Source organism: Lucilia cuprina, chromosome 4 (assembly GCF_022045245.1).
Source record: "Lucilia cuprina isolate Lc7/37 chromosome 4, ASM2204524v1, whole genome shotgun sequence".
In the NCBI taxonomy this organism is placed as follows: Eukaryota; Metazoa; Arthropoda; class Insecta; order Diptera; family Calliphoridae; genus Lucilia; species Lucilia cuprina.
Window position 1 is genome coordinate 55,501,974 of NC_060952.1, and position 144,179 is coordinate 55,646,152.

General features: G+C 31.2%; 1 protein-coding gene and 3 long non-coding RNA genes across 4 annotated transcripts in view; all 4 read right to left on the reverse strand.

Moving 5' to 3' along the window:
• Positions 1-19,526: 19,526 nt before the first annotated feature.
• On the reverse strand, positions 19,527-111,299 carry LOC111683863 (dolichyl-diphosphooligosaccharide--protein glycosyltransferase subunit STT3B). The gene is made up of 5 exons (XM_023445984.2): positions 109,783-111,299; positions 80,680-80,879; positions 80,153-80,623; positions 58,664-58,862; positions 19,527-19,786 (listed from the first exon to the last, which is right to left on the reverse strand). The coding sequence occupies exons 1-5, from the start codon at positions 111,163-111,165 to the stop codon at positions 19,715-19,717; spliced, it is 2,325 nt and encodes a 774-aa protein (XP_023301752.2). The 5' UTR covers positions 111,166-111,299; the 3' UTR covers positions 19,527-19,714.
• An 11,818-nt stretch (positions 111,300-123,117) lies between these two features.
• LOC124419607 lies at positions 123,118-123,591 on the reverse strand. The gene is made up of 2 exons (XR_006940728.1): positions 123,360-123,591; positions 123,118-123,210 (listed from the first exon to the last, which is right to left on the reverse strand). It is a non-coding gene; the product is annotated as an uncharacterized LOC124419607 (long non-coding RNA).
• An 11,814-nt stretch (positions 123,592-135,405) lies between these two features.
• On the reverse strand, positions 135,406-135,895 carry LOC124419866. Its single transcript, XR_006940856.1, has 3 exons — positions 135,812-135,895; positions 135,598-135,745; positions 135,406-135,543 (listed from the first exon to the last, which is right to left on the reverse strand). It is a non-coding gene; the product is annotated as an uncharacterized LOC124419866 (long non-coding RNA).
• Positions 135,896-143,545: 7,650 nt separating this feature from the next.
• LOC124419857 overlaps positions 143,546-144,179 on the reverse strand; it is a 1,354-nt gene continuing 720 nt past the window's right edge. Inside the window, exon 3 of the long non-coding RNA XR_006940850.1 lies at positions 143,546-144,179. This exon is cut by the window's right edge and continues 113 nt beyond it. This is a non-coding gene — a long non-coding RNA (uncharacterized LOC124419857).

Sequence of the window (144,179 nt, forward strand, 5' to 3'; positions counted from 1 at the left end):
CTAACATATCCTTACCCCCATGCGATATGCAAACTTTTTATGGAGATTATGTCTCTTGGCCCCCCTTCCGTGATATGTTTACGGCCTTTTATATTAACAATTCCCGATTGTCCCCTGTTGAAAAACTATTCCATTTACTAAAAAAGACAGAAGGCGAACCCCATGAGATTTTAAAGAATATTCCACTCACGAATGATGGTTTCAATATGGCATGGACAAACCTTGTCGAACGATATGAAAATTCTCGTATTCTTGTTAATTCTCAATTGAAAACTCTGTTTAACTTATTGAATAATCCTATTTCTGGTCGCTGTATAAAACAACTCCAAAAATCAATTAACGATTGTATAAAAAATCTTTCGCTGCTTCAAATAGATACCAAAAACTGGGATGTTATCTTTGTTTTTATCTGTGCGAAATGTCTTCCTGATATCAGCTTACATTTATGGCAACAACACTTAGGGAATAATAAAGAATTAGCCTCTTGGCAAGAAATGGATAGCTTTCTAATTCTAGGTATCAATCCCTTGAAGGTTTCGCGGATATACGGACTACTTTGTCCGATTCTCACATCAACTATAAGAAATATAATCCGAAGAAACAGAATCCCAATAATAATAAAAAGGTTAATACAGAATAAGTTGGATCAGCAGAATTATTTAGATTTAAGCATTTAAAAAATATTGTTAGGGTTAGTCTTACTTGGGAGGTTGACCAAAGCGGTCGTTAAATAAAATTGTAATTGTAAAATTGTAAAACATAAAATACCACTACTCTATAGTAGCGGATTGCACTATTTTTTTGCTCCTATCATTCCTAGGCTACCTATGCTGGAACACTTTATACTCTCAAGTGCGTCTCCCTCCGCTGCAGAGCACAAGCAACGTGGCCTGCTAACCCCAATCTGCGGGACGCAGATTTTTGGCAAGGGAGGAGTTAACACAATCAAGTATACATGAGCGGGAAAAATCTACACAAGGTTGTGCTGACGGTGCACACGCGCAAGCTAGTGTGCAGGATCATATTTCGTCTGGAAGATTTCACAACGTGGGAATGGAATAAGTTGGATCAGCAGAATTATTTAGATTTAAGCATTTAAAAAATATTATTAGGGTTAGTCTTACTTGGGAGGTTGACCAAAGCGGTCGTTAAATAAAATTGTAAAACCAAAAATTAACGTGTTTCATTTATAGTGGACAAGTCGGTGTCCACTTAAAAATAATTTTTTTTAATTTCATACAACGAAGGAAGTTAACTTACATTTCAAACAAAGGTTAAAACAGATAAGCCCCTAAAATGTCCAATGTGTCAAGATTCTCATCCCTTAAAGTTTTGTCCCACTTTCTTATCAATTTCAGTTGAAGATCGATATTCCTTAGTTAAGAAACTGAAGCGTTGTTCGTCGTCAATAGAATCACGTCTATAGTAGAAAAAGTTGGAAATGAAAAATGGCGTCATGTTTCCTCCAAAGATAATACAGCTGATTTGGGATCTCGAGGCCTTTCTGCAAAGGATTTGCAAAGCTAATGATCAACTAAACTAATTGTCTAAAATTACATCAGTAATATGTATAAATAATAATTGATAATATAACGCGAATTAAGTGAGAGAACAAAAACAAGAGATCAATATAATATTAAGAAAACAACCTCCAAATGTATTTACTTCCAGTATACTGGTCGTAATTAAATTAAGGTCAATTAACATACATAAGTATTTTAGACATACATGGGCACACTGCAGTATAATTTTACTGCATTACACATTTCAGTAATCAGTAAATTTTTACTGGTTACTGAAAAAAAAATTCAGTATTCAGTATATCTTTACTGGTTACTAAAAAAATTTCAGTATTCAGTAACTTTTTACTGATTACTGAAAGAAATTACAGCATTCAGTAAAATTTTACTGAATACTGACAAATTTCAGTAAACAGCAAAAAACTGGTAATGCAAATCTTACTGAATACTGAAATTTTTTTCAGTAATCAGTAAAATTTTCAACCAAAATGCATTATTAGTAAAAAATATTATATTTAACTAAAATTTTCAAACAACTATTATTATATTGATCTCTTTTACTCTCTTTTCTATTAATAATCTAATATTAAGGAGTGAGATCGAAAAATTCTTAACACACGTTTTTCATTACATTTTTCAACCAAAGTATTATTTAATTTTTTTTTTGATCAAGTTACCTTTGAAAAACATGTCAGTTATTATGTGTAATGTCAATTATAATAATTTTTTTGTTAATCTGATTAAAATGAGTGACCAGAAAAAAGTGCGTACTGAAATTATTAAATATTTTCAACTAAACCCAACTTGGTCTTACAAAAAGTTGGCCAAGCATACAAAGGTCTGCCGTCAAACTGTTTCCAATATTATTAAACAGTACCGGGAGAACTTGTCAGTTGATAGAAAACCTGGTTCAGGTAGAAGGAATGGTCCACATGATGTTTCTAAAGCCAAAAAAATAGAACGCATTTTCAAAAGAGCTCCCAACACATCCGGTAGGAAAGCAGCTCGGTTAGCTCAGTGCTCGGACTATTTGGTACGAAAAGTTAAAGCTAATGCAGGTTTAAAAACATACAAGGCTCAAAAAGTTCATGACAGGAACGCTGCTAAAAATTTAGAGTCCAAAAACAGAGCACGGAAATTGAGGTCAAGTTTTATAAAAAAATATTCTTGCTGCATAATGGATGACGAAACGTATGTTCTGGCAGATTTTTCGCAACTTCCAGGTCAAAAGTTTTATGTTGCTGATGCTCGAGGGAATGTTGAAGAAAAGTTTAGGAGCCAAAAGCAGACAAAATTTCCCAGAAAGTTCTTGGTATGGCAAGCAATATGCAGTTGCGGCAAAAGAAGCCAATCATTTGTTACAACGGGCTCTATAAATACCGAAATTTACATCAAGGAATGTTTACAAAAAAGGCTGCTTCCATTCATAAGACTTCATAATGTGTCCACTTATTTTTGGCCTGACTTGGCATCCTGTCACTATGGTAAACAAGCTCTTGAGTGGTACAAGAACAATAATGTGGTATTTGTACCAAGAGAGGCAAATCCTCCAAACTGCCCGGAGCTAAGGCCAGTGGAGAGATATTGGGCTCTTGTTAAAAGAGAATTGAAGAGTACAAAAAAGGTGTCCAAAAGTGTGGTAGATTTTAAACGGAGATGGACTACATGTTCGAGCAAAGTGACAGAAAGCACTATAAAAACGTTAATGGAAGGGTTTCCGAAAAGGGTTCAAAATTTCATCACTAGTGATTAAAAATATTTTTTTTTGTAAATTGTAATAATAATTTGAATCAAATAGAAAAAAATAAAGCTGTAAGTTTAGTGGTTTCTTTTTTATAAACATATATGTATGTTAATCTCACTCCTTATAAAATATAATAATGTTTCCAACAACTTTTTATTGGCTGACAAAATAATATATGATTTAGGCTATTATAATAATTTGTACATAGCTAAGTTCTTGTCTTCTGAAAAGATTTACAATGCCAAAAAGTAAAATTTATCGCACTATTGCTACTTTTGATGATAAATATGTCTTATATTCAAATATAAGTATGTTGAAAATATAATTTTTAGTAAATTATTAGATTGTACGGAATACTGTAAACACATTTTCAGTAATCAGTAAAATACTGCATTTTTTGCAGTAACCAGTAAATTAATTGCAATTTTTTGCAGTAATCAGTAAAATTTACTGAATACTGAAAATATTTTCAGTAACCAGTAAAAACTTACTTTCAAAAACTTAAAAATACGGTCGGTATGTCATAAGAATCAAAAGTATTTTTTGTCATAATCAATCAAATTGTATTTAGACTACGAAATATTCAGTATTGTAGTTTGAAAATAACTTTAATATTATTTTGTTATAGATTAAGGAAAAAACAAACAAATATCAAGGTAGTATTTTCTGTATTATATCATACAGAAACTATGAGAATATTTAAACTGTATTTTAATAATTAATATGTTAATTATAGGTCGAACATCATCGATATATGGATGTATATTTATATCGACATACATATGTACATACATACGTGCGTACAAATGTGAAGTGTAATACTGAATTTAAGCTCATGAAATGTCATAAAACGTACATACATACATACCTACAGGGTCTTTCATAAGTATTCGAATTTAAGTATAATATGAAAAGAAATCAAATTTAATAACATATTTTGTATGCAAAATTAATTAGTTAAATTGTCTAGACAGTCCTTAGCTTTGATATCACGCTTTTTAAAACTTTGAAAATTCGCATTACTTAAATTAATTTAGCTTTATTTAAAAAAAGTCCATAAAATTACCCCACAAAAGTATACGAATTTTTTCTGTATTTCATTTTTTTTTTTTTGCTAAAAATTGTTTTAAGGGGTAACTATCAACCGAATAGATACATTTTTGGACCATTTGGTCCACAATTTTGGGGCATTTGTATTATATTTTCATGTTATATCATTAAAATGACGATTTTTTGCAATATTTGTATTTTTCCTCCTTTTTTCCCAGAGATTAAACCAAAATTTGTTATTGGGATTTAATATACCCCTTTTTTATTATTTTATGTTACAAGAATCTGTATTTAAACCTTCCCAGATATATTATTGGAATCATTCTTCTATCGCTAATTCAATTTTTTGGAACTCAAGTCCATTTTTATAATACTTGGGTTAAAAATTTTCGGGGAAACTTGTCTTCTATATATTGTTTTAGATATCAGCTGTTATACAGTTTAAATTTTCAATAAATTGTGGAAACACTATTCAATATAGTGGAATCATTCTTTTTATAACCAATGGCCTCTAGGCTGAATGTCACCATATCATTATAAGTTATTTTGTGGCTTTAAAAATAAAAATCCATCTGAAAATGTTATTTTTTAACCTAAAAATAAAAATTGAAATTAAACTTTTAAAAAAGACTTTTATTTTTCCGTCGTAAAATAAAAATTATTTGAGGAGTTTTATTTTTTTCGTCAGAAAATAAAACTCATTTCGGGTGTTTTGTTTTTAACTGTTTCAATCAGACTTTTATTTTCCGTTAAAAAATAACATTTCTTTATGGAACTAAGATCGTTTTTTTAAAATCACCGTATATTCTGAAAAAGCACATAAATACGAGGTATATAATATAAACATTGACTGCAACATAGATTTTTTGAATTAAAATTTTCAGAATAACAGTTATTTACAGTCCCTGAAATAAACCCAAAATTTTGGACATACAGTGTTGTTGTAATGGGCAACATAATCGTGAATGTTATGATTAGTAAAAACACCTAACTAACACCTACTGTATAAGATGACGTTTTGTTAAGGCATGTTTTGGAGTTGTATACCGCTACGATGTCTTGAAAATTTAAAATATATAAGTGCCAATATCTACAATAATATATACTAGCCAAGTTTGTCGGAAAATATCGATCCTAGTGGTAAATCCAGATAATTCAATTAAAAACATAAGAACGATACCAAAATATATCTAGGAATGTTAAAAAAAGATCCTTATATAAAAAATTATTATTTTTAGATACCTCAAGGAATCTATTAAATCCCAATATTAAATTTAATATGGTAAAAATCATTATGAAATGATGGTACAAATGCCCCAAAATTGTGGGCCAAAACATAGCTGTAAAATAATAATTAATAATCGTAATCATTATTAATTAGATTATTTTTATTAAATAAGTAAAATTAATGATTAATTAACGATTATTTTCATTTTTTTAATTAATTGTTGATTACGATTAAAAATAATCTAAAAATAATTAGGGATTAATTGAAATTAATGAAAATAATCAAAATTAATAAAAAAATCCAAAAATTAGTTGATTATTTTTAAGGATTAATTTTGATTATTTTCTATTTATTTAGTATAATAAAAGCTCCAAGAAAAATTTAATTATTCTTTCGGCAATCCGCTAAAATTTACGTATTTTTGATACCCACTTCGAAAAGATTGCAGTAATTTTTTTTTCTAATATCTTGTACTGAGATCAAGATTTACAATCCAAATAAACTTGATAAATATATTATTTTCAATAAAAGAGTTATATAATCGAATAGTGAGTAACTTGAAAAACAGTTTTCCATTACACGTAATGTAAAAAGATAGAGAATTGTACCAAATATATTGAAATTAATCAAAATTAATCGTTGAAAATAATCAAATTAATTATTTTATTAATTCTGATTAGTTTTGATTATTTTCATTAATTTTAATTAATCCTGATTATTTTTAATCGTAATCAATTAATAATCAGAAATTTTATACCACAAAATTAAATAATCATTACGATTATTTTTGAAAAATAATTTAATTGATTATTAATCGTAATCGAAATTTTACAGCTATGGGCCAAAAATATATCCTTTCGGTTGATAGTAACCCCTTAAAACAATTTTAAGCAAAAAGACCATTCAATTCGAATACTTTTGTGAAGTAATTTGAAGGTCTTTTTTTTAAGTTAAATTTATTTAAACAAATGTAATTTCTCCAAATTTTAAGGAGTCTGATATTAATTATTAATTTTACACACAATAAATATTATTAAATTATGTTTCTTTTAAAAGAACATCTAAATTTTTATGCGAGACACTGTACTTATTTTTATTTACAAATTGCAGCATCAATATTGCCAAAAAAATAAATAAAACTACAACTGGCAGTAGCAAAACCAAAATAAAGTTACATTGCTGCTAGGAAAAACTAATCGCAAACAAAAATAACATCATCATATTAGTTTAACAAATTTGAGTGTGCGCTGCTAAAGCACAAAAATATATTTGTGTTGGACTGCAATTATGTCTGCCTGCTCCTAGAAATTGCAAACACGAGTTGCAATTTTTATATTAATACGAATATATATGACTGCAATTTTTGGTAGCAAAGTGATAAAAAATGATAAAGTTTCATATTTATTTTATAGTCATATACAAGAGAGGTGTTGCTATATTTGCTGCATATTTAACGCTGCACAAAACATTTTTCATAAAGTTGCTTATTCCAGAGATATTTCATTAAATTCAAAACATGTAGTACTGTTTAGAAATCCGAGAGACAAGTTACAGTTTGAACATTTAGCTCGTCAAGTATATCCTAAAAATTCAAAAGCTTTGGTTGATGTATATAATATATGTACTCAACAAATACACAACGCCTTAAGATTTAGATCTGATATATTTAATAATAGTCATCACTCAATATTTGCAAATATAAATAATGACCTTCAATATAAAATTATTAAAGGAGAACAAACATATTCTTCATGTTCATAAAAAGCGTCATAAAAACTACTTATATATGAAATTCTTTTTAACGTCATCAACAAAAATCTTAAAATAAATAGAACAGTTTTTGATAAAATAAAACCATATAAGAATACGATTAGAAAGGTTTGTTCCTCACAAACCTCTTTGAAACGAAAAAGGAAATATCTTATTTAAAAAGGTGGATTTTTACCAGTCATAATTTCTTCAGTACTAAGTGGAGTCATTGGAAACATTTTAGAAAATGTCAAAAAATTTATCAAAACTTATTGCCCTCGATCCATCAACGTATGAAAAATTTAAAATAAAAACTATGGATTCTAATTTTCTACATCGAAAGCTTTTACTAATATATGGATCGCATACACTCAATGATGTGAACAAACGGTAATATATTAAACAAGAACTGTCTAAATATTTGATTGGAAATCAAAAACATCTTATCAGAGTACAAGTAAAACAATGATTAATTTATGTGATAATGAAACTCAAACAAGAAATATATAAAAAACATATTGAAACTCAAACAATGAAATCAGAATCAAGCAATATTGGAATACAAACTAATATAAATTTGCCAGAGGATGTTTATACAAATAATGACAATGATAATGACAATACAAAAATTCAACCCAACTTCTGCATTTTCTGTAGCTAAATGACTTAAACATTTTTCTAATAAAGGTTCAACAAAAATAAGAATATTATCAAAAGATGAAAATCATAAAAATCTGAAGCAATCAACTTTACCATATCAGTATTCTCCTTGTGTAACTAGAAATCGGAAAAACTAGATTATGAAGTTAATGATTTACAATGCACAGTGGTAAGTATAGGAAAAAAAGTGGGAAATAATTCGGTAACTTCTAAACGGTTAATCCGACTTTAATGAAATTTGGTATGCACAAAGAGGAGGTGTTGTCGAATTTAGGTTTTGAATTTGGACATTATAGGCCAACCAGGGGACCGGCGAGGGGTCCTCAATTTAGTACACCTCAGCTATGTTAAATTTTTAAAACGATCCTATTTCTTCATTTGAGTTCCGATTTAAAAAAATTTCGTATATAGAATCTCCTCATCGAGCACGTAGCAGTAAATTATCTCTTATAGTTTAGAAGATATTCGCATTTGAAAATTAAAATTTTTACCGTCCTTACTTTAGTTTTTTGATAATAGCGGGTCCAAATAGTCCCGATTTTCATTATGCGATTTGGTATCAAAAATTTTTAGGTCTTATTTCATTTATCGTATTTTATGTAAAGTCAGCTTTCCAAAAAGTATAAATTCTATATACATCTTCTTAGAAACTTTTTAGATAACTTAAAAAGAAAAAGATACTTTTTTCCCAAAAAATGGCATAAAATCGCTTTTTTTATTTTTTAAATTAAAATGCCTATAACTTTGGACTCAGTCATGATTTTTAAATAATTCTTTCACTGTTATTATCAAAAAACTAAAGTAAGGACGGAAAAAATTTTAAAATTTTAATTTTCAAATGCGAATATCTCCTAAACTATAAGAGATATACGAATATATATATTTTTTTTAAATCGGAACTCAAATAAAGAAATAGGATCGTTTTAAAAATTTAACATAGCCGAGGTGTCCTAATTTGAGGACCCCCCGCCCGGCCCCTGGTTGGATTATAAGGTCCAAATTAAGTTACCGAATTATTTCCCTCTTTTTTTCTATACCACTGTGCAATGGCAAAACGTTTAAAATAAAACACATTTAATAATATTAAAAAATATATAAAAATTGCTTTATTATTATTACTGACATACTAATTATAATTTAATTTTTAAAATCAAACATCTGTTCATTAAAAAATCGTCATCAGATGAATATTTTAAAAATTCTACATAATTCAACCTCCTCCCTGGGACGGCGCTAAGCTGGTACTGCAAAGAAGAGCGAAAAAAATGGGACGTCTTTTACAGGAAGGAAGAACCTGGGGGAACTTTATTTGTAAAAGGTATCGACCAGAAATCTATGGCTAGTCTTGCCAAGAATAAAGGTAGGGCTTACTTCGCCTGTCATATTCAAAATTGGGAAGGTGCCGATTGGAAGGGCTGTTACAACAAGCCTCGAAAAGGACACTAAAATACCTAAGACCACAACATTAGTAGCAACTACTGATAACGTTAAGGTGTCAAATCCTAAAAGCGAGAAAAATACCACTAACTCGCCAAAAGAAGGTGCAGCTGCCCTTTCCAAAATTGGGGAGGTGCCGGCCCCTGGTTGGATTATAAGGTCCAAATTAAGTTACCGAATTATTTCCCTCTTTTTTTCTATACCACTGTGCAATGACAAAACGTTTAAAATAAAACACATTTAATAATATTAAAACATATATAAAAATTGCTTTATTATTATTACTGACATACTAATTATAATTTAATTTTTAAAATCAAACATCTGTTCATTAAAAAATCGTCATCAGATGAATATTTTAAAAATTCTACATAATTCAACCTCCTCCCTGGGACGGCGCTAAGCTGGTACTGCAAAGAAGAGCGAAAAAAATGGGACGTCTTTTACAGGAAGGAAGAACCTGGGGGAACTTTATTTGTAATAGGTATCGACCAGAAATCTATGGCTAGTCTTGCCAAGAATAAAGGTAGGGCTTACTTCGCCTGTCATATTCAAAATTGGGAAGGTGCCGATTGGAAGGGCTGTTACAACAAGCCTCGAAAAGGACACTAAAATACCTAAGACCACAACATTAGTAGCAACTACTGATAACGTTAAGGTGTCAAATCCTAAAAGCGAGAAAAATACCACTAACTCGCCAAAAGAAGGTGCAGCTGCCCTTTCCAAAATTGGGGAGGTGCCGATTGAAAGGGATGTCAAAACCGGCCCCGATAAGGACACCAAAACACCTAAGATGGGACACAAAGCATCATTGTAGCCATGTAGCTTGGGGACAAGGGACAAGCCCTTATGGATTTTCTTAATACTAAAGACTTGATCACATCTAACTTAGGTAGTAAAGCTACCTTCGTCAATAGAATCAGAGAAGAAGTATTAGATATAAATATATGTTCAGAAGAGTTTATAAACGAAATTCAGGATTGGAGAGTTTCGAAAGAGCACTCCTTTTCTGACCATCGGTACATAAGATTTAAAATACTGCGGCCGCCACCAAAGCCGATAAAGTTTCGGAATAAGTTTAAAACTAATTGGACAATATTCGGTTCCTTACTAAAGAACCGTTTATGTCAGAACACTTTTCAAAATCGAAATAAAGAGGACATAGACGCCAAAGTGGAAATGCTCACAAGTGCCTTGGTTGAATCGTTCGCGGACAGCTGCCCTCTGCGAGAGCGGAGATCTGCCCAGGAGAAAACCTGGGTAACCGGGGAGATCCGGAACCTTGGTAAGACTCTTCGCAAACTATTTAACCGGGCACGGTGTAAAAAGACCACAGTATACTGGGATGAGTATCGAAGTAAACTTGGTGAATATAAGAAAATTGTTCGTAAAGCCAAACGAGACTCCTGGATTCTTTTCTATGAACAGGTAGACACCGTAAATGACGTATCGATGATTCCTATCCAAAACTCATGTCCAACCAGAATCTATGGTCGACGATACGGGCAGGAGGCTGGAGGATATGGAGGAGACAATGAAACTCCTAATGGACTCTCATTTTCCACCCGGTATATCGAATAATAAGGTGAAAAGTAGTATACCGGACAAAGACCTAAAATTTAAGCAGCATGCTTATGTAAAGGGACGATCGGTGGAAACCGCTTTAAACGAAGTTGTCCACTACATGGGTGCATCCTTTGATAGCAAACTGTATACACTGACGGTATGCATTAACATCGAAGGCGCCTTCAATAATGTGCACACTGATACCCTTATCCAATCCCTAGACCAGTTTTATGTTGACCGGATGCTCCGTAACTGGATCAACCACATGCTAAGGAACAGATGGATAAGCTGCGAGATGTACGATATAACTATCAGGAAAAAGGTATTTCGCGGTATACCACAGGGTGACATTTTGTCACCTTTACTCTGGGTTACCACGATTAATAGCCTCCTAAGGACCCTAACCGAGAAAGGACTTAGACCTATCTGCTATGCAGACGATGTCGTAATACTTTTAAAGGGAAAGGATTCAAATTACTTGTGTAGAAGAGCTGAGGAGGCTCTGAATACGGCCTTGAGCTGGCTCAACCGAGAGGCCTCAATGTTAACCCGGCGAAGACGGAAATCTATCTTTTCACAAGAAAGACAAAAATTTCTACATATACTGAACCTTGCATCCTGGGCAAGAAGATACGGGAGACAGACAAAGTTAAGTACTTAGGTGTAATAATTGACCGGAATTTAAAATGGAGATACCACATTGAGGCACTTCGGTGCTGGGCGACATGTACTACTACAGGGAGTTCAGCGTACGTGCTGCTTGGGTATAAGTGGTGCCATGTGTACTACTTCAACCAAGGCTCTGAAAACGTTGCTAGATATTCCACCCATTGAAACATATTTAAGATATGAGGCGGCTCTTACAGCCTAACGGCTCTTTACCTTAGGCGAACTGGCCAAAAGCGGTTATAGGACACGTCATCAATGAATACTGGACACATAATAATACGGAAACTTTGAAACGCTGATCCCAGATAGAATGTCTTTGTCAAGCGGAACATTAGAGCAAATACCATTAGGAATCCGTTGTTACACGGATGGCTCTAAATTAGGGACATAGCGGAATGCGAAAATTGGATTAGAATAAATATGGCGCCCACAGCGCCTAATATATTTACCGACAGCCAGAAGGCAATTAGGGCGATATCAGGCGATAAATCTAAGACCCTATTGGATTGTAAGAATGCTTTAACTGAATACTCTACCAGGGGTAAGGTTCACGTCATATGGGTACCAACCCACTCGGGAGTAGTCGTTAACGAAAGGCGAATGTAATAGCTTTAAAGGGAAGGGAGCTCGAGGCAGTTAACCTGACAAACGCAAAACCATTCGACGCAACAAAAGTTGAACTAAAAATATGGGTGAGAGTATCCCCTCTTGGAATAATGAAATAGTGGGTAGAACCACGAAGATCCTATGGGGTGATCCTTATGATAGCAAGACGAAAAATCTCCTCAAAATGAGCAAGTCTGATGTTAGTAAGATGGTACGTATTCTGAGTGGACACACAGGACTACGAACACATCTATGCAAAATTGGACGTGCGGATTCAGACGAATGTAGAGCATGTGGAGAGGGCAGTGAAACTCTGGAGTACTTTCTTTGCCACTGCCAGGCATTTGTCTAAGTTAGATCCAAGTATCTTGGAAGTGATGTTATTCCGGAAATAACATTCCTGACTAACACTGATTGAAAAATGGTTAGGAATTACGTTCAGGAAACTGAGTTTCTGAACACTGAAAAATAATTTTTTTTATGGTGTATTTCTTCGGATTTGATGTAGTACACATCCTCCTATCGACCTACCTACATACCTACCTACCTACATAATCATTATCTATATTCATGAAAATATCATCGTCGGCCGCAATAATTCGTTTGTCATCTGCATAACTCAAAACTACTTTATACAACTTCTTTGTATACAACTGGTGAAACTTTGATCTAAATGTATTCATTGAATCATAAATAATTTTATTTCAAATAATGTTTTTTTTATAATCTGCAATTGACAAATTTTACATTTTTTACTCTTTTAAATTTTTCACCCTTTTTATGCCAACTGTTTTATATGCATACGTTTTAGACCGAAGTCCCACAAAGTCTTTCATAATTTTTCCATTATTCTCATCTTTCATCATACCAATGACTTTTTTATTTAATAGAGGAATGTTATCAGTATAGTATCATATACGGATAATGGAAATCCTACATTTTCCATTTTGAGAGATCCAACATAACAAAGACTAAATAAATTGGTTTAATATATGTTATTTGTATAATTTTGAACTGAACTGCAAACATATCAGAAAATTCGCATATGCTTGAAACATTTGGCTTTGAAATTAGAGCTCTAGCTCCTAAATGGTTCCGCCGGTTGTTTCCCAGTCGGTTACAATTTTTACATCTTTCCGTTTGTGTACATTATCCATAGTTTTTCCAAAAACGGAATTATTTTATAATTTGAAAAAAATTTTTTCAAAAGAATTTTTGGCCAATGTTTTATGGTGAGTATTAAGCCATGGGGATTGTCTTAATTTTAAAGCTCTATGAATGTTTTTAAATATTAATCCATTATTTAAACATTGTTTTAGAACTCTATAATGAATTGGATATTTTGTTTTATATGTTAAGTCTGCTATAAGTTTCTTTCATTTTGTAGTATCGATAATTAAATTATCAATAAATATAGTAGGAGCATCATCTCCAAAATAAATATTAAACTTATCTAAACTATCGTCAAAACTACATTTAATATAATAGCTAAACGCACACGCTATATGTTTTTGAAAATTATTAGTTTCGGAGTTTTCAAATTTCTCCAAGTAAGCTTTAAAGTCAGCATATATAACAAAAGGAACATCCAAAATGGTGTTTTTTTCTCATTCTTTGTATCTTATAAAATCATGCTTAAGGCACCCTATAAAGATTCACTAACTATATCTATTACTAACCTTTCGTGGCATTAAAAAAATTAATTTAAATTGTCATTATTAAAATATAATAATTAAACAAATTTATTATTAATATGTAAAATGAACATGTTTGTAAACTTCATATTTAACATTAAAAAAAATTATTGGTAAATTTTTATTGTGTAGTGTTATTTGTTTGTTTTATTTTTAAGTATTCTAAATTGAAATATTTAACAATGTAAAATTTGAAGTTTACTTTCAATTGTTGTTAACATAATACTTTACGATATTATGATAAACAAGTAATATTTCTATATTCGGCTGTGCCGAATCTTATATACTCTTCACCAAGTATGTTTTAAAAAACAGTTTTTATTTATTTTGTATCTCTGCACACATGTCACACATAACATACACACAAGCAAATATTAACTGTAGCAGAAAGAAATATTAACCGTTGTACTGTAATACCGTCATAAAAAATACACAGCTGAATAAAACCAAATACATCTCCACAAGCACATGTACTTCTTTATAAAATTCACAGTGTTGTTGTTGCTTTTTTAACAAAGCATGAAAAAAATGTGGCTTTTTTGATGAAATTTTCAGAGGTTGTCTCGGATTTTTGCTCATATCTCCGTTATTTATAGACTGATTTTGCTGATTTTAAATAGCTATCTTCTCGAAAGCATGTCTAACTGAATTATTGAAGATTCGGATCTCGCCGATATCTGGGGACCTCTAAAAACTGATTTTAACAGACAGACAGACGGACATGGCTTAATCGACTCCGCTATCTATAAGAATCCAAAATATAGGATCGGGAAATGATATTATAGAAATTACAAACGGAATGACAAACTTATATATACCCTTCTCACGAAGGTGAAGGGTATAAAACAAAATTGTTTTAACATTAACAAAAAAATTCAATACCTAGAGAATTTAAATGAACAGTAAACACAATTTAAAACTTACCAAACATAATCCAACGATGGCAACAGGCCTGAAGTGATGCTGAATTTGGGTTTCAATTATGGTTTTGAATTTTAAATTCTCATAGTTTTATAGATTTTAGATTTTAAGTGTATTTATGTTAGTGTTTATGTATGTAGGGTGTAAAATGTTAGTATGTAAGTATTATTACAATTTTAAGTTAATTCAAGTTATGATGTTACGCGCTCGGTCAATATAATATTAAAAATTTTACACTGTTCATTTCACAACCAAGAAAAATAAAATATGATAAGAAGGCACGTTGAAAGGTTTCCCAGCTAGCTATATGAGTGGTAAATTTGGTTCTTAACCCATATTTTATCTGCGCGTAAGCATATAACATACTATACATGCCTACCAATAGTACGAATGAATTAAAAACATAAACTATATGAATATTATATGCTATTATATGGAATATTATAGAAACCGATGGCATGATGGAAAGCCACGTTGGGTACATTAATTCCCACCCATTGACTAGATGTCAAACGCCTTGACAAGCAAGTACCCTAATTTTTATACTTGTCCCTATAATAGACACGTTAAATACTTACTAACATTTATAAATTTCGTTGGTTATCATTCCCCTTTTTTTTTAATTAATTAAGATTGCATTATGTTAATTTAACATATAAAATGAATAATATAATTTATTTTTAGTTTTTCAAATCTCATAAGAATTTTACAAATATATAATATCATATAGATAATCTTTAATCTAACCGATTACTAATAATAATTTGATAGGCAAACAAATATATGAAATAAAAATGATAATAATAGTTAAAGAAAATAGAAAATTTACTTACAAAACATCTCTGTTTATGTACTTGCGGTGTATGTGTTTACAGTGTTGTGTTGTTTTACAGCATAATATTTTGTGCAGCGTCAATTGTTGGGCCCAGCAATCACGGCATGAAGGTGTTGTATGTGTTTAAACGCTATTTTGTTTTGTTCAAAAGATGTTAGATTATAGTTGAGGAAAAAATATAAGTACAAATCGCGAGATTTCAATTCTCAATTCATTGACTTTTAAAATTCATTATTGTAGGTAAATTATTGAAGCTTTCGTTAATAAATATTTCGATTATGTATCTTCATGCTAATTAAATTTGAGTTATTTGTTTTGGTATTTGTTCAGATTCATTTTAAAATTGACTGATTTTTTTTTTCTTTTAAATTTACTAAAAATTTTCAAAACTAGATTTAATAAATCATTTAATGTATTATCTTTTTATCTCATATTCACACATTTAGTTTGCCTTTTTTTTTTATTTTAAAAACTCATTGTAATTTTGAAATAGTTTTTTTTTTTTCTTTTCTTATTAATTCACAATTTGTATACAAGCTTTTTTTTTCAATTTAAACTCATATTGAAGGTATTCTGATCTAAATGATATACATATTTAATTTAGATTTTTCTAATTTTTTATTAAAATTTTAATTTAATTCACTTTGGATTTGATTTTTCTTCTTTATGTTTTGTCTTTCATTTTAGAATTTTTATTTTTTTGATCTATCTATTCTGTTATATAAATTCAGTTTACAACTTGTTTTGGTTTCGTTTTCTTTTCCTAGATTTAGTGTGTTTAATTTAAAATTATTTAAGTATTGGGAGGAAAAAAAATAATTTGCACTTACATATGTATATGAATAATAATTTGTTCACAGATTATCGAATAAAAATTATTTCATATTCTTTGTTTTATTTTATTTGATTGGTAGTTTGTGAAAACTTATTATTACTGCATATATATGCTAGTGAAATCTAAAATTAAGGAAAATTAATTTAGATTTATAATCTATATTTAGTAAGGCCTATTTTAATAACTAAAAGAATTTTAATTATTAATTAAGTTCTTAATTTGGAAACAAAACAATTGAAATGGGAGAAAGGTAAATATAACTTAGGTTTACTTAATTTAACAAAAATTTCTTTGAATATTGATTAAATAATAAACTAAAATTAATTAAGAATAAATTAAATTTAGTAAATTATTTAATGAAGAATTAATTTAGAAACAAAATTTATTTTTGAAATATATAAAGAAAACTAATTAAAAAAAATCAAAATGATTAATAAAAAAAATTATTTTAGAAACCAAGCGGGATAAATAAAGAAAATTAATTTAAAAAAATTGAAATTTAACAAAAAGTAGAAAAAAAAAATAATGAAACAAAAAAAATTTATATAATTTAAGATTATATACTAAATTAGAAATATTTACTTTCGAAACTGGATATATGTAATTTCAATTATTTTCGACATATAAGAACCAGTCGTTGGTCTTATAACTAACGTATAATTAGAATTACTTTTAAATTATAAATTTTTTTAATTTTCGTTAGATTTAATCAGGAACCTCTTATAAATTTACTTAAATATTGTTACTGGCCGGTTATGTTGTTTGATGTCAATCAAAGGGGTAATTTAAGCCACGTGGAATTTTACACGTGAGCTTAAGAAAACGCGTGACCGTTCTGACTGATTATATAAATCGTCTACTTAAGGTCAGGTAAGGGTAAAACGAATAAATCACGTAGGACTTGTTACCTTTCTTTTCCCCGAATTCTCTTTCGAGGAGTAATTGAGGATGTTTCTGAGCTGTTTATGTGGGCTGCTTATACGCACGATTTAATCCGAGGCTGGACAATACGATGAAGAAGACCCACGTGTAATTACTTTATACGGGATTAAAATTACAAGACGCAGCCACATCCAAGTTTTCTGAGCCAGCGGCTATTCCTAATAAGAGCTTAGACAGAGAAACTAAGATTGCCCGTATCACAATTACCCACACTACAGCAATATGGTGTGATCAAATATTGAGGTGTATTCCTCCTGCTATGGAATGTCCACAATAAAAATCAAGGAATCTAGTTTCCTAATAAAATAATTATGGTTAAATATAATTTCACCGATAAGCCTTCGTCAATATAACTTTACCTCTCAGGGAAATTTTCCACTTAATTAATGGCTACCACGTTTTTTCCTCTTATAAAAAAAAACACACATGTAAAATTACTATTTTTCTTTTTAAATTTAATTTACTTCTTATGATTTTCTACTCCGCTGTTTAATGTTGACTCCACCAAATTCAAGTTGTCAATGACTTTAATTTGTAAAAAAGAAACTTCTAGAAGCTTTATTCTTTAAAAAAAAACCGTTGCAATTACAACAAAACTGCGTTTGATAAAAAAGGAAAGTCATTGTTTGTCAAGTTCTTGGTTGTTTTTGTATAGTAACAAAGAAGGCGAAATATATTTACTCTTGTAAAAAAAATACAAGCAAAAAAAAAGATCTACTCTCAGTAAAAAAAATGTAGTTAAAAAGAAAATGCAAACGCAAAAGTCTCCATGCTTGTAGTGAGTGTAAATTTAATCCACAGCCTATTAGTATAAGTTGCCAATCAACTAAATGATGTTGTTGTTGTTTATTTTTGGAGAGTTTGTTCCTTTCCCCTTGATGCTGTTTGACCGTCGTTGATCTAAACAAGCAACGCAAGAGAAACAACAACCACTAAATCAAAGAGATTTTCACATTATGACAGTCTCTTAAACAATAATTATGAAGATGAGAGTGTAACGTATACTGATGTATATATACATACGTATTAACATAAATATATGTTAGCAAAATAAAACCTTGAACTTGAAATTGAAAACATGGGAAGGAAACCTCGCAAACACCTACAAATTTACTGAAAATGAAATCAAACAAATTGTATAAATCTAAGTAATGAAAATCGTAACAATGATAAAGTTTAATTTTAGATAAAATTAAGTTAATTAAATAATTAAATTGAAATTAAGTTAAGATTAAGTTAGATTATTATCAAGATTTAGACAAAATTTAAGAAAATTAAAGTTTTAAGTTAAGTAAGTTGCAATTAAAGTAGGATTGTTTAAGTAATTTAATAAAACTTAAGTTTCAGATAAGTTAATTAAATTTTAAGTTAAATTAGTTAAAATTAAGATAGTTTTTAAGATAAAAAGATAATTTTTAGTAGTTTTAAGATAAAATTAGTTTTAGTTTAGCATTCTATTAAACCAAACTAGTTTTAGAGGCATCTGAAAATTAGAATTAGATTTAATTTAAGTTTAGATTTAGAGTTTAATTAGGATGAAATATGTTTTAATGCTTAAATTAGTTGAGATTTTAAGTTTAAGAGGTTTAAGATAAGTTTTCTTCTAGTTTTTGTTTGATTCTTGTAGATTTTTAGAAAGATGCTGAGGATTTATTATGCTTATTTTTAAAATTTCCAAAATTAAGTAAATTATCCCCAAATTTCTTCTATTTGATTTATATAATTGCTTGATGGGTTCTTTATTTTTTACAGATAATTTATTTGCCAATGCAATAATTCCCTTTTCACGACCTGATTTTAATTAAATTCCCATACACATTTTTTGTATGGACTTTTAACATAACTACATACATACGTATGTATTATACAAAATAAATATATTGGAGACAATTTTCACTAAAAATAATTTCTTCCCTTCTGCAAGTTCACATTTTTATCACAAAATATTTTCTTCCCATTGTGCAAGTTTGCAATTTTACCAAAAAATTTTTCTTCTTTACTGAAAACAAATGGGATGGCAGATTTTCTTCCACTTACATACTACTTAGCAGGAACTGTAAATAAAACTCGTATTTTATGGGATTATAATTATTTTTATTACATCTCAAGAAAAAATCTTAAATATGTATACAAGACCGATTTACAAAAAAACGTATATACATTTCATGCATAATATTGAATCATTCATTTGTATACATACTAGATAAAGTGAAAAACTTGTTTTATATTTTCATTATTCCTCGAGTGTACAAGTTGATCTATTTACGAACCCTTATTCCTTTCACAACGATTGGTCTATTCTTTATGTAGCCTTTTCTTCGTTTGATATTCTGAAAAAAAGTTAAAATTCAAATTAAATTTGTTGGTTGTAAATTTTGTTTAGTATATGGAATTTTAAGAAGAAAAATAAATATTTTATCTACATATAAAAGCCTTGCGTAACTGATTGATCGTCCAGCTCAAACCGTTAAAACTAGAGTCATGAAATTTTGGTATTGCATAGATCCACTAAGAAGGTATTTTTGGGAACGTTTAGGGAATGTAAGGGGAAAAAAATCTCCTAATGAAGCAGAGATATAAATAAAATTCGAAATATATCCTTTTTAAAATAAAATGATAATTTATTGGTGTCTGGTACTTTTTCGAAATTCGACATCATGTTCGGTCTTTTATTTATATTACATATGCTGTACCTTTTTAACTTCTTTTGTCATTTATTTTAATGTTTCTCAGAGAGTCAAAATTAACTTCAAATTGTGTTTTGTTTGGAAGATAACCGTTTATATTCTTTTGTCTTACTTTATCCCCAATGTAACAATATTATATTTTTTTAGTCTACAACGAGATTTGATACAAATAAAACTTGTTATACTACCTTTTGTCTTTTATTTAAAACAAACGGGTCGGTCAAATCAGGCTGTCCTTAAACATCAGGACATCTTACGTCAAATACTTATAATTTTTAAAGAAATATAAAAAAATACATAATTTAATTAATAATTGGTGTTAACAAACATTGTTCAACATTTTCACAATTTAAATTAATGTACGTATTGCGCAAGTCTTTAAACAAATTATCATCTTCAATATTCGGCTCAACTCTTAATCAACATTCTCACTGCCGTATCGATTCTAAATCTTCGCAACATTGCAAAGATCATTGTTTGCATCATGTTTGGAACATTTGATTATTTGTTTTAATATTGACATTCGTTATCTAAATACAACATACAATATTTACAGCTTTTAAATTGATAATTCACTGCAAAGTAACAAAAACCAGTATTTTTGTCATTACTCTTTATCCTCTGATTGACACATAAAAAATCAACACATACATACACGCAGATTAATTGTACATAATTACATCTGTAAAAACATATGTTTTTTTGTTTTGATTATAATAAATATAATTGTTTGCGTAAATTGTCAATTATGTCTGAATAACAACAAAAATCTGCAGCTCTGATGATTATAAACAACAACGAGCTTCATCAAAGGGTAGCATTACAAGAATGAGAAATACTATTGATTCTAATGTCACATACAGAACTGGGTTGCAGGTTGGGAATAGTGGCGTCGTATTACAAACAAAAATTGAAAAACTCAAACCTTCAGATGGTAATCGAGCTGAAATAGATGAATTATTTATCTCCACAAAAACTAAAATACTGACATTAATGGCAGATAGACGCTCCAGTGTATACGAGGAATCCATTTTGTTTCCTCACATCCCACAAACTAGACTACCAAATTTGAAATTACCAAAATTTGATGGGAAATATTTGGAATATAAAAAATTCATTAACACATTTAATAATTTAGTGAACAACGATAGAAACATACCAACTATGGAAAAATTCAATCATTTGCTGTCTTGTCTAAATGGAGAAGCTTTACCCACTATTCAAGCTTTCCAAGTAACAGAAGAGAACTATGAAAAGGCGTTAACCAGACTTAAAGAGAGGTATGACAATGATACATTAATATTCTTAGAAAATATAAATGCCATGTTCGAAATACCAAAAACATTGTTGATACCGTGTCTGCTTTGTATGGATCTTTAAGTTCTCTTGGATCATCAAAACAAATATGTGATGCTGTTATAATACATTTAGTTATGAGTAAAGTTGATTTCGAAACTAAGCAGAAATGGGAAGAATCAATAGATTTTTCCGAACTCCCATCATGGTCTAGTTGTTGTTCAATGTTAGATAAATGATGTCAGCAGTTAGATGTACAATGTAGACGAAATAGTAAACCACACTCATCAAACCATCAAAACGTATCAACTAGTCATCACCAAAATAAACAAACCTTTCTAGCTAAACAACTAAACTCTACATGCTCATATTGCTTAAAATCTGGCCATTTTATATCGCCATTTTATTGTTTCAACTGTTTTTCAAATGTACTCGATGTATCACATTTTTCTTCACGATACTCATGTAGATTTTGTAAAGAACTTATTATTTGCAACCGAAAAATTTCCTGAGTCCTATAGTATTGGAAAGACAGTCATTACAAATGATTTTTATGTGGACGATATGTTAACGGGAGCAGATGATTTTTAAAAACTGGAAGTTATTAAGAATGAAGTTAGTGAAATATTGTCAAAATCAAAATTCCCCCTTTCAAAATGGCACAGCAATCACCCAAAACTTAGTACAAATACTGTTAATATAAAGGAAATTAATTTCAACAGCGATGTAGCATGTACTCTTGGGATATCTTGGCATCCAACAGATGACACTTTCCAATTTAAATTTTGTCCTAATAACGAGTTTTCACATGTAACAAAAAGAACCATTTTATCGTTCGCCTCTGCACTATTCGACCCAATGAGTTTTATAAGTCCCTTGATTATTAGGGCAAAAATACTTTTACAACAACTGTGGTTGAATTAATGTGATTGGGATGAGTCTGTACCACAAGCAATCCATACATCTCAGTATTGATGAGGACTTCAAACAAATTCCAATTATAAAAATTCAACGATTTGTACATATAAGGAGTGAGATCGAAAAATTCTTAACATACATATATGTTTATAAAAAAGAAACCACTAAACTTACAGCTTTATTTTTTTATTTGATTCAAATTATTATTACAATTTACAAAAAAAATATTTTTATAGTTTTAATCACTAGTGATGAAATTGTGAACGCTTTTCGGAAACCCTTCCATTAACGTTTTTATAGTGCTTTCTGTCACTTTGCTCGAACATGTAGTCCATCTCCGTTTAAAATCTACCACACTTTTGGACACCTTTTTTGTACTCTTCAATTCTCTTTTAACAAGAGCCCAATATCTCTCCACTGGCCTTAGCTCCGGGCAGTTTGGAGGATTTGCCTCTCTTGGTACAAATACCACATTATTGTTCTTGTACCACTCAAGGGCTTGTTTACCATAGTGACAGGATGCCAAGTCAGGCCAAAAATAAGTGGACACATTATGAAGTCTTATGAATGGAAGCAGCCTTTTTTGTAAACATTCCTTGATGTAAATTTCGGTATTTATAGAGCCCGTTGTAACAAATTATTGGCTTCTTTTGCCGCAACTGCATATTGCTTGCCATACCAAAAACTTTCTGGGAAATTTTGTCTGCTTTTGGGTCCTAAACTTTTCTTCGACATTCCCTCGAGCATCAGCAACATAAAACTTTTGACCTGGAAATTGCGAAAAATCTGCCAGAACATACGTTTCGTCATCCATTATGCAGCAAGAATATTTTTTTATAAAACTTGACTTCATTTTCCGTGCTCTGTTTTTGGCCTCTAAATTTTTAGCAGCGTTCCTCTCTCAGGAACTTTTTGAGCCTTGTATGTTTTTAAACCTGCATTAGCTTTAACTTTTCGTACCAAATAGTCCGAGCACTGAGCTAACCGAGCTGCTTTCCTACCGGATGTGTTGGGAGCTCTTTTGAAAATGCGTTCTATTTTTTTGGCTTTAGAAACATCATGTGGACCATTCCTTCTACCTGAACCAGGTTTTCTATCAACTGACAAGTTCTCCCGTTACTGTTTAATAATATTGGAAACAGTTTGACGGCAGACCTTTGTATGCTTGGCCAACTTTTTGTAAGACCAAGTTGGGTTTAGTTGAAAATATTTAATAATTTCAGTACGCACTTTTTTCTGGTCACTCATTTTAATCAGATTAACCAAAAAATTAATATAATTGACATTACACATAATAACTGACATGTTTTTCAAAGGTAACTTGATCAAAAAAAAAAATCAAATAATACTTTGTTTGAAAAATGTAATGAAAGACGTGTGTTAAGAATTTTTCGATCTCACTCCTTATCTAACTGTGTAAAATTACAAGTCCATGGATTTGGAGATGCGTCCATTCAAGCTTATGGATGTTGCATCTATTTTAGATGCGAAGATTCAGTTGGAAATGTGACCGTAAACCTAGTGGCATCAAAATCATCTGTGGCCCCGTTAAACACAAAGACATTGCCTCGTTTAGTGCTTTGTGCTTCTCACTTACTATCAAAATTTTGGAACAAATTACAACCATATTTTGAATGCAACATATCTGACACATGTTTTTGGTCTGATTCTCAAGTAGCTCTTTATTGGATAAATACACACTTCTCCCAATTGTCAACTTTTGTGGGAAATCGTGTTGCGGAAATACAAGGAAATTCTAATAATGTCATTTGGCGATATGTTGAGTTTGAAAACAATCCAGCTGACTTGATATCTAGAGGCTGCACTACTTCACATCTGCTACAGTCTCATTGGATAAATGGACCTACATTTTTAAGAAAATCATTCGAAAATGGCCTCCTAATTATATCATAAATTTAACTGATGAAGAAATGAAGCTCGAAAACCGCAAAACAGTTTATTCAGTTCATATAAACACAATTCCTCACATTCTGAGTGTTATTCATAAATATAGCGTTGGAGATATAAACATTTTAAAATTGGTGAAACAATATCACCAGATGAGATAAGAAACACTTTATATCAAGGTCATTATTTTTCAAACTGTATTAAGGAGCTTCAGCAACAAGACACTTTAAAAGGTACTTTGTCGTCTTTAAAACCATTTATTGATGAAGTGGAATGATTGCAACTTTTACGAGTGGGAGGGCGTTTATTAAACGCAAATTTGCCAATGTCACATAAGTTTCCATTTATTCTTCCAAAGGCTGATCCATTTGTTAAGGCAATGGTAATTTAATATCATTGCAAAAATTACCATGCTGGGCCCCGCGCTTTAGTAGCAATATTACAACAACAGTTCTGGATTATTAATTGTCGATCATTGGCAAGGCAAGCATTCAGTGTATACATTACAAACCGAAATTATTAACGCAAATAATGGGAAATCCTCCAAAGTACCGTGTTGCTGGAAGTCGTCCGTTTGAAATTGTGGGTGTAGACTTTGGTGGACCCATTCCAACCTACCTAAACATTCGTGGTAAACCCCCTACTAAATCATACATAGTAGTTTTTCTATGCTTTGCCACTAAGGCAGTCCATTTGGAATGTGTCTCAAATTTGTCTAGTGATGCATTCATAGCAGCTCTGAAGCGTTTAATTGGATGAAGAGGAGTTCCATCGATAATATATTGCGATAACGCTACTAATTTTGTTGGAGCAAACAACAAGTTAAAGGAATTCAGCGAATATTTTCAACAGCCTTCAACAATAAATGCTGTTAAGCAGTATTGCGCTTCAAGATTTGTAGAATTTTCGTTTATACCACCTCGCGCTCCACACTTCGGTGGTTTATAGGAGGCGGCGGTGGAATCTGCCAAATCCCATTTATACCGTACACTCTCATCATCACGTTTAACATTTGAAGAAATTACAACAGCATTAATTGAAATAGAAGCAATAATGAATTCAAGGCCCTTAACACCATTATCAACTGATCCAAACGACTTAGAAGTCATTACACCTGGACACTTTGTAATAGGCTGTCATTTACAACATATACCAGAATACGTTAATACCACATCTGAAATATCCAATTTAAAACGTTGGCAAAGAATTACTGCAGTAAAAACTCACTTTTGGCACAGATAGCATACTGAATACTTATCATGTTTACAAAAAAGCTGAAAGACGCCTTCGTACAATCTAAAAGTGGGGACGAGATTTGATACAAATAAAACTTGTTATACTACCTTTTGCCTTTTATTTAAAACAAATAAATCTACGGGTCGGTCAAATCAGGCTGTCCTTAAACAATTTCCATTAGAACTTTCAATACTTTTTTAAAATTCGAGCAATGAAGGGAAAAGTGTGTAAAATGGGTGCTTTTGTTTAAAAATATATATTTTTTATTGAACTTTTGAGCGTCATAAAAAATAAGTTTCCCAGATTTTTAAAATGAACTAGCAATATTTTAACCTTCAGTGGTAACAATAAAAATTTATAAAACGCATCCCCCATCCACCACTTCTTTTTGGTACTTTTATGCTGTAAATATTGGTAATAAACTTTTTTTAAAAAAAGTGTCCTTAAATCAATGATAATACAACCCGGGTTATATAATTTCCATTTGAGCCTGTAACCACTAACAAACTTCTAATCGTAAAGAAAAATAACAATTTTTATTTTTATTTAGACTTTACATTTAAACAATTTTTTTTTTTCAAAAGTATTTATACATTTTAACAAAACGTTTAAAACGTAATGAACGGTAAACGTTAATTCTTTTTATTTCCTAAACACAAATATTTATATAAGAAACCCATAAAAACTTAAGAAAAAATGATGGAAATTCCTGTCGGGACACAAGTTGAGGTTATAATAAATATATATTAGGGTATGTGGATTTTATAATGGAGAAAAATAAATTGAATTTCTTATAAAATAGTTCACAGTTTATGAGAAATTACTTAATCATATGGAAACTTCAAAAATAGGGTCAAAGATATATGACTTTTAAATTGGATAATCACCTATTTCTTAAAAATATCGCTACAAACGTAGTCCCAAGACAGTTTTAAGTTGGTTCAAAGATAGAAACGCCTATACAAAATAAGGTAGATAGAAAACAATTCCAACCTTATCTTTAAATCCTTTGTATTCGACACATTTTAAAACAACACTGAGACACAATCAAATTAATTAAGTCATTGTATTGTTTTGTGCCAAGATCTTCTAGAAAGATGGATAACAGTTCTTTTTTCAAATAATATATTAAATTTCAAAGACGATTCGTATGTCCATAATACATTTTCTTGAAACTTCTTTGGCTTTATATTTTTTAATATATCTTAATTATTTTTCACGACGCAGGTCCTAAAATGATTTTTTTGAAAGTAAGTTTCTTATGATCCAAAATCACTATGCACAATTTTATGAGGATCGGTCCATGATTAGTGTTTATAAAAAACCGACTTTTGAAGAAACCGATTTGTCGGTTAACCGAAAATTGGCCATTCCTAGAAAACCGGTTTGTCGGTTAACCGAGAACAAAAAAACTGTTAACCGAAATGTACGAAAATCTATTTCTAGTCCATAAAACGACTTAGTATATTATAACGGGCATATAAACTCAAAAATAATTTAAAAATTTCTAAAATGGACCAAACTATTGTTCTGTATAACATAACCTAATCTATATATTATTCTGTATAACCTAAAAATTACGACAATTTTGACACATATATCAAAAAAAAAAAAAAAAAATAATAATATGCCTCTCCACCCCACACAAATTTTAAGATCGTTTAAATGCCAACTTTTTACTTGTTTCCTAAAATTTTAAATCTTTATTTAATATACATAAAATATTTTTAATATATCTTAACTTTTGTGTAACACGAATGGAGAATAATATTTAAAATTTTGTATATAAAATTTTTAAAAATGTGATTTTTTGTCAAAAAAAAAAAAATAAATTTTTGTACTAAAAATTTAAATTTTTGAAACCGGTTAACCGAGGCATAAAAACCGGATAACCCGGTTAACCGGATATCGATACACCCCATATAAGGTCTCCTTCAGAAAATGACTACAACGCTCATTAATGGCTTAAAATTACGTAGCGATGAAATTCCATACAAATAAATTTAATGCGAACCAAAATTTACCAAACAGTCTTACTTGTTAAGAATTTAATAATCATTTTAATATCACATTCGACCAATTTTGAACTTTTTATTTAAGAAACTAATTAAAATTTCATCATAACCTCATTTCATCATGCCTCGACAGGACTTTTCCATTATTTTTTCTATTCCTTATTATTTTATGTTTTTTTTTTTTTTTTTTGTATTAATATTTGTGTTTAGGAAATAAGAAGGCACTGAGCTATTTAATGAATTTGTGTATACGGTTAATATTTAAGCATTTTAACAATTTGTTGAAATGTATAAATACTTTTGAAAAGAAAATAATTCGTATTTATAAATTTGAAAACTAAGATTGTTGACTTCTTTTATTGTTTTTACAGCCACCACAATTTTTCAAAAAGGTTTTAACTACCACAATCTATACACTTTAAGGAATAGAATAAGAATAATTTTTTGCTACTTACTTACTAACTTATAAATAAAGTATCAACATTTGCCTTTAATTCGAAGCATACTTAAATTTTCAGTATGTTTTAATCAGCCAAGAGCAGAAAGAGATCCACTAAAAATGTAATTGCAGTGATAAGAAAATACAAATTTCATAACAAGTAAAATGATAATTTTACAGATAAAACAAATTCCACGAAAATAATAGTGTTTACTTCTTAATTTAAATTTTTTAATATAAAACGTAACAAAAATATTAATAATATTGTTTTTATGTATTTTTATTATTATGTATTCCTTAAATTTTTTGGAGTGTACGAGTATTTTGCAAGTTATTCTCTTGTTTGCAAATTATGTTGTTGTTTTTACAAATTTTGTTTCCAATTTCTGAAACAAAGTAATTAAAAACAATGATTAAAATTACTAATATATTATTAACCAAAATGCACATTTTCTCCTATGCATACGTATGTAATATTAAAATATAAATATATTTTATGAATATAAGTAATATATTTAATTGCTCCCATTCGAAATATTTCTAGTATTTTTTCTAAAAATATTTACCCATACAAGCTATTGCATATTACAGCTTACAGACAAATATAAAATGTTTTCACATACAATATATTACGCAGCAACTCGCTAACATATTTATAATACCCACATACATATATTTCATATGGCTTGCCTATATTAAAATATTTTCCTACACAAATTATTCGAAGTCAACAATATTGAAGCCATGCAAGCAGTAATATACGAACATGAAATTTACGCAAGCAGAGTATATATGTGCCGACGAAAACACGAAACAAAACGATAGTCGCGACTATCAGGTTACAATATTTTTACTATCAAATTTAAATATAATTTACTATAGGAAATGACTTATGGTCTAAGATTTAATATTTCATGTTGAACTTGAAAAATTATAAAATGTGAAAAATGTATGCAAGATATAACCAAATTTTATTTAGAAAATAATTGAAAACGTTTATATCTATGTACGTATGTTTTATGTATATTATGGGAAAAATGTATGCATGAAATAACCAAATTTTAATTATAAAATTTTTGAATTAAATGTTTGAATGTATGTATATATGTATTTATTAAATTTATGTGTAATTTTTATGTGGAGTATTAAAATGTATGTATTTGTATTGATTGTAAAAGGTAATATAATTAGAAAAAAATTATATAAATACTTAGAGGATCATATGAATGTAAAAAAATATTCAAATATGTATGTAAACAATTTAAAAAAAATTAAATTTGTATTCCGCTACAATTTCGGAGAAATTGAAAATATATATGTGCTAATATATACATGAATATATACTAGCCAACTTTGCCGGAAAATATCGATCTTAGTGGCAAGAAAGGGGGCTTAAGATCCAGATAATTCAATTAGCAACAGAAGAACGATAGCAAAAATACATCATGGAACGTTTAAGTACAGATACTTACAACAAAATATATTATTTTTAGATACCTCAAGGAGTCTAATAAATCCCAACAATAAATTTTGGATTTATCTCTAAAAAATGACAATTAAATTAAAATGTGGTCAAAAACCGACATTTTAATCATGGTACAATGGTAAATAGGCCAAAAATATATCCATTCGGTTGATAGTAACCCCTTAAACAATTTAAAGCAAAAAAAAACATTTGATTCTAATTGTATGTTTCGTATAATATAATGAAATGTGAAATAAAGAAATAAAGGTTTTGTATATACATACATATGTATGTATGTGTGAAACAATAACAAAAACCAGGTCATAAAAATGGCCTGGAACTTTTCTTTCCTATTTTTATGCAAATTCCATAACGGTGGTTTACGCTAGGTCATTTTTCGCTTTACCTTTGAATTAGTTGTGGGAAGATGTAATTATAATGATTGCATTTTATACACAAAAATACAATAATAAGAAAAACGAAGTAATAAACAGTTATGAATATATGTAAATATATACGTGTGAAGCAATAACAAAAAACACACTCGTCATAAAAATGACCTGTAACAGTACTTTTCTTTCCCACTTTTCACGCACATTCCATAACAGTGGATTACGCTAGGTCATTTTTTTGCTTAATACTTTGAATTGGTGGTGGGAAGAAGATATGTACGTGTGATGCCAAAACACATTCGTCATAAAAATACCTGTAGTAGTACTTCTCTTTCCTACTTTATCATTTTACGCACATTCCTTAACGATGGTTTACGCAAGACCCTTTTTTGCTTTACTTGAATTGGTGGTGGAGAGAAGAGGAAAGAAATATCTTTATTATTTAGTCTCTCTCATGTAAATTCAAAAGGTTGGCAATGACATATGCAAATTTATTAACACCTATATATATATTTCCAAACGCCTGTTCATTCAATATTGTAAGATAATTGCGAGTATATAATAATAATTTATAGAAATGTGACATATGGATATGTACATGCATATGAAAAACATACATGTATATGTATGTAATTCACTCATACATTTTTGTTCTTCTAACCTTTCACAATGTAAAATTACAAAAACAACATTTTATGTTTTTATGTCCCCTCTCAATTTTTTGCCATCCTGTAACAAATTTCTAAAATACCTATAATTTCCTTCATTATTGATAATTTTATAGACACTACTAATGCATAACTACCTGTTTACAAACTTATTGTTTTTGTTTCTTGCTTTATATTGAATTTATTTCATATCATCCTGTTACAAACAATATGTTTAAATATATCCTGTAAAAACAATTTTTTACATCCATATTTGAATATATTTTTACATTCATATGATCCTCTAAGTATTTATATAATTTTTTTTCTAATTATATTACTTTTTACAATCAATGCATACATTTTAATACTCCACATAAAAATTACACATAGAAATAATTAATACATGTACATTTAATAATTCAATTCAAAAATTTTCTAATTAAAATTTGGTTATTTCATGCATACATTCTTCCCGTAATATACATATGTACATAAAACATACATACATAGATATAAACGTTTTCAATTATTTTCTAAATAAAATTTTGTTATATCTTGCATACATTTCTCACATTTTATAATTTTTCAAATTCAACATGAAATGTTAAATTTTAGACCATAAGTCATTTCCTATAGTAAATAATATTAAAGTTTGATAGTAAAAATATTGTAACCTGATAGTCGCGACTATCGTTTTGTTTCGTGTTTTCGTCGGCACATATGTATATGCTCTGCTTGCGTAAATTTCATGTTCGTATATTACTGCTTGCATGGCTTCAATATTGTTGACTTCGAATAATTTGTGTAGGAAAATATTTTAATATTATAGGCAAGCCATATGAAATATACATACAGTGTCTCTCATAAGTATTCGAATTTAAGTATAACGTGAAAATAAACCAAATTTAATAATATATTATTTATGCAAAATTAATAAATTAATTTGTTAAATTGTCTAGACAGTCCTTAGCTTTGATATCACGCTTTTTAAAATTTAAAAAATTCACATTCACTTAAATTAATTTAGCTTTATTTAAAAAAAGTCCATAAAATTACTTCACAAAAGTATTCGAATTTTTCCTGTATTTCATATTTGACCATATTTTACGAAACACAAAAATTAGAATCGTCTTTTTGCTTAAAATTGTTTTAAGGGGTTAGTTTCAACCAAAGGATATATTTTTGGCCCATTTGGTCCACAATTTTGGGGTATTTGTACCATCTTTTTATATAATATCATTAAAATTACGATTTTTACCATATTTGCCATTGTTTTTCTATTTTTTTTTAAGAGATAAAACTAAAATTTAATATTGGGATTTAATAGATTCCTTGAGGTAATAATTTTTGTTATAAGGATCTATTTTTAAACATTCCAAGATATATTTTTGGTATAGTTCTTTTAATTATCTGGATCTTAAGTCCCTTTTCGTACCACTAGGATCAATATTTTCCGACAAAGTTGGCTAATATATATAATTATAGATATTAGCATTAATATATTTTAAATTTTCAAGACGTCGTAGCGGTGTACAACTCCAAAACATGCCTTAACAAAACGTCATCCTATACAGTAGATTTTAGTTTTTACTACTCATAACATTCATGATCATGTTGCCCATTACAACAACACTGTATGTTCAAAATTTTGGGTTATTTTAATCATAGTAGATAATATTTAAATAGATATCAATATTTTTGAGTTAGACTATAACTATATGGTGACATTCAGCCTTGAGGCCATTAGTTATAAAAAAAAGATTCCACTATATTGAATGGGGTTTCTTCGAGGCATGCTTTGGAGTTGTACACTTCCACAATATATTAAAAACTTAAAACGTATAACAGCTGATATCTAAAACAACATATAGAAGACAAGTTTCCCGAAAAATTTTGACCCTAGTATTATAAAAATGGACTTGAGTATGTGGGTATTATAAATATGTTAGCGAGTTGCTGCGTAATATATTGTATGTGGAAACATTTTATATTTGTCTGTAAGCTGTAATATGCAATAGCTTGTATGGGTAAATATTTTTAGCAAAAATACTAGAAATATTTTGAGCAGAACCATTTTTTAAATATGCATATTTTTAAATATGAGGTAAATGCATATTTATTGCAAAGTCAAAAATAAAAATATAAAAGCATTTACTAATATTTAAACTCTGACTAAAAACAATTTTGGTAATATTTACGCTCTTGCTATGAGTTTTGTTTACGATCGATTTGTAATAATAAAGCATTTAATTTGTTAATCTTAATTCCGAAATATTCTAACAATTTGTTGAAAAAAAAGCGATTTTCTAAAAGGGGTAAGTTATATGGAGGTAAGGATAAATATGGCCCTATCCTTACAAATTAAATATTCTCTTTTGTACAAAAATATTTTTTTTTTTAAATCCGAACTTTATAGATCCCGGTAATAAAGTATGTGCTTTTAAGTAACCATCTTAAATAGGAGCTATGACCAATTACGGGCTGATCCAAAAATCTCTTTATTTGTTATTTAGTTATGTAGATTATTTTTAATAACAAAGCTTTTAAGTTGTATTTTTTTACTAAATTTCAAAATATTTTAACAATTTCTTGACCAAAAAGTGATTTTTTAAAATAGAAGTTCAGTATTAGAATATATAAATATTGGCAGAGGTATTTACGTTCGCATTAAAGTTATAAGCACAATTTTATCGTACTACCAATACCAATACATTTAAAGAAAAACATATTTTATTATTTACTATTTTTTGTTGCAAAAACCAACACATTCATACAAGGAAAAATAAAAAAATATTTCATATACGTACACGGCAAAAAATATGATTTGCATTTTTTGTTAAAATAAAATAATTTTCATATTTGTTTTGCAAACCTATTTTTTAAAGAATAGAAAAAACTGAAACGTTTTCAATTATATGAGAGTAGATTCTGAGTGACCATACAATAATTTTTCTGCGAATAATGTAAGTTTGAGATTTAAAACTAACACCAATTTTTCAAAGTGCTTTTTAAAACAAATTTTTACAATAAGTAAAAACCAAATCTACGTTGATTTTAGCTTTCGCCAATGAAGAATACGAAAGTGTTGTTGCTTTGGGCTTGTTTGATTTCAGTAAAGAATAACAACAACGTATTGCTAAGCGCACTATGTGTGCATAGAAAACACACGGGCTATAGCTAAGCGCATTTACAAAAAACAAAAGAATACCAAGCGTATAGGGCTTGTTCATCCTTACTTTATTGTATAATGGGTATAGTATAGAAATGGGTCACTTGACACAAAATTGCCAATGTATATTTTTTTTTAATGTTACGAATGCGAAGTGGGTGAGTTTTGGATCAATTGTTATATATTTTGTGTTTTCTGCGAAAACTATTTCAGAATAATTTGTTCGATTTTCAATACGAAATTGCTTAGGAAGGTCAGACACAACTATTTCGCTCTATCGGTGCAGAAGTGCTGGAGATATAGGGGGTCAAATTTGGAAATTTTGATAATACCGTTTTTTTCAATTGAAAGTTGTATGATGATGGTGTTATACCAGAGTAGGCATTTTTTCACTCGTGAATACAATTTTATTTATTTCTCTCGTTTTACAACTCAGTTTCATGAGATTTATTTTTTATCTCGCAAGATCTATTTTTTTTTACTCTTCATTTTTATACCCTTCACTTTCGTGAGAAGGGTATATATATAATTTTGTCATTCCGTTTGTAATTTCTATAATATAACTTTCCGACCCTATAAAGTATATATATTCTTGATCCTTATAGATAGCGGAGTCGATTAAGCCATGTCCGTCTGTCTGTCCGTCTGTCTGTCTGTCTGTTGAAATCAGTTTTTAGAGGACCCCAGATATCGGCGATGTCTGAATCTTCAATAATTCTATTAGACATGCTTTCGGGAAGATCGCTATTTAAAATCAGCTAAATCGGTCGGTAAATAACGGAGATATGAGCAAAAATCCGAGACAACCTCTGAAAATTTCATCAAAATATTGTTAAAAAAGCAACAAAAACACTGTACATAGAAAAAGATATACACGTGTGTGTGTAGATGTATTTGGTTTTATTCAGCTGTGTATTTTTTTGTATGTAATTCAAACATACAAAGTATACACAGCAAAAAAATATGATTTGCATTTTTTGTTAAAATAAAATAATTTTCCCTTTTGTTTTGCAAATATATTTTTTGATGAATAGAAAAAAGTATTTAAAACGTTTTCAATTATATGAGAGTAGATTGTGAGTTATTGTACAATAATTTTTATGCGAATAATGTAAGTTTGAAATTTAAAACTAACACAAATTTTTTCCAAGTGCTTTTTAAAACAATTTTTTTACGATAAACAAAAACAAAATCTACGTCTCGTCAATGTTTACCAGCAATGAATCAGAGGTCGAAGTCGACCGGCTTCGAGTCGGAGCTTAGCCGCCGCCGAACTATATTTAGTTGCTTGAGCCGCCGCCGAAACATTCGGCTTAAATCGACTCAAATTTTTTTAATGTTTTTATTAACTAGACTGTAAGATCAATTATGTTTAAAATACACTATGGTGAAGGGTATATAAGATTCGGCACAGCCGAATATAGCACTCTTACTTGTTTATGTTCACTTCATGAGCGATATTTATATATATTGTTTTTTTAATTTCTCTCACAAGAGATAACAAAATGAATAGAATTTGAATAAAACTCACATACAGAAAATGTGTGCACGAAAACCAGTTTAATGGCGGTGGTAAAAAATAAATTTAGTAAGAAGGATGTACGTATGTACATATGTATGTGAAAGGTGGATGTGTGTGAGGAGAAAAAGGAAAAACAAATGTTTTAAAAAATAAAAATGTTTATTTGCAAAACAAAAACTTGTATATATGATGCAATTATGATGTTACATTAGAAAAAATACTAATATTAAAAATTTGTTAATGCAATTTGATTTATATACAATATTATTATTTTTACAAAATGCAAAAATTAAAAAAAAAATCAAAATATTATTGACCTGTAAATTTTTATGAAAAAAAAAAACAAAATAAATTGCTTCAACAAATGTTTTTAATACAAAAACCTAATTGACACATCGTATGTTCTATTTCTTACTTCAATTACAATAACAATTGATATGGTCATCCATGTAATACTCTACACCATGAGTCTACATATTTTAATTCTTTTTTTAATTTTCATAAAAAAACTTTTATGTTGAATTTTACCTTATTTCCAAAATATTTATGCAGTTTATTGATAAAAAACAAAATTTTCTAAATAAGTCTTTATATAGATCGAACATGGGCCGATCCTTATTAAATTTGGGAAAAGGACATATTTTTAAATATCACTTAGTTTTGTTGAGTTTCATTCTATACAAATGGTTACTAGTCAATTTTAGCAATTTTTTGAAGGGGGGTTTGTATGTGGGCTGGGGTCAAATGAGGGCCGGTCATTTCAAAAATCTGCAGTGTCATTTATACTTATACAAAACTTATTTGTGCCAATTTTTATATCGATAATAGTATTTGACGTAATTATGGCATAAGAAGCCCAAATCGGGAGGTACGGTTATATGGGGGCTAGGTGAAATAATGAGTCGATTTCAACCATTTTCAATAGGCTTCGTCCCTGTGCCAAAAAACATGCTTGGTCCAAATTTAATCAAATTATAATTGCATTAATTTTATTATAATAATTAGTTTTTATGATAGTTATAAGAATGTTTGTAGATTTTTGTATATTTTCTTAAATTGAGGTTGTGCCTCATCCTCAGCGATCTTTAGTTCGATGGAACATATTTTGTGGATGTTTTTATAGATTAGGAAGCTGTCTTTAAAAAGAGTTGACTAAAGAAATGACAAAATTACAAGGTTTATAAAAGAGTTTCTAGACATATTTAATACAAAAAAATGATAAATAAATAAATATATTAAAATTGTATTTTCATATGAATTTCACATACTAATACAGATTTCGTGTGTATTTTACTTTCTATAATTAGATGATTTTCTCAGAATTTTCTTCAGAGAGAAAGTAATGCATTCTTTATCTGGAGACTTTAACTTTTTTATCATTTTTTACTTTATTGATATTAAATACTTTTAAGAAACAAAATTTTCATTTTTGGTTATGTTTATCCGCCATTTTGAGTTCAGTTTATTGAGTTTTGAAAATCTGTATTCGCATTTGTAATCCGTGGTCATAATTAATTAAACATTTTATTTAGCCAATATTTCAAAATGTTTAATTAGCATTCGTAATCAGTAAATAAAGAATTACAAAATGTGTTCATTAAAAAAAAATCCATTCGCAATATGTTTAAAATTTTTGACCACCATTTTGGATCCTCTATTTTAAGTTTTTTTATTTTTTGGCACAAAATTAACTTCTTTGTGTGCAGTGTAATTAAATATTTAATTTTACAAATTGATTATAAAATACAATTTCCATACAAAAAATGGTTATAAACCGTTAAAAAAATAAAATTTGTTTTGAATAAGACCTTTAGCATTTCACATTTATTTATCAAACTTTTTACATCCCTAAATGTTGATGGAAACCGAATCAGATTGAAAACAAAATAATATTTCCGGTAGGTTAGTGATCTAGTCTAGTAGAAAAAGCGCACAACAGGCCCTATAGAGCTGTATTTCTTCGGATTTGAATAATTTGGATTAATTTTTTACAATTTTTGTTTTGTTTTGAAAAAACATATCCATTATGGTGTATCGTTTGAAAGGGAGTTTATTGATGTATTAATCATAAATAACCGTCTGCTTATAATTGTCATAATCCATAATATTTAAAATTGTTAGGTTTTTGTTATGACACATTGTTGGTATCTTTTTCTCTTGCTATTTTTAATTTTAAGTTCGTTGAATAAAGATGTATTAAATTATTAAAAACTGCGTGTATATTACTTACATACTTTCAAGTAAAGGAATAGAAAAGTGGCGACTAGGAAAAATAGTAAAATAAATATTAATGTATCAATAATAAAAAGCGGAAAAAGATATTAACCAGAATTAAATAGGAAAACTTCAGGATGGATGCTGCTCAATTTCCCCAATTATTAGAAGCCTTCAATAAGACTCAACGCGACTTGCTACAACAATTAAATGCAAGTTCTATCCTACAATCACAGCAACAAAAACAAAGTACGCACACATTACTAGTGCTGTTGACGCCATTTAAGAACTTTGACAAGAAAAAAATTCAAATTATAGCGTGAGCGATTCGAAAATTATTTACCTATGAAAGATGTTTTTGCAAATAAAACATTTTGTCATCAAATGTTGGTAAACTCAATTGGTTCTATACACTTCAAGTTGTCAGTTTCGCTTATTGCCCCCAAGACAATTAATGATGTTGAATATGACTACTTAATAAAAATCTTGGAGGCACATTTATGACCGAATAAGTTTTTAGTAATTCAACACAGATTTTTATATTATATCGCACTTATTACATCGGGATATTATTGAATGTGAGTTCAGATCAACATGTAATTGTAATGCAGATATTTCAAATATTTTTCTACGAGCACAATTTACACGTGGCCTTAAGGATAGAACAATTCGAGAGCAATTGCTTTAATACGAGGAAGCAGGATTCGAGAAAATTATACAAGGAGCACTTTCCCTCGAAGTATCATGGATAGATGGCCGTGAAATTAATACAAAGCAGTCCATCTGGCCTTAAGGATAGAACAATTCGACAGCAATTACTTCAATCCGAGGAAGCAAAATTCGAGTAATTTATACAAGGAGCACTTTCCCTCGAAGTATAATTAATAGATGGCCGTGAAATTAATACAAAGCAGTCCATCTGTAGTGACATCAACAAAATTCAAGCCGGTACCTCAAGTCGCCGTAGAAGTCGGTCAAAAATCTTTCTTCTTCAACGCAACGCAATTCCAAATCGAGATTAGATTATAGGAAATTGGGATAATTTGTGTTTACGTTGTGGTAGAGACAACCACAAAACTAAAGATTGCCGCGGCCGCACTAACAAAAATATCCTCAAATGCAACTGGAAAAAAGGACATCTCCAGCATGTGTATATAAAAACCTTAATCAAATCTTCAAGGGAAAATAAAAATCATGAGAATGATGAGACAATCCACCAAATTTATGGTATCAACCAAATAAATACTACGTCGTGGTAGTTATAAATTCGACTATGCGTTGATTACAAACAAGGTGTTAATCTACAACTTGTGTCTTTGAATAATCCTATACGTCGTATTGACGAGATTTTAAATAATATCTTTAAAACATATTTTTGTCGTCTAGATCTCTTTAAAGAGTACCTTTACCTAAGAGTAAATCCAGTGAGATACAAACAATGTCAACACATAAGGGGATCATCAGAATTTAATCGTATTATTGAACAAATTTATCTGGCTTAGACAAAACCATGTCATATTTCGATGACATTATAATACATGGATCTACAGAAGCCGAATGTAAACGAAATTTAATATTGTGCTTCAAGCGACTACAAGAACACGACTTACACTTGAATAGAAGCAAATGCTCATTTTTTCAAACTCAAATTGAATATCTTGGACATATTGTAAGATATAGTGAAATCTCAAAGTCACCAAGAAAAATTGATGCAATAGTAAATATGCCTGGCCCAGATAATGTCAATGATGTTAGAAGAATTTTAGGCATGATAACGTATTATTCCAGATTTATTCTAGATATGTCTTCCATAACTTATCCGTTACGTCAATTGCTTTAGAAAAATTCGACATTTTATTGGTCTTCAAATTGTGAAGCAAAGAATAATAAGAAAGTGAGGCTTGTCAGTTGGTACGTAAAGGAGTTGTCATTCGGTACCTAACTCTTTAAATACATTTAAAAATAAAAAATAAGATTATTTTAAATAAACTTTTCAGTTTCAATACCAAAATTTACAACGTTGTTTCTTCAGTTTTAATTTCAACATAAAAAAATTAATTGACAAAAAAATTTAAAAAAAAAAATGAATATACACAGAACAAGGGTGTGAAGTTAAATTCGTCGTCCAAATACGTCCCACAACACATTAGTCAAATACGTTCCACATACTGCAAAATTCGTTTTCAAATAGTGGGTGTAGCCCAGGACTAGTTCTTTCCAAAAATATATAGTTTATATGCAATTCCAGCTCTGTATAATTTTTACGATTTTTTGAAAAAACATAAGATATTGCCAAAAAATCAGAAATTTTCAAATGGCTCCAACTGGTATTTGGAAAAGACATGAAGTAGCCCAAGACTAGTTGTTTCCAAAAATAAATAGTTTAAATGCAATTCCAGCCATAGGTAAATTTTACGATTTTTTGAAAAACATTAAGTTTTACAAAAATTGGAGTAATTTAAATATGTGCATAGCTAAGTTCTTTTCTTGTAAAAGATTTATAATTCCAAACAGTAAAAAACTGTAAAAACTTCACTACATCTACTAATACAAAAAATGTAATTTTAAAAACTATACAATGGTCATTTGGAGTGTGCTTGGATTTCTGAAAAATGTCAAATTTGCTCAACCAATTGCTTATTTTTTCGGCTTATTTTAGATTTATTGTGAAATATTTAGTTTTTTAATACAGTTTTCAATATTCAGAACAAATTTTACTTTTGCTACTTTTTCTAGAGCATTTGTGAAACCTTTAAATTTTAAAAATGTTTTTATTTTCAGGAAATTCAACTGAATTTCTAGATAAAGTCTATAAGAAAATTAAAAAACAAAGATTTCACAAATTTTTTGACTAAGTTTAGAATTTGTGAGATTCATTTTCCAATTATCAAAACAAATTGCAAAATATTACCTGAGAATGGTTATCGTGAAAGTTTAGTGAACTCTAACGTTCAAGTAGAATCGAAGCGACCCCGTTTTAACTTTATTATTGCCTGCAAAACTATGTCCTTCAAGAATTTACATAAATCATATATACAAAAATGGGATCCTAACAACAAATTTACAAAAAGGCCCAAAACAAACAATCCAATTGACACTGATGCAAAAACATTTTTAATTGTGTAAAATTTACAACAATATTTTGCTACCTGAATCACTCTCATCATTATAAATTATGAATTACTGCGTTTGCGAGCTATATTTGTACCAATTCTGATATAAATTAATTCCCGGTATTTCAAGTTAAACAAATCCTTTTTGGTTTAATTTTTTTGTTGGATTGTCGATATATGAGCAATTATCAAAGTTTTTTTTTTAATTTCTTTAAAATTGAACTAAATTGTTAAAAACTTTGGTAAGAGTAAAATGTCAAACAATTTTTTTCAGACAAGACTTCCAGCCTAAAAATTGCAAAATCGTAAAACTCTAGGTCTTCATTTCGAAACGTAATCGGATTTGAAAGGTTACAAAATAAAAAAAAAATAAAACGTATGTCACTACCTAGTTTTTTCACCTTCTTTTTATTTATTGGTCCATAGCTTGTCCTTGTAAGCTACAAAGACGTCACTTTTATCTAAACACATTTTGCCAAGGCACATCATGGAAGATGCTCAAAATTCGTCAAATTTATTTATTTTCTTAATACTTTAATATAAAACTGGGGCGCATCAAAAACATTATAGCTAGTAGAATTCAGATATAAACATTTTTTTCTTAAATTTTACTCATTCATTTTTTTTCAAAAACTATAGGCAACAAGTTAAAACATTACTAAAATAAACTTTCTTAAAACAAAAAAACTTTATGTGCTAAATTTTAATTATATTTACAATTATGTGTAATTTTTTTCCAAATAAGGAGTGAGATCGAAAAATTCTTAACACACGTTTTTCATTACATTTTTCAACCAAAGTATTATTTGATTTTTTTTTTTATCAAGTTACCTTTGAAAAACATGTCAGTTATTATGTGTAATGTCAATTATATTAATTTTTTTGTTAATCTGATTAAAATGAGTGACCAGAAAAAAGTGCGTACTGAAATTATTAAATATTTTCAACTAAACGCAACTTGGTCTTACAAAAAGTTGGCCAAGCATACAAAGGTCTGCCGTCAAACTGTTTCCAATGTTATTAAACAGTACCGGGAGAACTTGTCAGTTGATAGAAAACCTGGTTCAGGTAGAAGGAATGGTCCACATGATGTTTCTAAAGCCAAAAAATAGAACGCATTTTCAAAAGAGCTCCCAACACATCCGGTAGGAAAGCAGCTCGGTTAGCTCAGTGCTCGGACTATTTGGTACGAAAAGTTAAAGCTAATGCAGGTTTAAAAACATACAAGGCTCAAAAAGTTCCTGACAGGAACGCTGCTAAAAATTTAGAGGCCAAAAACAGAGCACGGAAATTGAAGTCAAGTTTTATAAAAAAATATTCTTGCTGCATAATGGATGACGAAACGTATGTTCTGGCAGATTTTTCGCAACTTCCAGGTCAAAAGTTTTATGTTGCTGATGCTCGAGGGAATGTTGAAGAAAAGTTTAGGACCCAAAAGCAGACAAAATTTCCCAGAAAGTTCTTGGTATGGCAAGCAATATGCAGTTGCGGCAAAAGAAGCCAATCATTTGTTACAAAGGGCTCTATAAATACCGAAATTTACATCAAGGAATGTTTACAAAAAAGGCTGCTTCCATTCATAAGACTTCATAATGTGTCCACTTATATTTGGCCTGACTTGGCATCCTGTCACTATGGTAAACAAGCCCTTGAGTGGTACAAGAACAATAATGTGGTATTTGTACCGAGAGTGGCAAATCCTCCAAACTGCCCGGAGCTAAGGCCAGTGGAGAGATATTGGGCTCTTGTTAAAAGAGAATTGAAGAGTACAAAAAAGGTGTCCAAAAGTGTGGTAGATTTTAAACGGAGATGGACTACATGTTCGAGCAAAGTGACAGAAAGCGCTATAAAAACGTTAATGGAAGGGTTTCCGAAAAGGGTTCAAAATTTCATCACTAGTGATTAAAACTAAAAAAATATTTTTTTTTGTAAATTGTAATAATAATTTGAATCAAATAAAAAAAACAATAAAGCTGTAAGTTTAGTGGTTTCTTTTTTATAAACATATATGTATGTTAAGAATTTTTCGATCTCACTCCTTATTACATATATAAATACTACTATTTTAAGGAATTTTTAAATAATTAAGTGAAGACCGCTATAACTTTTGTGCCTCTCGATCAAAATGATTAACGCGAACGGATTTATCAGGTATTAGGGTCCGTTTATATTCACACAAAATATTTTGAATGGACCATAAAAAAAATTTTCGTGAAATACACATACAACATTATTTTTTTGTTAGTCAAATGTTCTACTCACTGCTCCTGTGCTTAGATTTTCTATTGTCCTTCAAATAACGGTTTTAATATTCACCTAAAAATTTATTTTGTTATCTTATTTGAAAAACACAATTGTTATCATGCAATCAGTTAAAATGTGAAAACTAAGTAACAAATCGAAAATAAAGTACATACTTCTATACTTGATTAAAAGAAAGACATTACTAAGTACTAGTCACTAAAAAGTTTTTGCTGGTACATATATAAACTACTATCATTTCTCAGTATTTTCCACTTTAAAGTTATTCAATATTTGACGTTTTTTCAAAAAATCTAAAAAAAACACCAAAGCTAGAATTGCTTATTAACTATATATTTTTGGAAAGAACTGCTCCTGGGCTACTTCCACTCTTCCGGTACCCCGATTCATGTCTTCTCTAAATACCCGTTAGAGCCACTTAAAAATTTCAACATTTTTGGCAAAATTTTATGTTTTTTTTTTTTTAAAATTCGTAACAATTATCCAGAGTTGGAATTGCATACAAACTATATATTTTTAGAAAGACCTAATCTTGGGGTACTTCCACTATGCCCGTAACCTAATTCATGTCTTCTCCAAATACCCGTTGGAACCACTTGAAAATTTCTGATTTTTTTTTGCAAAATTTTATGTTTTTTAAAAAAATCGTAAAAATTATACAGAGCAGGAATTGCATATAAACTATATATTTTTGGAAAGAACTAGTCCTTGGCTACTTCCACTATGCCGGTACTCCAATTCATGTCTTCTCGAAGTGTCGATTTTTTTCATTTGCAAATTTTATATTTAACCACCATTTTTGATGAGTATACAATTATTTTAATTAATTTTTATTTTACATATTTATTTTCGGAAAATATTTTAATATATTTTTAATTTTTTTTCACAAAAACACTTTACTTGGCCTTTTTTAAATTAAACGAATTTTTCAGTATTTGGAACGTATTTGACAAATGTGTTGTGGGATGTATTTTGCGACGAATTTAACTTCACACCCTTACACAGAACACGTCTATGAAGAGAGAGAAATGTTATTGTTGTAAAACAACGTCATAGTCTAACTTCTTATTATTTTTTGTTGTGAAGCATCGTTTATAAAACTTAAAAATATAATCTTTAGTGACCAAGTACTTAGCCATTAGATTCAGAACTTCCAGCAATAGTAGCATGAAATGCCAGTCCTACAGGTATAGCAGATGTACTTTCGCATATAATTAATGGTACAGAACGTCCAGTTGCATATGCATCGAGATCATTGTCCACAGCTGAACAAAACTATAGCCATATAGATCGTGAAGCACTTTCAATTGTATTTACATTGAATCCCTTTTTTAATTACCTCTACGAAAGTAAGTTTTAACTTATTACAGACAATCGAAAATTGACACGCATTTTTTATCACCAGCTATAAAATTTGCCAGATGGCTACGATACGCATAATTTTTATCAAGTTTCAGTTATGAAATTGTTTTCAAAAAAGGCTCTGAACATATTAATGCTGATTGCCTCTGTCGTGCTACGCAGCCTCAAGAAAAGCTTTCTACAGATAAGCTCATTAGCCACGGAAACAGCAAAAGATCCAAAATTTTCAAAAATGTCTGATTTGCTAAGTGGTGATGACAACGAAGGAAAATGGAGTTATATTTAAAGGTCAAGGAGTGCTTATACCGAAAAGTCTTCAATCTAAAATTCTACAAGCATTACATCACACACATCCAGGAATTACAAAAATGAAACAACTTGCAAGAATATACTGTTTTTGGAAAGGTATTGACCGAGGTATAGAAAGAATGGTAAGATCAAGTGAATCTTATGTTGACGTTCAAAATCGACATCAAAAGCCCCACTATATCAATGGGAAGAACCAGAGGAAAACTGCGAGAGAATCCACATAGATTACGTCCTTTTCAGAATCACAATTTTCTAATTGTCGACGCAAAATCAAAATGGACCGAATTTAAAGTCATACGTGATGCACCTTCTACGCAAAACACTATAAGTTTTGTTATCTGAAATTTTTACTATCCATGGTTTCCCTTCAATTATTGTATCCGACAACGCTACACTCTTCACAAGCGAACAACTCAAATCATACTGTAAGCAGAATGGTATTTTCCAAAAACTAATTGCTCCAGGACATCCAAGTACAAATGGATTAGCAGAGCGAAATGTTTAAACACTGAAGCGTAAATTGAAAGCAATGTCATCCGATCCGGCTTCAATACAGAAAAAGGTCAGCTGAACTCTATTTTAAAAAAATTACGTTCCAGCAAAAATTATGTACGATTTTATTCATTTATTTTCGAATTGAATTTTTTAAAATTAATTATTAACGTACCTTATTTTTGCAAAATGACAAGATCCTATTAAGCGTGGGAGATTGTTATGACCTGACCTATTGTTTGTATTATATTAATATGGCAACACTGAATGCAAATAATAATTGCTGCTTTCTTTTTTCTTTTGTTATTCTTAATTTGAAGTTCGTTGAATAAAGATGTATTGAATTATTGAAAACCGCGTGTATATTACTTACACACTTTCAAGGAAAGAAAAAGAAAAGCTTTTCACTAATAAAAATAAAATGTATGCACTATTTTGCGCACCACTAGACTTGGCTTCAAATGATACATATTGCATATTTTATTTAAGAAATACTGTAGAATTTAAAAAAAAATAACTAAAAACTATTACAAAACATAACAAATATTATTTGAAACTGGGTAAAATATAAAATTTTACATAAAAAATCATGTCGCCCATAAGATATTTTTTTGAAAACTCAGCTCACGAATGGACAATACTTAACCGAAAATATTTTTGGTAACATGATATTACATAACAGCGAATATTTTGAGGAGGGGGATAACTCAAGCACAATTTTTTGAGTCCGTCTAATGTATATACAATTTAAATAAAAATATATACAGTTAATCACAAACATAAGTATACAGAAATAATGACGATTGGTTTTATTTAAAAAAACACATTTTTTCAAAAAACAAGAAAGTAACACATTTATTTATTAAAAACAATTATGATAATTGTTATTCACTTCTTTTTTTCATATTTTAATTCTTTGAGTTCTCATTTAAGCTAAAGTTAAAAAGGTGCAATTTTTACGTCACAAAAGTAAGTATAAAGATCATATCAGTATATATTTGGTTTAATGATATTAACAAAATTTATGAAAATTTTACTTGTATTAATATAATTACTTTTTAATAATATATTTTTTACACAATAACTTGGATAAAATCTACTTTTAGTTCCGAAATCTTGAAATTTGGGCCGATTGGTTCCGGAATTAATTTGCAGAACAGTTTTTTCTCATTTCTACGATTTTTTTCCACTTTAGACCCAGGATTTTGGATCTGGTGGTTATTGAACCCTCCAAATAATGCATTGGAAATATAATTTTTAACTTTTGAAAAGAGTTGTTATATCGAAATTAATGTTATATGCATGGATTTGACCATTTTAAACACAGTACGTTCTTAAAAACCCGAAATTTAACTGCGATATCTTAAGACTTACAACATAAACTTTAAAATTTGGATAATTCTATATATTTTCTTTAATTTAAACAGGTTTTCCAAATACTCCGATTTCCAAAGCATACAATAATGCCACCAATCATATTTTGATTTACTCGATACAATAACCATGTTTTATGGATCGGACATTTTATTTGTTATAGCAACAAATTAAGATATATCCGTGTTCAAAACTGTTCAATTCGTATTGATACAACCAATTGAGCCTGATTTAATATAAAAATCTTACTATTTTGGACAATAATCAATTTCAGAACCGATATGTAGTGTAAGTTATTGACATGGTCACCATTTAACGATTATTGGTAGTATTTAGGAGTGTGTAATGGATGATTGGAACCAAAAAACTTGTTTTAATTAATGGATACTAGTACAAATATTATTAATATGGCATTTTAAGATATAATAAAATGCTATGTTAAAAACGGCAATGTTCCGCAATGGATTGTAATTATTGAAAAGAAACAATTATTTTAAGTTAAAATATCGTCTTCCAATGCTTCATAAAGAACAAACGAGGGATATAATTGAATACCCGATCCAAAACTCCGGGGGTTTAAATAGTCAGATGTTCTTAAATAGAAAAAACTTCTCCTATTAATAATATTCAGATCAATTACCAAAAATTTCAATTTTTCGGAACATAAAGTAAATTTTTTCCATGTTATAGTGTACAGAATATTTTGTTATAAAATAATTATATTTAAACAGGTTAAATTTTAATGAATTTTGTTAATATCATTAAGCCAAATATATATTGAAATAATCTGTATACTTACTTTTGCGACGTAAATTTTGCACCTATTTAACTACACCTTAAATAAGAACTGAAGTAACCAAAAAAAAAACCCGGAAAAAAGTAGTGAAAAAATTAATCTGAACTAACTGAATATTGATCACGATGTGAACTACAATTTGCCTTAGTTTCACAAAGTTGAGGCGCCCTAATGGGATTAATTAAAAAAATGATAAGCGCTTATGGGAATTATAATTTTTTTATGAGAGATTTTAAAATATTTGACTTCCAAAAGTATTCAAAAAGTCTTTAAATGAAATTACCATCAGAATTTTCATAGTTTGTTTGTGATATTTTTATAATTTTCAAGATATTTGAACAGATTTCATTTTCGTCAATTCTAACATTTTCTTTCAGGATTTTAAATGAAATAATTGTGAACTGAGCTCAAAATCATCTAAATATAACAGTTTTATTTCATATTTTTAATATTTACTACGAATAAAGGAAATTTATCTAACTTAGGTTAGATAATATACGGTACTCCTATTTTTTTGAACAGTCATAATCGGATATGGATTTCGAAAAAAAGTGATAACCAAAAAACTAATGATTCTATTTACAAAATTTTATTTGTTTTGTATTTTAAACACTTAACAAATAAATATCGTGAAAAATATTTGATTTCTGTAAATCTTTCTTTTTTAAATTACACTGCACAATTATTTGTAAGTCTCACTCCTATTTTTTTGAACGCAGCTGTACGTCCTCCTTTTAATCTAACTAACATGTAGCTTATGGGTTAACATTATTTGATTTTAATAAAGCGTCAGATATATGTTTCATATTTTCTTTAATCATATATATTACATAATTTTGTATGACGTTGTATGCATAACATTAAAGAATAAAGCCTGTTTTCAAAAAAAATATCTAAAACTTGTATCACCGAAATTGTCAAAATTTAAATCGCAATATCGCAAATCTGGGACATTTTGATGAAACTTTGTGTAAATACGAAGTTTTAAGTTCTCCACAATTACCACGGTTTAAATTTTATTAAGGTTCAAAGTTCACATTTTTCAAAAAGCATTTTAGGCTATTTATTAGGGTTCAGATAAATTCATGTACGAAAATTTAAATTGAAATATATGTTTTAATGTTCAGATTTTTATTTTGATTTAAGCAGGGTATAATATTTACCATTTAGTTTTATTTTCTAAATTGTCGATTAAACTCAAGAAAATTCAAGTACTTAGCACTCAGAAGAAAATATTCTTGACTGCCTTACAAAAAGGATTTTGAAAAGCATATATTGAGCAATTATTGTTTTTGGTGTAAAAATTTGCTTCCCAAGAGCTCTAAAATCACCTGTGTTGAAAAATAATATTAATGAGTGAAATTAAAGTGTTAAGTATGAAAATTTTGGATTTTTTAAGCAGAGCCTCTACGAGAGGAATCCCATACAAAAATCGTGTAATTTTAGTATTTTTTGCTTAAAATATTTACCCATACAAGCTATTGCGTATTACAGCTTACAGACAAATGGGGAATTCATGCCATGTGACGCAAATCAAAAAATCGATTTTAATGAAATTAGTATGAAGGTAGGTACTACCGGATATTAATTTTTCTGCTGTATCGGTCAAGAACTTTCCAAAACAAATTATTTATTTTTTTAAATAAATTTTCGAATCCTTTTTTTCAAAATAGCCTCGTTTTTGTTTTTAAAAAAGTTTATACCTTGAAGGGCTTTTTAGACCCATAATGGAATGCGAGTAGGATATCTATCCAAAAAATATTTTTTTAACTGAAGAATAATTTTAATTTTCTCTTATTGTTTTAAAATGAATGTTTTTGTTGTACATTCAAAATATTTAATTCAGAACAACTTTCATAAAATTTACCAAAAACACACATTTTTCCCCTTTTCAAAATTCTTTAGGCTTGAATTTGAAAACTACCTTTACAATTTTTAATTTCATAAAACTATACAAAAATACAAATAATTCATTTGCCGTTTAATGTGTCACACATATTGATATTTATAAATTGTTGAGTATAATAACAAATTTATATATACACGAAATCTAGTAGATTTAATTTAAAATCTTTTTGAAAACCGTTTACACTTATTCTAGAAAAAGTGTATGATATGAAAAACTAGAAGGATAATTGCATTTTTAATATAATAGATATTTAAATATAACGCAACCTGTCATTTTAAATTAACTTTTCATTCATGTTTTTCAATTTATAAGAGTTTTGTCGACATTTAAATTTTTTGTTGTAGTCGTAGTTCTTAGTATTATTAAGGGAAAACAGAGTTGCATGATTTTGAGTAGATTTCAATAAAATCTAGTTACGAACTATTTCGTGCATATGTAAATGGGGTATAAATTTCACAGATTCAAAAACTTGATATCATATTAGGATTACAAAACAAAATTCGTTCCTTTTATCTGTAATTTTTTAGTTTATTTAAATATTAATATTTAAAACTTTAAGTATATAAGTAAACAAGTAAGAGTGCTATATTCGGCTGTGCCGAATTTTATATACCCTTCACCATAGTGTATTTTTAACTTGTTAGTTTTATAAATTTTTTCCCGACTACATTATTATTACACCAAAAGCAAAACAAAATGAACAACAACACACAGTGGAACAGAATGGAAATTTTTTGGAAATAAATCTGGCATTTCTAAACGGCTGATCCGATCGGGATAAAATTTGGCGTGAGCGTAGCCAAGGAGTATTCGAGTTTAAGTTTTGAAGATGAACCCCGCAGATGCCCCAGGGACGGAGCTGTGGCGGCTCATGTAAAATTTTTAAACTCGTGCCATTTTTTATTTTCACCCAAATACAAAGATTTTTATATTTTCTGAAAGCGCTCGACGAGATCTTGAAAAAACTTTCTTGGACATACTATTATCTCTTATATCCGAGTTATAGGCATTTAAAAATTTAGTGATACGAAATTTACCATACCTTGGTCCGCCTTTTTTTTAATAACGGGCGAAATTTTGGACCAAATGGACTCAATTTTTTCTTGTTAGTTAGACAACAAAATTTCCAATAATATACAAAAAATTTCAGATCAATATCATTTACAGATCCAAAAATATACGTTTTTTAATTTAAAAATTCAAAAAATTTTAGATTTTTGCCGTTTTTTTGTCCCAAAATGTGTCTTAACTCTTTTATTAATAAAATAAAATTTTCTTTAAGAACATAAAACAATTTTATAGTTTTCTAAAAGGTATCTTTACGCTGAACGCTTTGGCGTAAAAAACTTGTCCTATTTTTTGAAAATGTTGCCACTGCGTCCTTCCGAATATGTCCTATTTTTTATCAAAACTTCAACTTTGGGCGACATGTTCTAAAATCCCAAAGCTGGGATCAGAAAACTGAAAGTAGTTTTGGAAACCTTAATATGTTTTCTATTTATTCCAGAAGTATTTTCCCAGCCCTGAAAGAAATGTGGACCCTATGGGCAAAAATGTAAAAAATCCAATTTTTGGGATTTTCATTCCTATTTTTGGGAATTGCGGGATGCCCTTTGACCTTTTCAAAATTTTTTTGCATTTTCTTATTTGAAATGACAAATTTAACAAGCGTTGAAGATTTCATTGAGTTTTGTTCATAAATAAAGGTTTTGTCATATATTTCATATTTGTTAAATTTCTAAAACTATGATTTATATCAAAATTTTAATAGGGTCGCAGATAGCTACAACAATTTAGTCCATATTTATCCCTTAATATCTTTTTCAAGCCAATATCTCAATTACATTCAAAAATATGTTCATTTAAACCTGTGTCCTTTAATTTCATCTTTTTCATATTTTAGTATTAAGTATGACAGAACATACATTTGGTGTTGAATGAAATATTTGGACAATTTTTAAAAATTATTTAGTTAATTATTTTATTAAAGACTATAACATTGTATATACAATAAAAAAATATACTTTTATTATGAGCCACGCACAACAACACCTAAATCACCCCACACAAACCACCTTTCCCGCCCACCGAAATATAAAACACAATTTAATACAATATCATCAGTTAGTATAATAGCTTTTTTTATTTGAACTGTTTATCTTAAAAATAATACAATTAATTCTTACAACCTACTTATATAGTTAATTCCAAACACTACTTATTTTCTATAAAATAATCTGTCATATCGTTATACATATCCAGAAGGTAATATAAGTTCCTTTAAATCTTCCTCGTTTTGAGATGATAGAGTTTCATAACAAATCCATCTTTTTCGCATAGTTGAAAGAACAGGATCAGAAGATAGAAGTAAACTATTAAAAATATCTTCATTCTGTGATTGCCTGGAGCTGAAAAGTTGAACATGCTTAAAATCTCGATTCCTCGCTTCCTGGGCTTCTTCTGTTAACTCTCCAAGTGGAAGAATATTCGATTCAATTATTATTTGACCATGACACAATACTTTGTGTACTGTTGGTGTTAGTTCCCTCCATGGATACAGAGATACAAGTAATTTAGAAATTTCAGATGTATATTCCCCAAATCGATTTCCATTAATTTTATGTTTACTATTCAGTGCCATTAAAATAGTGTTAACTCTTCGAAGCAACTCCTTGTCGATTCCAGTTATTTTTGAAGTAATTTCAAAATCACGAAAAACCTTCTCGCCGTATTACCGTCATTTGTACTACCGCAACTTGGAAGTGGTTTGTCGATGTTTAATCCCATCTGAACTTTAAATTCTTCTTGGATTCTGCTTTTTTCCGCAGCTCTCAGTTCTTTCAATTCTTCATTATTTTTTGTTGATTTAGTAAGATTCTCTGGCACACTTCTATATTTGAGGTCGTATGCTATGTGTAAAAAGTAATCCAAAAATCGTATTCTGGCATGAAGTGGTGAAATTCCGAAAGACAGGACTTCTTCATTAATACTTCTGCTTTTGTTTATATTTGAGAATTGCGACTTTTTCTCATTACATATTGAGCATCTCCAGAAGGAAGAAGTTTCTGTTATGGCATTGCTGACCTTTCCATCAATCATTGTTAAGCTTAGCTGATATGATACGTTAATAGAGAATTCCTTTATTTTTATGCAAATGGGCTCCAGTGCATTTATTTCATCTTTTAAATATTCCACTAAATCTTTTGTTGTTTTCTTTGACTCCTTTATATATTCAAATCCAATGGGTCTACAAAAATTTTTGAACCCGGAGTTGTATTGATCCATATATCTTCAAATGAATTTCCGATGCTTGACGATGATGGATTAAGGGAATATGAACGAATTCGTAATGGCACTAATGATGACATAAATACACTTTTGTAGTCTGCTAATGTCCGACTTCCACAAGCTGGAAGTGCTGATAAACCGTCACATCCCCACTTACACATTAAGACAACATCACAGTTATGAATTTTCTTAGTTGGTCTTCTGAAAAGTCTGACACAATTCTTGATGCTGTGTTTTCGAGCAAAGATGATATATCAATACAAGCTTCCACATCATTAACAGCAATAGGTGATGGTAGGATAGTTTGTTTTTTTTCCTGGATCGCCTTGTATGATGGTAATATATTGTGTCCTTTTTCATGCAGAGCTTTCCTTAATATTTGGTACTTATTTCGACTGAGACCCAGTTCCAACATAAGCGCTATTGCTTCCTCTTCAGTAAAATTTGATTGTGATGTTGGAGTTGGTATACTTTCCACAATTCGCTTAAGTCGTTTTGGTGATGCATTAGGAAGAATAGTTGCAATATGTACGGCATCCATAGGTTGGTTTTCCTTTTTCAGCATTTCGTTAAATGTATCAGCAATTTCCTCATTTGAGATTGAAAAAAGTTTTTGTGTGACCCTCTTTTTTTGACCTTGAACATAAGTCTTCGTATGACTTGCAAGGCGCTCCTGCTGATGTGTTGTAAGTTGAGATTTCCGTAGTAGTTTCCATCCAACTACAAAATTTTAATCGAAATTTCTTTTGATTTCCATCCACAGACTTACTTTTTACATCAAAAAGTTTTCAATTTTTGATATGCCTGTTTTGTCTACTTTTCTACTATATGTAGTTTTTATATAATTTGAAATGTCTTCAATTCTTTCTGGCCCTTTTGAAGATACACTCCATAAAACGGAACACAACTCTTCGTACTTTAATGTAATCTTCATTGTAGATTTATTAATATGGTACTTAAAATCTGAGAAGTTTACTTATATACCAATTCTTGTCATTTCCGATACAGGTATTCCAAAGTAAAAAATTACAAATTGTCTATCTATTAATATTTAGGACTATATTACTATAACCTGTAATTCAGTCATTGATATTTCTTATTAGTGAATGAATCGAAATTATCATTACCTTTATATTTTTTCTATTTACTCCAAAATACTTTTGGAGTAAATAGAAAACATATTGAGGTTTCCAAAACTGCTTTGAGTTTTCTGATCCCAGCTTTGGGATTTTAGAACATGTCGCCCAAACTTGAAGTTTTGATAAAAAATAGGTCATATTCGGAAGGACGCAGTGGCAACATTTTCAAAAAATATTACAAGTTTTTTACGCCAAAGTGTTCTGCATAAAGATACCTTTTAGAAAACTATAAAATTGTTATATGTTCTTAAAGAAAATTTTATTTTATTAATAAAAGAGTTAAGACACATTTTGGGCAAAAAAAAAACGGCAAAAATCTAAATTTTGAATTTTTAAATTAAAAAACGTATATTTTTGGATCTGTAAATGATATTGTATATTATTGGAAATTTTGTTGTCTAACTAACAAGAGAAAATCGAGTCCATTTGGTCCAAAATTACGCCCGATATTCAAAAAAAGGCGGACCAAGGTATGGTAAATTTCGTATCACTAAATTTGTAAATGCCTATAACTCGGATATTATAAGAGATAAGTAGTATGTCCAAGCATGTTTTTTCAAGATCTCGTCGAGCGAGAAAATATAAAAATCTTTGTATTTGGCACGAGTTTAAAAATTTTACATGTCGTAGGTACACTACTTTGAGCCGCCACAGCTCCGTCCCTGGGTCATCTGCGGGGTTCATCTTCAAAACTTAAACTCGAATACTCCTTGGCTACGCTCACGCCAAATTTTATCCCGATCGGATCAGCCGTTTAGAAATGCCAGATTTATTTCCAAAAAATTTCCAATCTGCCCCACTGTGCAACGCTAAACGAAATAACAAAATACACGAGGCATCTAAACCAACCGACATCTAAACATACATACCGAAAAACACAGAAAAACAAAAACAAAATAAACAACGTAATGACGCCAACAGCATCCAAACATACAAAAAAAAAAATACACAGCTGAATAAAACCAAATACATCTATACAGTGTTGTTGTTGCTTTTTAACAAAGCATGAAAAAATATGACATTTTTTGATGAAATTTTCGGAGGTTTCAGAGGTTTTCAGAGGACCAATTTTGCTGATTTTAAATAACGATCTTCTCGAAAGCATGTCTAACAGAATTATTAAAGATTCGGATTTCGCCGATATCTGGGGTCCTCTAAAAACTGATTTCAACAGACAGACAGACAGACGGACAAGGCTTAATCGACTCCGCTATCCATAAGTATCCAGAATATATATACTTTATAGGGTCGGAAAATTATATTATAGAAATTACAAATGGAATGACAAACTTATATATACCCTTCTCCCGAAAGTGAAAATACATTTGTTTCTTCATTAAAAAAAAATAATAATTTTAACGCGTTCCGCATTTCGTCCCTTTCTGATTTTTTGGAATAAAAAAACTTCTTAGTAAAAATATATCTCTGTTTAAAATTTCTTAAAGTCGGCCCAGCCATTTAGGTGTGGACCTTATGAAAAACAAGCACGAAACTCCCCTTTTTACTGAATTATATTTAATTTTTCAAGTATTTGCATATTTCCGAAAAAGTACCTAAACTACACATAATTAGCTATATCGAAAATAATTTCGCTTTAGAATATATAAAAATCAGTTTTCAGGCACAAATGTACCGATTTTCCCAGCTTATCAATTTTTTATACCTTTTATTTTTCAATCTTTCGCAACATACTTAATTCTAGACAAACATAGTACAATTTTTGGAAATTTGAAGAAAATTGGTTCATTCGTTTAGGCGTGACAGACGCACAAACAAATAAACATCCTTTTAGGCGTTTTTCATGATGAATGATTTTTGTTCTGTTCAAATTCAATTTATTTCATAAAAATCATTTATTGCATGCTTTATGTATGGGAGGGGGAATAAACACCCCAGTAATTTATTATTCAGAGTAGGCCAGAATTAAACTTTTTTTGAAAAGGGAATATCAAAAGTTGTAAATTTTGAGCTGATTATTGAGACCCATTTTTAAAAGATTGCAGACAATATTATTTCACATATTTATCTGAGATCAAGATTTAGAAACGCTAGTAGGGAATTTTTTGAAGAAATAGTTTTTTATTCTGGCTAAAACGTATACTTCCAGATGAAAAAAATTCAACAGACATGGTTTTTTGTTTAAGCAAAATGGATGCACTCTCTAACTATCATCCGGAAGTAACTTAAAAGTATATTTATAGAGACGAAAATTGGAAATCAATGTATTTTGTTTTTGTAAAATGTGCGTTCTCGTCTGACAGTCGTCAGAAGTGTTTCTGACGTGGCGTCTGGGGTGATGCGCAATAGTTTTCTCTTTTAAATGTTTGAAGGGAATTAATAAAATAATAATAAAATGTTTCTCACAATTGTATTATGATTAAATTTTTGTTTATTTTTATACCCTTCACTTTCGTGAGAAGGGTATATATACGTTTGTCATTCCGTTTGTAATTTCTATAACATAATTTTCGACCATATAAAGTAAGCCATGTCCGTCTGTCTGTATGTTGAAATCATTTTTAGAGGACCCCAGATATCGACGAGATCCGAATAATTCTGTTAGACATGCTTTCGAGAAGATCGCTATATAAAATCAGCAAAATCGGTCGGTAAATTACGGAGATATAAGCCAAAATCGAGACAACCTCTGAAAAATTCATCAAAAAAGTCATATTTTTTAATGCTTTGTTAAATAAGCAACAACAACACTGTATATTAGAAAAAGATGTACACGTGTATGTAGATGTATTTGGTTTCTCAGCTGTGTATTAAACATCTGCATGGATATACTTTGTTCATAAATTTATAGTACTGCATAGTATCAAATACACTACACGTACACTATTGTGAAAATATTAAATAAACAATGTGCAGGTTCAAACAAATGAGTTATACCCAACAAACCAAAAGGCTTGTTTTTTTTTTTTTTTGTATGTTTGGATGCATTACGTTTATTATTTTTCGTTGTTTATTTTGTTTTTGTTTTTCTGTGTTTTTCGGTATGTATGTTTAGATGTCGGTTGGTTTAGATGCCTCGTGTATTATGTTATTTCGTTTAGCGTTGCACAGTGGGGCAGAATGGAAATTTTTTGGAAATAAATCTGGCATTTCTAAACGGATCCGATCGGGATAAAATTTGGCGTGAGCGTAGCCAAGGAGTATTCGAGTTTTAATTTTGAAGATGAACCCCGCAGATGCCCCAGGGACGGAGCTGTGGCGGCTCAAAGTAGGGTACCTACGACATGTAAAATTTTTAAACTCGTGCCAAATACAAAAATTTTTATATTTTCTGAAAGCGCTCGACGAGATCTTTTTTTGGATGGACCTGGTCCCCTCGGTATCAAAAATTTTTAGATTTTGTTTCATTTATCGTATTTTATGTAAAGTCAGCTTTCCAAAAAGTATAAATTATATATTCATCTTCTTAGAAACTTTTTAGATAACTTAAAAAGAAAAAGATACTTTTTTCCCAAAAAAATGGCAAAAAATCGCCAGATGTCTATAACTTTGGACTCAGTAATGATTTTTACATAATTGTTTCACTGCTTGATATATAAACTTGTTGTTAAGCGAAAATCGGGAATATTTGGACCCGCTATTATCAAAAAACTAAAGGACGGTAACAATTTTAAAATTTTAATTTTCAAATGCGAATATCTCCTAAACTATAAGAGATAATTTACTGCTACGACGACATTTTTTATAGTGCTCGATGAGGAGATTCTATATACGAAAATTTAGATCGGAACTCAAATGAAGAAATAGGATCGTTTACAAAAATTTAACATAGCCGAGGTCTCCTAATTTGAGGACGCCCCGCCGGACCCCAGGGTGGTTTTGGAGCCCCCATATTAATAAAATAAAATCGTATATCTGAGAAACTTTTAGAGCTAGAATCTTTAAATTTTACATGAAGAACTTTGACATTCATATGAACATTTAAAGATTAACGGGCGAACTTTCAATGGGGATTGGTGTCAGGCACCACATATATGAATAAATACAAAATTTCGTATATCTTGAAAACTGCTAGATAATAAAAATTTTTCATAGATAGATAGAAATTGGCGATGGATAGAAATTGGAGAACTTGTAATAACACTGTGCAACAAGAAAATCTTACCTAAATGAGACCAACGAGAAATAAAAGTAGACCATCAGTAGACTATAATACCCAAAGGGGTTTAAAAAGTTAGCTCGAGTTTTTATTTTATAGGCATTTAATGTTTTGCAATTTTCAAAAAAAATCGCAAATATATGTAAGTAATCTAATGAAATATTGACTTATTTTTATAATTATTATAATTACTCAATTACTTAATGTCTCAGATATTTAAATTTTTTAATATTTATAATTTTTGGGGTTTACGTTCCTTTCTATATTAATAGTTGTTAGTAAATACTCTACTACAAATGTTCAAATTTTATTTGATTTATCAAAAAATATATTTTTTATATTTTAGTAAAGGAATAATGAAAATGAGAGATAACATTTTTAAGATATCCTTAACTCAAGGACATTTTCGATATAATTATCCTATTTTAAAACCATAATATATTTAATCAAGATCGTAACGCATTTGGAAATTTTGGATAACTTAAAATTTTTGTATGTATAAAAAGAATGTGTGTACCGAATTTCATCGAAATCAGAGAGGATCATGATCAAAATTTTTTAATATTACATTTGAGAAAATTTTACTGGAAAAAGATAGGTTTTAAATGCCTATAAGTTAACAATGCGAGCTAACTTTTTAAAACCATTTTTTGTATTGGGTCTATTGTCTACTTTCGAATACCCAAAATGTGTTGCATAGTGTAATTTGCTTGGCATATGTAACATATTGTTAAGCTGGAAAACTATTTTTAGAATTTTCAAAATCATTAAGTCGGTTTTTTATTTATTTATACCAGATGGAAAAAAATATTGTGTATCCTAAGGTATTAAAATACGAATTATTTTTTAAGAATAAAGGTATATATTAAATTTTAGCAAGTAAGTAATAAATAGCTTATTAATGTATTCTTTTAGAAATTAAATGAAATATATTATCATCAAATTAAATTATAAGAAACCTTTAAGAAAAATTGCATAATTTAATAACTTAATAAAACAAATTTTAATTATTACGTATTTTATTTGGATTGGGGTAGCGAAGCACACCGGGCATTAGCTAGTATTTAATAAATATTTTAAGTTTAATGCTAAAATTTGTATTTTATTTTCACAAGTATAAATATACAACACTTACCTTTCTTGAAATAAAATTTGATGGCGTTACAGTGCGTTTATTTAATTTTATTGCAGGTCTATTAAATTCCTCAGGTTTCTTAACTCGATAAATTCGTACCAACCAATGCTCTGTAGTGTACGCTTCTTCAAGATAGGTCAAATCAAAATCTTTATTTCCAATTACTGCATTTCTAGTTCTATCATAACCTGCAGGACCTCTGAAATTTAGTCGAAAGTAAATCGAATTTAATTTTACTCTAATAAATTAAATAATTATTTTTGCATTTTTAATACAATTGTAAATTATTATAAATGCTATTGGCATTTTAAACACTTTTGCATTTAAAATATTGCTACGTCGTTTATTTCCCTTTGAAATAAACCGGATTCCTTTTATTGCAAATAAAAGCACCAATTAGTTTTTAAATTATAAGAACTATTTATTTACACAGTTTCGTACACAAACACTATTATATAACAATACAACTTATATACTTAGTAGACTTTAACATACGATAGCACACTTGACTTTATTAAGTTTACTTAACGACGTTTTATAAAAGACTGACTGACTTGTTATTTACACCTTGTCATCATCTTCTAGACACTTCCCAGTGGGTTGGCAGTTTAGGGGATTAACCTTTATTACGTTGTGGGCTATATAGTAGTACTAACTGGCCTTCGCTTAATCTTTCAGAATTTACTGCTCGATCGTATCTGGCCTTCATTTTAGCACTAGTCATTTTTATTCGTGTCCGCACGACTTCATGAAGTTCATTAAGGTGATCTTGCTCTTGGGAAAAGTTTTCATCATCATTACTTTTTGATGACGGCTTTATACCATATTCTAAATCGTTCTGTTCCAAAAATAATTTTTGCAGGTGTTCGAGAGGTGGAGTCGTGAACGGCGTGAGTTCGGAAGGCCAGCAGAAATTTTGGTATGTGTTCATCCCTAACTAACGACTTTTCTCAAATATTCCTCCAGTGTGCGATTGAATCTTTCGACAATGCCATCTGATTGAGGATGCAGTGGAGTTGTTCTTATTTTTCTTATTACGTATAAATCGCACATTTCTTTGAACACAGCGGATTCAAAATTTCTGCCCTGATCCGAGTTTAATTCCAATGGTACACCATAACGACATATCCAGTTGTTCACAAACACGCCTACGACTGTTCTAGATCCCTGGTTGGGATGCTATGCATTGTGGACAATACGAAATCCAATCGGCTACCGATTGTTGACAACAGACTCAATAAAACCGTTGTTTTACATTTTCTTGGGTTTTCGTCACACAAAGATGACCACCACTTGCACCATCATGGAACTCTTTCAATACTTCATTTATTTTAAATGTATTGCTGGAGCATTGCAGAGTCCAAAGGGTATTACATTAAACTGCCATAGTCCACCACTAGCAATAAGCGCTGTCTTTTCTTTGTCTGCAATCTCTACTTGCCAATATTCACTTTGCAAGTAAAGTGTGGAGAACCATTTTGTTCCAGCTAGCGTGTTCAGAGTATCATCAATTCTAGGTAGCGGATAGCTGTCATTCTTGGTAACATCATTCAGCTTTCTGCTATCGACACAGAATCTTGTGCTGCCATCTTTCTTCTTAACTAAAACCACAGGCGAGCTCCAAGGACTAGAAGATTGTTCGATTACGCCGTTCCGCTCCATTTCGTTCACCAACTCCTTTACTTCGTTTCATTTTGCTAAAGGAATACTTCTGGGAGCCTGCTTGATGGATTTCGCATCACCAGTATCTTTTTGATGTTTCACAATTGCTGTTCTATCTTGGTTTTAACTTTTTAAAGAAAAGACAGATGCGTGTCTTTTCAGAAGTTGTTTGGCTTTATTTTTATTTGACGGCGCTAGTATTTCTACCCATTTCCTCACATAATCCGCTAGTAACCCGTGTTCTTTGATAGATTTATTGGCAGGCTTATCTACACAATTGACTACTGCCTCTGCTGAAGCACATTTACCTAGTTCGGAATTTGGCTTGATGACTTTTTCATAGCTGACAAGTTAAGCACTCTTACAGGAACTATTTTGCTTTTACAGGGTTTGACAAGGGCTCTAGCTGTTATAATATAACCTTTTGATGTTTAACGGCAACTAACTATTTTACTTGGCCTTGCTGTCATATCCAACATCAAGAGGTATTTCAACATTTCGCCAAATCATAACATTTGGTCCCATAAGTAATTTAATGCCATGTTTAATCATGAAGTCTGCACCAATGATAACCTGGTCCATGATATCGGCAACAATAAATACATGATATACGCTTAAGTTGGCAATGGTAACTTTGGCATTCACTTTACCATGGACAGTGGCAGCCTCTCCAGTAGCGGTACGTAGACTTACCCGTAAAGTGGTTTAATTATTTTCTTTATTAAATCAGGTTATCATAAGACCTACGATGCTCCTGTGTCTATAGTAAAAATTTTCCTTTGACCGTTAATGTACCCACTAGCAGTAAGATTACTATTTTTCTGCTGCATTAGATATGGAGATTGTGGGGCCCTCAAATGTGGGAGCTAGCTCTTGCCCCTCAGTGCTAGCTCGTTTTAGTTTAAAGGTGACTCATGTGAAGGTTGATGATTTCCCCGCTGGTTGTTTCTTGGTGGCGAAACCGATACGTTTTCTTGGTGCTTTACAGTTTCGTTGGATATGACCGGTTTTACCGCCTCTACAACTGCCTCCTTTAATTCCTTTAACTCGGTGACTATATTTCACTCGTTTTCAGCGACAACCTCGACATTTCGCACATTGCATATTTGAGGCTTTGAAATTATTTTCGCCGTTTCTTGTGCCAGCGCAAAAGAGACGGTTTCAGCGAATGAAGACTTTGGTGTGGCACAAACCGCATGTTTTACCTCAGGATCGCGAATGTCATTTACAAATACCTCTATCTTGAAAATGTATAAAAATGGCCCTCTGCACTCTACCACACAATTCCATTCGGTATAATTGCTTTTTATGTTCTCCACCGTACTTGCGTTGTAGTGCCTCCATTATATCATCGTAATTATTTCTGCTATTAAGGAGTGAGATCGAAAAATTCTTAACATACATATATGTTTATAAAAAAGAAACCACTAAACTTACAGCTTTATTTTTTTTTTATTTGATTCAAATTATTATTACAATTTACAAAAAAAAATATTTTTATAGTTTTAATCACTAGTGATGAAATTTTGAACCCTTTTCGGAAACCCTTCCATTAACGTTTTTATAGTGCTTTCTGTCACTTTGCTCGAACATGTAGTCCATCTCCGTTTAAAATCTACCACACTTTTGGACACCTTTTTTGTACTCTTCAATTCTCTTTTAACAAGAGCCCAATATCTCTCCACTGGCCTTAGCTCCGGGCAGTTTGGAGGATTTGCCTCTCTTGGTACAAATACCACATTATTGTTCTTGTACCACTCAAGGGCTTGTTTACCATAGTGACAGGATGCCAAGTCAGGCCAAAAATAAGTGGACACATTATGAAGTCTTATGAATGGAAGCAGCCTTTTTTGTAAACATTCCTTGATGTAAATTTCGGTATTTATAGAGCCCGTTGTAACAAATGATTGGCTTCTTTTGCCGCAACTGCATATTGCTTGCCATACCAAGAACTTTTTGGGAATTTTGTCTGCTTTTGGGTCCTAAACTTTTCTTCAACATTCCCTCGAGCATCAGCAACATAAAACTTTTGACCTGGAAGTTGCGAAAAATCTTCCAGAACATACGTTTCGTCATCCATTATGCAGCAAAAATATTTTTTTTATAAAACTTGACTTCAATTTCCGTGCTCTGTTTTTGGCCTCTAAATTTTTAGCAGCGTTCCTGTCAGGAACTTTTTGAGTCTTGTATGTTTTTAAACCTGCATTAGCTTTAACTTTTCGTACCAAATAGTCCGAGCACTGAGCTAACCGAGCTGCTTTCCTACCGGATGTGTTGGGAGCTCTTTTGAAAATGCGTTTAATTTTTTTGGCTTTAGAAACATCATGTGGACCATTCCTTCTACCTGAACCAGGTTTTCTATCAACTGACAAGTTCTCCCGGTACTGTTTAATAACATTGGAAACAGTTTGACGGCAGACCTTTGTATGCTTGGCCAACTTTTTGTAAGACCAAGTTGGGTTTAGTTGAAAATATTTAATAATTTCAGTACGCACTTTTTTCTGGTCACTCATTTTAATCAGATTAACAAAAAAATTAATATAATTGACATTACACATAATAACTGACATGTTTTTCAAAGGTAACTTGATCAAAAAAAAAAAAAAAATCAAATAATACTTTGGTTGACAAATGTAATGAAAAACGTGTGTTAAGAATTTTTCGATCTCACTCCTTATTTGTGTTTAAGTCCATGTTGCTCGTTGTTGAGCAACTCAGTTTCTTCTTTGTACTCAAATTCGTAAGTACCGATGTCAATGTCACGTCTCTTTTGCAATTCAGCCTTATTACCGGCTGTCGGTAACTCCAATTTTATCAATTCTCTCTTGAGTTGTTCCACTTTTAGTTCTTCGAACTTCAAGACTGCTTTTTATTATGCAATCCCACTTCTGACACCAATTGTTATGTTTTACCTTTTAAAACGGTCGTTTATTTCCCTTTGAAATAAACCGGATTCTTTTTATTGCAAATAAAAGCGCCAATTAGTTTTTAAATTATAACAACTCTTTATTTACACAGTTTCGTACACAAACACTTTTATATAACAATACAACTTATATAGTAGACTTTAACACACGATAGCACACTTGACTTTATTACTTTACTTAACGACGTTTTATAAAAGACTGACTAACTTGGTCTCTTGCCGGCGTTATTTACACCTTATCATCATCTTCTAGACATTTCCAGGATACTCTAGAAACATGTTCGGATATGTATTGCATTTTTTTTAATAGTCACATTCTTGAAAACACCACTTATATAATGATCACTCACACTTAGTGTTGCCATACCAAATGTTACATTAACAGATAGAAGTTTCCGGAAATACATTCATAATGAATCTTGAAACTGGCCGTTAAGAACTGTTTAATTTAAATGCAAATACAATTTCGTGACAATATGTTTATTTCTCTGAATTTTCCGTTCAAATCAAAATTTAATTTACAGAACACCAAACTTTAAGAAGCTTCACCGATTCACAGACATGATTATATTCACCATTACTAGGTATGTGTAAGTCACGTCAATTTTCTGTCTATTAACTCTCAATGGCAGCGTTACCATTCATTGTGAATTTTATGGAAATAGTACTAAATTTTGCAATAGTTGCAAAAAAATAAGTTTGTCGACTCAAACCTACATACAAGTTGCCGCCATAAATGTGGTTTACTATTGTTGAGTAATTACTCGTGACAAATAAACAATGAGCCGTATCTTAAATACCCTCCACCAGCAAGCTTATTTTTTTTAAACCTTTTTATTATCTCGACAAAAGTTTTGTTTTAGTAGTGTGAGTGATGGTGTTTCCATCATCTTGTTAATACATGTCTAGATTTTGAAATGATATACGAAATATAAATGTTACATTTTATCCAGCACCTATTGATATCGTGGTGTGAAGAACAAAACTTTTATTCCATCTAGAATTCTTCTATGGCTTGTAAAACTATGTCACGTTAACAGTGCCGCAACGGCTCTGATGTTTCCAAGTGCATTTACAAGGGGAAAATATAGATTTTTTAAATTTGTGCTCAAATTTGGCCATTTAGTAATAATTTTGAACTTTATTGTACACTCTAAAAAATGCATGTAGAATTACTTCTAAAGGGGGATAAGTTATTAGGGAAAATTACAGAAAATGTGTAAATTTAAGCACAAAATTTTTATAACAATTAATCACATCATTTTGACTGTAAAACTACATAGAAAATTTAGTATTTTGTTATTCATAAACATGTTTCCCATAAAATAGACATTTTAAGTTTATAATTACATCTATTGTGTGTAAATTTTATATTTAGGCACAATGTGTTTAACTTTTTTTTAAACGAGTAATTTTAAAATTGTCAAATAATAAAATAAAATTTTTCTACAAATTAAATATTAGCTTTGTTCCATAACTTTTCTGGCGAAAGAGAATTAATGAATTTTCTCTTCGTACTTGTAAAAAGTACGGGAACAGAAAAAACTAAATTTCTCTTTCAATAAATAAAAAATTTCAAAATTTTTTTGTTTTCAATGTACTTTTTAAACAAATAATTTATTTGACAATTTTTTTTCTATTTTCCAGGAAAAAATTTTCTGGTTATAGCCAGAGTTCTGGCAAAGAAAAAACTAATATTATTTCTCAATTTTGTTCTCTTTTACAATTTCTGGTATAAACCTGCAAACATGACAAGTAAAGGAACACATCTATTTTCAATAAGAAGCAAAATTTTATAAATAAAAATAATAAAAAACATCAAAATATATGAAGTAAATTGCAATAGCTGATTCCTCCGAAAATATAAAACTTAAATACTAAATCAACAATAAACTGGTCCAAGATATTACTTAAGAAATGTAGCATTATGGTGCTTCTCATGTTTCTTTTCCTAAGGATATTTGTATTGCGTGCTCTGTGGCGACATTTCTTTTCTATTGGTTTCTTTCAATAGAACGTGAAAATATGGAGATGTAATCCATTTATCAAGATTAGAATATTTAAAATTCCTCAGTATTTAAGGTGATTGTTATTTACATGTATATGTACATAGAATTCAATGGAATTTTAAAGTGTATCAAGTGAATTAGATTTATATATATTTTGTCATTATCAAATTAAAAAACTCATTATATCAAAATAATTTTCGTGTGTTTGAATAATCTGTTTGAAAAGAAAATAGCTTTACATTTCTATGTGGGATTAAGCAAATCAAAATGTATATATGTCGATATTAATATGTATATTTATTATCATCCATTCGACCTATAATATCCTGTACTGATTGACATATTAATTATTAAAAAATAGTTTAAATATTCTCATAGTTTCCGAAAATAGTACTAAATTTTGCAATAGTTGCAAAAAAATAAGTTTGTCGACTCAAACCTACATACAAGTTGCCGCCATAAATGTGGTTTACTATTGTTGAGTAATTACTCGTGACAAATAAACAATGAGCCGTATCTTAAATACCCTCCACCAGCAAGCTTATTTTTTTTAAACCTTTTTATTATCTCGACAAAAGTTTTGTTTTAGTAGTGTGAGTGATGGTGTTTCCATCATCTTGTTAATACATGTCTAGATTTTGAAATGATATACGAAATATAAATGTTACATTTTATCCAGCACCTATTGATATCGTGGTGTGAAGAACAAAACTTTTATTCCATCTAGAATTCTTCTATGGCTTGTAAAACTATGTCACGTTAACAGTGCCGCAACGGCTCTGATGTTTCCAAGTGCATTTACAAGGGGGAAAATATAGATTTTTTAAATTTGTGCTCAAATTTGGCCATTTAGTAATAATTTTGAACTTTATTGTACACTCTAAAAAATGCATGTAGAATTACTTCTAAAGGGGGATAAGTTATTAGGGAAAATTACAGAAAATGTGTAAATTTAAGCACAAAATTTTTATAACAATTAATCACATCATTTTGACTGTAAAACTACATAGAAAATTTAGTATTTTGTTATTCATAAACATGTTTCCCATAAAATAGACATTTTAAGTTTATAATTACATCTATTGTGTGTAAATTTTATATTTAGGCACAATGTGTTTAACTTTTTTTAAACGAGTAATTTTAAAATTGTCAAATAATAAAATAAAATTTTTCTACAAATTAAATATTAGCTTTGTTCCATAACTTTTCTGGCGAAAGAGAATTAATGAATTTTCTCTTCGTACTTGTAAAAAGTACGGGAACAGAAAAAACTAAATTTCTCTTTCAATAAATAAAAAATTTCAAAATTTTTTTGTTTTCAATGTACTTTTTAAACAAATAATTTATTTGACAATTTTTTTTCTATTTTCCAGGAAAAAATTTTCTGGTTATAGCCAGAGTTCTGGCAAAGAAAAAACTAATATTATTTCTCAATTTTGTTCTCTTTTACAATTTCTGGTATAAACCTGCAAACATGACAAGTAAAGGAACACATCTATTTTCAATAAGAAGCAAAATTTTATAAATAAAAATAATAAAAAACATCAAAATATATGAAGTAAATTGCAATAGCTGATTCCTCCGAAAATATAAAACTTAAATACTAAATCAACAATAAACTGGTCCAAGATATTACTTAAGAAATGTAGCATTATGGTGCTTCTCATGTTTCTTTTCCTAAGGATATTTGTATTGCGTGCTCTGTGGCGACATTTCTTTTCTATTGGTTTCTTTCAATAGAACGTGAAAATATGGAGATGTAATCCATTTATCAAGATTAGAATATTTAAAATTCCTCAGTATTTAAGGTGATTGTTATTTACATGTATATGTACATAGAATTCAATGGAATTTTAAAGTGTATCAAGTGAATTAGATTTATATATATTTTGTCATTATCAAATTAAAAAACTCATTATATCAAAATAATTTTCGTGTGTTTGAATAATCTGTTTGAAAAGAAAATAGCTTTACATTTCTATGTGGGATTAAGCAAATCAAAATGTATATATGTCGATATTAATATGTATATTTATTATCATCCATTCGACCTATAATATCCTGTACTGATTGACATATTAATTATTAAAAAATAGTTTAAATATTCTCATAGTTTCTATATAATAATACAGAATAATACAGAATACTACCTTGATATTTTTTTCTTAATGTATTACAAAATAATATTAACTACATTTCTTCAAAAAAATATATATAATAATCTTCCACATTTTAGCAGATTAGTTTTTGAGATATCGCTCATTATGATTCTAATTTGATTAATTTTATTGCCGTGTTGAATCATATAACATTGATTTTGAGCCAAAACCTTTTAATCTGTTTCTTTTTCAACAATTTTGTTTATATTATTTCATTAAATTGCATAAAATATAATATTTATTGATATTAAATTAAATAAAAAAATTATAGAAAAAAGCTCTATCTGATATAAATTTGTGAAAATGTTGCAAATAACGAAAAATTTTAAATTCTTTTTATATAACGATTTAGAATATGGTCGTAAAAATATATTGTAAAAGAAAACAAGTTAGAGTGCTATATTCGGCTGAGCCGAATCTTACATACCCTCTTAAATAGAAAAATTCAAAGATTTAAATCTATTACAATTCCAAGATTTATTGAACATTACAAACGCCATTTTCTTTATATTTTTATAGCGTTTAACAATGTAAAGTAATTTGCATGTTTGGGAGATTTAAGAATTTTCAAAATACATATATAATTATTATTTTTTGGCAAAAAAATAAAAATGAAAAATTTAAAAAGCATAGTGTTTTATAAAAATATAACTCATTCCCCGACGGTTCTACGTACCGGAATGACCCGAAATTTTTCGGCCAAGGGCTGTCAACCTCAGCAACAACTACACATTTTTACCAACGGAGGAACATCTTCCGGCATTGCTGCTCCGTATCCTATTGGTCCGTGCCGGAATCGAACTAAATCCCGGACCATTGTTCTGTACAGTTTGCCAGAACCGGTTGCACCATATGTCCACCCAATTACGGTACAAAGCTTGTTTGGGCTGGTGTCACCTCAGAAACTGCTCTGGACTAAATCATCATCGGGAGTGGTCGGAGACTTTTGTCGCCCCATGCTGCCAACAACAGCGACGAAATTCATTGGCATCATCGACATCGTCATCGTCGTCATCATACGCCACACCTCCACCCTTCCCACCGCAATCACAACAACCTCAGCAAAGACAACATCTTCAGCAGCAACAACAACAACCCTCGCCCCTGACTCCATCGATTGCGGTCCAGAGACCTGGGGTGATATCCATGTTGCAGTTTAACTGCAATGGCCTCCAGAGTAAATTACCCGAGATAACCAGATTTATGCAGTATAGAGCTCTTTTTCTTGATCTCAACGCTGGGGACCAATACCTTGAAGTCCAAGGTATTGCAGTCAGATCTGGGGAAACCAACCTAGAGCTCTACAATGTCTACATTCCGCCAGTAGCCAGTTGTCCATCAGGCTACCGTCCCCGACATTAGCTCTGGCAATCTAGTCTAGGGGAAGACCAGAGAGGCGCGTCACTGGCGGAACAAATTGACGAATCCACCTTCTGCACAATAAATGATGATGCCCCCACAAGGATTATGGGTAACTGCGCCAGCTCTCCAGACATCAAGCAGAGAGCAAGTTCCGCGAAACTGTCATCGCAGCAGCAGCCCGCTTTATTCCTGCTGGTCGACTATCCTTAGTGCGGCCGCACTTCCCAGCAGAGGCAGCGAGACTAGCAGACGAGCGCGATGACCTCCGAAATATCAACCCCGACGACCCACGTATTGTCCAGCTGAATCATAATATCAGCAGGTTGGTAAATGAGGACAAGCGGAATAAATGATTAGATCATTTGAAGAACTGCTACTTGAGCTCAGGTGTTAGTAAGTTGTGGTCTACGGTTCGGTCTCTCTCCAACCCGACGAAGAAGGATGACAGGGTCGCGATTAAGTTTGCAGATACCACTATTTCCGACCCTGAACGGTGCTCGCGTGCATTTTGCCGTCTTTTTATTGAGCACTCAGAGAGAGATAAGGCGAAACGAAGTGTTGTTCGCAAACTTCACAACCTTCCAGTCTCGGACATTCCACAACCCGTCTGAAGTTGCAGTGGCCATCAACGCAGCCAAACCATCTAAGGCGATTGGCCCCGATGGCATATCCATGCTGATGCTGAAACACCTTGGCGAACGGGGTGTCGAGTACTTGACAATGGTTTTTAACCTGTCAATGAGCAGCCTGATAATACCCAATGCCTGGAAAGAGGGTAGAGTCATCCCGATACTGAAACCAGGGAAGAACGCGACAGAGGGTCAATCCTACAGACCGATTTCCCTCCTGTCACCAGTCGCGAAGACTCTTGAGGCGCTCCTCCTCCCCCTGCTGTCCTGCCATCTTACAGCAGGTCGCCACCAGCATGGATTTCGTAAGATGCACAGCACCACCTCAGCATTAACCGCCATAACCACTCAGATCTCACAAGGCTTAAACCAGCAGAGGCTTTGTGAAAGGACAATCCTTGTGGCGCTAGATTTATCGAAAGCCTTCGATACAGTCAGCCATGCAACACTCTTCAAGGACATCCTGCAGTCCACCATGCCCAAGAACTTGAAGAGGTGGATTGTAAATTATCTGAGTGACCGTCAGTCGTTCTTTGAGTTTAGAGACAAACGTTCCAAAACCCGTAGAGTTAAACAGGGCGGTGTATTATCCCCCTATTGTTTAATTTCTACCTCTCTAAACTCCCCACACCTCCACAAGGTGTGGAAGTGATATCTTATGCGGACGACTGTACCATTATGGCGACGGGCCAAAACGTTGATGAGCTATGCGATCGAGTGAATGGCTATCTCGTAGAAATACACAACTTCTTCACTGGACGTAACCTGAAACTATCACCAGCGAAATCTTCAGCTACACTTTTCACCACCTGGACGAAGGAGGTAAACTTGAACCTAGGCGTCGTAGTCGATGGAAACCAAATTCCGACTGTGAACCACCCAAAGATTTTGGGGGTCACCTTTGACAGACTGTTTACTTCCTCAGCTCATGCCACTGCAATTACGAACAAATTGCGAAGTAGAAACAAGGTCCTCAAAGCGTTAGCTGGCAGCACTTGTTGAATGGACAAAGAAACCTTGTTGGCTACCTATAAAGCAATTGGCCGGTAAGTGGTCAATTATGCTGCTCCAGTGTGGTCTCCATCGCTGAGTGATACCCAGTGGAGAAATATTCAAAGCTGCCAAAATGTTGCCCAAGGACTGTAACGGGCTGCATGCAAATAACCTCAGAACACCATCTACATGAGGAAACGAAGGTTCTCCCAGTCATGGAACATAATGTCATGCTGACTAAACAGTTCCTCCTGGGATGTCACCGGAGGAGTCATCCCAACTTTAACATCACACAGTTGGATGCTCCCCCGAGGCATGTCAGGAAGGACCTTCGTGTATACGAAGAGAGCATACGACGTTATGTTCAGGATCCCTTAGATCGGACTTCGTATACAGCAGCTTTGAACGACATTCATAAAGACGCGGTAACCTGAGACCGCGGTTTCATGTTACCGCATGAATGTCGTTCTTGGAGGTCGCCCACCGCCCATAGCAGAAATAGAGAAGAACCTGCCGCGGAAAACAAGAGGTTCTCTGGCACAACTGAGATCGGGATGGAGCAACAGGCTCAACGCCTACTGGTCCCGCATAGACCGTGCCGTCCACAATATATGCCCATCTTGTGGACAGGGTCCCCATTATACCCACCACATATTCAACTGTCCAGCCCACCCTAATTCACTTAGCCCAATGTTTTTTTGGATAACCCCATTGAAGTAGCCCAATTTCTTGGCTTGGACCTAAATACAGAAACCCCGGATTAAAATTGTATACTTTAAGCTGTTACAACAACAACATAAAAATATAGCTCAAAACAATAAAAATTGTATCTTTAAAGTTATTCTCCTATATTTTCTTATATTTGATTTTTTTCTTTAAAAATTCAAAGATAATAGTTATTTACGATCCCTGCTTTAGAATCGAGTTACAGAGTTAAAACAGAAATCGTTACATCGTGTGTCGTAGGAGGTTTTGGACCTTTGATGTGATTTTTCCAAGTTTTTTTTTTTAGATTTTAAATCAAATACGACTATTAACATTATAATGGGAAAATCATCATGAAAACACCCTAATTGAAATCCACTTCTTTTATTCTATTCCGTAAATCTACTTCGTGTACATCAAATCTCAATAGGGTGCCAGGGACTATATTTAGGCATTCCGAAAGATTGTAACTTGAGGCTCCCTCGGGCCAAACGACCATTCAAGTCCTTTTGATTTATTGACCATTAAAGACTTGAATCATCGGTAATTATTCGAAATGGAAAACCCTCAATATATGCCCTAAATCTTTTCACGCAAACTACAGCCACCATGCACTCTAACTCCGTAAGGGTGAAGTTGCATTGTGCCTTATTGAGAGTTTGATTTCTAAAAACGCAACTTTTTAATTTATTCCTCTGAAAAAATGAGTGTTTTTAAGCCTGGTTAGCAGTCCGTTAATATGGGGTAAGGGATAGGAATCATTTTTAGTTAGTTCATTCAGTTTCATGCAGTCTAAAGAGAGACGAACATTTACCGTTTTTCGAACTAAAATAACAGGACTGCATCAAGGCGAATTAGACTCCTCGATGACATTCATTCTAAGGAGTCCCTTTCAGTACGTATCTGTTCGTCAGAGAGGTCATGAAAGCTGAGCCCCTTCATTTTGGGCAATGAATAATTCTGCTTCTTTTGGAATAAGATCTGGTACAAGGGCCTTTCAGAAGTCTATTCAAAGATAAGCACTTTGTGTCAATGTTGGAACCACATAGAAGACATTACCCTTCATAACTTTTTTAAAAACTACCCGTAATGAACAAAATCCTATTACAGTTTGTTTCGATCCATCTACCGTTGATACTGCTGATTGAAAGGTTTACGGTCGACGTTGTGGCTTTCAGGAAACGAAAGGGAATTTTTCCCAAAATGGAAACGTTTGCTCCTAAGTCCAAAAGACCTAAAATTTCTTAATCAAATATCTTAATTTTGGCATGTCGATCATCACATAAATAAGGAAGATACGTACTTTCAATATTTCTATGGACATTTTTAATGAATTTTAACCTACATTTTAATATTTTAATTATTGAAAGATTTACACTCACTTGGGTGTATTTGTCGGGCTCTAATGGGAAGAACGAGGGACCCGGTTAACTTTTTGCTCCTTTTGAAGTTTCCCGTGTGCTGATCTGGGCATTTGGTTTTGTCCGCATTTATAGCAAAAGATATTCCGAGTTTTGGGCAGTATGTATAAAAGAGCCCGTTTTTAGAGCAGTTCCAGAATAGAACCTTAGAGCAGCATTGCGCGTTCATATTATTCTAGTTACGAAGATTTTCGGTAATTCACGCATTTAACAAAGTAGGTTGATGTCGCTTTCTTTTAGAAATTGCAAACAAAATTTGTAAAAACAACAACATAATTTGCAAACAAGAGAATAACTTGCAAAGAACTCGTACACTCCAAAAACTTTTCAGGAATGCATAATAATAAAAAATACATAAAAACAATATTTTTAATACATTTTTATAAAATTTTTATTAAAAAATTAGTTTTTTGTGAAGAAAGAAACATTTTTCTTTTGCGTAGAAGATTATAAACTTCATGATTCTGAGTTAAATAGCGTATACTTCAAGTTGAGATTCAAATTTCCCTTTATAATATCGAATATTTTACGTTCAGTTAAAGGTTCGTCTTATCTTTAGTTCATAGTGTAGATGGCGTTGTGAAAATCATCATAAGAGAAATCTTTACAACTACATCGTGATTGTTTTCCATATAACCAAATTTCTTGGAAATGGAATACTTTAATATTAGAAATCATGTGGATTCTGTTTAATAAAATGTAATAGAACCAATCATCTACTTTTCAGACAAATTATCCATTAATCGATCTTCAGAACATTTTGAACGGACTTTCAAAGTTTATATTTTGAAGAGAAAATCGGAAACTTTTCCGACTCCATCATATTTAATATTCCATTCTTTAAATTTGATTGGTCGAGCCGAACAACGACTATTAGTACTGGTATTAAATCCAGAATTTAAATGCATGGATGTTGCTAATTGAGAATTATTGTTTTTTGAAATTCTTCCTGCGTGCTTAAAATCGTGCGTCCTAAAGATTATATTAATGGGTGAACCTCACAGAATGGATTCACTGCAGTGATTGGTTGTTGATTAGTATCAAGTGATGAATGTTCTAAGGATTCTATGTTAGTAGCAAAATTAGCTTTTGGGTCAGCAGTGGGTTCAGTATTATTTTAGTTAGAGTAATATTAACTCTAACTAAAATAACTTTTTTATTGTGGAATTTGCGGGTGAAGTATCTTCAGGGTTAAAATGTTTACAGTTGTCAGGTAATGTATCGGTATAATCGAAATTTGTCTACGAAGTAATTATGTAACTAATGTATGAAGCTTTTCTTCAGAATTAGTTCCTCCTCTAAACAGACCTTAGGTTGCTTGGAACCAATGTAAAGTGAACTGTCGTGTAGTACAGGAAAAATAACTAAATTAGATATCATACCGCAACGTCAACAAAAGCAATATTTTTCACCTAATACATACACTTATATATATTTAGAACCCAAATCAAGAATAACTATCCAGATCCAAATACGCCTACTGTATCTTATTCATAATATGAGGTTGAAAATCAAGATTTTAGCATTTAATAGTTCTATAGTGGTATATGGTGATGTCCCCATACTTAGAGTGGATAGGATGATACTTGGTTAGATTTATTGAATAAGAATCAATATTATACAATTCGAAATAAAATTTACACAATACTCCTAAAATAGATAGAGTTTCCGTAATGTAGTTTTTGTTTATCTATACAAAATGACCAAAAACCCGGATTATTTTTGTTATAATATATAGATTTATACCTCACAAAACATTTTTTCTAGGTCCAAATTCATTGATTATCTAATATATCATGTATCCAACTCAAAATTACTTATTATTTTCGAAATTTAATGAAAGAAACGATAGATTTCATGCTAAGTCAAATATTGATAAATTCTGATAGGTAGATAGGATAAAAATTCGGTTAAGAAATGTCCAAATTTAGGCGTTCCGCTACTAAATAAATTTTTATAAAATAATGCAGCAATATTAAAAAATGAACAAAAAACCTAAAAAAAGCAAAATACTTTATTGACCCAAAAAATTAACAATAGGTTCACATTTTATCAAAAATCTCGTTAATTATTATAACGATTTTACTTTTTATGGTGGAAAATTAAAATATAAGATATTCTTTAAAAAATACAACAAACAAATTACTTTATTTTGCTAAAAGTAATTGTTCAGATAAAGTTTTTTCTTAAAATTTATAAAATTACTTAATTGATTCACTGAAGGTCCATAAATAACAGCTTAATTACAATTGGAACCACAATTGCTGTCGACAATGAGTTTTCATACATTTAGAATGGTTTTATTTTTATTGCGATCGCTGGAGTTTCTCTCATTATTCTATTATTTTTTTATTGTAGCATTACCTTATATTCAGAATATTTTGTTAAAAATCTTGCAAAATTGCGAAAACGGGCTTATTATGATGCGTCTTTTTCGGCATGTTGGATTATTAATGATAGATATTAAATGAAATAAATATAAATAGAACGAGAAAAATAATATGTCTGTTCCCGTATTTTATTCAGAATAATTTTTTTTATCTTTTTTTTACATCCTTCACCTTCGTGAGAAGGGTATATATAAGTTTGCCATTCCGTTTGTAATTTCTATAATATAATTTTCCGACCCTATAAAGTATATATATTCTGGATCCTTATAGATAGCGGAGTCGATTAAGCTATGTCCTTCTGTCTGTATGTCTGTCTGTTGAAATCAGTTTTTAGAGGTCCCCAGATATCGGCGAGATCTGAATCTTCAATAATCAGTCAGTTAGACATGCTTTCAAGAAGATCGCTATTTAAAATCAGCAAAATCGGTCTATAAATAACGGAGATATGAGCAAAAATCCGATAGAACCTCTAAAAATTTCATCAAAAAAGCCACATTTTTTCATGCTTTGTTAAAAACAACAACAACACTGTGAATTGGATAAAGATGTACATGTGCGTGTGTAGATGTATTTGGTTTAATTCAGCAGTGTATTTTTTTATGTTTGGATGCTGTTGGCGTCATTGAGTTGTGTATTTTCTTTTTGTTTTGTTTTTGTAAATTCTGTTCGTATATTTTGATGTAGGTTGGTTTTATTGCGTTATTTTGTTTTTGTTTTTCTGTGTTTTTCATTATGTGTGTATAGATGTCTGTTGTTTTAGATGCCTTGTGAATTTTGTTTTTTATTTCGTTTTGCGTTGTTGTTGTTGTTCATTTTGTTTTTCTTTTGGTTTAGTAATAATGTAGACGGGAAAAATTTAAAATTTATAAAGCTAATATGTTTAAAATACACTATGGTGAAGGGTATATAAGATTCGGCACAGCCGAATATAGCACTCTTACTTGTTATTTCATAAAAAATAATTTTTAACAAAACCATTTTGCATTGATTTTTTCTTATAAATGTCAAAAAATGTGGTCTGTCGACAGTCGCTTAATTTTGTATGATATGTCGACAGCGATTCCAATTGTAATTAAGCTGTAAAGCTACGGCAGTAACTACAAATTCTCTCATATTTCTATTTATTTCTCATTTGTCATTTTCTGACCGATAACATAAAAGTTTGACCTACCAAAGCCAAACGGGTTGGGGGTTTTAATAATATAACCTGGTACTTTAAGTTATCACAGGAATTTTTCATCCACTAGACCCCAATTTTTTGCATAGTGTTATTTGTTCCAAGAAAAAAATAAAGAAAATACAAACCATAGAAGACCAACTCAAGCTTAACCGCGAATAAAAGAGTTTTCTCTCTTCACACAAAGCTACCAACTCAAGCTTTACCGTGAATAAAAGAGCTTTCTCTCTTCACACAAAGCTACAACAACAAATTCAATATTTGAATATATTTTCTTTTTCAAAATCTTTTTTTTTCTAATTTCAAGGTGAAGAGCATCATTTTTATGTAGTAAACATAGATATGCATGAAAATTGAAAAATTTAAGAATTTTTCATTTTAACAATTATATAAAGCATGCAAAATATTATCATGCTTTTATAAATACAATCTACAATTTAAAATGTAATAATTTAAGAAAATAATGTAGTAAGAGCCATGTATTATTATTTCGACCGACTTTATGCGTGTTAAAAAGCTTTTATACTCTAATGCTATGTTTCCACTGAGGCGTTTTGAGTAAATCTAGTTGATTTGGGCAAAACTAGTTGAAATCATGTAGATTTCCCATACATTTTTGACACATCCAAATCTAGTTAATCTACTAGATTTGATTTAAAACATGTCGAAATAGTATTTTTCGAACAAGATTTGTTTATGCAACACTGCGATGTGTCTAGGATAAGCAAATACTTCTTTGGGCTATCCATTTAAATTGAATGTTTTCATAAAAAAAGTGAACAATTAATATCGAAGTGAAAATAATAACAAATTATAATTTTAAAATTAGTGACATTTAATAAATAAATTTATTTGTTTACAACTGCAATTTTTTATTTTTAATATGTAATTTTACATAAACGTAACTTTATTGTGGATATGAAAAAATAAAGTGACAGAATTTGTTCGAAAATTCGAATATCAAAAACGAGTAAGCTCAGTGAAAACACCTTGAAGAGGTTTAGCAAATCTAGCAGATTTCAAGCCAGTGGAAACATACCATAACACTTATAAAAAATCCTAATTATACATATTTAGAGTTTTTTTTTGACAGCTGTTAGCTTTTAGTTAGTTAGCTTTTTTCCGGGAAAGTTGACCTTTTACGATAATATTCTATTCTACAAATTCTACCAATACATTCTAAGCGTTAGGTACCGAATGACAAGCCCTAATTTCTTTATATTCTTTCATACAAACCTTTGAATTAACTTCAAAAATAAAAATAATAATTTATATACAGTGTCTCTCATAAGTATTCGAATTTAAGTTTTATAAAAATTTAGGTATAATATAAAAAGAAACTACATTTAATAAAATATTTTGTATGCAAAATTAATAAATTAATTTGTTAAATTCTCTAGGCAGTCCTTAGCTTTGACATCACGCTTTTTAATACTTTAAAAATTCACATTTACGAAAATTAATTTAGCTTTATTTAGAAATAGTCCATAAAATTACGTCACAAAAGTATACGAACTTCTTTTGCAGTTCATATTTGACTATATTATACGAAACATAAAAATTAGAATCGAATGTTTTTTTTTTTGCTAAAAATTGTTTTAAAGGGGTAACTATCAACCGAATGAATATATTTTTGGGCCATTTGGTTTACAATTTTGGGGCATTTGTACCATCTAATATCATTAAAATTACGATTTTGACCAAAATTGCCATTTTCTCTCTTTTTCCAGATATAAAACCAAAATTTAATATTGGGATTTAATAGATTCCTTCATGTATCTAAAAATAATAATCTTTGTTATAAGGATTTGTTTTTAAACATTCCATCTTCTGTTTCTAATTGAATTATCTGGATCTTAACTCCCTTTTCGTACCACTAGGATCGATATTTTCCGACAAAGTTGGCTAGTATATATAATTATATACTAGCCAACTTAATATATTTTAAATTTTCAAGACATCGTAGCGGTGTACAACTCCAAAACATGCCTTAACAAAACGTCATTATATACAGTATATTTTAGTTTTTACTACTCATAACATTCACGATTATGTTGCACATTACAACAAAACTGTATGTAAAAAATTTTGGGCTTATTTTGATCATAGCAGATAATATTTAAACAGATATCAATATTTTTGAGTTAGACCAAATGATATGGTGACATTCAGCCTAGAGGCCATTGGAGAGAGAATGATTCCACTATATTGAATGGCGTTTCTTCGAGGCATGCTTTGGAGTTATAAACTTCCACAATATATTAAAAACTTAAAACAATATATAGAAGACAAGTTTCCCCGAAAATTTTTGACCCTAGTATTATAAAAATGGACTTGAGTTCCAATAAATTGAAATAGCGATAGAAGAATGATTCTAATAATATATCTTGGAACGTTTAAATACTGATTATTGTAATAAAAAATATTATTTTTAGATACCCCAATAGGTATATTAAATCACAATAACGAATTTTGGTTTTATCTCTGAGAAAAAAAAATACAAATATTGCCAAAAACTTTCATTTTAATGATATTACATAAAACGATGGTACAAATACCCCAAAATTGTGGACCATATGGTCAAAAATATATCATTTCGGTTGAAAGTAACCCCTTAAAACAATTTTTAGCAAAAAAAACATTCGATTCTTAGTTTTGTGTTTCGTATAATATAGTCAAATATGAAATATAGAAAAAATTCGTATACTTTTATGAGGTAATTTTATGGACTTTTTTTTAAATAAAGCTAAATTAATTGAAGTAAATGTCAATTTTTAAAGTTTTAAAAAGCGTGATATCAAAGCTAAGGACTGTCTAGTGAATTTAACAAATTAATTTATTAATTTTGCATACAAAATATGTTATTAAATTTGGTTTCTTTTCATATTATACCTAAATTCGAATACTTATGAGAGACACTGTATATATATATTTCTCAAGAGTTGTTCCTCATATATACATTCTTTTATAACCCCGTATCTATATTAGAGAAATATTTATTATACTAAACGTCAAATTGTTATCATGATAAAAAAGTAGCAGGTACATACGTCATTTATTAGCGTTATAACGTCGTTAGGGCAGTGTTCTCTAAACAATTGTTTAGTCAACGTTGTCTTGATAACAAACGTCACTTTATTGTAAAATTTGTTTATAATTTTGTGTTTGTGCAATTAAAATCGATAATTAAAACAGAAATCGTACAACCAATGAAATTTACATAAGCTTATCTTAGAATGAATGTGGTAAAAATCTGACATCTAAATATCGGATTTTTACTGCTTCAAAAAAAGATAGGATGTAATCCAAAGTTGTTAAAAATTGACAACATCTCTCTAATGACACACTTAATTTAAAGTACTTCAGGTTTTTGCTGGGTGCACTATGTGAACAAATAAGAGTGCTATATTCGACTGTGCCGAATCTTTTATACCCTTCACCATAGTGTATTTTAAACATACATATTAGTTTTATAAATTTTTCCCGACTACATTAATATTACACCAAAAGCAAAACAAAATGAACAACAACTACGCTAAACGAAATAAAAAACAAAATACAGAAGGCATCTAAACCAGCAGACATCTAAACATACATAAGGAAAACACAGAAAAACAAAAACAAAATAAAAAACGCAATAAAACCAACTTACATCTAGTGCTGCTCTCGCTCTGCTGCATACGCTCTGCCTTGTTTTTATAAACAAGAGTACAATAACATTTATGAACCGATTTTTCTGATTTTAAATGGCGATCTTCACGAAAGCAAGTCTAACAGAATTATTGAAGATTCAGATCTCGCCGATATCTGGGGTCCTCTAAAAACTGATTTCAACAAACATAAAGACAGACAGACGGACATAGCCAGAATATATATACTTTTTGGGGTCGGAAAATTATATTATAGAAATTACAAACGGAATGACAAACTTATATATACCCTTCTCACGAAGGTGAAGGGTATAAAAACCGCTTAAAGTTTTTAAATAGCAACTGTTTTTTTAATGTGATGTTATTTAATTACCTGTAATTTTTTAATGTGATGTTATTTAATTACCTGTAATCTAACTTTAACTCGCCAAAACGATAATAACTTAATTTGTACATTAGACAGTTCAAAAGAGCAGGCGCACCTTCTGCATCAACTCTAAATTCTCCACGTTCAGTAAAATAATCGCTTTCTTTTATATCTCTTGGATGTTCACCTTCGGCAATTCGTACCATCCACAAAAATTTATTTATATCATCTCCAGAATACCCTATTACGCCCCCAAATATTACAAGAACATAATCAACGTCCAACGATGTCATTATTTCATAAGACTTTTCTTCTGTAGACGACATTGCCTTTCCAACAAGTGCAATGTGACTATTATTCCATGTATTATTATCAACAAGCGTGGTTCTATTTGCCATTCCAGCTATTTGGTAGCCATAATCCCACCACGACATAATTCTAGAGTCTTCTTTAGTATTTTGTGAAAGCCAATAATATGCTTCTCTGAAATCGTCTAAAATATTGCGAGAACTAACAAAAAATGTATATTAAAAATTTGTATTAAGCAAATATATATTACAAATTACCCGTCTTGACTGTTATGAAATGCTAGTACAATGGAAGGGCTAGAATAAGCATTGCTAGTAACCCATGTGCAATGTACAGCGAACATCATTAATATCATTAAAATTGCTAATATTACAATACTTCTTAAGTTTGATCCAATTCCACTGCAACTTTCATTTAGAGGTGCATCATGTTTTGGACGATGCTTCAATTTTCCAGCCTTAAAATAAATAAATATACATATGTGAATATTAGAGACAGAAAATAATTATTATCTATAAAATTTTTGCTTAAGAAATCATTATGAAAGAATCTTATATAAATGTTTTGAATGTACCAAAATATTTCCCAGATCTTTTTTAAGCGATAAACTTTTTTTCTTGATTTTTATAATAAAAATTTAAAATAAAAATTATTTTTGATTTTTATTCAATTTGTTTCAATAAAAAATTATTTATGATTTTTTAATAATACACCCTCAGTATTTTTTTATTTATTAAAACAAAAAATAGAAATCAATGAATAATATTATTTTTCGAAACAAAGAATAAAAATTACCTAACGAATTTTAATTTTCTAATTTTCGAATCTAACATCTGCAGAATTTCAGCAAATTTGGTCGATGATATCAGTGGCAAAGAAATTTTATCAATTTTCTATTAATCTCTGTTTAAGCCCGATAATTTTTACTGTCTTTTAAAGGTAAATATCGCAAAATTAGTTTTATAATTAATTTCAAAAAATAAAAATCATTGCCTGATTTTTATTTATGCCTTATGGTTTAAAAATTATTTGAGTTTTTTATTATTTATTTTTATTTGGAAAAGTTCTCACTAATTTTTACCAAAAAAAAAAATATATATAAAAGAAATCAAAAGCAATATGTATTTTCTGAGAAATAAAATACAAACCAAATAAAATTTTTAATTAAAATTTTTTTTAAATAAAAATAATAACAATTACTGTCTCTGATAAGAATATTCATAAAAAGTAATTTCAATAAACATACAAAATATTGAAATACAAGTATTTGAATTTAACTTAAATTAACATTCTTATTTGCTACTGTCACATTTGAATTACACTTAAATAACACGATGATACAAAATAAACGAAAATTGAAATACCTGGGAATATTTCAAATTGGGAAGATACCGATTAAGAGGGCTGTTACAACAAGACACGAAAAGGACACTAAAATACCTAAGAACACAGCATCAGTAGCAACTACTGATAACGTTAAGGAGTCAATTTCTAAAAGCGAGGAAGATACCACTAAAAGGTGCTGCTGCCTTTCCAAAATTTGCGAGGCGCCGATTGAAAGTACTGTCAAAACCGGCCCCGATAAGACACTACAACACCTAAGGCGATACCCAAAGCATCATTAGCAAGTACCGATCCTCCGATGCCTGGACACGGATCGGTTGTAATACTTAGCCTAGACCACGTACGCCGTCCCTGCGTGGGTCGTCCAACCATATGAACACTAATAAAAACAAACAACCCGTCGAAAACCAGTTGGTGAAACCTAAACTGGTGGTCTGCAAACAGCCTGCTATCCAACCTTCTGGTGATAGCACGGCTGAACGCAGCGAGGAAATCTTACCCGTAGTGGCAAGCACCTCATCAGCTGCACAAGCCTTAGTTGGTATACCAGCAAACACCCCTGTCGCGGGCACTGCGGACCAAGCAGTGACCCCCGCAACTTCTGGACAAGTAGGAAGGCTTTTATTCAGAGGCGGGCCGCCTTGCGTCTAGTCGAGCGACTTGGAATTAAGTCGGTCGATACGCTAACCACGGACGAAAAATCGTCCCTAGATTGGGCTAAAGCCCTACTGGCTCAACCGGAGTGTTCTGACCTTCCTACAACCTCAGATGCAGCGGACCAAGCTAAAACTGCAGGGCCTAAACGGCAGAGATCGGAGGAAGAACATGCTCTCCATGCAATCCCACATCCGAAGACTAAACGTCAGAAGCAGTCTGAGACTCGTATAGTGAACAGACCCTATAGCGAAGTTGCCAAAAACCCGCTAGTTGGGGCCATTGTTGACAAAAATGTCAACGAAGGAGCTATCTCCCAGGACAAATGGGTGATAATTCGTCAAAAAATGGTGTACTGGAAAATTCTCAAAGAGAATCCCGGTCCAAATGATGATGCTAGCTGGTATCAAGGCCACATAAAACTGCTGGCGTGCACGAACGAGCGCTCAGCAAATTTGTTTAAATTAGCGGTTACGTCTATAGGTGAAGTGTGGCCCGGCGCTAAACTTGACGTGATTGATACAGTAAGTGAAGATACAGTAACTGCAGCATGGGAAATGGGGGAATCCACAATGTGGATCCTCTCCTGCTATATGGCGCACGACCAGACAGACCCCCCGCCAAGCAACACGGTCGTCAGGGCAGTAAATGCAGCAAATGGAAATCGCATCCCTGTTATAATAGGCGCAGATGCAAACGCACACCATACAATATGGGGCAGCACTAACATCAATACACGAGGTGAGTTCGTACTAGACTTCATTTTAAACCATAATCTTGAAGTAGTTAATAGAGGTTCAGAACCTACATTTGTAGTTGCAAATAGACAAGAGGTACTGGATATAACGCTTGTAAATACAAGTCACTCTCACATAATCCTAGACTGGAAAGTATCGGAAGACTGTTAGAGAAAACACAGGAAAGGAAAACCCCCTTTCTAAACAGAAGAAAGACAAGATGGGAAGAATAGAATCGAATCCTGGCACGTCTTCTTCAAACTATGCCGGAAATAAACGATACAGCAGATATTGACAGAGCCGTAGATAAACTTACAAGCTCTTTTAAACAAGCAACGAGAACAACGTGCAGACCTTCGGTACCAAAGGGTAAAGGTAAACCTCCTTGGTGGTCCCTGGAAATAGCGAAGACTAGAATAAGATGTCGCAAACTATTCAATGAGGCCAAAAGATCAGGTGAATGGTTTACATATAAAGCCTCATTAAATAAATTCAAGAATCAGGTTAGGAATGCTAAAAGCTGCTCGTGGAGGAGTTTTTGTGGCAGCATCGAAAACTCTTCAGAGACAAGTCGTTTATGCAAAATCCTGTCTAAATCACAAACCGTTCAAGGCTACATCCAGAAGCAAGACGGTGAGTGGACAACGAGTGGACAAGAATCCCTACAAGAATTAATGGACACTAATTTCCCAGGTAACATACCATTGGATACAACAATGGAAAGACCACAAACATATTGTCAAACCCCGGTCGGAATAAACATAAACGAGGGAATGATAAAATGGGCAATTAGCAGCTTCAACCCATATAAGTCACCGGGTCCGGATAATTCTAGCTGACCTGCAGTATAATGCAGAATTGATTATACCATGGCTACTTGGGATATTTCAAGCCTGCCTTACATGGCCCTACATACCGGAACAATGGATCAAATGTAATGTGACGTTTATCCCCAAAGGAGGAAAAACAACTCACACCAAAGCGAAGGATTATAGTCTATCATCGTTTCTTCTTAAAAATCTGGAGAGAATTATTGACGTCCACATCAGATCGCCAATAGACCCAATGCTCTTATCACCCTCACAACATGGCTACACCAAAGGCAAATCAGTTGAGACGGCCCTACACTCGTTAGTGGGATGTATAGAAAAATCGCTAGAATTCGGGGAATACACGTTAGTGGCCTTTCTGGATATAGAAGGAGCCTTTAACAATGTAAACCCTGACATCATCATATCTGCTCTTGAAGGGCTTGGTATTGATACATCAATGATAAGATTCATAAAGGACCTTCTTCAATACAGGATCATCTGTTCAAACAGCGGAATGGCATGTATTCAAAAAATGGCAATTAGGGGAACACCTCAAGGTGGAGTCCTATCACCACTTTTATGGAATGTGGCCAGAAATTGGACACCCAAAGATATAAAACTGTCGCATACGCGGATGACGTTGCGGTAGCAATATCAGGTTTCCATCTGAATACGATATCTCAAAGACTCGAATCAGCACTCAACTTATTAAGTCAATGGAGCGTTGACAGTGGTTTGAGTGTAAAACCTAGTAAAACTGAACTTGTACTCTATACTAGAAAATACAAGATCGAAAATTTTACCTTACCTCGACTAAACGGTGTCGTACTCTCACTTTCAGATAGTGCGAAATACCTTGGAGTGATACTTGATAGTAGACTATCATGGAAATACAACATCATGGCCAGAATGAACAAAGCCTTAATGGCAATGTATATCTGCAAAAAAGCTATAGGCAAACTGGATACATGAAGCGGTTATTAAACCTATTCTCTTTTACGGGGCAGTTGTCTGGTGGAAAGCACTTGCCAATAACTCCAATTGTACACTTCTTGACAAGGCATTGAGAACAACATCCACCAAATCTCTATTCGCAATGCTTAATTGGATCCCAACTGATCTGACAGCCAGAAAACTTGCACTTAACACTGCCCTCAGAATCAATGCCACAAATGCTTGGACTTACGGGCCATACGGCCATGCGAGTATTATAGAGGAAACATCTTTTCTTCCAGATAATATTGACTATTGCACACACAAACCTTTTCTCCACAGGGACTTCGGCTATATCATATCCGAAAACTCTGTACCAGAGGAAGACAGCTCCCCAAGAACCCTCTTGATTTATACGGACGGTTCTAAGAAAGGGGAAAAAGAGCAGCTCTGGCAAACAGAGATATTCAAATTTGGACCACTGAGCCATACTCAATCGAGGCACTTATCTGTCCACAAGGACAGACCCTTCTGTTTTCTCTTTCATCTATATATCAACTCTTCACTGTTCTCAGCATTTTCATCTTATACCTACTCCTACCTCTTCCAGATCCTAAAACTCCTACTCTTTTTCTTTTATCTTCTATTATCTTTACAGGTATCACAAATGGACCAATATGACCCAAGTGTGCGTCTTTGCAGCCTGAATCACCTAACCTAACCTAAGTACTGAGGAGTCAAATCCTTAAAGTGAGGAGAAAATCACTCACTCGCCAGAAGACAGAACAGCAGTGCTGTTCATAATTGGGAAAGTGTCTTTTAAAACGACTACTCTCCCTATGCCTGATAAGGACCATAAGTGCCATCAATCGTACCACTGCATAAATAGCCACTTCAGGTTACCCGAAGAAGTCAAATCCAACAAGCGGGCAAGTGATCAGTTAGCAACGCCCTGATGTCTAAAATTAAAATTTTAGGGTACTGTAACTTAAGTGGTTAGCACGTTGATCACTAAGCATGATTTGGTTAGCGAGCCCTTGGTTCGATCCCCAGCCGCTGCCAATCAACAACATCAGTTTATGGTAAATTATTAGTATCTATCAAAACTAATATATATCACGCCTCCTTTGGCGGTATACTCTATAGCATTAAATCGTCGCCTAAGTAAAATAAATATAAAATGTCTATAAAAAGCTTAAATTAATGAGCCTACTCAACACCAGATGCGCTGCAACACTGTTCTAAAATTAAACATAACGTGCAATTACAAAGTTGTAAATAAACAAAGCTTTCTTCTATCCTTCACTTTCACCATCTTTCTCCTCTACTCTATCCCTTTCCAAAAAAAGTAACACGGTCTATGTATTTATATGCATTAATGCCTGCGTGTTACGTCACTTTAAAAAATAACACAGGTAAGAACATATAGTTTTAATCCAGGAACCTTGGACGATTCGCAAATTTCCAACTTTTTTACGCTGATACAGACTTTCGACTGAGAACATATATCTTATGTCACAAGATCTTATGTTTTCCTCTCAAACAACAGGGTTATCCACATCGGATGCAACGGTGCTGAAGCAAAGTCAAAGCAACAGATACCTTGCATCTGTTTACCCGTCTTTCAAATCTCCGACACTACCTCCAACGTAGGAGCTGATGAAACAGGTCAATAAGGCACAAAGAAAAAATAAGGGAATTGTAATAGGTTGTGATACCAACTCCCACCATGTAGCTTGGGGTAGTATAAACACCAATCGCAGAGGACAAGCCCTAATAGATTTCCTTAATAATAAAGACCTTATCACATCAAACGTCAATAGAATCAGAGAAGAAGTATTAAATATAACTATATATTTAGAAGAGCTTATAAACGAAATTCAGGATTGGAGAGTTTCGGACGAGCACTCCTTTTCTGACCATCGATACATAAGATTCATAAAAGATGTAAGATATAACTACCAGGGAAAAGGTTTTTCGCAGTATACCACAGTGTGACATGTTGTAACCTTTACTCTGGGTTACCACAATTAATAGCCTCCTAAGGAGCCTAAACGAGAAAGGACTTAGACCTGTCTGCTATGCAGATGATGTAATACTCTTAAAGGGAAAGAATTCAAATTACTTGTGTAGAAGAGCTGAGGAGGCTCTGAATACGGCCTTAAGCTGGGCTCAACCGAGAGGTCTATTGGACGATAAGATACCAGTGACAGACAAAATTAAGTACTAAGGTGTAATCCTCGACCGTAAATTAAAATGGAGACACCACATAGAGGATAGGATCAACAAGGCACATCGGTGCTGGGCGATATGCATGAAATGGAGTCTTAGTCCTATTACGGCAAATTGGCTTTATAAATGTGTAATTAGACCAACTCTAGCTTATGCTTCAATAAGTTCTAGGATTTGCTGGTCCTGTAAGAATTCTGTGCCAATAATGACCCTAAAATATTTTACTTTACTTCCGGTAAAATAATACGATGATATAAATCCGCACCATACTATCTAGAAGATTAGAATCCGCCAAATGAAGATTTGGCAATAACATTTTAATATCGATACTTACGGAAGTTGAAGGGTTTAAATCGGAACCAATTTCCATAGTACAATATTTAGAAACTCCAATAACTACATTATTGATGCCAGAAACTTTAGCGTGTTCAGAATTCGTGGGAAGTTTTAACCTTTTTCATAATCATTCAGAAATGTAAAAACATTCTGAACCCGAATCAATTAAAGCGCGGACCTGATACTTATTGTTATTATGAATTATATTTACCGTAGCTGTCCCTAATAGAACAGAAACTCCAATAACTACATTATTGATGCCAGAAACTTTAGCGTGAGCAAAAGTGTGGGAAGTTTTAACCTTTTTCATAATCTTTCAGAAATATAAAAGCATTCCGAACCCGAATCAATTAAAGCGGGGAACTGATACTTATTGTTATTATGAATTATATTTACCGTAGCTGTCCCTAATAGAACAGTCTTATTTTGTCTAGCATAAAATACTTGTAAATTGGACGTTACATTATTGGACGAATATGATTGTTAGTAGTGGTAGTTAGTTAGTATAACCGTACCAGAATACTATTCCGTAGAAACAGTAGGTCTTTCAACCACAGAATTTTATAAATGTTGTAAATTAAGTATCGATTATTGCATATATAACAAATTTTATTTATTTTTCAACTTCTGACAGTATGTGTCCTCGAAAGGCAATTAGTACAGAAATTATGCTCATTCACGGTTGAATATCTTCAGATATTTTAAAACGACAACAATTTCGCAAGTAGTGGGACTGATTAAGACATAAAAAATTTTAACGTAAGAATTGTAAGATTGCGCTGAAGATTCAATATCAGTGGAGTTTGTACCTTTAGTTTCTTGAAGACATTGCAAAGTCTGAATCCTCTCCTTCAGAAAATCATCTAAATGTTTCCTTGTAGATAAACATAATTTTTCCTAATGACCTGTTTCCAAAAAATAATTGTAGAACTAGGTAGACGTTGAATAAACATAAACACGATAATTGTGTCCCAATTATCTCTAGGTACACTATAAATAGAAAGTGCCGTAAGAAAACTATCGTTTCCGTTCTGTAAGGTTTTGAGTGCTGTGATCGACTCCTTGTCAAAGGCAGGAAGACTAAATAAAAGCTGTAGTTGGTTATGTACCAACATACGAATTCCTTAAATAGCGCCAGTCTTACTCAAAACTATTATTTTTTAATGGATATCTTAAAACGATTGATCTAACTCCCGTTTCCGAATTTCAAACTTAAAAACGTCATGCAATTCATCATCTAAATTATCAAACCTCACGCGGTATGCAACGAGGGCATCCGATGCTCTAATAAATACATTTAGTGACGTGACCTACATTTTTAATATTTAACAAAAAGAGTGTTATATTCGGCTATGCCGTGTGCCGTAAAAGGAATGCTCCCCTATAAACATCAGGGTGATATTTGGAATATGGCTTAAGTCAATTATGGACCCAACTCTTTTGAACTAACTAAATGTTAATTTTTTATAACCAAATATTAAGGGTGTGAAGTTAAATTCGTCGGCCAGATACGTCCCACAAATATTTGTCAAATACGTTCCACATACTGTAAAATTCGTTTTCAAATTAAATTAATTGATTTTTTAATAAAACAAACGCCAAATAAAATGTTTTTGTGAAAAAAGTTAAAATATATTAAACTATATTCCGAAAATAAATATATAAAATAAAAATTAATTAAAATAATTATATACTCACAAAAAATGGTGGTTAAATATAAAATTTTCAAATGAAAAAAATTGAAACTTTAAGAAGACATGAATTGGGGTACCGGCATAGTGGAAGTAGCCCAGGACTAGTTCTTTCCAAAAATATATAGTTTATATGAAATTTCAGCTCTGGATAATTTTTACGAATTTTTGAAAAAACGTAAAATTTTGCCAAAAAATCAGAAATTTTCAAGTGGCTCCAACGGGTATTTAGAGAAGACATGAATCGGGGTAGCGAAAAACTGGAAGTAGCCCAGGACTAGTTCTTTCCAAAAACATATAGTTTATATGCAATTCCAGCTCTGGATAATTTTTACGAATTTTTGAAAAAACCTAAAATTTTGCCAAAAAATCTGAAATTTTCAAGTGGTTCCAACGGGTATTTAGAGAAGACATGAATCGGGGTAGCGAAAAACTGGAAGTAGCCCAGGACTAATTCTTTCCAAAAATATATAGTTTATATGCAATTCCAGCTCTGGATAATTTTTACGAATTTTTGAAAAAACCTAAAATTTTGCCAAAAAATCAGAAATTTTCAAGTGGCTCCAACGGGTATTTAGAGAAGACATGAATCGGGGTAGCGAAAAACTGGAAGTAGCCCAGGACTAGTTCTTTCCAAAAACATATAGTTTATATGCAATTCCAGCTCTGGATAATTTTTACGAATTTTTGAAAAAACCTAAAATTTGGCCAAAAAATCAGAAATTTTCAAGTGGCTCCAACGGTTATTTAGAGAAGACATGAATCGGGGTAGCGAAAAACTGGAAGTAGCCCAGGACTAGTTCATTCCAAAAACATATAGTTTATATGCAATTCCAGCTCTGGATAATTTTTACAAATTTTTGAAAAAACATAAAATTTTGCCAAAAAATTAGAAATTTTCAAGTGGCTCCAACGGGTATTTAGAGAAGACATGAATCGGGGTAGCGAAAAACTGGAAGTAGCCCAGGACTAGTTCTTTCCAAAAACATATAGTTTATATGCAATTCCAGCTCTGGATAATTTTTACGAATTTTTGAAAAAACCTAAAATTTTGCCAAAAAATCAGAAATTTTCAAGTGGCTCCAACGGGTATTTAAAGAAGACATGAATCGGGATAGCGAAAAACTGGAAGTAGCCCAGGACTAGTTCTTTCCAAAAACATATAGTTTATATGCAATTCCAGCTCTGGATAATTTTTACGAATTTTTGAAAAAACCTAAAATTTTGCCAAAAAATCAGAAATTTTGAAGTGGCTCCAACGGGTATTTAGAGAAGACATGAATCGGGGTAGCGAAAAACTGGAAGTAGCCCAGGACTAGTTCTTTCCAAAAACATATAGTTTATATGCAATTCCAGCTCTGGATAATTTTTACGAATTTTTGAAAAAACGTAAAATTTTGCCAAAAAATCAGAAATTTTCAAGTGGCTCCAACGGGTATTTGGAGAAGACATGAATCGGGGTAGCTAAAAACTGGATGTAGCCCAGGACTAGTTCTTTCCAGAAACATATAGTTTATATGCAATTCCAGCTCTGGATAATTTTTACGAATTTTTGAAAAAACATAAAATTTTGCCAAAAAATCAGAAATTTTGAAGTGGCTCCAACGGGTATTTAGAGAAGACATGAATCGGGTAGCGAAAAACTGGAAGTAGCCCAGGACTAGTTCTTTCCAAAAACATATAGTTTATATGCAATTCCAGCTCTGGATAATTTTTACGAATTTTTGAAAAAACGTAAAATTTTGCCAAAAAATCAGAAATTTTCAAGTGGCTCCAACGGGTATTTGGAGAAGACATGAATCGGGGTAGCGAAAAACTGGAAGTAGCCCAGGACTAGTTCTTTCCAAAAACATATAGTTTATATGCAATTCCAGCTCTGGATAACTTTTACGAATTTTTGAAAAAGCATTAAATTATACCAAAAAAAGAAATTTTCAAGTGGCTGCAGCGAGTATTTGGAGAAGAAATAAATCGGAATACCAACAGAGCGGAAGTAAACCAGGACCTGTCTTTTCCAAAAATATATAGCTTAAATGCAATTCCAGCTCTGGGTAAATTTTTTTTAAACATTAAGTTTTACAAAAATTGGAGTAATTTAAATATGTGCATAGCTAAATTATTTTCTCGTGAAAGATTGAATTCCAGGCAGTAAAAAAACTGTAAAAACTTCACTACATCTACGAATACAATAAATGTAATTTTAAAAACTATACAGTAGTCATTTGGAGTGGGCTTGGATTGCTGAAAAAATCTCAAATTTTCTCAACATTTTTGCTTTTTTCGGCTTTTTTAGATTTATTGTGAAATATTTAGTTTTTTAATACATTTTCTAATATTCACATTCACAGCATTTGTGAAACCTTTAAATTTTAAAAATGTTTTTATTTTTAGGAAATTCGACTGACTTTCTAGATAAAGGGTCTAAGAAAATTGAAAATCAAAGATTTCACTATTTTTTGAATTAGTTTAGGGTTTTTGAGATTCATTTTCCAATTATCACAACAAATTGTAAAATATTACCTGTGAATGGTTATCGTGAAAGTTCAGTGCACTTTAACGTTCAAGTAGAGTCGAAGCGACTCTGTTTTAACTTTATTATTACCTGCAAAATTATGTCCTTCAAGAATTTACATAAATCATATATAATAAACGCGATCCTAACAAATTTACAAAAAAGACCCAAAACGATCAATCCAATTGACGCAAAAACATTTTTAATTTGTGTAAAATTTACACAATATTTTGCTACCTGTGTCACTCTCATCATAAATTCTTAAAAATTATGAATTACCGCGATATTTGTACCTATCCTGATATAAATTAATTCACAGTATTTGAAGTTAAACATAACCTTTTTGGTTTAATCAATTTAATTTTTTGTTTGATTGTCGGTATATAAGCAATTATCAAAGTTTTTAAATTTTATTTTTTCCACACCTTGGATCCGCTCCTTAAATAAAATGTACCTAGCATCAAAAAGCATCGCTCTATAAATATTTAATTCCTTCAAACTATAATTTTTTAATTGCATTCCCATATAAATCAAGCTCGCAATATTCAGATATTAATTGTTTTTTTATTTTACTAATTCGATATTTTTCAAAAACTATAGGCAACAAGTTAAAACATTACTGAAATGAAATTTCTTAATTTTTTTTAAATAAATCTTATGTGCTAAATTTGAATAATTTTTACAATTATGTGCAATTTTTTTTCAAATATTACACATATAAATACTACAATTTTACGGATTTTTTAAATAATTAAGTGAAACCCTCTATAATTTTTGCTCCCCTCGATCAAAATGATTTACGCTAACGGATTCATCACGTATTAGGGTCAGTTTATATTCACACAAAATATTTTAAATGTGCCATCAAGAAATTTTTCTATTTTTTAACTCTAAAATTAAAAATGTTTGCCAATTGTTCATATATGGCCTCATAATAGTTAGGAAAGCGAAGTTCTTCTCCTAGGTAACTTCTAAGTCCTACGTATCGTTTGGCAAATAAAGTTGTCAAGATCGGTTGACAGATTCGCCATATAAAGAAACATATATACTAACAATTTTATGGTAGTAAATGGGTAAAGAAGTTAAAACTTTAAAATCAAATGCTATTTCTTTGGGAAATGTTAAATATAGTTCTTCAAGAATATATGAAATACCCAGGAAGTACATGCAGCATTATTTGTTTGCTAGTCAAATGTTCTACTCACTGCTCCTGTGCTTAGATTTTCTATTGTTCTTTAAATAATGGTTTTAACATTCACCTGCAAATTTATTTTGTTATCTTATTTGTAAAACACAATTGTTTCACGCAATCGGTTAAAATATGAAAACTAAGTAACAAATCGAAAATAAAGCACATACTCCTATACTACATTAACAGTCATTACTAAAGTAGCTCAAATTAATGCAGACGCTAATTACTAGTCACTGAAAAGTAACTGGTTATCCAGAGTTGGAATTGCATATAAACTATATGTTTTTGGAAAGAACTAGTCCTGGGCTACTTCCAGTTTTTCGCTACCCCGATTCATGTCTTCTCTAAATACCCGTTGGAGCCACTTGAAAATTTCTGATTTTTTGGCAAAATTTTATGTTTTTTCAAAAATTTGTAAAAATTATCCAGAGCTGGAATTACATATAAACTATATGTTTTTGGAAAGAACTAGTCCTGGGCTACTTCCAGTTTTTCGCTACCCCGATTCATGTCTTCTCTAAATACCCGTTGGAACCACTTGAAAATTTCTGATTTTTTGGCAAAATTTTACGTTTTTTCAAAAATTCGTAAAAATTATCCAGAGCTGGAATTGCATATAAACTATATGTTTTTGGAAAGAACTAGTCCTGGGCTACTTCCAGTTTTTCGCTACCCCGATTCATGTCTTCTCCAAATACCCGTTGGAGCCACTTGAAAATTTCTGATTTTTTGCCAAATTTTAGGTTTTTTCAAAAATTCGTAAAAATTATCCAGAGCTGGAATTGCATATAAACTATATGTTTTTGGAAAGAACTAGTCCTGGGCTACTTCCAGTTTTTCGCTACCCCGATTCATGTCTTCTCTAAATACCCGTTGGAGCCACTTGAAAATTTCTGATTTTTTGGCAAAATTTTATGTTTTTTCAAAAATTTGTAAAAATTATCCAGAGCTGGAATTGCATATAAACTATATGTTTTTGGAATGAACTAGTCCTGGGCTACTTCCAGTTTTTCGCTACCCCGATTCATTTTTTCAAAAATTCGTAAAAATTATCCAGAGCTGGAATTGTATATAAACTATATGTTTTTGGAAAGAACTAGTCCTGGGCTACTTCCAGTTTTTCGCTACCCCGTCTTCTCTAAATACCCGTTGGAGCCATTTGAAAATTTCTGATTTTTTGCCAAATTTTAGGTTTTTTAAAAAATTCGTAAAAATTATCCAGAGCTGGAATTGCATATAAACTATATGTTTTTGGAAAGAACTAGTCCTGGGCTACTTCCAGTTTTTCGCTACCCCGATTCATGTCTTCTCTAAATACCCGTTGGAGCCACTTGAAATTTCTGATTTTTTGGCAAAATTTTATGTTTTTTCAAAAATTTGTAAAAATTATCCAGAGCTGGAATTGCATATAAACTATATGTTTTTGGAATGAACTAGTCCTGGGCTACTTCCAGTTTTTCGCTACCCCGATTCATGTCTTCTCTAAATACCCGTTGGAGCCACTTGAAAATTTCTGATTTTTTGGCAAAATTTTAGGTTTTTTCAAAAATTCGTAAAATTATCCAGCTGGAGCTGGAATTGCATATAAACTATATGTTTTTGGAAAGAACTAGTCCTGGGCTACTTCCAGTTTTTCGCTACCCCGATTCATGTCTTCTCTAAATACCCGTTGGAGCCACTTGAAAATTTCTGATTTTTTGGCAAAATTTTATGTTTTTTCAAAAATTTGTAAAAATTATCCAGAGCTGGAATTGCATAAAAACTATATGTTTTTGGAAAGAACTAGTCCTGGGCTACTTCCAGTTTTTCGCTACCCCGATTCATGTCTTCTCTAAATACCCGTTGGAGCCACTTGAAAATTTCTGATTTTTTTTGGCAAAATTTTAGGTTTTTTCAAAAATTCGTAAAAATTATCCAGAGCTGGAATTGCATATAAACTATATGTTTTTGGAAAGAAATAGTCCTGGGCTACTTCCAGTTTTTCGCTACCCCGATTCATGTCTTCTCTAAATACCCGTTGGAGCCACTTGAAAATTTCTGATTTTTTGGCAAAATTTTACGTTTTTTTCAAAAATTCGTATATAATTATTTTAATTAATTTTTATTTTACATATTTATTTTCGGAATATAGTTTAATATATTTTAACTTTTTCACAAAAACATTTTATTTGGCGTTTGTTTTATTAAAAAATCAATTAATTTAATTTGAAAACGAATTTTACAGTATGTGGAACGTATTTGACAAATGTGTTGTGGGACGTATCTGGCCGACGAATTTAACTTCACACCCTTCCAAATATTTTAGTTCAATTTTTAAACCGTGAGTAATTTTCTGAAGAGGACCTTTATATGCGTCAATTATGAACCTATACTTTGTACAAAGGTTTTGGCTCGTAAGAAAGTTACATGTATCGCATTTCATTGCTTCACTCGTATTTTCAAGATATTAATGAGCGTTATAGTTATTTCCTGAAGTGAACCCAATTGGGGAAGTAGGGTCAATTATGGACCTATCCACATAAATGTTGGTAAAGAGATTTTGGCTCGCGAGAAACTTGATTGTATAAAATTTTATTGCTATAGCCAGTAATGAGCGTTAAAGTAATTTTCAGAATGGGTAGGGTCATTTATGGGCCGATCCTTAAAAAAATGTTTAAAAGGTTTTGGTTCGTAAGAAATTTACGTATACCGATTGTCATCGCTATACTCGAATTTTTAGGCCAGTAATGAGTGCAAAAGTAATTTTCTGAGGGTGACCTTATATGGGGGGTAGGGTGAATTATGGACTGGTCCTCAAAAAAATTGGTATAAAGATTTTGGTTCATATGAAACTTATTTATGTCGAGTTTAATCGCTATACTCGCACTTCTAAAGCAGTTATGCCCGTTATAGCTGTTTTCAGGAACTCCACTTCTATGGGGCTATCTGAAAAACGATATGGCCCATTTTCAATTCCAAACAAACCTTAGAAACAGAAAATATTTATGTAAAATTTCAACTGCCTAGCTCCTCTCTCTTGGTCCCAATCGTGATTTCAACAGACAGGCGGACAGACGGACGGACATGGCTAGATCGTCTTAGAATTTAATAAGGACCAAGAATATATACTTTTATGGATCTGTAACCAATATTTCGATGTGTTACAAACGGAATACAAAATCAATATACCCTCCATTTTTTTTGATAGTGGGTGTAAAAATCTAGCTGCAAAATGGTCACACTGTTTGTAACATATAGGGGTACATATAGACGAAACTAAAGCGGTTTTCAGACAAAAATTTTTATTCTCTTCACACAGACGAGCTCTGAGAGAATAAAACAAACTTGTGAGAACTAAACGCACTCACTAAACTTCAAATTTTCTTCGCAAAATTGCGAGGATATTACCACTTATTAGTTTTTTTATCACTTAAACTTAATGTTTATTATTTTTTTCAACACTTTATATTGAAAAAAATAATAAAAAAATACAAACGAAAAAAAATATATTTTATTCTTTGACATTTTATTTTAATTAAAATATAAAGTTGTACATTTTAGTGCAGAAAAAAATAACAAAAATACGTGTTTATAATATGTTTTGAGATAAAATATCTTTTCAAAAAAAAAATAATTAATATTTTCACTCACTGCCATATAAAATTTCATTAATAACACACAAAGAATAACGTCCAAAAAATACATTTTTTATTAAGTACCTTTTGAACAATTGTGTTTATTTTTTTGCTTCTACTAATACATTCTCACCAGTTAGGTCTTTGACAGGTTTGTAACAATTAGTTTGTAATATGCTTTGTAACTCAAGTGAACTAATATTATAGTTTTTATTACTAAACCTATGCACCAAAATAAGATTTTAAACTGTGTTCAAATATGTTTGAACAATGTGTCAAGCAAATGGTAACATAAAAACTTTATAATTGCTAAAATCTTACTATGTTAAGATATTTTGAAACTCTTCCAAGGATCATACATGGGCACACTGCAGTATAAATTTATTGCTTTATACATTTCAGTAATCAGTAAATTTTTACTGGTTACTGAAAAAAATTTCAGTTTTCAGTATATCTTTACTGGTTACTGAAAAAATTTTCAGTATTCAGTAAACTTTTATTGTTTACTGAAAAAAATATTTCAGTAGTCAGTAAAAAATACTGGTAAAGAAAATATTACTAAATACTGAAATTTGTTTCAGTAATCAGTAAAATTTTCAACCAAAATGCATTATTTAACTTAAATTCTCATACAACTATTATCATATTGATCTCTTTTACTATATATCTATTAATAATCTAATATAAAATATAACAAATGATTCTAATAAGTTTTTATTGTCCAACAAAATTATATAATATTTGACCTCTATATAGATTTATACATAGCTAAGTTCTTGTCTTTTGAAAAGATTTACAATCCCAAAAAGTAAAATTAATCTCACTATAGCTACTTGTTATGAATATATACTTGCTACTTGTTATAAATATGTATAATATTCAAAAATATGTCGAAAATATAATTTTTAGTAAATTATTAGATTGTAAGGAATACTGTAAACACATTTTCAGTAATCAGTAAAGTACTGCATTTTTTGCAGTAATCAGTAAAATTTACTGAATACTGAATTTTTTTAGTAACCAGTAAAAACATACTGATACTGAAAAATTTTTCAGTAACGAGTAAAACTTTACTGAATAGTGAAAATGTTTTCAGTAAACAGTAAAAACTTATTTTTACTGCATTTTTACTGGTACTGCAAAGTGCCCATCTATGTCAAGGATTTTGTGATCTTTAAAACTTTACATTTAATTTATTTTTTGAGTAATAACAAAAATCAGCTGTTTTACATAGTGTGCAGCAAACAACAAAAGGGTGCCCACGCTTTATATAAAAAAATCGGTGTAATTATAATAGGGTATTAAATATACTACCAAGAATGACAACTTCTAGTGTTCTTCATAGTTTGTATTTAAACTTTGGTTAAAATAGCTCCGCCAAGGGAAACTACCTGTAGTGATGCGAGGGCTTAAGTACACATCGTGACTACAGCTTACTGCTTCGGTATCCAGCCACAGAAAGTTATGATTTCAAGAACTGTATAACTAAAAGTTACTCATCTTGTCAAGATAGTGAATGTGGTATATGTCTATCAATCCTTCGTCCTTCTATCAGGACATAGATGATACGCTATGATATTCGATTTTACTCTTTGAGTAGTAAGGGCTTTACCGTTAGGCATAGCGTTATATATTGCTTAGTCCACGTACGGCGTCACTGCGTGGATCGTCCGGTATTGACAGACTTAGACGTGGAGGGTCTTCTGGAGTTGTCAAGTGACTCCTCTGGTGTCAGAAGCTGGGAATTTATCTCTGTCTGACAATGAGCTTGCTAACAGTCAGACTTTTAAGATAACATCCCCTGCTAAAGAGGCCAAGAGGATCCAAAGGGGACCCTTGGGAGAAGACCGTCCATAGGTCGTTCGGCAAGTAGCTGTGGAGGAGAAGCCAAGTGCCCCTCCACGAGATATTAATTATACAGGCCGAACGAAGGAGGAGAAGGCAAGGAACGGGACTTTAAGGTCTCTCGCCTTTCTGTTTAAGATGGCAAAGGCGAAGATTCTTCAAAGTTCTCGTCAAGGGAGAGGCTTCTGCTGTGAAGTATATATATAGTGCCAACAGAACCTTGGAATCAAATGGTATTCTATATTTTTGATTCCATTAAATATTTGTTAATTTCAAAACTTACTTACAATAAAATGACTGACTCACTTATTTTTCAAAAAGCTTTATTACTATTAATAAATAGATTAATAGCTTTAAAAAGCAAAAAAAAATGGAAAAAATATCCATAAACAAAAAAGTTATAATGATTCAAAGTTATTGAATACTCGGCAGATAAAAATAAGATTTTTATTTTTTGTAATATACACGACATTCAGAATACCGTTACCTTGTTTTGTTTTACATTCCTTCTCTTTCTTAAGCATTTATTTATTATTTGGACAGTTGTCTGCCGTACTGCATTTAAACATAATCAAAAAAACACACAAAAAAAATGAGTTTAGTCCCCTAAATTTGCAAAATCTGACACTGTGGAACGGTGCAAACCATACTGGCATTATTGGCCAAACAGAATGATAATCTTGATTCGCAGAGGGGCGTGGCCCTTATCCAAGAACCTTCGATTAACAAGAATTAGGTTCTTGGTTTAAGGGTCAAAGGTAACACCTTATTTGCCCCGTCTACGATTAACAAGAATTAGGTTCTTGGTTTAAGGGTCAAAGGTAACACCTTATTTGCCCCGTCTACGAAGGTAAGGACTTGTATCCTCTCAAAGAATGAATTAGGATTTATAATTTCTCATTCTCTTAGGAGCGGTCACATAACCGAAATAAATAGAGAAGCCAAAGGTAGGTGTATGCTCACACTGGCTTCGGTGAATATGCCGTATGAGGCGACTGACCCACCCGGCTCTGAGGTGCGTCAGTTGACGGTATATGTAAGAAGAAAAAGTGCGATCCTTGTGATCCTTGTCCGTGTTGGCACAACGAGTCTTGTGAGATTTGTTGCCAACTGATGTAAAGGGGGTTATGAACAAGTTCACAGACCTACTTAAGAGAAGCTATGAGCTATCTTGTCCCGTTACTTTCCCGGGCAAATGAAAGCAACCTAAGTGGTGGACCAAGGAACTTAGACTTCAAAGGTCGACTGTTAGGAAATTGTTTAATAGGGCCAAGCTTACTGGTCAAGAAATTGACTGGAACAACTACAAAATGTGTTTCAATAAGTATAAAGCTGATTTTAAAAGGCCAAAAAGGATTTCATGGTCCCAGTACTGTGAATCCGTAGATATTATCTAAGGACCTAAGGGTCATAGGGTATATCCAAAGTAGTGATAACTCATGGACTGAATCTAGATCTGAGACCCCAGCTCTACTAATGGAACACATTTTCCGGGTTGTCTTGAAACTGAAGATATGGTTGACGACCAACGGGACTTCGAGTCTGTGGTGCCAAGTAACACCTATAGTTACATAGAGGAGATAGTCACTAGGGAAAAGCTAGTATGGGCGGTTAATTCATTCGACCCCTTCAAGTCACCTGGGCCGGATGGAATATTCCCAGCTCTACTAAAGAACATGTCTCAGGACGCTATATCTCTTCTACTGGAGATTTTTAAGAGATGATTTTTAAGGTATTTACCAAAGAGATTATTGTTATTTTCATACCCAAGGCGGGTAAGGCAAGCCACTCAAAGCCAAAGAATTTTATACCTATTAGCCTATCTTCTTTTCTTTTGAAGAGAGACTGATAAATCTACATCTCGCCTCATTAGTGGCGCTCAACAAGGGTAAATCTGTTGAGAGTGCACTGCATGAGGTGGTAAGTTGTGTTGAGCACGTCTTGAAGAATATGTATTATACTTCGGCTGCGTTTTTGGGCATTGAGGGAAGGTATAAGGTAGACAATTTCAGATTGCCAAAGTTAGATGGTGTCGAATTAGATTTATCTAGAGGAGCTAAGTATTTAGGGGCATCATTCTGAACCTGTCGCCTATAGAACATTTTGTATCGGGCTCACTAACTTCATGTGACAAGAAATCATATCGATCCGGGGTCGGTTGTGACAATTTATGTTGATAGTCAAGCTGCTCTTAGAGCATTGGATAGTCAAACAGTACACTCGCACCTAGTTGGAGATTGTAGAAATGCCCTTGGGGAAATTATGAGACTGTTTGTCATTAGATTGTGATGGGTGCCAGGGCACTGTAATGAGGTTGCGGACAACCTAGCTAGATTAGGTATAGCTGACAGATTGATATTCGAAAGAATTCGCGACATCATTAACCAGCCTGGAATAGTTGATTGGATAGCAAAATATCAAAGGCCCTGTGGCCTAAACTTGATATGGGTGCTACCAAATAGCACTGTACAGACGCAGTATGTCTGCGGGACTTAACCCTCGCAGTCTTCTAGGTTTTGTCAAGGGAATTAGTAGCTTCTTTGACTGGATTTTGTAGTGGAATATGGATTTCCTTTATTATATATAAAGGAATTACATATTATACATAATTATCTGTATTTTCATTCTTGTGTTGTGGTAGTGTTATGGATTTTCTGTTTTCTGAATCTTCACTTTATTGAAGGGAATCACAATGGTCCTTATGGTCTCCGAGTGGACATACATCTATTTCTACGGTGCATTACCCTTCTTAACCTAACCTAACCTTGGTTAAAATAAATTACGAAATCCATTATCCTTGAATACAAGTCGTTCTCTTTGGCAAAAAAAGATTTGAAAGACAACTTTGTGCTTTTTTAAAAAATTCTCTTTTTTAAACATCTCATACATTTATTTCATTAATTTACACTTGTTCTAAAACTCAAAACAATTATTTAAAGGTTTTATTTAATAGTCCATTCAGACCGAGTCAAAATTAAATAATTTGGACTCGAAAGTAAAAATAGAACCTTACTTGTTCAGACAGTGGTTTTTAACACTTGGACAGATTTTGCTTAGAAGCAAAATCCGCCCTTTTACGTAAATTGTACTTATTTAAGTTTTAAATAATATATTGATTACTTTTAATATTTGTAATTTATATCAAATTATATTGTTTTTATATTGATTTCAAACTTTTATTATTTGTTTGTTTTATGCTTAAATGTAAAAATAGGTACTTTATACTAAGGTTCATTGTGATTTCAAGTTATTTCAATGAAATTAATCGAAATATATGGGAAATTTCTTCATACATTTCGATTTCGATCGACATCTCGAAATTGCTTAATTTTGTTTGGTCTGAATAGACAATAACTTGTTTTGTTAGTTTGTTGGTTGGTACAAATTTTGTAACAGAATTTTTGGCTAGTTCCCGTAGTTCGATTTGGTAAAAACATAAAGATACCTAACACAATACGGTGTTATGTTAGTATGTTATCTTAATTCATTTTAACTGCATTTTTAAACCACTTTATGTTGCTCAAATATGATGAAGTTTTAAATATCTGTAGTCATTAAATTTTCAAAATGTTTTAATAATATATATGAGCGCGATACTCTGTAATTTAGGAATTGAAAAGTGATTGGTAAAAATTAAATTTATTTGAATTTTCTTGGTTTGTGATTAAACTATGTAAAACTGAATAGATAACGTTTATAAAAAAGCTTGTCAAAAAAAGATATTTTTTAAATAAACTTTTTTTTATATTTGAATTGCTTTATTATTTTTTTTTAAACATTTTACTTTATTGACCTGCAGATTCAAAATTTTCGACTTTGAAACTGAGTGGAGGTTGTTACAAATATCCAATACTATGGTAATGATGGTTGTAGGGGTTTTAAGTGGGACTGTCAAAGTGGAATATCTTCGATATAAGTTAGTCTGCCACTATGGAGTATAAAGGGTTATACCTTGTACCCTCTATTCAGTTCCATTTTTTCTGTCCATAATTATTTTCATTACTGGGATTTTTGTAACCTCCACTCAAAAGTAATTTGTATCTTTCAATTTATCTTCTTACTTATAAATAAAATCGTAAGATATTAAATTTCAATAGCAATTAAAAAAACTTTTTTTAATTAAAAACCGACCAGAAAAGCAATTAAAAAAATTAATCTATTAAAAACAGACCTGGGCGATTTGCATTAATTTTGAATTAACTTTAAATTTAAAAAAATAATTTAATGTAAAAAATATTGCATTAACATCAAATTTCTAAAATTTAATGCATTACCATTAATTGTTTTTTAATTTAATGCATTAATTTTACATTTAGTGCATTAATTTTTCATTATTATATACAGTGCCTCTCTTAAGTATTCAAATTTAGGTATAATATGAAAAAAAAAACAAATTTAATAAAATTAATAAATTTGTTAAATTGTCTAGACAGTCCTAGCTTTGATATCACGCTTTTTAAAACTTTAAAAAATCACATGTACTTAATTTAACTTCTTTTAAAAAAAGGCTATAAAATTACTTCACAAAAGTATTCGAATTTTTCCTGTATTTCATGTTTGACCATATTTTACGAAACATTAAAATTAGAATCGAATGTTCGTTTTGCTTAAAATTGTTTTAAAAGGTTACTATCAATCGAAAGAATATATTTTTGGCCCATTTGGCTCACAATTTTGAGGCATTTGTACCATATTTTTATATAATATCATTAAAATTACGATTTTTAACCATATTTGCCATTTCTTTCTCTTTTTCCAGAGATAAAACCAAAATTTAATATTGGGATTTAATAGATTCCTTGAGGTGTCTAAAAATAATAATTTTTGTTATAAGTTGGCTAGTATATATTATTGTAGATATAAGCACTAATATATTTTAAATTTTGAAGACATCGTAGCGGTATACAACTCCAAAACATGTCTTAACAAAACGTGATCCTATACAGTATATTTTAGTTTTTACTACTCATAACATTCATGATTATGTTGCTTATTACAACAACACTGTATGTTCAAAATTTTGGGTTTATTTTGATCATATTAGATAATATTTAAACAGATTTCAATATTTTTGAGTTAGACCATAATTATATGGTGACATTCAGCCTAGAGGCCATTGGTTATAAAAAGAATGATTACACTATATTTAATGGCGTTTCTTCGAGGCATGCTTTGGAGTTGTATACTTCCACAATAAATTAAAAACTTAAAACGTATAACAGCTGATATCTAAAAGAAAAATAGAAGACAAGTTTCCCCGAAAAATTTTGACCATAGTATTATAAAATTATACTAGAGTTCCAATAAATTGTATTAGCGATAGAAGAATGATAGATTGTAACAAAAAATATTATTTTTAGATACCCCAATTGGTATATTAAATCTCAATAACAAATTTTGTTATCTCTGGGAAAAAAGAGAAATAAATAGAAATATTGCCAAAAATCGCCATTTTAATATATCATTAAATGAAAGGATGGTACAAATGCCCCAAAATTGTGGACCAAATGGTCTAAAAAAATATATCCATTCTGTTGATAGTTACCCCTTAAAACAATTTTTAGCAAAAAAACATTCGATTTTAAATACAGAAAAAATTCGCAAACCTTTGTGAGGTAATTTTATGGACTTTTTTAAATAAGGCTAAATTAATTTAAGTAAAAAAATTAATTTTAAATTATTTATTAATTTTGCATACAAAATATGTTATTAAATTTGGTTTCTTTTCATATTATACCTAAATTCGAATACTTATGAGAAACACCATATATATAAGATTCTTAATCAAGTGCTCACTGAGAACAGACGTGTTTATTATATCAGTTCGCGCTTAATAATCTACTCTGCCTAAGCTTTTATCATTAATTCTCTTATTAAAATTAACACAGTTACTCAATAAATTTTTCGGCCAGTTACATCTTTGTCGTATTTGTATCGTTCGAGTGTAGTTTTTATAATGGAGTCCTCCTCGGGAGGAAATTATTATTCCCTTTTAGACCCTTCTCCAAAAAGGAAAAAATCCAACACACAATATAACTTAAATAATAATATTGATTTTCCTACTATTAAAAACAAACAACTAAACAACAACAAAAACCAGTGCCCTAAGTTCATTATATTGAAAAGCAAAATCGCTGAAAAACCCATTCAAAACTTCAATATTTTTTTAGTTTCTAAAGCGTTGGAAGGTATCTCTAGTGAACCTACTTTAAAAACAACCTTTACAAGAGACGGTAATCTTCTCATCCTAACTAAAAATGAAGCCCAAGCCAATCGTTTCCTAAAAGCAACTACATTACCTGGTATTTGTGCGATTGAATGTTCATACCACCCGTCCCTCAACATAATAAAAGGAGTTATCTTTGCACCTACATTACGGGATCTTAAAGAAGAAGAAATCAAAGAAGGTCTAAAAGATCAAGGAATTGTTGATTGTAAAAAAATAACGAAATTTGTTGATAATAAAGTTATTAATACTCCTCTCCATATTCTACATTTTAATCTTTTTGAACTTCCCAAAGAAATAAAAATCGGATTCCTTAACTGCAAAATCGAACCCTACATCCCCAACCCCATCCAATGCAAAAAGTGTTTTAAACTAGGCCATACCCAAAAATACTGTAATGGTAATGAAAACTGCGATATCTGTGCCTCTATAATCCACGATCCCGTACCTTGTACAAAAATTCAATGTATAAACTGTAATCATCCCCACCGCTCTACAAACAAAAATTGCCCTACAATAAAGAAACGACAAGAAATATTAAAATTTAAAACCGTTAATAATTGTTCATATAAAGAAGCCGCACTCAAAATTACAGACAAACAAACATATGACATTCCAATTGAAGATCTACAAACAGCAATAGCTGAAAGAAAAAACAAATTAAATAAAGCAATAAATAACTCTCCCGCAGTTGCTATCGCTGCCGCCGCCTCAGTCAAGTTAAACACTCATACAACTTACACAACTGAAAACACTAATGATAATCCAACAAACTCAAACACTAAAGAATCGATACAAAACCTCTCAACATCCATTAATAAACTCTTAAATAAACACCAGATTCAAACATCGAACAAAATCTCTTCAAATATAAGTAAAAATCCTATTAATCCAACTTCTTCCAATTTTGACAATAACTCCGCTAAAACGTCTTCGAAAATTACTGATCAACTACCTAAAAATAAAGATAAACCCAAACTATCTGAGCCATATTTAAATCCAAAAAAAATATCTAACAGACGTAATGAAATCGACTCACCAGACCTCAACATGGAGCAATAAAACAATTTCTATACTATATTTTCATTACAGTAATACAATTTCATGTCAATAAAAATCTTACAGTGGAATCTCAACGGATTCTTCAACAATTTACACGAACTTCAAATCTTAATCCGAAATAGTACACCAGATATTATTGCGCTCCAAGAAACTCATCATGTTGCTAACAATATAAAATTAAATGGTTATGTAACCCTAACATCAAACTCTGACGGCTCTATTTTAATTAAACATAACATTAAACATAACTTAGTATGCTCTTCGAGAAACTATGTTATGGCTAATGTTTTCATTGGTATTAAATTAAAAATTATATCTATTTATCTCAATCCATCACTCCCTCTTCCCACAATGGAGTTAGTGTCCCTTTTCACTGACAACAACCATAACACTTTAATACTAGGAAATTTTAATGCACATTCCACTTTGTGGGGCTCAACGATCACTCTATCCAAAGGGGTTATCATCGAAAATATTATCACACGGTCTAACATGATTCTACTTAACGATGGCTCTCCTACTCACCTCTCAACAAGATCCACTTTTACACACGTCGACCTTTCTTTTACATCAGCTGATATTGCACCTTTATCCTTTTGGAAAACTGATAATCAATTATGTGGTAGCGATCACTATCCTATTCATATAAAAATAAACTTACCTCACTCTAATTACAATTACATTAATACAAAACTAAAACGATTTATTACAGATAAAGCAAACTGGCAACGATTTCAACAACAACTATGCAACATTAATCTACAAACTGATACCTCTACGAACGTCAACAAAGAAATCGCTAAACTGCAAAAAGTTATAATTAATGCTGCAAATAGCTCAATGCCACACCAGAAAAATAGGAAAAATAGTAAATACACCTATTGGTGGAGTCCTGAACTAAATGACTTACGTAATAAAAAACAAAAACTATTCTATATATTCAAAAATCACCCATCGACAGAAAACAGAATAGCTTACAAAAAAGCTAATAGTGTTTTTAAACTAAAAAGTAAAATTGCAAAACGAAATTCCTTTTTTGCCTATACTACTACCATCAACCGTAACACTCCACTTAACAAAGTTTGGAACAATATTCGCAAACTAAATGGTCTTAACAGCTACAAACAAATACACCACATTAAACTTAGTGATCAACCTATATATGATCCATTTGACATCGCCAACTTTTTTGCACATTCTTGGTCACAACAATCCAACGATATCAATTTTAGTAATCTCTTCATACAGAACAAAAATAACCTGGAATTCCGGATAAACTACAACTTAAACAAAACTACAAAACTATTAGAAGAAGATATCACTCTCTTCGAAGTAAAATCTACATTAAATTCTCTCAAAGGTAAAACACCCGGCTTTGATAGAATTTCATATCCCATGCTGAAAAATCTTCCTAGCAATGTCAATCTTCATCTTCTTAAAATATTTAACAAAATCTTCTCATCCGGTATTATTCCTCAACAATGGAAAACTACTTCTATTATTCCAATACTCAAACCTAACAAAGACCCCACTTCTATTGATTCATATAGACCAATATCACTAATCCCGTGTACATCTAAACTATTGGAAAAAATAGTTGCCACCAGAATCACATGGTCACTACTAAAAATGAAACTCCTAAGCGTCCACCAAATGGCTTTTAAACCCAATAAGGGTACTATAGACACATTAACATACCTTGACCACATTGCTGCCTCATCTCTATCACACAGAAATCACCTTTCCATTATTTCCATAGACTTCGAAAAAGCCTTCGATCGAGTTGGCATTCATACAATTATCTCACAATTAAAGGAATGGAAATTTGGTTCCAAGATTATAAATTTTGTATACGCCTTCCTTTCTAACAGAAAATTTCGTATAAAGATAAACGATGTCTACTCAAATATAAAACCACTTCATAACGGTATACCACAAGGGTCACCACTATCCGTGGTTCTGTTTCAAATAGCGACCGACAAATTAAACAAAATCATCTGTGACAACAACTATTTTAAACATGTTCTTTATGCTGATGACCTTTATTTAATATGTAAACATTCACGCAATATCATTATTCAAGATGAAATAGATCAACTTTTCACCTCACTAAATAACTGGTGTAATATAACTGGTGCAAAAATTTCCCTTCCCAAAACCAAGTGCCTTCATCTATGTAAAAAAACTTCTTGCGACAATATTTCCTTTACAATACAAGGAAATCAGATTGAAACAGTTGACAATCTAAAAATTCTTGGTGTATTTTTCAACAACCGATTCTCATGGAATACTCATATTGAATACCTAAAAAAATCTCTACAACCTCGTTTAAATCTCATTAAATGTCTTGCAGCAAAAAAAAGTAACTCTCATCCAAATGTTATTTTAAATGCAGTTCGTAGTCTTATTTTGTCTAAAATCGATTATGGTCTCGCCATCTATGGCAAAGCACCAAAATCTCAACTAAGAAAAATTGAACCAATCTACAATTCCTCAATAAGACTTGCCTTAGGTGCATTTAGAACTACTCCAATAACAAATATTTTGGCTGAAGCTGGCCTACCAACAATTGTAAATCGATTTAACGAACTCACCCTAAAACTCATCCCAAAAATAATGTTCCCTGCAGAACAACATCTGATTAAACGTATATCTAATATTTCATCACAAACATATCTCAGACTTCCTTCCAGCTTACTCCTGGCCATTAAACTTGCTTCAGAAATAAATATAAACCCAAAACCACAAAAAGTATATTTTCCTACTGAACCACCATGGAAACTTAACAATTCATCATTTTTATTACAATGTACTAATCTTCCCAAAAATACTACTCCAAATAGCACTTATGTATCATATTTCAACGAAACATCTTCTTACTTCATAAACAAAAACTGGAAAATATTGTACACTGATGGATCAAAAACTGACTCCTGTACATCTTTAGCAATAATAAATCATAATTTAAAAACAGACTATCTTGCATTTCTTGATCCAAACTGCTCCATTTTTACGGCAGAAGCAACAGCTATTTTAATCGCTTTAACCAAATACAAAAATATTCGTGGTAAATTCATCGTATGCTCTGATTCAATGTCTACAGTTATGGCTATACAAAATATAAAAAACAAAAATATTATCATTACGAAAATTAGGGACATATTAATAAAGTATCATACAAAATTTAAAATCATGTGGATACCCGGTCACAGCGGTATACCAGGAAACTCTCTGGCTGATGAAGCTGCAAAATTTGCTACAAATGCTCCTCTAATAAAATACACTTCGTCCAGTAAACGTGATATAAATAATACCATCAGCTCATTTTTAAGACGTTCTATATCTATAGATTGGGACAACTATAACCACCTCCACTATAAGAACATCAATCCCCAAAAAAATATACCGAAGTACCCTTCCACACTTGCAAGAATCAATATTCAAAAATACATACGTCTAAGACTAGGTCATACTTATATTACACATCGCCATATCCTGAAAGGTTCCGCCTCAGAGATCTGTCCTTTATGCAACTCGACGTCTATAAATATTCACCACTTAATTCACAACTGTAACACCATAAATAATACACAGATGTCACTATATGGAGAAATAAACCTATTCTCTCTACTTCAAAATATTAATTTAGATAATATTAATAAAGTTAATACTATCCTTAAACATTGTAACATATACCATCTCATATAGTATAAATAATTATAATCTAATACATTTTTTTTAGGTCTAAAACCTTAGCCGTTAGTACCTAAAATTAAAATTTAATCTCATAATTCATTATGTTTTTAAATACTCTGTAAATAAATAAATAAATAAATAAACCATATATATAAATTGAGAAACATAAATAAAAACACATCACAAAAGACCTCGAGCTAAACATTTTAAACATCAATGTTGATGGAAAATTAATGCATTAAATTCAAAAATATTTAATGTTAGTGCAAAAATATTTAATGTTAATGTAAAATTAATTCAATAAATTCAAAAATATTTCATGTTAATGCAAATTTAATGCATTAAATGCACGCATGTTGATACAATAAACTTTTATGTTGAAAAAATTGGTCATGGTTTTATTTACCATTTATTCCAGGTCAGATTATAAATTTAAAATGAAACCACATTTTACAATTTAATTTTCATAATTACCTTATCATACAACATTTTTTTCTCATTTGTAATTTCGTCTATTTCTTCTGGTCGAGTTTGTGTTACTGTCTGCGTTTTGGTTATGTTATCTTCCCGCAAGTACACATCCATAAGGCTTGAAAAAGCAACTCCCGCCAGCATACATACAACGGGGGTTAATGTTAGCATTAAACGAACCATTACACCGGCAAAATATACAGCACTTATAGCATATAATATAACAAATACAAGTTCATCGTTAATTTTTTTAACGCAATACCAAACACCGACTGGGAAGGCACATATTAAAATGTGAAGATCGAAGAAAAATGAAAACCATGTAGTTGGCTGATGTTCTGATACGGATGCTATTATAGGTATATGTATCTTAGCATATCCTGTGTCCCACAAGGAGTAAAATCTTCCACTCCATGGTGCAATCACACCCATCATTGTAAATATCACAACAGTTAAAAATACTAATACAGCTGCTGTTAAGCCTCCAATTAAAAATATTTTTTTAAACTCATTGCGTGAAAGTACTGATTGAATATAGCGCAAAAATCCAACAGCCATTAATAGAATAAAAACTCCAAGAGCAGCCATATGCTCACTGGTTCTTATAGGTTGGAAACCCACAAATGGTATTTGCATTGAAAGTAATAGTCCTAATATAAAAAAGGTACTGTAGCTAGTTAATAGACGTAGAGAATATCGACCCATTAACAGCAGTACAAATACATGCAGGGGGATTAAGTTAATAATAAAAACATATCCACCCCATGCAGATACCATATAAAAATAAGATAAAGCAGCAGCAGCGGACCAGAACACGGAACCAGTTTTAACAGCACGCACCCATAGAAAATAAGTAAATTGAAGTGCAAATATTGCTATTCCTTCATTGTCGTACGACCCTGCTACTGATCGACTAATGTATCCAGGAACTATGGCAATAAAACCAGCTGCAAAAAGTCCAGCTCCAGAGGACCATAATTCTTTAGTTAGTAAATACGTAGATATAGATGTTAGCCCACTAAAAACTGGTGCTAAGAACACGCATATGTCTCTTATATGGATAGGAATATTTAATAAATGGAGTAAATAATGAATTCCACCAGATGTAATCATTAAGCCCGGATAAACAGTGCCTCCTACAATGCGACCCAACGGGTACCACGCTCTCTCGTCGAACCAATTGAGAAACTTGTAAAATCCATGCTGCACCATATATGCCGTTGCACGATAATTAAACCAAGGATCAAATTCATGGATGATTGACTCAAAACGAATAACGGCAAACAAACGGGACGAAAATCCTGCAATCCATGCTATTAACAGTACAGCAAACGTTATTAAACTACTGTAACCAGCAGTTTTCCTGTTAAATATTTGCCGATTCATAAATAAATTGACTGTAAATTTACAAATAAAAATAAACTTCACCGATAGAAAAACAAGAAATTGTGTTAGTAAAAACTAAACTTTTGACACGTCGTTATTGAAAAACACCGGCAATTCAGGGCTACCAATATATGTGAATATTTCCAGTTTTATAAAAACTATAATGATCAAGGCGAATTCAGATAAGGTGGTGGCAGTTCTGCAACAACAACCCTACAAGAACAGTGACAGTCATTTGATCGGTCATTTGACGGGCACCACAAAGTATACAGAGATGTCACTTTTGACATTTGAAAAAATCTAAAATCAGCTTTTGTTTGATTTTGAAATTGTTTGGTGTGAAGAGGTATATAAAATACAACTAAAAAAAATCATTGAATTCGTTTTGTGCGAAAGAGAGGGAAATAGCTTTTTGCTCGTGACGTCTCTGTATACCCTGTGACGGGCACTACTGAAGTATTATTTCTATCACAGCGTAAAGCAAAGTTTCTATCAGTTTCTTAAGGCAAATGTACAAAAGTAATGGAAACATTTGTGTACATGTGATTTTTCTTCTCCCTTGCACTTATGAATTCCATCGACTTTAAAACATATATTTGAGCTCCTCACTCTTTTGTTGTTTACTAACCATGGATGACGTAGATATTAGTCAGGATTGACTGATCATTCTTGATGGATATATCTATCACAGCTAACAAATTGTAAATAATGTATTTATCGGTCATTGCTAACTAATCATATTAGATGAATATATCCGTCAAATGTGACGGCTATACCAATTTAAAATAAAACACAATTTATTAATATTTTTAGATGTATATTTGTTAATTTTATTAATATAATAAGCATGTACATAAATTAACAATCATTTCACCATTTTACATACCTCGCAAGATCTTAAATCCGCTGATGCTCCTTTTAATTTGTGGAAATATGTTGTCTGTAAAAAATACATATAAATATCGAAATATAAAAATTAAAAGCAAATAATTATGTTACCATAGATTGATTGAACTCCAAAGTGTTTATCTTCAGCTTCCTGCACTATTTTTAAATTCTGTTTATAATAATTATTTTTATTTTTAATAATTTAATTTGTAATTTTTTTAATTTTTCGATTCTTGATCTTTGGCTTTTACAGATAATTTATTTATAACGTCGAAAAATATAAATATGAAACACAGTAACAGTCAAAAGTAGTTGTTTTACTCTTTCATACGCAAATGAAACCCTTTACCACACATTGGGTACATCAACAGTCATTTTACCGGTCATTTGACTGTCATTATTGATGGAATTATCCATTAATTTTTTTTTAGCAATTTGATAAAAATAATGTTGCAAGACTATTAGCACAAAGTATACAGAGATGTCACTTTTGACATTTGAAAACGTCTAAAATCAGCTTTTGTTTGATTTTGAAATTGTTTGGTGAGAAGAGGTATATAAAATACAGCTAAAAAAAATCATTGAAATCGTTTTGTGCGAAAGAGACGGATATAGCTATTTGCTCGTGACGTCTCTGTATACCCTGTGCTATTAGTGAAATCATTTTGTATGTGTTAGCTTCGGACATACATTTCTTGTAGGGAACATTTCCCATGTATTTTGCAAGACGAATTCATATAAGGCGGAGTTATTCAATCAGCTGATAATTTTTTCTTAATTCGCCTGGTTTACGTAGCTGTCAAAGTTTGTTATTGTTTACATTTTTATATAATATAATAATAATAATAATAATAAATATAATAATATATAATAATAATAGTGTCCAAGATTGGACATGGCCTTGGCTTTAGGCAACAGATGGTCCGTTAGTGCTGGCACAAAGAACGTTGGCCAATGACTTTATGGCTTCAAGTAATATCATTGTATTTGGGGTTGTGGTTAGAGTTTGGGCTGATGTTGTTGGTGGATTTTGTTGCTGATTGGATGGCTGGGCACTTTGTAATTGACGTTGTTGTGGGCGATGGACGACTGAATTGACGTTTGGTCGCTTATTTTTGGCTCGATGCGTATTTTCTTGAGTTTTGTTACCAGTGGTTATTCTCATATTAGGTCGATGGAGTAAGGTGTGATGCAATCTGTCACACCTGTGACAACTGGCCATTGAGGTGCATGACCGTACGACGTGGCTTTTAGCCAAACAATTAACACAATATTTGTGTCTAGTGACCACTTCTATCCTCCGGATAACGGTCATGTTGAGGAATTTTGGGCAAAACCTTATGCTGTGGAACCTCATGCATAGCCTACATTGGTAAAGCTCTGGATCACGGCGGTTGTTGTGCTGATGGTATTCATTTGGACGAGAGGCGGTGGGTCTGCGGTGATGGCTGCGTCTTTGGCCGCTGCGTTCAGTTCTCGGAGTGGATTCGCTGCGAAACTCATTTTGGCTGTGGTCTTCGCTTGGCCGGATAGCGGTAAGTCTTCGGTTGGATCTAGGTGGGGATAAACAAAGTGTAAGTAACTGTCAAAACAAATGAAGGTGGATTAGTGCTGGGAAAATTAGGGATTGTTAAGTGTGAAAGTGTAAAAATGAGAAGTGTTAAATGAGAGATTAGTGTGAAAGGTGTTAGAGTAATTAAAATATATAAAAAGGTATTGCTACAGGAGATATTATTTATGATATTATTTATATTGGATTAGAATTTTAATCTAAGTTAAAATTCTAATCATGATTTTCGCTTAAAAATGGTAGGTAACATAATTTGACGATGGGCCGAGTAATGATTCCTGAGCTTATTCTTACTTCGGCAATGCGTACATTATTATCTGAACCAAAGTAAGTTTTTTCTATTCTTCCTAGACGCCATTCGTAAGGCGGCTGAAGATCGTCCATTACAACGACGAGATCTCCAATTTTAAGATTGGTAGTAGAGTTTTTCCACTTATTACGCTTGTGTAAAGTTTTAAGATAATCATTTTTTCAGCGTATTTGTAATTGATGATGCATAGCTTTTAATTTTTCCCACCTATTAATAAGAGATATATTTTGATAATCTTGTTCTGGGAGAGCCAATTTCGGGGCCCCTCTTAGGAAATGTCCTGGGGTTAGAGCAGTTAGATCTGAAGGGTCTTCAGATAAAGCTGAGATTGGGCGAGAGTTTAGTACGCCTTCAATTCGAGTTATAATTGTTGAGAATTCTTCAAATATGAATTTTTGAGCACCAGTAATTCGTTTTAAATGAAATTTGAAACTTTTTACGGCTGCTTCCCATAAGCCGCCCATATGAGGAGCGTGTGGGGGAATAATTTTCCACTCAAAGCCGTGTGTCAAGTACTTTTGAGCTATATCTTGAGATGCGTTTTTTATAAAAGAGGAAAATTCTCGTAAAAGTTCTCTACTAGCCCCTAGAAAGTTTTTACCGTTATCAGATACTACCCTTTGGTCCTCGCCTCCCAACGAAACGAGAAAATGCAGCTTGAAATGCCGCTGAAGACAGATCAGAGCAAACTTCTAAGTGAACAGCTTTCGTACTAAAACAAACGAATACGCTTACGTACCCTTTTACAAAAGTAGATTTTCGTAACGCTGACGCTTTGAGCTCAAAAGGCCCAGCGAAGTCAATGCCAGTTATTTGAAAAGGTAGCGACAAATTACATCTGGTAGGGGGTAAAGGAGCCATTATTTGAGAACAGGATTGCTGTTTGTAAATTATACAAGTTTTACAGTGTCGTATTATGTTTTTTACACGAGGCTTGAGTCTGAATACATAAAATTCAGTTTGTACCATTCGGCACATTTGACCACATTCGGCATGAGATAAAAATTCGTGTAAATATTTGAGATAAAGTTTACAAAAATGTGAATTAAAGGGTAAAATTATAGGATAGCGTTCGCTATAGGGAAGTGATGATTGCGATAATCTTCCATTTACTCGTAAAATTGAGTTCGAGTCTATAAATGGATTAAGGGATTTTAGCGAACTTTTATTGGGTAATGTTTGAGATTTTAAGCAACATTCGTATTCTTCGAAATAGAATGTTTTTTGAGCGAGTATTATGAGTCTATTTTTTGAAAATTTCATTTCATCTTGAGTTAAAGATAATTGAGTAGCGGAATTAACTTTTTTACATTTGTTAATAAATCGAAAAACATAGCAGATAACGCGTAAGGCTTTGCTATACGATGAAAATCTTTCGAGAATATCGGTTTGTTGGGTTTCTGAATGCATTGATACTACTTTGGACATTCAGGGGTTTTTAAAGGATTTCTGTTAGGCCACTCAGACAATGGTTTAGTTAGCCACGATGGTCCATGTCACCAAAGGGAATTGTGAACAAGGTCTTGAGGCTTACAACCTCGAGTTCCCAAGTCTGCTGGATTATCATGCGTTGGGACATGTTTCCATATGGCGTTTGGCGTTAAACGATGAATTTCTGCAATACGATTTGCAACATATGTTTCCCACGTAGATGGGTGTTTAGAGAGCCAACCTAACACAATGAATGAATCAGTCCAAAGAAAGATTTCTTTAGTATTAAAATTTAATGACGAAATTACGTAATTTACCAATTTTGATAGCAAAACTGCACCATTTAGTTCCACTCTTGGAAGACAAACAGTTTGAATTGGTGCCACTTTACTTTTTGCTACCAGTAAATTTACGAAAGTGTTATAAGTTTTCGTTTTACATCGAATAAACACTGTAGCGCAATATGCTGTTTTAGACGCATCTGAGAATCCGTGGATTTGAATATCGTCGGATGGCGTATACTGTAACCAACGTGGAATGGAAATTGTTTCTATATGAGATAAATCTCGAACTAGATTATTCCACTTTTGAAGAGATTCAGATGAAACATCTTCATCCCATTCCAAGCCTTCTAACCACAGCTGCTGCATCAGCATTTTTGCTCTGATGAAGATTGGTGCAAGCCATCCAGCTGGATCAAAAAGTTTTGCAACTGAAGATAAAATTTGACGTTTTGTTATTCTTTGAGATTCATCGATGGGTGAAAAACTATAAGAAAATGTATCAGTGATTGCATTCCACTTGATGCCAAGTGTTTTAGTAGAACTTTCTTCGTGAAAACGTAAGAAGTCTAAATCATAAAGATCTTCTTTGGGCAAATGAGCAAGTAATTGCGGATTATTAGCAGTAATTTTCTTTAATGGGAAACCTGCTGAGTTTAATGTTTCAATAAGTTGAGTTTGAGCAGAAAGAGTTTCTTCAATTGAATAACATCCTGAGAGAATGTCATCGACATAAGTTTCTGAGCGCAGAATTGATGATGCTTTTGGGTGTGCAGATTCGGAATCTGTTGCGAAGTTTGAAATAAAATTCTTTGAAAAGATCTATCAGCAGGGTGCACAAGTATTTGGCGATACATTTTTTGTATGTCGCCACTAAATACATATTGGTTTTTTCTCCAATTGAGAAAATCATTTTGTAGAGTGGGTCCTGTGTATAACACATCATTGAGCGAGAATTTAGATTTTGATTTTCTTGATGCGTTAAATACGACTCTTAATTTGGTCGTTTTGTGTTCTGGGCGAACAACTGCGTGGTGCGGTAAGTAAAAAGAATAATATTTATCTTGGGATACAATTTCACTGGAAGAAGTATCTTCCATGTGATCTAGAGTTATATAATCGTTCAGAACTGCTTTATATTGAGCTTGAAGTTCTGGATCCTTTGCGAGTGTTTTCTCCATTCTGGAGTATTGAGCTAATGCAATATATCGGGATGAGCCAAGGCAAACTTTGTAGGGAAATTCTGATCTGAATGGTAGTCGAACGACGTATCTACCATTCTCATAACGAGTTGTAGTTTGAGTATAAAACTTTTCGCAAATTTCATGTTCAACGGTGTTTGGATGAGAAGTAGGAATTTCTTCCTGTTCCCAAAACATTTTCAATGTATTATTTAAATCTGAAGTTTCACATTGTGTGACCGATGTGGTAAAAGTTTGAATATTTTGGGTTTTAATGGGACCACTAAGAACCCAACCAAAAACAGTGTAATAAGCTGAAGTTTGACCACATACATTCTTTTTAATACCTTCTAAATTAAGAAATTGTTCATAATCATTTCCTATAATGAGATCAATTTAAGCAGATTTATTGAAAGTTGGAAATGCTAGATCTAATTCAGAAAGCTCAGGCGAGTCAGGCATTTCAAAAGAATATGTTGGAAGCCATTTAGTGACTTTGGGCATTACTATAGCTTTAACTGGAATTCTTAACTTGTGTCTTTTTGTGTATAATACGAATTCACATTCTTTGTTAGCTATTTGTTTTTGGCCGCCAATACCAATAATTTCAAAATGAGAATTTTGATAAGGTAATTGAAGACGATTTCGAACTTTTTCTGTTAAAAATGTTCGTTGAGAACCAGGGTCTATTAGAGCCCTAACAGTAAAAAGTTGACCTTGATGATCAATTTGTACTAATGCAGTACGCAACAGAATATTTTCATTATTCATTGAACAATTAGCTTGAATTTGATTTCAGCATGTTGGGAAATCATTTTGAGGTGTAATTTGTTCAGTTTGGGCAGAATTCGACAAAGTTTTATAAGTTATATTTTTATTTTCTTTTGGCTCTTGATTTTTTGCGAGTGTTCTGGGATTTGAGCGGGATTTTGTAACTTTGGTCTCATATGAAGCAAAGTATGATGATTTTTTTTTTACAATGGAGACAAGTTTTTTTACTTTTGCAATTTAGTTTAATATGAGATGAACCCAAAAAATTATTACAAATTTTATTTTTAAACACATAGTCCACTCTTTGTTGTACCGTAAAGGTGCTAAATTTGGGACATGTTCTTAGCGAGTGAATTTCATTACAAAGTTTACATTCGGGATCATAGAGATTTTCTTGAGATGTATATATTTGTATTTTGGTTTCAGGTGCATTTGTTAAAGTAAAACAACTTTTTGAAGTTTTTATGCTATTAATGCGTTCTACTGCTTCATATCTGTCAACAAGGAATTGTGACATTTGAGACCACTTGGGAAGTTCTCGAGGGGAAGTTAAAGACTGTTCCCAAAGTGAAAGAGTAAAATCTGGTGGTTTTGTTGAAATTAGGCGAATTAAAATAGGGTCCCAACTTTCAACTTCTACCCCGAGAGTTCTTAGAGTTGCTAGCGAATCATTAACTGAAGATTGTATTCTTCTAATTGATTCTCTGTTTTCAGCGGTTGCTGGCGGAATAATAAAAAGGAGTTTTATTTGGTTATCAACCAGAACACGTTTGTTTTCATAGCGGGTTTTCAAAGCATTCCACGCTAATTCAAAATTTTCATAAGATAAGGGATATCTCTTTACAATGTCACCAGCTTCACCTCGTGTTTTATTTCGAAGTTGGTATAATTTTGTGACAGGAGAGAGTTTTGAGTGATTTATATATTCGGGCGTGAACATGTCACGAAACGATGGCCATTGTTTGTAACTGCCTTTAAATATTTCTGTATCGCAAGGGGGAAGTTTTATACAGTTACTTGAATTATCTGGCGCAAAATTTTGAGTGAGTGGTTGGTTTGGTATTGAGTATCGGGCTGCTGCCTCGAACCCTGCTACATTAGAACTATCTAGTCTAGTAACTTTTATTAAATCAAGAATTTGAGATGTGCATAAGTAATATGCGTCTACACACGCATTAATATTAGTTTTCGCTTCTTCTTTAAATTCGGGTTTTATAGAGTTATCTGAGGCTAACATGACTCCTTCGTAAGAAGCTTCGACTTTAACCCATCTTGCGTCCAAATCTTTAAATTTTACTTCAAGAACAGATTCAGATTGTTCTTCAATAGGTGTTCTATTGAATCTGTAGAAGATGGTCGCAGTCGAATACAAAGCGCTCTTTTGGAGCTGAAGTAGACTTTGTATTTGATGTAGAAGTCATATTGAAATGAGTTTAATATAAATTTAAGCTTATTTTAGCTTTAAAGCGTAGCGATTGCAATTTAATTTCTTTGTAATAGCGGTAAAATAGGGTATAAGCTATTAAAAGCTCAGTTACGAAATGAGAATAAAAATTTTCTTTAAAAATTTTATTATTTTTCGTAAAAGCGGATATAATAAAAGTTGATAATTGCAACTTTTTGTAAAAATGTTTTTATTAAAAAGGCTGGTATTTGGTGAAAGCGGATAAAATATAAAGTAAACCAAACGAGAATTAGGTATTTATTAAAAATTTTTTATCGTTCTTCTTTATTCACTTTACTGAGAAGCGGTTATTAAAATAGTAATATGAACATAAAGAAGTAGTATCGATAGCGGCGAATTGAAATTTAATTTCAAATTTTAATAACTTTTCTTTATTCACTTTACTGAAAAGGCGGTTATTTAATAAAATAGTAATATGAACATAAAGAAAAAGTTATAATTTAAAATTTCAGTTAATCAAATATTCGTATTTCTTTATACTCTGGGTAAAGGGGCTATAGTGTTATAGCACTAGATACCAATTATCTAGTTAAAAATTGAGTATACGAATAGAATAATTTACGAAGTGATAAAAAATTTAAAAAAATTGTAATTTTGGGCAAAATTGTTTAATTTTTATTATTCTCGGTGGTTTTTATTATATGCGATTATTAGAGAAAAACTAGAGCTGATATCTAGTTAAAGGTGAATCAAATCGCGGAAATAAAAAACTAAATTAGTTTTTATAATTTTCAACCAAATTTATTTTTCAATTATTAAAGAAAGGCTATAACTAGAGCTGATATCTAGTTAAAATGGTATATAAAATCGCGGAATAAAATTTAAATTTGGAGCCAAAAAATCCTATAACTAGAGCTGATATCTAGTTAAAAAGGGTAATTCAAATCGCGGAAATTAAAAAATTAAAATTTTAGAGCAAATTAAGTTTTTGTATTTCAAACAAAGTTATTTGTGTTTCGATATTCTCTTTATATTTAATGGAGCTATTGATTTATAGCACTAGATAAGTTATATCTAGTTAATTTCTTAGCAGTCGTTGAGAATAATCGAAACAAATTTCAAGAAAAAGAGTTTTCACACAAATTTAAAAAAAAATATATTCGATATTCTTTTATTCTCTTTATCTGTTTATATCTCAGTACTAGATAACTAGTAACTTTAGCATTATTTGAGAATAAATATATTCGAATTGAGCTGTAAACAAAATTTAAATATTAAGATATAGAGATGGGATATGTATAATATAGTATAATTTAAAATTGTAAAATTTTTCAAATTTTATAAATGTGCACGTTTAAAAGTGAATTTGCTTGTAAATTGTTACTAATGTGCTATTGCGCTTTATATAGGGGATTTAATTTTTCAAAAACGTTAAATAAATAGTAAGGTATAATTGAATTGAAATTATTTAAATTTATTTAAATCAGTAAAAAAAATTACTAATTGCGTTAAAAAATTTTGTAAAAATTAAAAATGAAATTTATTTCATTAAAAAATTATTTTGTTTATAATTTTTCCCGATAAATTAAAAAAGCACTATGGTAACACTTGATTGTGTCGGATTACTAAAAAAGCACGATGGTAACCCTTATTGAGAATGAGCGAGAATGTATATGAAAAAAAATATAAGTGATGACAACACGACCACTATTAAGCGATTTTTTTCCGAATACACTTTTACACTTGCACTTTTTATTTAATATTTTTGAGTTGAGTAATTATTTTGATTTAGTAAAATATTTTGATTTGGGATAATTAAAATAATAACAAATTTATTTTTCTTCTTTTAATAATTTTGGAAAAATTTTATTTAAATTTATTATTTTTTATTTTAAGTTTTGTTTTTTAGCGAGTAGTGAAACTTTGTGTTGTTAATATTGTTTTTATTTTTATTGTTCTTTATTTAAGTTGTTGATGCTTATAGTTCTTTGCAGTGGACTGTATGTAATTTTATTTCAGTTTAAGCAACAACAAAAATATTTAAATGATGAGAACAACACAAAGAAATCTTATTTATTTTACACTCGAGAAAAATATCAGCACAAGTTTTGACAATTTTTAATTTTAATAAAAATTTCACTGTGATTGAATTTTTCTTTCAGTATCACTTGAGTAAATAAAGTAATTTAATTGAGAAAATAAATTACTTTTATTTAAGCAGAAAAATAAATTTATTTTATTATTACACTTTAATATATTTTTTTTCGTAATATTTTATTTTAATTATTAAGAGCACGCTTAATTTTTCTTTGGGTGTAATATTTTTCGTTTTAATTTATTTTCTTTTATGTGAGAAACACTTGCATAAAAAACCATACAACAAATATATTTTCAATTTGGCTTTATTCTCGTTTGTTTATTTCTTTTGGACAAATATTATTGCATTTATTATTGCAAAAATTATTTTTTATTTAAAAAAATTGAAAGAAATTACCGATTTTATTTATTTAAAAAAATATGGCGTCACAATTTTTTCTTAATATGGCGTTATTTATTAAACTTTTGTTGTATATAAGAAAAACCGCAAATTTTTATTTATTTCAAATAAATATGGCGACACAAGTTTTTATATAACAAAATTGCGCTTTTTTAGTATATAGGACACCGCTATTTTTTTTTACACTTATGTAAAATGCGCTTTTTTCAATTTTAAAATACGTATATAGGGAACCGCTATTCTTTATGTAAAAATTTAAAAATTAATTTTTAAATATATAGGGAACCGTAATTTTTTTATATGGCGACACGAATTATTTCACTTTTTTATATAATTTTAAATATGTATTTATATATTTTTTTGCACTTTTCTTAAGAAAATTAATTTTTCACTTTGCTAATTATTTATTTGTAACACATTTACATAAGTATATACATAAATATAATTTTTTTTTATAGGGATTTTTTTTTTTGCAATTTTTGGAAACTTTTAGCACTTGTATGTTTTTTTAGTGTTTTTTTAATTTTTTTTTCAGAGATTTATGTTGTTTTAATACTTTTTATGAGCGAGATGATTTAAGGGTTATTTTTGTTTTTGATTTTTAAATAACCTTTTTTCTTGCACATTAATATAGAGAGATATATGATGTTTTTTTATGTGATTTTTTTGATGAGTGTATGTATGTGTGTGCGCAAGTGGAAATTTTGTGTAAAAAAGAGATTTTTACTTACGTTTTGTCCGGCTTTTATAAACTGTAATTTATCTCATTCTTGCGGTGATTATACCCTACACCACTATAGTGGGGAGGGTATTATACGTTTGTGCTGATGTTTGTAACATACAAAAATATTGGTCCAATACCCACCTTAAAGTATACCGATCGATTCAGAATCATTTTTTGAGTCGATTAAGACATGTCCGTCCATCCGTCCGTCCGTCCGTCTGTCCGGCTGGCTGGCTGTCCATGTAAACCTTGTGCGCAAGGTACAGGCCGCAATTTTCAAGATAATTTGATGAAATTTGGACCAAGCATGTTTTTTGACACAAGGACGAAGCCTATTGAAAATGGTTGAAATCGGTCCATTATTTCACCTAGCCCCCATACAACCGTACCTCCCGATTTGAACTTTTTATGCTACAATTACGTCAAATATTCTGCTATCTCTTTAAAAATTCGCACAAATAAGTTTTATATAAGTATAAATAATACTGCAGATTTTCGTAAGGATCGGCCTATATTTGACCCTAGCCCCCATACAAACCCCCCTTCAAAAATGACTTAAACGTCTAAAATTGACTTGTAACCATTTGTATCGCAATGAAACTCAACAAAACTAACTGTTATTTAGAAATATATCCTTTTCCCAAATTTACCGAGGATCGGCCCATATTTGACCTATATAAAGCCTCATTTAGAAATTTTAGTTTTTTATCAATAAATGGCTTAAATATTTTGGAATTATGGTAATATTCAACATAAAAGTTTCTTTACAAAAAATAAAAATTTTATAAAAGTAAAAATTGTAAAAATATACTCATGGTGTAGGGTATCATATGGTCGGCCATGCCCGACTATACTTTCCTACTTGTTTTTGTAGAGAAATTTGTTGGTATTTTGCTGGTTTCAATTTTCAGCGGTTCGAAGTGACCATGAAATAAACTAGAGCAACTTCTGTAGACTGGTAGAGCGAGGGGGAAAACAAGGAGCAATCTACAAGAAGTTTCCCTGATAATTATAATAACTCTCGTCCGAGTTATTGTAATTATATGCGGTTGCGGGATAAAAAGAAAAGAAAGATAGCGGGGAATTAATAAATAATAATTCTTTTCTTTTAAGAGAGGGGAATGAGGGATAATTACCTTTTGTTCTGCTGGGCCAAATGAAGTAAATAAAGTGGAGTTGGGTTATTTTTTTTTTATATTTTATTTTATATTTTGTTCACAGCACTGAGATTAAATTAAAGTTAAAGAGCGGGAGAATGATTTAAATGTTTTCACTGCGACTGATGAATTACAAGTGACTGTTTTATTTTTAGATTACCACAAAGGAAGCTTAAGATCTATACAAAAATGGCAATTCAGCTAAAAATTACAACAATTTGACAATTCATTTTTTACCCTTCACCTTCGTGAGAAGGGTATATATAAGTTTGTCATTCCGTTTGTAATTTCTATAATATAATTTTCCGACCCTATAAAGTATATATATTCTGGATCCTTATAGGTAGCGGAGATGATTAAGCCATGTCCGTCTGTCCGTCTGTCTGTCTGTCTGTCCGTCTGTCTGTCTGTCTGTCTGTCTGTCTGTCCGTCTGTCTTTCTGTCTGTATGTTTGTTGAAATCAGTTTTTAGAAGACCCCAGATATCTGCGAGATCCGAATCTTCCATAATTCTATCAGACATACGACCGGCAAGAACGCTATTTAAAATCAGCAAAATCGGTCCATAAATAACGGAGATATGAGCAAAAAACCGAGACAACCTCTGAAAATTTCATATAAAATTTAGATTTTTTATTCATGCTCAGACAGAAACTGCAAAAAACAAAAACAAAATACATAACAATACGGTAAATATTGTTATTGTAATTTGTTTATAAAAGCAAAGCAGAGCAAGAGCAAGAGTAGCAGAGCGAGAGCAGCACTAATGTTTTGTTATTGGCTAGAAATATGAAATTAAGTATGTAGACCCTGGATTAAGTGAGAACCTATAAAAGGGGACTTTCTGGTACTTTTTCGTTCTTCAAAAGGTATTTTTTGAAATTTCTATAATATTGAACCTAGAAACATGAAATTAAGTATGCATGGCCCGGATTAAGTGAGGACCCAAAAAAGGGGAGTTTTTGGTACTTTTTCGTTTTTCAAAAGGTACTTTTTGCAATTTCTACAATATTGAACCTAGAAACATGTAATTAAGTATGTATGGCCCGGATTAAGTGAGGACCCATAAAAGGGGACTTTTTGGTACTTTTTCGTTTTTCAAAAGGTACTTTTTGCAATTTCTACAATATTGAACCTAGAAACATGTAATTAAGTATGTATGGCCCGGATTAAGTGAGAACCCATAAAAGGGGACTTTTTCGTTGTTCAAAAGGTACTTTTTGCAATTTCTACATTATTGAACCTAGAAACATTTAATTAAGTATGTATGGCCCGGATTAAGTGAGGACCATAAAAGGGGACTTTTTGGTACTTTTTCGTTCTTCAAAAGGTACTTTTTGCAATTTCTACAATATTGAACCTAGAAACATGTAATTAAGTATGTATGGCCCGGATTAAGTGAGGACCATACAAGGGGACTTTTTGGTACTTTTTCGTTTTTCAAAAGGTACTTTTTGCAATTTCTACGATATTAAACCTAGAAACATGTAATTATGTATGTATGGCCCGGATTAAGTAAGGACCCATAAAAGGGGACTTATTGGTACATTTTCGTTTTTCAAAAGGTACTTTTTGCAATTTCTACGATATTAAACTAGAAACATGTAATTAAGTATGTATGGCCAGGATTAAGTGAGGACCCATGAAAGGGTACTTTTTGGTACTTTTTCATTCTTCAAAAGGTACTTTTTGAAATTTCTATAATATTGAACCTAAAAACATGTTATTAAGTTCGTATATCCGGATTAAGTGAGAACCAGTAAAAGGGGACTTCTTGGTACTTTTTCGTTCTTCAAAAGGTACTTTTTACAATTTCTACAATATTGAACCTAGGAACATGTAATTAAGTTTGTATGGCCGGGATTAACTGAGGACCCATAGATGGGGACTTTTTGGTACTTTTTCGTTCTTCAAAAGGTACAAAAGGCTTTAAACACATCATGGTGAAGGGTATATAAGATTCGGCACAGCCGAATATAGAACTCTTACTTGTTTGTACTATAAAGGCTTTACTTAACACTGATAGATTTATAATATTACGGTAATGCAGTTCATGAAAATTCAATTCAATTTAATTGGAAAGAGTAATAATATAAAATAAAGAAAAAAGTAAACAATTCAAAAAAGGGCAATTCATTATAGTAATAATAAAATAATAATAATAATAAAATAGTGTCCAAGATTGGACAATATTAAAGTGCAATAAATTTATTTTTCTGCTTAAATAAAAGTAATTTATTTACTCAAATAAATTACTTTATTTACTCAAGTGATACTTAAAGAAAAATTTAATCACAGTGAAATTTTTATTAAATTTAAAAATTGTGAAAACTTGTGCTGATATTTTTCTCGAGTGTAAAAATAAATAAGAATACTGTGTGTTGTTCTCTTCATTTAAATATTTTTGTTTTTGCTTAAACTAAAATAAAATTACAAACAGTCCACTGCAAAGAATTGTAAGCAACAAAAACATAAATAAAGAACAATAAAAATAAGAAACAATATTAGCAACACAAAGTTATTATTTAATTAAAAATTTCACTACTCGTTAAAAAACAAAACTTAAAATAAAAAATAATAAATTTAAATAATTTTTTTTATATTATTATGAAGCAGACAAATAAATTTGGATATATATATATATATATATTTATATATATATATATATATATATATATATATATATATATATATATATATATATATATATATATATATATATGTAAAATGTTTTTTATATATGTAAAATGTTGCGCTTTTTTTAATATATAAAACCCGTAATATATATATATATATATATATATATATATATATATATATTATATATATATATATATATATATATATATATATATATATATATATATATATATATATATATATATATTATATATATATATATATATTACGGGTTTTATATATTAAAAAAAGCGCAACATTTTACATATATAAAAAAATTACCGGTTCCAATATTTTTTAAATTAAAAAAAAAAAACACATTCTACATAAGTGAATATAAAAAAATAGATTACAAACCATATTTATTTAAAAAAAAATTTTTTTTGAAAAAAAAATAAAAAAAAAATTAAATAAATAACGCCATATCAAAAAAATTGTGACGTCATAATTTTTTTAAATAAATTTAATCGCTTTTGTTTAATTTTTAATAAAATAAATAAATACAAAATAATTTAAGTGCACATAATTACCGCAAAAATTTTTTCCCCTACCCAATACATGTTTGCATATATACATATTACAAATCCATACCTATTACAAATCTCATGTAATTATCCCATTAAATTGTTTGTGTAATAATATTTGTCCAAAAGAAATAAACAAACGAGAATAAAGCAAAATTGAAAATATATTTGTTGTATGGTTTTTTATACAAGTGTTTCTCACATAAAGAAAAATACATTAATTAAAACGAAAAATATTACACCCAAAGAAAAAGTGGCTCCTTATAATTAAGAAAATATTACACAGAAAGAAAAAATATTAAAGTGCAATAAATTTATTTTTCTGCTTAAATAAAAGTTATTTATTTAGTCAAATAAATTACTTTATTTACTCTAGTGATACTTAAAGAAAAATTCAATCACAGTGAAATTTTTATTAAATTTAAAAATTGTGAAAACTTGTGCTGATATTTTTCTCGAGTGTAAAAATAAATAAGAATACTGTGTGTTGTTCTCTTCATTTAAATATTTTTGTTTTTGCTTAAACTAAAATAAAATTACATACAGTCCACTGCAAAGAATTATAAGCAACAACAACTTAAATAAAGAACAATAAAAATAAAGAACAATATTAGCAACACAAAGTTATTATTTAATTAAAAATTTAATAAACAAAACTTAAAATAAAAAATAATAAATTTAAATAATTTTTTTTATATTATTAAAAAGCAGACAAATAAATTTGTTATTACCTTAATCTCATTAAATTATCCCAAAATATTTTACTAAATCAAAATAATTAATCAACTCAAAAATATTAAACAAGTGTAAAAGTGTATTAAAAACAATCGCCTATCAGTCGTCGTGTCACTTATATTATTTTCATATATTCTCGCTAGGGTTCTATAAATCGACTTTCGAATAATCGAACAATCGACTTTTTGTCGAAAAAGTCGAAGTCGACTATTTTGTTCCAAAAAAGTCGATAACTCGACTATCGTCTATGACGACTTTGTAAATAAAAGTCGAAAAGTCGGAAAAAGTCGAAAAGTCGGAAAGTCGAAAAAGGTCGGAAAAAGTCGAAAGAAGTCGAAAAATTCGAAAAAAGTCTAAAATAGTCGGAAAAAGTCGAAAATAGTCGAAAAAGTCGAAAAGTCGAAAATAGAAAGAAGTCGAAAAAACTCAAAAAATTGCAACAAATAGAAAAAATATAAATAAAATAAATAATAATAATAATAATAATGATAATATAATGTTAAATGGCAACATTGTAAATTTACGCTTCTGGCAACTTAAAAAAAAAATTTTCGACTTTTTCTGACCATAGTCGAAAAAAGTCGGAAAGTCGAAAATAGTCGAAAAAGGTCAAAGTCGAAAATAGGTGAAAAGTCGGAAAAAGTCGAAAAAAGTCGAAAAGTCAGAAAAAGTCGAAAAAAGTCGAAAAGTCGACTATTTATAAAATATTAAAAGTCGAAAAATCGACTTTTAATTAAATAAAAAAAGTGGAAAATCCACTTTTAACTAAATGCAAAAAGTCGAAATGTCGACTTTTCATAAAATGCAAAAAGTCGACTTTTCATAAAATGCAAAACGTCGAAAAGTCGACTTTTCATTTCAACTATAGAACCCTAATTCTCGCTCATTCTCAATATTGATTGTGAAAAAGAGATGCCATCGCGTTTTTTTTTTCCATTTTTTTCGGAAAATGAAGCAACAAAATAATTTTTGAAATAAATTTCATACGAAAAAAAATTAAATTTTGAATTTTTTTAAACCCAATTATCGACAATTTTATGCCAATCACTATTTATAAATAATTAAATAAATTTAATTAAAAAACTCGAAAAAACACAGTTTTAAAAACTTTTAAATAATTCAATCGTCTTTTTGAAAAATTATTTCCCTATTTTCCCTAGGCGTGCACATTTATAAAAATTTTACAATTTTAAAATTTTTTATTATATTATACTATATTATACATATTCCATCTCTATATCTTTTTATTTAAATTTTGCTTACAGCTCTTTACTCTCAAATAATGCTCAATTTTAACTAGTTATCTAGTTCTGATAAAGACAAGGATAAACAGAATAAAAGAATATCGAAAGGTTTAAAAATGCGGTAATTTAAGGCTACGATATGGTTGCAAATAACTTTTATAATTTCCATGTTATAACAGTCGTTTATATATCTTTTTATTGCATTATATTAATATTTATTGCATTACATTATTATGTATATTTAGAAAATGGCCAATTGGATAGATCGGTAGAATTATTTTCACAGCTTTAAAAGCCCAGAAATTTGAGGTTCCGATATGGTTGCAAATAATAATGACAGTTTTCATGCTATGACAGTTATTTATGCATCATATTAAAGCATTATGATTGCACCATTTGTGGCATAATTTGTTCGTCTAAAAAATGGTCAATTTGATGGATCGGTAGAATTATTGTTCTATGTTTAAAAACGCTGTAATCTGAAGTACCGATATCATTGCGAATAACTTTGACAGTTTTCATGCTATGACAGGCATTTATGCATCATTTTAAATCATTATGATTGGACTTTAATTTGGTATATCATTTCTTCTAGAAAATGAGGTTGAAATTAATTTTGGCAGTTTTCGTGCTAGAACAGTCGTTTATGCACCATTTTAAAGCATTACAGTTTCACTTTATTTTGGTGTATAACTTGTGGCATAATAAATTTTTAGAAAAATTGAATAGATCTGTATATGATTGCACTTTAATTTGGTATATCATTTGTGCATCATTTAAAAGCATTACAGTTGCACTTTATTTTGGTGTATAACTTGTGGCATAATGAATTTTTACAAAAATTGGATAGATCGGTATATTTATTGGTACAGGTTTAAAAATGCGGTAATTTAAGGCTCCGATATGGTTGCAAATAACTTTTATAATTTTTATGTTATAACAGTCGTTTATATAGCTCTTTATTGCATTATAGTTGGCATTTGTATTGGTATATAATTTATTGCATAATATAATTTTAGAAAATGGCAAATTGGATAGATCGGTAGAATTATTTTCACAGCTTTAAAAAGGCGGTAATTTGAGGTTCCGATATGGTTGCAAATACCATTGACAGTTTTCATGCTATGAGAATCATGTATGCATCATTTTAAGGCATTATGCTTGTACCTTAATTTCACAACACGACATATTCAGGTCATTTGGGAATAAGAAAAACAATTATAAAACTAAAACAACGATAAAGATGCAAAGATATGAGTAGGACACATTAAAGAACCACTTGTACAAACAAATACACCTAACAATAGTTTGGAAGTTATTTCAATCGACACTGTAGGTCCTCTTCGTATTTCAAACGGGTACCGATACATACTAACAATGCAATGAGAACTAACAAAATTTGTTGTTGCACACCCAATGCCAATTAAAGATGCACTCACTACAGCAAAAATACTAGTTGAACAATTTATTCTAAAGTATGGACAGTTTAAAGTACTTAAATCTGATAGAGGAACAGAATTTGTAAATGAGTTATTGAGCAATATATGGTCATTGCTTAAAATTAAACTAACATTTTCAACACCATACCACCATGAAACGTTAGGTTCAGTTGAAAAAAACATGGAGTTCTTAATGAATTTTTGCTGACAACAGCAAATGATTATGAATGGGACAAGTGGATTCCATATTTTACGTTCGCTTATAATACGGCTCCTCATATAGATACAGGTTATTCACCTTTTGAATTAGTATATGGTAAATTGCCATGCTTGCCATCTGATACTTTTAATATAAACAAAAATAAAATTTACAATTATGATGATTATGTACAAGAGCTACGAGTTAGACTACAATTCGAATTAAATAGGGTCAAAAATATAATTACCAAAACCTAAGAAAAAATAACATTAAATAATAAATATGAAAATAAGCTTACATTAACAAAAATCGATCAAGCTGCACTTGAATGAAATGTGACGAATGCTTAAAGGGATCATATTGGTGTTTGAGTGACATTGATAAAGTCACTCAATTCCCCAATTTGAAGACAATATGATAGGACAATTCTTCAAGTTGCGACTATCGAAATTAGAATAAGTACGTGTATGGAATATGATTAAGTAAGATAGAATGTAAATTAGAATAAGTTAGAATAGTATAGAACATATGTAAATTTTATATAAAAAACCCCTTGGCCACAAATAAAGCAGATTGAAACTAAGACTCAAATCGGCAACTACATTGCTTTGAATTTTATTTCATAAATCTCCTTTTGCCCTTATCAAGATAACCAACGGCAAACACTGCCGGTTACAAAACTAAATCCTATTTTTTCACTTATTTATATAAAAACATTTTTACCACCACAATATAATTTGTGGCATAATGTGTTCTTCTAAAATTTTTTAAATTTGATGGATAGGTAGAATTATGGTTCCATGTGAAAAACGCGTTAATAGAGGATTCGATATGGTGGCAAATAACTTTGACATTTTTTGACCTAGTACAGTCGTTTATGCACCATTTTTAAGCATTAAAATTGCTATTTGTTTTGGTATATAATTTATTGCATAATGTATTTTAAGAAAATGGCCAATAAGATAGATCGGTACAATTATTTTTCCAGGTTTAAAAAGGCGGTAATTTGAGGTTCCGATATGGTTGCAAATAACTTTGATGCTATGAGAGTCATTTATGCATCATTTTAAAGCATTATGATTGCACTTTAATTTGGTATATCATATGTGTTTTTACAAATTTTAAATTTGGTGGATCTTTAGAATTGTTGTTCTATGTTTAAAAAAGCTGTAATTTGAGGTTCCGATATGGTTGCAAATAACTTTGGCTAGGAAAGTCGTTTATGCATAATTTTAAATCATTAAAATTGCCATTTGTTTTGGTACATAATTTATAGCATAATGTATTTTTAGAAATTAGCCAATTGGATAGAACGGTATATTTATTGGTACAGGTTTAAAAATTCGGTAATTTGAGTTTCCGATATGGTTGCAAATAACTTTGACAGTTTTCATTCTATGATTTATGCATCATTTTAAAGCATTATGATTGCACTTTAATTTGGTATATCATTTGTGGCATAATGTGTTCGTCTAAAAAATGGTAAATTTGATGGATCGGTAATCTGAGGTTCCGATATGGTTGCGAAAAACTTTGACAGTTTTCATATTATGACAGGCATTTATGCATCATTTTAAATCATTATGATTGCACTTTAATTTGGTATATCATTTGTGGCATTATGTGTTCTTCTAGAAAATGGTCCATTTGATGGATCGGTAGAATTATTGTTCTATGTTTAAGAACGCGGTAATTTGAGGTTCTGATATGGTATGCATGATTTTTAATCATTATGATTGCACTTTAATTTAGTATATCATTTGTGGCATTATGTGTTCTTCTAGAAAGTGGTAAATTTGATGGATCGGTAAAATTACTGTTCTATGTTTAAAAACGCGGTAATTTGGGGTTCCGATATAGTTGCAAATAACTATATCGGAACAGTTTTCATGCTAGGTCAGTCGTTTATTCATCATTTTAAAGCATAACAGTTGCACTTTATTTTGGTGCATAACTCGGTATATTTATTGGTACAGATTTAAAAATGCGGCAATTTAACGACACGATATGGATGCAAATAACTTTTATAATTTTCATGTTATAACAGTCGTTTATATATCTTTTTATTGTATTATAGTTGCTATTTGTTTTGGTATATAATTAATTGCATGATGTATATTTAGAAAATGGCAAATTGCATAGATCGGTAGAATTATTTTCACAGCTTAAAAAACGCGGCAATTTATGGTTCAAATAACATTGACAGTTTTCATGCTCTGACGGTTATTTATGCATTATTTTAAAGCATTATTGTTGCACTTTAATTTGGTATATCATTTGTGGCATAATGTGTTCGTCTAAAAAAGGGTCAATTTGATGAATCGGTAGAATTATTGTTCTATGTTTAAAAACGCTGTAATCTGAGGTTCCGATATGGTTGCGAATAACTTTGACAGTTTTGTTGCACTTGGTATATCATTTGTGGCATAATGTGTTCGTCTAAAAAAGGGTCAATTTGATGAATCGGTCGAATTATTGTTCTATGTTTAAAAACGCTGTAATCTGAGGTTCCGATATGGTTGCGGATAACTTTGACAGTTTTCGTGCTATGACAGGCATTTATGAATCATTTTAAATCATTATGATTGCACTTTAATTTAGTATATCATTTGAGGCATAATGTAATATGAGGTTCCGATATGGTTGCAAATAACATTGACAGTTTTCATGCTATGGCAGACATTTATTCATCATTTTAAAGCATTATGATTACACTCTAATTTTGTGTATCATTTGTGGCATAATGTGTTCGTCTAAAAAATGGTCAATTTGATGGATCGGTAAAATTATAGTTCTATGTTTAAAAACGCGGTGATTTGAAGTTCTCATATGGTTGCAATTAACTGTGACAGTTTGTTGTTGTTCTATGTTTAAAAAAATGTAATTTAAGGTTCCGATATGGTTGAAAATAACTTTGGCAGTTTTCAAACTAGGACACCATTTTAAAGCATTAAAATTGCCATTTGTGTTGGTATATAATTTATTGCATAATGTGTTTTTAGAAAATGGCCAATTGAAAATAAATTTGACAGCTTTCATGCTATGACAGGCATTTATGCATCATTTTAAAGCTTTATGATTGCACTTTAATTTGGTATATCATTTGTGGCATTATGTGTTCTTCTAGAAAATGGTTAATTTGATGGATAGGTAGAATTATTGTGCTATGTTTAAAAACGCGGTAATTTGAGGTTCCGATATGTTTGCGAAAAACTTTGACAGTTTTCATGTTATGACAAGCATTTATGTATCATTTTAAATCGTTATAATTGCACTTTAATTTGGTATATCATTTGTGGCATTATGTGTTCTTCTAGAAAATGGTCAATTTGATGGATCGGTAGAATTATTGTGATATGTTTAAAAACGCGGTAATTTGAGGTTCCCATATGGTTGCAAATAACTTTGACAGTTTTCATGCTAGGGCAGTCGTTTATGCATCATTTTAAAGCATTACAGTTGCACTTTGTTTTAGTGTATAATTTGTGGCATAATGAATTTTTACAAAAATTGGATAGATCGGTATATTTATTGGTACAGGTTTAAAAATGCTTTAATTTAAGGCTACGATATGGATGCAACAAACATTTATAATATATATCTTTTTATTGCATTATAGTTGCTATTTATTTTGGTGTATAACTTATTGCATAATGTATTTTTTAGAAAATGGCAAATTGGATGGATCGGTAGAATTATCTTCATAACTTTAAAAAGGCGGCAATATGAGGTTCCGATAAAGTTGCAAATAACATTGACAGTTTTCATGCTATGGCAATCATTTATACATCATTTTAAAGCATTATGATTGTACCTTAATTTGGTATATCATTTGTGGCATAATGTATTCTTCTAAAATATTGTAAATTTGATGGATGGGTAGAACTATTGTTCCATGTTTAATAAACGCTGTAATCTGAGGTTCCGATATGGTTGCACTTAACTTTGGCAGTTTTCGTGCTAGGACAGTCTTTAATGCTCCATTTTAAAGCATTAAAATTGCCATTTGTTTTGGTGTATGATTTATTGCATAACATATTTTTAAAAAGTGGCCAATTGGATAGATTGGTAGAATTATTTTCACAGCTTTAAAAAGGCGGTAATATGAGGTTCCGATAAAGTTGCAAATAACATTGTTAGTTTTCATGCTATGGCAATCATTTATGCATCATTTTAAAGCATTATGATCGGACTTTAATTTGGTATATCATTTGTAGCATAATGTGTTCGTCTAAAAAATGGTCAATTTGATGGATCGGTAGAATTATTGTTCTATGTGTAAAAACGCGGTAATTTGGGGTTCCGATATGGTAGCAAATAACTTTGACAGTTTTCATGCTATGACAGTTATTAATGCATCATTTTAAAGCATTATGATTGCACTTTAATTTGGTATATCATTTGTAACATAATGTGTTCGTCTAAAAAATGGTCAATTTGATGGATCGGTAGAATTATTGTTCTATGTTTAAAAACGGTGTAATCTGAGGTTCCGATGACAGTTTTCATGCTATGACAGGCATTTGTGCATCATTTTAAATTATTATGATTGCACTTTAATTTGTGGCATAACGTAATTTTTGGCATAATATAATTTGAGGTTCCAAATAACATTGACAGTTTTCATGCTATGACAGACATTTATGCATCATTTTAAAGGATTATGATTGCACTTTAATTTGGTGTATCATTTGTGGCTAATGTGTTCGTCTAAAAAATGGTCAATTTGATGGATCGGTAGAGTTATTGTTCTATGTTTAAAAATGCTGTAATTTGAGGTTCCGATATGGTTGCGAAAAACTTTGACAGTTTTCATGTTATGACAGGCATTTGTCGTGTGCAGTAAAGCTACTAAATTGAAGAAGAAGCACACAAAACAGGTGGCAATTATGAGAAAAGGGGACTTTTTTGCATTTGGGAAGAAGAGAAAATGAGAACAAAAACAAATAGCTTTAATAAAATTGTAAATAGGCAAACAAATTGCTGAACAAGTTTTTAAAGCTGGAAATCCATGTTGGTAACCAAGGTTTCTCGGTACCAAAAAGAGAAGAAGGTGTAGTCTGTGGCCATCATAAGAGAAAAAACTAAATTTTTGATTTTTTTTATAAATTAAATAAATTTTATTCAAGAAATTTTGTAAAACTTAAAGCTAAACTTAAAACTAAAACTTGAAATAAACAAAAGCAATCCAACAAACCTGTAAAGCCACTGCAACACGACTCCATCCAACGAGGGAGAAGCTGCTTTCCAGCACCACCACCCCTGGGGTGCTCTGGTATCATTTTGGTTTTCCGACTAAGTTTAATGATTTTACCTGGACGACTAGACGGACTTCTGACGATTCCTTTTATTTAAAAAAATATATTACTGAAACAATTATATAAATATGGATTCCTACCTCGTCTTTTATGCTTCATTTCCATTCCGTGTGGAAGACGAATTGATACCCACACGTGCGCGTTGTTAGGATAGAGCTCTAGCCTTTTATAGTAGTCCCATCGCGGTGTTTAATCTCTAGGTTTCCCGAAAAATTTATAAGTAGTTTCCTATAAAAGAAAAAAGGAAAAATTAAGTAAAAGGAATTTTGTGAAATAGATTTTGAATATACTTACGTGAATACCTATGCATCCGGATACAATACACACGGACAGGAGAGCCCCATTTGCATTAAAACTTCCATCACGGTAATTGCTTCCGTAAACCAGCTAGTTGCAGCAGAAAACACTTGCCAGATCCCGTTCATCCCTAAGCGAATTATGAACCTTTTGAAATGTAAACTTAAATTTTAAAGCATAAATTTAAACCTAAATCTAAACCTAAAACTAAAGCTAAATTTAAATTCTAAATTTAAAGCCTAAATCTAAAACTAAATTTAAATTCTAAATTTAAAGCCTAAATCTAAAACTAAAGCTAAATTTAAATTCTAAATTAAAAGCCTAAGTCTAAAACTAAAGCTAAATTTAAATTTTAAAACCTAAATTAAAACTAAAGCTAAATTTAAATTTGAAACCTAAATATAAAATTAAAACTAAAGCTAAATCTAAATTTTAAAGCCTAAATCTGAACTTAAAATTAAAACTAAACTAAATTTTAAATCTAAATCTGTTGTTATTGTTATAGTTTGTTTGAGAATAATTTGGATAATAAAATCTAACATTTATAATGTTTAAATGAAATATTCAAAAGTTTTAATCATTTAAAATGATCGGCTAAACAAATAAGCGGCGGTAAGTAGGAAAGGAAAGTTTGCAGGGTAAATATTGAGACATCCCTAATATTAGGATGTCATGGTGGGATTATCCAATCCCGAGTGGGAGAATTTAACCTGGCACAACATCTGCCAGATTTCTAGTTCGTAGGTACATTTCATTAGGGAGACAGACAGAAACCTACTCGGTGCTTATTTATATTTTTAGTTTGTTTATTTTTAGCTGGTATGATTTTTTTATGTGTGTAGATGTCTAGAATGGTAGCAAGAACCACCCCCATCCGGCGAGCTCCAAGCCCGGCAAACACGAGTATACCGGCGCCGCTACCACTCTGGAAACACCAGTTTCTTTCGTTTTGTTTTGGTATAGTTATACCATACCAAACATACATCACCACTGCACTACATAAATGACAATTTGAGGCTCTCAGAATAGCATTCCATAGCAAATCTGAGAGTGCTCAAGTTGTGAAGAAAGAATAGCTAAGGCCAGCCCCCTCTTTAACAATAGTCCATAGAATATTTGTTTTAAGAACATACGTTTTGTCTGCAATGAATTACTAAGTATAGTCCTAGTTCTAGGTTATCAAACCATCTTCTAGTTGCACCTATAAACATTTTACTGTGGAAAACAAATACTAAATTTTTGATCCATTTGACTTCTGTCCTTGTCTGCATCTCCTGAAACCAAAGTAGAAAAGACACAATTAAAAACATGATACATTTTTACAAACTGCAAACTTTACTTTCCTGAAATACACCGCCGATGTTAAGATTTTGATTTAATTTGTTTTGGAAGAGATTTCAAGATTTATCTTTGGTCCTTTTGGGATTGAGATTTTAAGTTTCTTTGTAGAACGTTTTAGCTTTACTTTACGAACGTTTTAGATGTATTTTTCTTTGAATCTTTACGTCCTTTTCTTTAGAGTTGATTTTTAGTTTTCCTTCGGAAAAGAGGAGGAATTTCTTCTAGTATTTTGCTAATATTTATCACAGAGATAAATCATTTTTCTTTTTACTAGCGGTTTATTATATTTACAAATCTTTAATTTGATATTTTATTATATTTTGTCATTTTGTTATTTTGGTTGACTTCTACTGTTGGGTCATTCCGCCAACTAGATTTCTCTTCATTAGGAATGTTCTTAACTCGCTCGACTAGGACTCGTGTACAAACTGAGCATAATTATATTTCCAATATGGAGAACATTGCACGCACGACTGCATGAACTGTAGTTCCAACGGCGCATGCGACTTATACGATTGCCAAAATAACTACTACCACTACATCGACCGTCATGCCGGCGGTCCAACAATTCATGTCTATGAACGCTAGGGGTTTTTAAATGAGTCTGCCATCTCCAACAGCACAATTACATCGCCAGACTACAGCAGAATCACCGCCAGGAACGTTCAACAAGAGTTCCGAGCAAATGTCCCGCCGACAGCTCCTGCTAGGCAAGGAAACAATTTAGTAATGAATCAACTACATCAACTTCAATTGTACATACCTGCTAATAATTACCAGTTGCCAAATGATTTTCAGCCAACCCAAGGGCAAGCAAATCCAGTTTTTCCCGCACCAATTCAATCCTCGTAAGCTCCGAGTTGGCCTACTGACGCCGCATTCACCGTTCAAAGAAAGGTGGATTTGTCCAAATGGGGCATTAAGATCGACGGAACCTCGAAGTCCATGAGTGCTGAAGACTTAATTTTTCCAGTAGACGTTCTAAGACAGGACTACAACTGCGCGTTCAATGACGTCCTACGAGGTTTCCATCATCTGCTAGAAGGCCAAGCGCTGGACTGGTATTGGAACCTACGTAAACTAAGGCCATTACAGTCCTGGGATGAGTTGGTGGGAGCATTCCTTGCTCAGTTCCGAAGATTTGAGAACGAGTTCCAGTTACAAAAACAAATTATGGAACGTCGTCAAATGCCGACGGAAAGCTTTGAGAGTTTTTACAATGGTGTGATGAAGCTAAGAAATCAACAGCGAAATCCTTATTCGGAACGAGACCTAGTGGAGATTATGAAAAGTAATCTAAAATCATCTTTGTCGCATTTGCTATTTTCCGTGACCACTTCCAGTCTAAATGAGTTTTGTCAACAGGCGAAAAGAGCTGAAAATTTAATCACCAGTCAGAGGCAGACTTTCCCGTCTAGACAACCCGCCACAGCTCGAGTCCATTAAAAATTAATATAAATGGTAATGAGATTGATGGTCTGTTAGACAGTGGAGCCACCGTTTATTGTCTGGGTAAGGACTGCATGGAGTTGGTGGAGAAATCGACGGCAGTCCACATAAAATTGTTGGCCAAGTAAAAACCTAAGTTAATTTTAATAATTGTTGTAATGAAGTGACTATATATCTAGTACCTACTTTAAAAAGGCCTCTATTTTTAGGAGTAGATTTTATGAACAGTTTTGGTTTCTTCCCTAGTCTGTGCAGCATTACTGCCAATGGAGTTAATTTGTGTCCGGAGTTTGAAGAGATGAAGGATATCATTAAAACCCATAGTCTTACTCCAGGGCAAAAGGCGGCATTAGACGTGGTGGTAGCAAAATTCCCGTGTTTCTCAAAGAAGGGACTCGGTCAGACTTCTCTCGAAACCCATACAATCGATACCCGCGACGCGATCCTAGTGAAGGACAGGCATTATCCCATCTCACCGGCTGTGCAGAAGTTAATGTATGTAGAGCTGGATAGAATATTTGATCTTGGAGTCATAGAGCAGAACGAGAGTCGTTAGAGCCATACGGACTGCATTTACGGTGCCGGAGCATCCACTTTACAATTTTACGGTCATGCCTTTCGGGTTGTGTAACGCAGCCCAATGGTTATGTCGTCTGATGGACAAAGTGATCCTTTCAGCACTTCGTGATAGAGTTTTCGTCTATCTAGATGATCGTATCTACAAACTGTGAGGCTCACCTGGAGTTGCTGTATTGGGTAGCGCATTGTCTGGATTCGGCGGGTCTGACCATCAATGTAAGGAAGTCGAAATTTTGCTTCAAAGAGTTGAAGTACCTAGGGTATATAATAGGAGGAGGGAAGTTAAAACCTGACCCAGATAAAATCGATACGATTTTAAAATATACCTCCCCAAAAACCGCCAAGCAGGTCCGAAGCTTCATGGGAGATATGGGTTGGTATAGGCGCTTCATACCCGACTACGCCACCATATCAACTCCGATATTATATACGTTGAAAAAGGGTAAAGGTTTCAATATTCCGGACGAAGCCAAGGAAGCCTTGGATAAGCTAAACTCCGCCCTCACAACAGCACCTGTGCTTGCGCATCCCAACTTAAAAAGACACTTTTATGTCCAATGCGACGCATCAAACATCGGTTTGGGAGCAGTTCTGTTCCAGAAGGACGAAAGCGACGTCGAACATCCGGTAGCTTTATTCTCTCACAAATTGACCAGTGCACAGAAGAACTACTCGGTTACCGAGAGAGAGTGCTTGACCGTAGTGATGGCCATTTAGAAATTCAGTCATCACGGCCCATAGCTAAAATGGCTAATGTCCCACAAAGACCTATATGCTAGACTAGCCCGATGGAGCTTACATCTACAGGCCTTTACTTTTACCATTGAGCACCGGCCCACAGTGGTATAGGAAAAAAATAGGGAAATAATACGGTAACTTCTAAACGGTTAATCCGATTTTCAATGAATTTGGTATGTACAAAGAGGAGTTGTTGTCGAGTTTAGGTTTTGAATTTGGGCATTATAGGCCAACCAGGGGCCCGGCGGGGGTCCTCAAAGTAGCACACCTCGACTATGTTAAATTTTTAAAATGATCCTTTTTCTTCATTTGAGTTCCGATTTAAAAAATCGTATATAGAATCTCCTCATCGAGCACTATAAAAAATGTCGTCGTAGCAGTAAATTATCTCTTATAGTTTAGGAGATATTCGCGTTTGAAAATTAATATTTAAAAATTTTTACCGTCCTTTCTTTAGTTTTTTGATAATAGCGGGTACAAATATTCCCGATTTTCGCCATTTTTTTATAACAACAAGTTTATATATCAAGCAGTGAAAGAATTATGTAAAAAGCACGACTGAGTCCAAAGTTATAGGCATTTTAATTTAAAAAATTAAAAAAGGAGATTTTTTGCTATTTTTGGGAAAAAAGTATTTTTTTTTTAGTTATCTAAAGAGTTTCTAAAAAGATGTATTTAGAATTTATACTTTTTGGAAAGCTGACTTTACATAAAATACGATAAATGAAACAAAACCTAAAAATTTTTGATACCGAGGGAACCAGGTCCATACAAAAACCCTATTTTTTATGGAAAATTCAATTTTGAGCAAAAATTCTCAAATCGCATAGTCGATATCAAATTATAGTGACCTGTTTTATGTGACCCAATATGTGCTTAATCATTTTGTAACGGGTTTCGATAACCCCGCCGCTGGTGTGGATATAATAGGCAAAAAACCAAAAAATCCCATTTTTGGGATTTTTAAAACTTTTTTGGGAATTCCGGGAAAATTTGGAGAGTATTCTACAAAAGTTTCAAAATTACTTTTGGAATTATATCCCTGGAAAGAAATGACACCTACAGTTCACAAGATATTACGTCATGGAAAGGTCATCATAGAACATAATATTCTGCCTTTAGGAGAGCTAACAGAACAACCCCAAGAATCGAGGAATAGAGACTTTAAGCATATTCATCAGTTTAGCTCAAGGAAGTGTTCTAGGCAGTCTCAAAATGAAGATATTTTTAATAATCTGATTCTATCTTCTGATCCTGTTTTATCTACTATAAGGAAACGTTGGATTTGCTAAAAAACGTTACCATTTGAAAATATGCATGAATTTAAAGATTAACTTTATCTTTTAGATATGGACTACTGTTATCTAAAAGATGTTGAGTTTTCCCTAATTAATTTGCCACTTAAAAAACATTATTTAGGCATGTTATATATCAATAGAAGGCTAATTTTGTCTATTTTTGAAAACTGTATATAATTTTTGAAAATTAAAAAATTCGCGAAATACTCTTTAAAAAAATAAAAAAAGTTTTTTATTCCGTTTTTGCGAAGATACAAATTTTTCAAATTGCAATAAAAATTTTATTTATTAATATTTTTTGATGAAATTTTAGAGTTAGGTAGATTTTTTACACAAAATCCAAAATTAAATAAAAATTTCGAATTTTCATATTAGAAATCCCGGAATTCCCAAAAAAGTTTTAAAAATTCCAAAAATGGGATTTTTTGGTTTTTTGCCTGTTATATCCATACCAGGGGCGGGGTTATCGAAACCTGTTACAAAAGGATTAAAAACATATTGGGTCATATAAAACAGGTCACTATATCTGATATCGACTATGCGATTTGAGAATTTTTGCCCAAAATTAAATTTTTCCATAAAAATAGGGTTTTTTTTTGGATGGACCTGGTCCCCTCGGTATCAAAAGTTTTTAGGTTTTATTTCATTTATCGTATTTTATGTAAAGTCAGCTTTACAAAAATTAAAAAGAAAAAGATACTTTTTTCCCCAAAAAAATGGCTAAAAATCGTATTTTTTTATACCCACCATTAAAAAAGATTGGGGGTATATTGATTTTGTCATTTCGTGTGTAACACTTCAAAATAAGAGATATTGAGATGAAATTTTCCCAAAATATATTTTATTGATCAGAAATGTTTGGTATTGAAAATGGCCAAAATCGGCCAAACGATTTCACACAGCCCCCATACAAATGTACCTCCCGGAATATTGCATAAATAGCTTCAAATATTCACAAATAAAAAAAATTGATCCTACCCCCTATATAAGGTCCCCTTTATAAAATGACTTTAACGCTCATTACTGGCTTAAAAATGGGAATTTAGCGATGAAATTCGTCACACAGAAGTGCACAGAAGTAAGATTTAAACAAGTCAAAATTTACCAAATTTTATGTGGATCGGTCCATAGTTGACCCTATCCCCCATTTAAGGCCCCCTTCTGAAAACGACATTAACGTTAATTATGGGCGTAAAAATACGAATATAGCGAAAAAATTTGACATAAGTATGTATCTTAGAAACCAAAATCTTTCCACCAAATTTTATGTGGATCGGTCTATAATTGACCCTACCCCCCATATAAGGTCCCCTCCATAAAAATACTTTAATGCTCATTACTGCCTTAAAAATACGAGTATAGCGATGAAATTTCACAGAAGTAAGTTTTTCACAAGCCAAAATCTCTTTACCAAATTTTATGTGGAGTATGCCTTAATTGACCCTACCCCCAACATAAGGTCCCTATCAGAAAAATACTTTAAGGCCCATTACTGGCTTAAAAATACGAGTATAGTAATAAAATTCGACTCAATTAAGTTCCTTGCTAGTCAAAAACTCTTAACTTAATTTTATGTGGATCGGGCCTTAATTGACCTATCCCCATATAATATCCCCATCAAATAATTAATTATTTTGCTAAAAAAACGAGAAAAAAATGGCGAAAATCGGGAATATTTGGACCCGCTATTATCAAAAAACTAAAGTAAGAACGGTAAAAATTTTAAAATTTTAATTTTTAAATGCGAATATCTCCTAAACTATAAGAGATAATTTACTGGTACGACGACATTTTTTATAGTCCTCGATGAGGAAATTCTATATAAGAAATTTTTTTTAAATCGTAACTCAAATGAAGAAATAGAATCGTTTTAAAAATTTAGCATAGTCGAGGTGTGCTAATTTGAGGACCCTCCGCCGGGCCTCTGGATGGCCTATAAGGTCCAAATTCAAAACCTAAACTCGACAACACCTCCTCTTTGTGCATACCAAATTTCATTCGGATTAACCGTTTAGAAGTTACCGAATTATTTCCCTCTTTTTTTCTATACCACCTGTGCTGCCCGGATCCAAAAATATCGTTCCCGACACCTTGTCGAGGTACGACATGGAGGTAGTTTCTGTGGAGGTAAATAATTTAATAGATTTGGAGTCTGAGTATTTTAAAGTTCTGTCCGACAATGGCAAGCAGTTTATTAGCAAAGAGTTTCAGGATATGGTAACGAATTTTGGTGTAAAGCATGTAAAAACTGCCACACACTCGCCACAAGCCAACGCCTTCAAAGGAAATCTTTGGGGGTATTTCATGTCAAAGATTTGAAACAATAGTTTCAACATCTTTGGTGGTTCTAGTCCGATTCTACCTACTCCTAGCTGTAACCAAAATGATAAAACCGTTTTTATTTTCTATATGTTGTATTAATGAGTTAGTAAATACTTTCTACCCCAAACTTTTTGTTAATGATATTTTTGACTTTATTTTATTAATTTTGTTTATTTTACTTTTAGTGGAAGCCTGCGACCAGGGAAGTTCATTTGTGTTGTAGAATAGTAAACAGTCGTGATAGTTTGCCCGTTAACGAGTAGTTCGCCGAGTGATAGATGCAATTCCGTCATAGCACCCTTTGGAACCACGCACTCAGGGTTAGGAATTATTAGCCATTTAAGCGCTGACTAAAATTTAGCAATTTGAAGTGTCTGGGAGCAAAGCTGCGACGAGTATCCAACAAGCGTTTCGGGTAGAAACAAGTGAATTACTCGATAACATGGGAATCTATCGCTATGGTAAGTTGTTCTCACAACACGAACTATTCCTCGCAAAATAGTTTTTTTCTAATGAAAAACATTATGATCTTAACGATCACGAAATAAGGCCATATATCCATAGTTGCTTTTAAATCTAATTTAGATGCTAAATCTACTGTTAGACTAAACAAAATAACTTAATATTAGATGTTAGAA

Excerpts from the sequence above, each read along its gene's own strand:
- LOC111683863 (XM_023445984.2), bottom strand. The coding sequence starts at position 111,165 with ATGAATCGGCAAATATTTAACAGGAAAACTGCTGGTTACAGTAGTTTA. Across the intron at positions 80,880-109,782 it reads AAAAAATGTTGTATGATAAG|GCTGGAAAATTGAAGCATCG; the intron begins GTAATTATGAAA and ends ATTTATTTTAAG. Across the intron at positions 80,624-80,679 it reads TTTCATAACAGTCAAGACGG|TTCTCGCAATATTTTAGACG; the intron begins GTAATTTGTAAT and ends ATTTTTTGTTAG.